General features: G+C 44.9%; 4 protein-coding genes across 4 annotated transcripts; 2 read left to right on the top strand and 2 right to left on the bottom strand.

Annotated features, from left to right (window-relative positions):
- Positions 1–25,126: 25,126 nt before the first annotated feature.
- Positions 25,127–95,657, bottom strand: TMEM184C (transmembrane protein 184C). The gene is made up of 10 exons (XM_077279299.1): positions 95,246–95,657; positions 68,720–68,850; positions 68,595–68,631; positions 67,868–68,073; positions 65,539–65,613; positions 64,016–64,109; positions 38,344–38,456; positions 32,533–32,632; positions 30,662–30,833; positions 25,127–26,778 (listed from the first exon to the last, which is right to left on the bottom strand). The coding sequence occupies exons 1-10, from the start codon at positions 95,360–95,362 to the stop codon at positions 26,477–26,479; spliced, it is 1,347 nt and encodes a 448-aa protein (XP_077135414.1). The 5' UTR covers positions 95,363–95,657; the 3' UTR covers positions 25,127–26,476.
- LOC143800594 (uncharacterized) lies at positions 34,999–36,048 on the top strand. Its single transcript, XM_077281201.1, has 3 exons — positions 34,999–35,007; positions 35,053–35,131; positions 35,378–36,048. Exons 1-3 carry the CDS (start codon positions 34,999–35,001, stop codon positions 35,755–35,757), a joined length of 468 nt encoding a protein of 155 aa, XP_077137316.1. The 3' UTR covers positions 35,758–36,048.
- On the bottom strand, positions 44,108–48,181 carry LOC143781232 (uncharacterized). The gene is made up of 5 exons (XM_077267752.1): positions 48,001–48,181; positions 47,842–47,925; positions 47,448–47,640; positions 47,132–47,288; positions 44,108–46,678 (listed from the first exon to the last, which is right to left on the bottom strand). Exons 1-5 carry the CDS (start codon positions 48,103–48,105, stop codon positions 45,280–45,282), a joined length of 1,938 nt encoding a protein of 645 aa, XP_077123867.1. The 5' UTR covers positions 48,106–48,181; the 3' UTR covers positions 44,108–45,279.
- A 23,882-nt stretch (positions 95,658–119,539) lies between the features above and the next one.
- Positions 119,540–138,729, top strand: LOC143799684 (uncharacterized). The gene is made up of 4 exons (XM_077281158.1): positions 119,540–119,602; positions 137,227–137,437; positions 137,519–137,675; positions 137,796–138,729. The coding sequence occupies exons 1-4, from the start codon at positions 119,540–119,542 to the stop codon at positions 138,727–138,729; spliced, it is 1,365 nt and encodes a 454-aa protein (XP_077137273.1).
- Positions 138,730–144,179: the final 5,450 nt, after the last annotated feature.

Genomic DNA, 144,179 nt, shown 5'->3' with positions numbered 1-144,179 from the left:
TTGCTGGAGTGTACAAATCCTGCAATGAGGCCACTGATCTGGGACGCATCGACAGGCAGGAATATTTTCCGGGCAACAATGTCACTTCAAAAGTTTAAAATGATACCAAGAGTCCTCAGATTTGACAACAAAATCTGACAAACTTGCTCCCATCAGGGATGTTTGGGAGAAATGGGTGCAGCTCCTTCCACTGATGTTCAACCCAGGGCCAGAGGTGACAGTAGACGAACGTTTTCTCCCTTTCCGCGGAAAATGCCCCTTCCGGCAATACATGCCAAGTAAGCCAGGCAAATACGGCATAAAAATCTGGGCAGCCTCTGATGCAAAAACTAGCTATGCATGGAATCTACAGATTTACACAGGCAAGTCTGCAAGCGGCATCCCTGAAAAAAAACAAGGAAAACGTGTAGTCCTCGATATGACTACTGGACTGCAGGGTCACAACATTACTTGTGACAATTTTTTTTTTTACCAGCTATGACTTTGGACAAGAACTTCTCAGGAGGAAAATCACCATGGTGGGCGCAGTGAAAAAAAACAAACCTGAGCTGCCCGCTGAATTGTTGCAGCTGAAGGACAGGGCTCCACTTTCCTCAAAGTTTGTTTTTACAGACACCACCACTGCTGTTTCATACTGCCCCAAAAAACGACGGAATGTGGTACTGATGTCCACACTTCACAAAGATGCAGCTGTGTCATAAGGAAGTGACAAAAAGCCCAGAATCATCCTGGACTATAACAAAAACGGAAAAAAAGGAGGAGTGGACAACCTGGACAAGCTGACTGCCACCTACACTTGCCAGCGAATGACTAGGAGATGGCCAATGGTTGTATTTTACAACATCCTTGATGTGTCAGCATGCAATTAATTTGTGTTGTGGACCCACATTCACCAAGGATGGAATTCAAAGAAAAAAAAACAAGCGGAGGACGTTTCTTGAGGAATTAGGAAGATCCCTTGTCAAGGCGCACATTGACCAAAGGGAACGAGTGCCCCGAGACCCAGCCGCCGCAGCCTTGGTCCGACAACTCCAGAGCTCAACAAGTGCTTCGTCCACACCCACAGCAACACAAAGAGCATCATCACCAGCATCCTCCTCAACCAGCCCTGCCTCAACATCAACCACAACAGCCACAACCCCATTGAGACCACCTGATTCTAAAAGAAAGAGGTGTCAGGTCTGCCCTAGCAATAAGGACAGAAAGACAAACACATCGTGCTTCGCCTGCAAAAAATACCTCTGCAAAGAACACACAAAAAGTGTCACTTTTTGCCACACATGCATCTAAATACTAATGCATCTAAAAACTAGTACTTGATTTCTGTTGATTTCTGTTGATTTGATTGATTGATTGTTGTTTGTTTGACCTAGAAAAGCTACTTTTTATTATTATTGCTATTAATGTTAATATAATTTTCATCTTTTATTTGTATAAAAGTTCTATAAAAAAAAAAATCAGTTTTTTGCCTTTTTCATAAAGTAGTTAGATATGGGTCAAAATTGACCCGTAACACCATAGCTGTTACTAGAGTTAATAATAAAAAATATATATATGTATATTTTTTTTTACATTTAAGAAATGTGTTCTAAAACCCTTCAGTAATAGTCAGGTAATATAACAAACTTTTTTAAGTTTATATTATTCTCTTGAGGTTCATTTGACAATATTTTTCTATTGACAATGAAGGGTATGCTCTCAAATGAAAGGCCCAGGGGGCCACAACAAAAATATTAAAATCAATCCTTCCATGGATGAGAAACCCTAACAAGGTAACTAAGAGGTAAGAAACAAATTGGATCATAAATAACTGTTTTTAGGGTATCCTAGGGGTGATTTAAGACATGGGTCAAAACCGACCCGTTAACATAAGAAAGAGTAACAGAAAGCTAACACTAGAGGAAGGATAAACTTATGCAAACCCTAAAAAAAAGTGAAATTCCAGTTTGTGAGGTAGTAAAACATGAAATATTCCACAAGCCACTGTACACATTACTACAGACACTTCACAGAATTCATATGTCAGGAGTAATGTTGGGGACATGTGACAGCTCGATCACCACTGTGAATGTGATGTGAGGTGTTGGTGCTGTGTTCATCAGATGAGATAAGGCTACTTTCACACTAGCGTCGTGCACTGCACGTCGCTATGCGTCGTTTTGTAGAAAAAACGCATCCTGCAAAAGTGCTTGCAGGATGCGTTTTTTTCTCCATAGACTAGCATTAGCGACGCATTGCCACACGTCGCAACCGTCGTGCGACGGTTGCGTCGGACCGTCGCCACCAAAAAACGTTGCTTGTAATGTTTTTTGGTGCGTTGTTCCATCTTTTCCGACCGCGCATGCGCGGCCGGAACTCCGCCCCGCCTCCCCGCACCTTACAATGGGGCAGCGGATGCGTTGAAAAACAGCATCCGCGGCCCCCGTTGTGCGGCGCATTCACTGCTAGCGTCATTACGTCACAATTCGTCGTGCGTCGTCCGACGCTAGTGTGAAAGTAGCCTAAGAGGACCAGGATTGCAGCTTTGTTACTGCCCCAGTGCTGGAATGAATGACAGGTCAGTACTGAGGCAGATACTAACAGCCAATGAGTGTGCCAAGGGTGGACAGATGGCGGAGCTACCTTTGGCTGTGAGCTTAGGAAAAAGAAAAAAAAAAGCCTGGTCTGGTGTAGTCGCATGTAAACAAACTGGGTAGAAGGAGTGAAGTTACATTAAGGAGGTACAAAAGTTAGAAATAAAAAACTAAATATATAGGGGTGTTGTATATTAAAATACAGCACAAATTAGCCTAAAAAAATAATTTGGCTTTCGGGGTCGTACAACTTCTTTAATTTTTGTGCGCTTCTCTGATACTATAGATAAAGCAGTCTCTGGGAGACATGGGAGAGCATTCAGTTCCGACCTAAAGGGCAGCCATGGTGCTGGTATGAATTGTCAGTTTTCAGAAACGCACGTCCATGCAGGAAGCCAGGAGGCAGAGGAGCAGTGCACTCCTGATGATTCACATGCATACTCTTATTAGCCGAGCTTGCTCAATAAGGAAAAAACACAAATCCAACGTGTGATCATTCTCATTTGTAAATCATTTAGTTGGGATGCCCTCATACATGTGGAATTGTTGGTGGATTTAACACAATGTATTTTAAGGGTCCTCATTGTTTTCGGTTGTAAAACCTTTTAATAAAAATGACCACTCCAAAAAAGGCATTTCATAAAGCTCATTCTTTTTATTTGAAGAGTTCTGCAACTTCATGAGCAACATAACCGTACTCATAGGAAAGAAATTATTTTCTGTTGAGTATGTTAAAAGAATGACCATTAGTGCAATTATTAATTTTGGACACATACCTTACTAAGGGCACACACAAACAAACCAGGTCATTTAACCAAGCTCATACAATGTAGTTATATGAAAAAGTTTGGTCACCCCTATTAATCTTAAGCTTAATGTTTTATAAAAATTGTTTTTTTGGAAACAGCTATTTCAGTTTCATATATCTAATAACTGTTGGATACAGTAATGTTTCTGCCTTGAAATGAGGTTTATTGTAGTAACAGAAAATGTGCAATCTGCATTCAAACAAAATTTGACAGGTGCATAAGTATGGGCACCTCACCAGAAAAGTGACATTAATATTTAGTAGATCCTCCTTTTGCAAAAATAACAGCCTCTAGTCGCTTCATGTAGCTTTTATTGAGTTCCTGGATCCTGGATGAAGGTATTTTTGACCATTCCTCTTTACAAAACAATTCCAGTTCAGTTAAGTTTGATGGTCGCCGAGCATGGACAGCCCTCTTCAAATGATCCCACAGATGTTCAATGATATTCAGGTCTGGGGACTGGGATGGCCATTCCAGAACAGTGTAATTGTTCCTCTGCATGAATGCCTGAGTAGATTTGGAGCGGTGTTTTGGATCATTGTCTTGCTGAAAGATCCATCCCCTGTGTAACTTCAACTTTGTCACTGAATCATGAACATTATTGTCAAGAATCTGCTGATGCTGAGAGGAATCCATGCGTCCCTCAACTTTAACAAGATTCCCGGTGCTGGCATTGGCCACACAGCCCCAAAGCATGATGGAACCTCCACCAAATTTTACTGTGGGTAGCAAGTGTTTTTCTTGGACTGCTGTTTTTTTTGCCGCCATGCATAACGCCTTTCTGTATGACCAAACAACTCAATCTTGGTTTCATCAGTCCACAGGACCTTCTTCCAAAAAGAAATTGGCTTCTCCAAATGTGCTTTTGCATACCTCAGCCGACTCTGTGGCGTGCTTGCAGAAACGGCTTCTTTCGCATCACTCTCCCATACAGCTTCTCCTTGTGCAAAGTGCGTTGTATAGTTGACCGATGCACAGTGACACCATCTGCAGCAAGTTGATGCTGCAGCTCTCTGGAGGTGGTCTGAGGATTGTCCTTGACTGATCTCACCATTCTTTTTCTCTGCCTTTCTGATGTTTTTCTTGGCCTGCCACTTCTGGCCTTAACAAGAACTGTACCTGTGTAATTCCATTTCCTTACTATGTTCCTCACAGTGGAAATTGACAGGTTAAATCTCTGAGACAGCTTTTGGTATCCTTCCCCTGAACAACTATGTTGAATAATCTTTGTTTTCAGATCATTTGACAGTTGTTTTGAGGAGCCCATGATGCCACTCGTCAGAGGAGATTCAAACAGGAGAACAACTTGCAAGTGGCCACTTTAAGTAGCTTTTCTCATGATTGCATACACCTGGCTATGAAGTTCAAAGCTCAATGAGGTTACAAAACCAAAAAAAGTGCTTTAGTAAGTCAGTAAAAAGTAGGTAGGAGTATTTAAAACAAGAAAATGATAAGGGTGCCCATACTTATGCACGTGTCAAATTTTGTTTGAATGCAGATTGCACATTTTCTGTTAGTACAATAAACCTCATTTCAAGGCAGAAACATTACTGTGTCCAACAGTTATTAGATATATGAAACTGAAATAGCTGTTGCAAAAAAAAAACTATTTTTTATAAAACATTAAGCTTAAGATTAATAGGGGTGCCCAAACTTTTTCATATAACTGTAGGTAATGTGCATTCTGACTCAATTACTGTATATAATTATTATCCAAGGAATGATAGGTAACCGATATACTAAACAGTAATACAATCAGATAGCATAATGCTTCAGCGTATCATGAACATAAAAAAAAAAAAAAAAACAAGTACCTAAATCATCAGTGGCATTACAGAACTGTATATGATAAGCAGGGTACCAAATGTGATCCTATAAATACTTCTTTAAAAAAAAATTCTGTGAAACATTTTGTTTTCCCAAAGAAAAAGCTCCTCCTTGGTTAATGGCCTGGCCTTGCAGCTACGTCCCATTCATTTGCATTGGGGTGAGCTGCCGCAATAGAGGATTGTTCATCACTATCTGTGCAATTTCTGGAGATTTTTTTGACAATTTTAATTTAAGAACCACATCCTACATCTAGTAATAAACAGAACTGAAGGCCGGGGCAGGACCTTTGGTCGAACAACTTACAGGGTGGACCATTTATATGGATACACCTAAATAAAATGGTAATGGTTGGTGATATCAACTTCCTATTTGTGGCACATTAGTATATGGGAGGGGGAAACTTCAAGATGGGTGGTGACCATGGCGGCCATTTTGGATCCAACTTTATTTTTTCAGTGGGAAGAGGGTCATGTGACACATCAAACTTAATGATAATTTCACAAGAAAAACAATGGTGCGCTTGGTTTTAACATAACTTTATTCTTTCATGAGTTATTTGCAAGTTTCTCTTTGTTTACAGCCATTGACATATCGCAGAGGTTAACACGTGAGAGTGGATAGAAATTGTGTTGATGTTTGGTGAACGTAGTACCCGGGTTATTGCAGCAGATTTCAATGCAAGACACCCTACGCAAGAAAACTGTCACCATTCCCATGTTACTTAGGTGTATCCATATAAATGGCCCACCCAAAAAAGTTTGCCTCATCGCTGAACATAATGTTCTGTGTAAACTGAGGGTTCTGTTCCAATTTTTGTTTTGCTCATTCTGCAAATTCAGTGCGCCAATCTGGGTCACCAACCATTCCCATTTCATTAAGGTATATCCATATAAATTGCCCACCCTGTATTCTTTGCAATCTCCATTATTAGTACAACAGTAAAGTGTAAACTAAAGGCAACTCCTTGTAGGAATCTTAGGGTTTTATTCTGTTAAATAATTTCCTGTAAGAATTAGTTGTAGCTTAACAAAATATAAGACAGATATTATTAATCCCCATAATATAGTAAAATACAATGTTAAAGGGGTTGTACACCGACATGTATGGCATATTCACAGGACACTGTTTTTGAGATAGATGCAGATCCCACCACTAAGCCATAAAAGTCTCTGACGTTATAAACCCTTTAAAATAAACATAATTTAGTTGAGTGGTAAAGTTTTACACAATAAAATGAAGATCAGACATTTACTTTGCTTTCTGGCACAAATACATTTTTTGGTCCTAGTGTCTTTTTTTTGCAGGGACTATGTGGCCACGACTCGATAAAGGGATAGACTTATGGCAGATTTCTTATAAAAACATCTTCAACAGTCTCATCTGAATGGCGCTTGCAGAAATCTATGATATGATGCAGAAACAACTTGATGTCGGGAACGGATTTTTACTCTCAAATTCTGAAACAAATCTACATGTGAAAAGACCCCTATGGTAGACCCAGACATGACAAACTTTCAGAGCTAATTGAGGCATTGAAAAACAGGAAAACCTCCATTTTACAGAGAGATTTCATTTGCTCACGCAAATCCTAATGGAAGAAAAAGAAAACAAACAAAAAAAAAAAAAAACAGCTTGTGTGAACAGCAAGACAGATTTTCCATAAAAGTGAGCAGTAAGTTTTCAAAGTGGTTTCTTTCGTTCAGAGGTATGGATCTGCTTAAAGGGAACTTGTCACCTGAAATAAGGTTAAGGCCATGTTCACACAGTGCGTTTTTTACTGCGGAACCGCAGCGGTTTTGCCGCTGCGGTTCCGCAGCTGTTTTCCATGCAGGGTACATTACAATGTACCCTATGGAAAACAGGAACCACTGTGCACACGGTCCTGAATTTCCCTTAAAAAGCCGCGCTAAATCGGTGCGGGAAAAAAGAAGGAGCATGTCACTTCTTTTTCCTAAACCGCAGCGGTTCTGCACCCATAGACCTCCATTGTGAGGTCAAAACCGCAGTAAAACCCGCAGATCAAAAATATATCTGCGGGTTTTACTGCGGTTTGATGTGCAGAACCGCAGCTGCAGGAAGTGCGGGGGAAGCGGGCGGAAGTTGTTCCTCGGAAGTGCGTGGGCGGAGTGTCGTTCCTGAAGAGACTGTCATCATGGAGGCATACCGTCGCATGGGGATCGATGTCGGGCGTCTGATTGATCTGGTATGTCTGTGTGTCCGTCCCCATGCGACGATAGTGCCTCCATTGTGCTAAGTCGCCGTATGGGACTACTACTCCCATCCGGTATTAGGATGGGAGAGTTGTCCCTGTGTCCGGCGACTTAGCACAATAGAAAAGTTTACACCAAACACCTACACACAATACACATACATGACACACAGTACAGTACATACAACACATAACACAGAGTATATACTCACCAACACCACACTTGTAGGCGAAGCCCTCGATCCTCCATGAAAAAATCCAAAAATAATAAACCAAATTCATACTCCCTGTCCGCAGAATCCATAAAACGAGTGTCCCACGCCGATCGGCTGCTCTCCGGCGATACACTGCCAGGAGCGAAGCTCCTAGCAGTGTATCGCGTACTGTTCCGGAGTTCAATGGCTCCGGCGTCTCGGTTAACGGCAGTATAGCTGCGTTGAACTTTCCCACGCAGCACTGCCGTTAAGCGAGAGTGCCGGGGTCAATGACCGCCGGTAAACTCGCTCGTGCATGCGCGGTGACACACCGACAAGAACTATGGCTCCTGTCAGTGTGTTGCTTCAGCCGTGGAGAGCAGACATATCTCTGGATGTGTCTGTTCTCCATGGAAAATATTCGTGGGATACGTGGCACTTAAATACGTGGCAATTAAATACGTGACACGTGGCACTTATACGTGATACGTGTCACTTAAATACGTGATACGTGTCCCTGAAATACGTGGCACGTGGCACTGAAATACGTGGCACTGAAATACGTGGCACTGAAATACGTGATACGTGGCACTGAAATACGTGGCACTGAAATACGTGGCACGTGGCACTGAAATACGTGGCACGTGGCACTGAAATACGTGATACGTGGCACTGAAATACGTGGCACTGAAATACGTGATACGTGGCACTGAAATACGTGGCACGTGGCACTGAAATACGTGGCACTGAAATACGTGATACGTGGCACTGAAATACATATTACAAGCATTTGTGTAACATTACTTGGTCGTGCTATAGATTATGAGATGACACTATTGTATTTATTGTAGGTTCGTGATTATCCGGCCTTGTGGGACCCATCCGATGAATCCTACAAGGATAAGTACTTCAGGGAGCTAGCATGGAAAAAAATAGTGCGCGACATGATCCCGGATTTAGACAAATATCCTGGGACTACACAGCAGAAAATCGGTAATTTCAATTACATTTATTTAGTACACCTTGAGTATATTAAAAACAGGTTTTAAGATCTCTAAAAAATTGTTGTTGTATTTTGGCACCTTTTTTTGGTAGATAAAGATGTGAGGCAACATTGGCGCTCCATCAGAGACCGTTTTAATAAATTCCTGAATGATTGCTCAAAGAGTGGCTCTTCGCCAAGAAAAAATAAATTCCCCTTTAGTGAAGAGCTGCATTTTCTTGTGACCAGCAGGACATTGAGAAAGTAAGTTAAAATCCAATCCACAAGATTATTTATATATAATATGTTGTGCGAAAAATTATTGTTTTTTTTTTTTAACCAACAGGACGGAAGGAAACATGTCGGTAGCTGATTTGGAGGACAGCGACACAGATGGAGCAGGCAGTTCCTCTGGAGTGGGAGGGACCCTCTCTCCCTCCACTCCCACAGCTTCTGCTGAATCAGCATCCACTTCAGCAGCTGCTGCGTCAACATCTACTTCAGCAGCTGCTGAAGCATCTGATTCCGCAGAAGCTGTGAGAGTGGAGAAGAGAGCTGTCTATCCGGTGGCAGCAGAGAAGAAAAAAAAAAAAATCCAAGAACAACCAAGATGACCAAACGGTCCAAATTGCGTGTGACACATTAGATTTATTAAAAAAAACAAGTACCGATGACCATTGTGACTCCTTTGCCCAAACAGTAGCCAGAAAAACACGCTCCCTGCCACCGGATAGACAATCTCTTTTCATGTCTATGGTGCAGATGTCCCTCACTGCTCTGGAGGACCCTGCTCCGATTTGTCCCTACAATGAGGTTCTGATGGGGGTGTTGGGACTTTTCAGGCCCCGACACCGAACACCTGAAACAGCTACAAGACCCCAGTATTTGGCCCACAGCCAAGGAGATAGAGGCAGTTCGCAGCATCTGGGGGGAGCACCGAATCAAAATGAGGGAACAAATTACCTCTATTCTCAAGAATATACATTTCTTAATTGAACGTGGGCAAAAGTTTTCAGTTGCACAAAGTTGTGCTTTTGTTTGTAGCTCCAATTGCCTGTTGTATTTGAAAGGGGCTGTTAAATTATATTTTTTTCAAATTGAAAAATGTTTTGTAAAAATTAACAATAATTTGTGTTTTTTAAAATAAATTTTATTTCACACAAAAATTTCTCTTCTTTTTAGACAATGGGAACAAGGCCACTGTACTGTGTTTATGGGCTATCGATTAGTGGTTTTTGGTTTGATGTGTTAACAATTGTATACCTCATTCTGCTGTTAATTTCTGAAAACACCAACCATATTTTTGACACAAAAAAAACCAAACCAAATTAAACCAAAATAGATTTTTTATTTATATTACAACTAGTGTTGAGCATTCCGATGCTGCAAGTATCGGGTATCGGCCGATACTTGCTGTATCGGAATTCCGATACCGGGATTCCGATACTCTTGTGGTATCGGGTATCGGGTATCGCAACAACATTAATGTTAAAATGTGTAAAAGAGAGAATTAAAATAAAAAATATCGCTATACTCACCTGTCCGACGCAGCCGGGACTTCAGCGAGGGAACCGGCAGCGTTGTTTGTTTAAAATTCGCGCTATTACTTGGTTACGTGAATTCCCGGCTTGTGATTGGTCAGGTCGGCCACGTTGCCGGGACGCGGACCAATCACAGCAAGCCGTGACGAAATTACGTCACGGCTTGCTGTGATTGGTCCGCGTCCCGGCAATATGGCCGCCCTGACCAATCACAAGCCGTGACGTCACGGGAGGCTGGACACGCGCCCATTTTAAAATGAGCGCGTGTCCAGCCTCCCGTGACGTCACGGCTTGTGATTGGTCAGGGCGGCCATATTGCCGGGACGCGGACCAATCACAGCAAGCCGTGACGTAATTTCGTCACGGCTTGCTGTGATTGGTCCGCGTCCCGGCAACATGGCCGACCTGACCAATCACAAGCCGGGAATTCACGTAACCAAGTAATAGCGCGAATTTTAAACAAACAACGCTGCCGGTTCCCTCGCTGAAGTCCCGGCTGCGTCGGACAGGTGAGTATAGCGATATTTTTTATTTTAATTCTTTCTTTTACACATTTATATGGTTCCCAGGGCCTGAAGGAGAGTTTCCTCTCCTTCAGACCCTGGGAACCATCAGGAATACCGTCCGATACATGAGTCCCATTGACTTGTATTGGTATCGGGTATCGGTATCGGATTGGATCCGATACTTTGCCGGTATCGGCCGATACTTTCCGATACCGATACTTTCAAGTATCGGACGGTATCGCTCAACACTAATTACAACCAATTTTTTTAAAACTTTTTTGGGTAACATGAAAAAAATAATTTTTTTTAATAAATTTTGTGTTGATTGATGTCGTTTATCATTTTTCGGGATGTTTTCAAAACTGTTAGCAGCGATGTCGGCAACTTTTTTGGGGAGGGTCAGTGTAGATGCATCCTTCTCTGCTGGTCAGGCTGCTCAACACCAGCACAGGAGTATTGCCAGTGCACGGCACCTTCTGGACTCATGAAGTAGTCAGTGAAGGATTCTCTCACATGCACACCAGAGTTGGACGGCCTGCCCAGACCCCCGTTGACCACTGGATTAAATACTGCCTGCTGGTACTCCACATCTACGTCAGTGTTGTACTCACGAGCATAGTTGTGGAGTACACAGCAAGCCTTTATCACAGCATCAACGGTGTCTGTGTCCAACTGAATGGCAGTGTGAAAGATCCTCCACTGACTAGTCATGATCCCAAAGGTGCATTCCACATATCTGCGTGCACGACTCAGCCGATAATTAAAAATCCTCCGTCGGGCATCCAGTCCCCTTCGTGGGTATGGGCGCAGCAGGGTTGTCGTTAAGGGAAACGCCTCATCCGATACCATCACAAAGGGCACTGGATGTGTGGAACCCGGCAAAGGTCTTGGGGCTGGGAGCGTGCCGCCATCTCGAAGAATTTGCATCCCAATCTGTGACGTTCGCAACACCCGAGAATCCCCAGTACTACCATAGGCACCAACATCAATGGCAACAAATTTGTAATGGGCATCAGCCACCGCCATCAGGACCACTGAAAAATACTTCTTATAATTAAAGAAGCGTGATCCTGATCGTGGGGGCTGCTGGACCCTAACATGTTTACCATCAACTGCACCTATGCAGTTTGGGAAATTGGCCACAGACTGAAAGCCTGCTGCAACCTGCAGCCAAGTCTCCTCGGTTGGGGAAGGCATCACTATAGGCTGCAACTTCTGCCAGATCACGGTACATGTGCACCTCACAATGTTAGAGATGGTAGATTTACCTACTCTAAATTGGAGGTGCAGGGATGTATAGCTCTCTCCTGTGGCCAAAAATCTGCAAAGAAACAAAAAAGAAAATTAGAAATGTCACACAAAAAGGTAATTACAACATGTCACAAGTTAAAGCCGCTATAATATGCATCCAGCACCATTCAATAATGATGGCATTAACACCCAGCACAACACAAAGGGTGTAAAAAAATTAAATAAAAAGCCTGATGGGACTTGTGCACACACGCATGCGAGATATGACCGAGTGTTGCATGGTAATCCCCGGACCTGCTGCATGCACTCCGTTGTGGAGCGTGCGGCTCCATGTATTGGTATGTGGGTGCACACTCCGCTCCAGAGTGCAGGCGGCAGGGCCGGGGATTACCATGCAACACTCGGCCGTATCTCACGTGTGTGTGTGTATGTGTGCCCCCTGTCCAACAGGAGGACTGGGTGGGTTTAATCACACATACTGGACACAGAGACGTGTAAAATAGAGACCTAACTACATTCCCCCCTGAAAAATTGTTACTTACCGCAAGGTGATGAGCAGCCTTTCCTCAGCAGAGATGGACTTCCTCATCACCGTGTCTTGCCGTGTTAAATGGGGTGCCAGAATGGTAAGCAGTCTGTCAAATGCCATAATTGGTAGCCGACAAAACGATATAAATTTTTCAGGATATCTGAAAAATTAAAAAGAAACACAAAAAAGGGTTACTTCACAAGTATTGCTAGCAAAAAAATGTAAATTAGTCATTCAATATATTTCTACTTACCTCCTCAAATCATTGTACAGCACATAAAAGTGCCCCTTCTCCGTTCGGTCTGCTACAAGCGGGTGCACCCACATTCGTTTCTGCGCACGTCTTCTCTGCCGCCGCAGCCTCTAAAATAAAAAAATAAAAAAATATTTTGTAAACACAACAATTAGAAAAATATATCAAACATGCCTGGAAAACAATGTGGATTATGTAAGGGTACGTGTTCACATTCAGGAAGGCCCACCCCCTTCTGGGACGCAATGATGCCAGATGTGTTCATTGTACAAATCCGGCATCATCGCACCCCACGCATAGGGCCCTGTTTTATTCATTGCGGAGACGCAGCTTCTCAACAAGGAACACGGACATGCTGTGATCATAAATGACACGCAGCATGTCCGGTGTCGCAAGGCTGACGGATGAGACACAGTGGACACGTGTTTTCATGAAATCACCTACACTATGCTGTTACATGTGGACGCTGCATGTTTGGCGCTGCGGCCACACGCAGCGCCAAACATACAGTGTTTCCAGAACGTGGACATGTACCCATAACCCAATATATAAAACAAACAGACATCTGCTTACCTGACGTGCATGTTGATTCAGAATTAGAAGCATCAAACCAAGGATCGCAATCCGGTGTGGCGTGCGGAGCTGGATCCGCGGGCTGTCATCTGGCCTACGCTCAGCACGTCCACTCATTTTGATGTGTAAGTTCCAAAATGGAGGATGGAAGAAGAAAAGGGTTGGACAAGGAAATGACATCATTTTTTTTTTTTTCCCCCCAACTGCAGTAAGCTTTATTTGTGTCAAACACAGACAATCTGCAGACAAAACTGCATCAAAAAACGCACTAAAAACCGCATCAAAAAACGCACCAAAAACGCACCAAAACCGCACCTGCGTTTTCTGCAAAGACCTGCGGTTTCAGTCCTGAAAAAAAAAGGATGGAAATCAGGAACGTGTGAACATACCCTAACAGCGTTATTATACTGCCTAGCGCCTGCACGTAGCCGAATGTAGTGGGGAGAAAATGATTTGTATTCTCCCCGCCAGCATTTGGTATTCAGTCGTCGCTCTGAGTATACAGAGCGGCCGCTGTATACTCAGAGCGATGGCTGAACCGCCCCTGCCCCTATGACTGAATACTAAGGGTATGTGCACACGCTGCGGAACCGCAGCGTTTCCGCAGCTGCGGGTCTGCAGCGGTTTCCCATGAGTTTACAGTACAATGTAAACCTATGGGAAACGAAATCCGCAGTGCACATGCTGCGGAAAAAAACACGCGGAAACGCAGCGGTTTATATACCGCAGCATGTCAATTCTTTGTGCGGATTCCGCTGCGGGTTTACACCTGCTCCAATAGAAATCTGCAGGTGAAAATCCGCAGAGGAAACCGCAATAGAAACCGCGATAAATCTGCAGTAAAAACCAAAGCTGTTTTGCACTGCGGATTTATCAAATCTGCTGCGGAAAATTCTGCAATGGAATCCGCAGCGTGTGCACAAGCCCTAAAAGCTGGCGGGGAGAATAAAGATCATTTTCTCCCAGCTGCATTCAGTTGCGTGCCGGCACCAGACAGCATAATGCTGTTAACCTGCAGATTAACCCCATATCTTTATGTTAACAGCGTTATTTCTGGTGACCGGTTCCCTAAAAAATAAAAAAATAAAAAAAATTGTGAACATTGCCAAGATCCTCACAAAAGTAGCATATCCTGGACCAGTTTTGCTTGAAGAACTAGCCCTTCTTGAGCATCTGATGTAAAACCCCCAAAACCTCAGTCTGGACATAGTCTGAAGCCCCTAATACACAGACTAATGTTGGCCACACCTTCCGACATCGAGAGGTTCTGCCAACATTCTAATGTGTATTGGGGTGCTGGCTGACTGATCATCAGGGAAGTTTTCGATCAGGCATGTAAGATTTCAGATTGGCAATCTCTTTAATTGGCAGCTTTCTCAGAGAACTCAGCTAGGCGAGAGCTCCTGTGTCTGCACAAGTCAGTCGAGATGGCTGACGGCCATAGCATCGTTCAGCAGACAGCCATCTAATGTGTATGGCTGGCTTTAGGCATGTGCAACAGATTTTGAAATCTGGAGCATGCTCATTGTTTTGCAGATATCTTCCATTGATTTTTATTTGGAGTTTTAAATCAGACAAAATCTGAAATGTACATATTGTCTGTAGGTTTGGATCAGGATTTTATGTGCATTGTAATTATGGTGCTGCCAGGAATAGAAAATGACATTACTGGAACAGGAAAATTCAAAAACAGACCACGGCATATCCACGATGCAAATGAATGGTATAGTTTATTCAGTGAAGTCCTGGATTGTATTAAATACTGGAAACACCAACATTTTGTAAAGATTACAAAACAGATAGAAACAAACCAGCGGACCCAGATATGTCCAAGTAAAAAAGAATGGTGATGGAAGTGCTGCACTAAATAATAATGGCGAGTATATATATTTTCTTGGTTTACATACTTTGTATTTATGTATTCTTACATTTTAAACTGTTTTGTCGAAAGAAACGCTTAAAAAAAGTGGAAGATGAGGGTGACATTTGTTTTTGTGGCTACGCTATAGTAGGCCACTGTTGCCATCCTACATTAAAAGTCCTCTTTTTCAGTCACCCATGACTGCACCACGAGAGACAGGATCCACCCTTCAAGGACAGGAAACCTTCAAGATAAAAAGACTGCTCCTCTCTCCGCATCAGTTGATTTCCTGTCCTTGGTGGGAAACCCTCAATAAAGGCGGTGAGTACCCTTAAGGTTCAGGTCTCAGCCCTGGGAGCCCTGTATAACTGTGACCTAGTGGGCAATAGATAGGTCTCCAGGTTTATTAGGGCCTGTAGTACAGCAAAGTCGGTCACTGCGTGTAGAACCCCTCCAAGGGATTTGAATTTAGTACTAAATGCGCTAACGGAGAGCCCTTTTGAGCCGTTGCGTTCGGTCTTGGAAAAAATGATCTAGCTAAAAACGTCCCTTCTGGTAGCACTTCAGCCTGCAGAATTAGTGACATACACGCTTTATCAGCAGACCCCCCTTACACTCAGATCATGGAGGACAGGGTGATTTTAAGATTAGACCCAGCATATCTCCCCAAGATGGTTACCAGGTTTCATAGAACACAGGAGATAGTATTGCCGTACTTTTGTTCCAATCCCAGCAATCAGGAGAGGCTACACCCCCCTTGATGTCAGGAGGTGCTTAATGCGGTACCTAGAGGTAACAGAACCCTTGAGGAAGCAAAGGGCCCTATTTGTATCTTTCCCGGGGGGGCTGGAAAGGGTTTTAGAGAGTCTAAGCGGACCCTAGCGAGATGGGTTAGAGAGGCCATCAAGTTAGCCTATGTTAGTGCAGGCAGGGCCAGTCCTGAAGGTCTAAAGGCCCATTCCACAAGAGCTGTGGCTGCATCCTGGACGGAGAGAGCAGACGCCTCCATCGACCAGATCTGTAAGGCAGCCATATGGTTCTCTCTGTCCACCTTCTTTAAGCACTACAGACTGGATCTATCAGCCTCCTCTGACCTCAAGTTCGGGAGAAGGGTTCTACAGGCTGTGGTCCCTCCCTAAGAATATAAGGCTCTGTAATTCTCTCGTGGTGCTGTCTTGGGTGACTGAAAAACACTGAAATTACTTACCGGTAATGTGTTTTTTCGTAACCTATTACAGCATATTTATATTTACTCCCTATGCAATCATGCTTTTTAGCTCAGTGAGTCTTCGTTTTGTTCTTTCACTCCCGTTGGGTTTGATGGTTAAGAATGAATAAGGATATAAATATATGATTTATGTGTGTACACTAACCTTTCTTTCATGCTCTGAAAACCAACTGATGCGAAGAGGAGCCGCCCTTTTTATCTTGAAGGTTTCCTGTCCTTGAAGGGCGGATGCCCACGCTCGTGGTGCCGTCATGGGTTACGAAAAACACATTACCGGTAAGTAAGATCCGTGTTTTATGGCATAAGTCTTCACCCCTACGGACATTTTCTACGTCATCACGATGTCAGAGAAAAGGGCTAAGCTGTCTTCCACAACTATTCTTTTCATACACTCTTTCTTCTGCTCCCATCGTGTCCCATACATGCAAGAGGTTAATAGTTTATCAGGGTGAAGGTCTCTATTGAAATAGAGGGAAACAGTTTGACAGGCTTTCTTAGGTTAAGATTTGGTGAAAGGATGGTAAAGGGATAAAGGAACTATACCATGTTTGAAAAACAAAAATATCTAAATATCTTAATGTAAGACAATGAGACATCTTAGCAGAGACAAACCTCACCTTGGTTAGGAAGGGTCAAACAGCAGAAAAACAGACTTCTTGCAATAAAAAACTAAAGTTTAAAGACAAAATAGATAATTACAACTGGATAAGAGGAATTTGTCACCCATTAGTTTCTTCTGACCCCTTACCACCATTGCATTGTTCTCCTTCCTGACAGAGCCCCATTTCTCAGATCTGAGGTGAATCACTGTGCTAATTACTTTGGAATGCTTCTTCCAATCCTATTGATTCTGAAACTTTCGTTGTGACACAATCTACTTTATACGAGTGATAAATTTAGGTAAATAACATTTGCTTTTATTAGAAATTTTGAAAAAAATTAGAAAAATTACCAATGATCAAACTTTGAATTTGTATGCCTTTATAATGGTCATACCACACAAAATAGTTCATAACATTTCCCATTCTCTAATTTACATCAGTATCATTTTTATTAGGATCTTAGAAGGGTTAAAGGTTTAGCAGCAATTTTCAGTTTTTCGACAATTTACAAAATATATATTTTTTTTTACAGTTTGATTCCGTTTTTAAAGTGACTTTGAGGGGCCTATACTTCACAAAATCCCACAAAGAGATACCATTTAAAAAAAACAAAAAAAAACTGTACTCCTCAAAAGTATTCAAAACCACATTCAAGAAGTTTGTTAACCTGTGAGGTGCTTCACAACCTTTAATGGAAAGTGGAATTTAAAAAAATTACATTCTTTCAACTAAAATTTTGCTTTAGTCTCCCAAGTTTTCATTTTCACGAGCTGTAATGAGAAAAATGTATCGGAAAATGTGTTAAGCAATTTCTTCAGCGCTTGCAGATACCTCATATGTGGTCACAATCTACTGTTTGGGCACACGGTCTGCCACAGAAGGAAAGCAGCACCATTTGACTTTTGGAGCATAATTTTTGCTGAAATTGGTTGTGAACAGCATGTAGCATTTGCAGAGCTCCTAAGGTGCCGAAACCGCAGAAATCGCCCATGAGCAACTTCATTTTTTAAACTTCACGCCTCAAGGAATTACTCTCTATCGGTGTAGTTATCTTTTTGGAGCCACAGCCAATTCAGGAAAGTTTGTAACATTGGAGCGTGAAAATTAAAAATTACACATTTTCCGTGAAAATATTGTTTTAGCCCCACATTGTTCCTTGCAACAATGGTCAGAGGAGAAAATGGACCCTACAATTTTTAAAGCACTTTCTCCTGAGTATGCAGATATCCCATGTGTGACCAGAAACTACTGTTTGAGCACACAGTAGGACTCGGAAGAGAAGGAGCAATATTTGACATTTTGAGCGCAAATTTGGCTGCATTTGATTGTGGACACCATGTCACATTTACAGAGCAAAATGTTGAAAAACAGCAGAAACCACCCCAATAAGGAATTTATCTACCAGGTGTAGTGACCTTCTCTAAAATGTATAAAATTAGGACACAAGGGAAAAATTATGTTTTTCCACTAAAATGTTTTAGCTTTTTAATTTTCACAAACAAAATGGACCCCACAATTTTTAAACCAATTTCTTCAGAGTGCAGCAATAGCCAATGTGTGTTCAGGAACTAAAGGCATGCATGTGCATGCACCGGGACTCGAAAGGGAGGAATGATGGCTTCGCTTTTGGAGCATAAATTTGGCTGTAATAGTTTGTGTGTGCCAGTTGCACAGCCCTAGAAGTGCAGGTGCAAGAACATCAGAAAACCCCCAAAGAGCACCCATTTTGGAAACCACAGCCCTTGTGGAATTCACGTAGGGTTGTAATAAGTATTTATCCCACAGCTGTTTCACCAGTTTCTTTACCAAAGTCCCTAATGTCCCAAAACAGAAAAATAGCCAAAAGTGTGACACCATTTTGCAAATTACATTCAAGGAGTCCATTTACAGGTATAGTGACTATGTTGACCGAACTGGCGTTTTCCAGTAATGAATGCGCAGTGGATGTTGCAAAGTGAAAATTGCAAATATGCCATTTCAGTGACCAATACATAGTGTCCAGACTGTTTCTGGAGACAAATTGTTAAGTGGTTTGTCCAGCACTTTAGCAAATGAACAGCAAATCAAGAATTATGCTTTTCACAGTGCAGTAAAAGTGACAAGACGACTTTATCCTTCTACTATTTTTTTTTTTTCAGGAGGAGTTTTTTTGTATTATAAACAATTTTTATAGCTTTTTTTATTTTTTGGGAGGCAGAATGAACAAAAAACAGCAATTCATGACATTTTTACGCTGTTCACAGATAAAGCTTTATTCTTCTGGTCAGTACTACTATGGTTTTACCTCACTTATATAGGTTTTTAAAGGTTTTGCTACTTTTGAACATTAAAAACTATGTTTGTGCATAGCCATATTGTGAAAACTATAACTGTTTTTTACCAACAGAGACACGAGGGCTTGTTTTTTTAGGAGATATTTTCAGTATATGTTTTATATACAATTTTTGGATCAATTTTCATTCAATTTTTTCTGTGTCCGCATGATGAAAAAAAAAATACATTTTTGGCATTTTTTATTTGTTTATTTTACGTATTTCACCAAATGGGAGTAAATAATGGAACAGTTCTATAGATGAAGTCTGGCAGCGGGTACTTTGGTTACTCTTTTAGCACAAAAACTGCATTTTTATTTGCAAAACATTTTTCAGTAAATTTCATTTTTTCATATTTTTAAAAAATTTCATTGATTCTTTTACTTTATCCTAGTATAGTAAATCAACTTTCAGTTGTTTGGGGCTTGTGTAATATCCTGCTATACGTATGCATTGCGAGGTATTAGACCTGTCAATCTTACACTGACAGGAGGTGGGCTGAACCTTGCATATGCCCAAGCCAAAACCACTGGGTGACCTTGAGGCTATTACTCGACCTGGGTTCATAAGGCTATGTGCCCACGTTGCAGATTCGTGTGCAGATTTTTCCGCACAGTTTTTGAAAAATCCGCAGGTAAAACGCGGATTTCCTGCGTGTTTTGTGCGGATTTCACCTGCGTTTTTACACCTGCATATTCCTATTGAGGAGCAGGTGTAAAACCCTGGCAAATCCGCACAAAGAATTGACATGCTGCGGAAAATACAACGCAGCGTTTCCACGCGGTATTTTCAGCACCATTTGCACTGCGGATTTGGTTTTCCATAGGTTAACATGGTACTGTACACCTCGTGGAAAACTGCTGCGAATCCGCAGCGTCGAATCAGCAGTGGATCCCCAGCCAAATCCGCAACTTGTGCACATAGCCTTATGGTTAAAAGCTCAAGTCCTCTTCCTCAAATTAGCATTGACCATTGCCATCAGAAGGGTTAAACAGCAATGATTTGTGTAGGACAGATCAAAGCCAATACAGCAGGGTCAGCTATGATTTACAGTACACACTTCCTAATGATTGTGCCGGCTCTGCTTCTGGGCCGGCAAAATCATTGCACCGTACATCTACACACATCTGACTGCTCCATAAATGTATGGCGGATGTCAGGAAGAGGTTAACAATGAAGTAGTTTTTTTTTTTTTTTCTTTATAAATTACCTTTTTCTCACCTACTGATAAGCAAATGCAAAAAAAATACGATTTTTTAAATATTTTTCAGTATTTTACGACTTGGGGGAGTGAATATAAAAAACTGGTCAAGTTGAGCAACTTGTAAAAACAATTGAAGAAAATTTGGTCTGACACTTTTAGACTGTACCCAACCCCCCTCCCTATTCTAGTCTCTGCCCAGATTACAGATGCAGCCACCTTCCCATCACCTTTGATATTACGGTTCTGAACCAGGCCTTAAGTTATGTCAAATCTGATTTTCATACAGAAACAAATGGACGATTTTTCATCTGTATTGTCATTTGTATGCCACCCTTATGTCTGATTTTCACATCTGTAGGACATCCGAGATATGACATTCATTTTTAGAAGTCAACAGTTAGAAACTTTTACTTGGTCTTGTACATTTTTATGTTAACAATTGCAATGGATCTGAAAACAAAACATAAAAAATGAAAATACCATCCGATCAGCACTTCTCCTTTTAACACACCCATTGAGTTTAATGAACGGGTTTGCTCTGAAAAGCGGATCTGAATAGTGCATGCTACAACTTTTTACGCTCGGACTGCTCATGCATACAGACCTATGGATATACTTATTGTTTTGCAAGTGGACATATGGCTGTTTCAGACAAACGAGTTCTAAGATTAAGCCGGTGGCTCTAGGGAAGCCCAGCACTGAAACTGGATGTGGCCTTTCAGAGGCAGCCGGATATGCTTTACAGCGGTGGTGGCCATGATCTATTAGCTCCTTCTCTTACTCCAGGTACACTGTAAACTGTGTGCCATATATTACACTGGCCAACAGTGAAAATGTTTCTGAAATGAAAATAGCTGGTTTGTAATAATTTTAGCATCCTAAAAACGAATATGTTACTTAAAAATCATTATTAGCTCTTGTTGCTGAGATACAGGTCATTTAAGATTATTATGCAGGAAAATAGGGAAATTTTGAATTTTCAACAAATGTGTATTGGTAAACCTGATTACAGACCTGTTGAACCAATGTCAGCCATTTTATAAATTGTGTCTGCATAGTTTGTACTAATTGAAGTCTCTTTCTCTTGTTGCAGTAATTTTGTGGAGAGAATTTACACTTTGAAAATGCCTCGTAAATGTGCAAATATTGTTAACAATTTTTGTTACGTGTGTGGTTATGTGACATTTGCCAACCAAAGAAGACCAATTACTCCACTTGTGAAGACTGCTTACCATCATTACTTTGCTTATACGTGGCACTTAAATACGTGGCACTTATACGTGGCACTTAAATACGTGGCACTTATATACGTGGCATTTTGAGACCTATAATTTTTCCACATTTTGGTCCACAGAGTCATGTGAGGTCTTGTTTTTTGCGGGACGAGTTGACGTTTTTATTGGTAACATTTTCGGACACGTGACCATTTTTTATCACTTTTTATTCCGTTTTTTGTGAGGCAGAATAACCAAAAACCAGCTATTCATGAATTTCTTTATACCGTTCTGCGTTTGGTAAAATTGATAAAGCAGTTTTATTCGTCGGGTCAGTACGATTACAGCGATACCTCATTTATATCATTTTTTAATGTTTTGGCGCTTTTATACGATAAAAACTATTTTATAGAAAAAATAATTATTTTGGCATCGCTTTATTCTGAGGACTATAACTTTTTTATTTTTTTGCTGATGATGCTGTATGGCGGCTTGTTTTTTGCGGGACAAGATGACGTTTTCAGCGGTACCATGGTTATTTATATCCATCTTTTTGATCGCGTGTTATTCCACTTTTTGTTCGGCGGTATGGTAATAAAGCGTTGTTTTTTGCCTCGTTTTTTTTTTTTTTTTTCTTACGGTGTTTACTGAAGGGGTTAACTAGTGGGACAGTTTTATAGGTTGGGTCGTTACGGACGCGGCGATACTAAATATGTGTACTGTACTGTGCAATTTATACTCTTGTAATGAATTCTTCTCGCTACCTACAGCACATACTTCCATGGCGTGTATCTAAAAAACGAGAGCTAATTAAACAATTCTGTGGGTATATTTGAGTTTCTCGACCCAAAATTAGTAATATTTGCCTATTTTCATCAAAGAAACATAAAAAAAGTTGTTTTTTGTTGGCCTGTGTTATGTGCAGTTCACAGCTTATCTGGTTTCAGCGTAAGAGATCGTGCCACCAGGAGTCACCATGTTCCTATGCAGTTTATGACTTACAACATCTAAATATTTCCTCAATATCTTCTTCATTGTCTATCCTGGGGAAATACAAAGCAAGTACATTAGTCATATTAATGCCTTAAAGGGGTTTTCGCATGAACAAAGTTTATTTTAATCAATAGATCTTGGAAGAATAAGTTCCACAATTGGATGTGTTTAAAAACAAAAAAACAACAACTGTGCGCGGAGGTCAGACCACGTCCCTGTACGATCAGACACAGCCATTACACAGTACACAGCAGGGGCACATTTATAAAATCTCAGTGCAGGAACTTTTTTTATTTTTTTTTTTAAACCCATCCAATTGTAGAAATTATTATTCCAAGAGGTATTGATTAAAAATCAATTTTAAAATTAACTTTGTTCGTGAGAAACACCCTTTTTTTAACACATTTTCCATAGACATAGCCATTTGAGGGTTTTTTTGCCAGACAAGTTGTAGTTTTGAACTCTAAGGTTTATTTTACTATATAAAGTACTGCAATTCCACCATTGTTTTTTAGGGTTTAGCTTTAAATCGGTGTGGAAAAATGACCTGCCAAAATGATTCTCCAAGTTAGTACGATTAGAGCAATACTAAACTTGCCTATTTTTTTTTTTTATTTAAGTGGTAATAATTTAGGATTATTTTGAACTTTGTTAAAGAAAAAACATTCTGGGTATGTGCACACGTCAGGATTTTTTGCGTTTTTTTTGCGTTTTTTCCGCTATAAAACCGCGAAAAAAACGCTAACATATGCATCCTATTATTTACCGTGTATTCCGCATTTTTTGTGCAAATGTTGCGATTTTTTCCGCGAAAAAATCGCATCGCGGAAAAAAAAGCAACATGTTCATTAAAAATGCGGAATTGCGGGGATTCCGCACACCTAGGAGTCCATTGATCTGCTTACTTCCCGCACGGGGCTGTGCCCACCATGCGAGAAGTAAGCAGATTATGTGCAGTTGGTACCCAGGGTGGAGGAGAGGAGACTCTCCTCCACGCACTGGGCACCATATAATTGGCCAAAAATAAAAGAATTAAAATAAAAAATAGTGATATACTCACCTTCGATATCCCCCGCAGTGTTCCCGCCTCACCGGTGCATGCTGCCGCTTCGGTTCTCATAGCTGGTGTGCGGTGAAGGACCTGTGATGACGTCACTGTCTTGTGATTGATCGTGAGCGGTCATGTGACCGCTCACGTGACCGCTCACATGACCGCGACGTCATGGAAGGTCCTGCGCGCACACACCAGCTATAGGAAGAGGAACGGACGCCGCTGAGGAGATCGTCTGGGTGAGTATAAGCATTTTTTTAATTATTTTTAAACATTCTATCTTTTACTATTGATGCTGCATAGGCTGCATCTATAGTAAAAAGTTGGTCACACTTGTCAAACAGTATGTTTGACAAGTGTGACCAACCTGTCAGTCAGTTTTCCAAGCGATGCTACAGATCGCTTGGAAAACTTTAGCATTCTGCAAGCTAATTACGCTTGCAGAATGCTAAAAAAAACCGCGAAAAAAACGGAAAAAAAATGCAAAAAAAAAAATGCGGATTTCTTGCAGAAAATTTCCGGTTTTCTTCAGGAAATTTCTGCAAGAAATCCGGACGTGTGCACATACCCTCTTTGTGTTGACCATTTTTGTGTTCTGCATGCAGAGCTGTAGTTTTATTGGTACACATACAATGTTTTACACTTTTTATTACAATTTCCGAGAAGGTGCAGTTAGGAGATTTGAACCTGCAATCTTTTGTGCCATTTAGTGTAATAATTGACTACAAATTAGATTTACATACCAGACTTCTATGATGTCTAATGAGGCTGACAACCGTCCTCAGAAAGACCTTTCACTATGGACATTGTAATTATTTTTTGTCAGCAAAAACGAGGGCAACGGTTCTAAACCCAAAATGGGTGGCTGCATGTGTGCCATGAAAAGATCAAGCAAATTCTGCAGCAAGACCTGCATCTTAATATACAAATAGATCTGCAAATATTGGGGCTTGTTCTGCAGATTTCAACCGATGCAAATCCGCCATTTCTGGACTCACCTTCCTGGTTACACAATATGCGCTTTCATTATGTAATACATTCGGCCCTGAAGACTCTACCTACGTTATGCAGAGCATTATTTCTTAGCCTGTGTGCAATATACTAATACCCAGTATGCCGTGGCCCATATACTATTCAGGACTTTGATTTTGAAGATGGTAAAGCTTCGCTAGTTAACCCTTGGTGGATCAAAATGGTGAAATTGCTTTCAAAGTACTTTGAAACATTCAACCTTAATTTCACAACTTTTATCTGATTTGAGAATTAAAAAAAACAAAAAACCCACAAAAACAGTTTCACAATCAGGGTAATGAATGACATTACTTTGCACAGCCATTTAAAAGGGGTTTTCACATATACAAAATTAATCAGCTAGGTGATAAAAGTATGTCTGCTGGGGGGGGGGGGGGGGTTGGCTCCTGAGACCGCATATATTGAACACAGGGCTACCAGAATCTCATGTGAATAAAGTATTAGAGAGCATATACAACCTCTGCTCTGTTAATTGCGTAAAGTAGTACTGACTCATTCGGGCAGACAATCTCGGACTCCAATCCACGGACTGGCCACGGCTCTCCCAACCACTGTGTCACAGCTTCACAGTTTTATGAGCCAGTGACACTTCGGTGGGAGATCCACGACCAGTGTGTGCACTAGCGGTCTGTGCTTGGACCGATTTGCACATAACACTTTGAAACATCCCTTCTTAGAAGAGGTAGAGGCCTCAGCAGCCGGACCCTTTCACACCATCAACCATACATCTATCATATAACCTGAATTTATGTGATAAAGGCTGTTTATAGGAAAACCCCCTTAGTACACTGCTGTAATATCATCCAACTGACTTCAACACTTGATCACGTGGTCTGTAATATGTACTTACACAGGAATCACCATGCTGGATATTTCTGTTATAGATCTATCCCAGTAAGGGCAATATATAAGGCAGACTGAGCTAGTCTAACTCTTAACCTTTGCTAGTCACTGCTTAAATTGTAAGCACTAACTTTCCACAAAATATTTTTTTATTTATAGGTTACGCAAAACTACAAGTTTAGGTAGAGATAAGGGATACGAAGTGTACATCCAAAAAACGAAAAGGGATTGTCCACCATCTCCGGGGAGGCAGCCACTGGACAAGGGTTGTCAAATGGTCATATTAGATAAATAAAAAACCCATGGATAGCTTAGAGACTGGAAAGGCACTGTTTTAGTACTGGCAAGTTGACCTGTATGAGTGCAGTCCGCACCTGACCACATTAGGCCTCATCTGAGAAGAGAAGCAGCCTAAAGCCGGCCTCTCACACTGCAGCTGCTGCCGACAATGGTACATACACACAGGCTGCACAACTATACAACTCCAATAAGCAAAGTTGCGAACACAATAGGTCTTAAAAACAATTACAGGACCCAATAACTGTAGGCAAATATTACATACAGGGATATAATGTATGGTATTTGGTAGTAGTGACAAAAGCATGTGATGTGGATAGGTTGAGGTTCACCTTTACAACTGGTCTAAGGTCACATCTGAGCTGTTGATGTATACTCACATGAATGTCCATTATTCAGCCAGTTTTCAAACACACATCTTTACATTAAAGGAAAACAAAAAGCTTTTTTTTTTTTTTAGCAACAGTGCCCAAACTAGATGTTGTGTTGATTAGACCTTGATTAGTTACAGCAGCAAATGTCCACTTGGGCACCATTTTCCCAGTGAGGGGCTTTTTAGTCATGAGAACATTTGGCAGTTTCCTATGGCTTAGGAGTGTTTGGTGCTCTCATGTGATACCTCCACCTCATCAGGCTCCGGTGCTGGCACAGGGACTTCTTCCTCAGGGGACTCTGTGCTGTAGAGTTCTTCAGGAATTGTGGCAGATGTGGGTGTAGTTTGAGGGGTTATTGTCTGACCAAACCCTTGGTAGTGTCCAGAAGGAGACGGTGGCACAGATGATGCGGCAGATATAGGATCTTGCGTTGAAGATGACAACAGGCTGGTGTGTTCATTCTGCTCCAGGTCTTCAGGAAAAAACATCTTTCTGGGTCTACCCAAAACTGTTCTTCCTGTAACGAGAGGATATACACACCATTTTTTCCAAATTGGCAGTGAACTGAGCAGTACACTGACTAATATGTACTATTAATTTATGATGGTCATGGTTAGTTATATTCAATAAACACTAATAACTAGTTGCAGAAATATCTATTTATATAATTGCCTTGTAATGTTTTAGTTTCCTGTTCTGTCCAGATGTCACTGTATCCCAGAAATCCAAGTGGAGAAAGTTCACTGACCGCCATATTGGGACACCCAAGTGATGGGTGTCTCAATATGGAAGCTGCTGCTGGTACCAACCTATTGCACGGTACCACCAGCGGAACACCGTCGCACCACACACACACACATTCTATACACCACTCACGCAGCCTATTGTGCGGTGCCACCAGTGGAATACCGTCGTGAACACGCCGCCGCCGGGATCAGCCAAATGATTCACTGACTGACGCCATCTTTGTACAGAAGGAGTGCATGCGCAGTTTTAATGTGACTGCTGCTATCTGTCTGCACAAAGATGGCGGCGGTCTGATTTACTGCACCTGCGCAAATTATGTGCAGGTGCAGTGAATCATTCGGCTGCTCCCGGCGGCAGATGTGCGACGTGTCTACAGGCAGAGGAAGCTGGTCACATTAAAGGGGTTTTCCCATGAACGAAAGTTCATTTTAAAAATTGACTGAGTCTGACCATGTACGGAGCATACCACATCTCCTGGGCAGGGGAGGAAGCAAAAGACAATACAGCAGGGGATCACAATGGATTCATTTTGTAAGGTAAAATATTTCACTGACTGTTTTTTAAAAATATTTTACGTCACAAAATGTATCCTCTGCGATCTCCTGCTGTAAATGTCAGTACTGTCTTTTGCTTCCTCCCCTGCTCAGGAGCTGTGGTATGTTCTGTACACGGTCAGACACAGGGGTGAGTGTGTCTGACTGTGTACGGAGCATACCACATGTCCGGGGCAAGGGAGGAAGCAAAAGACAATACAGCAGGGGATCATAGTGGATTCATTTTGTGAGGTAAAATATTTCACTGACTTTTTAACCCCTTCATGACCCAGCCTATTTTGACCTTAATGACCTGGACATTTTTTGCAATTCTGACCAGTGTCCCTTTATGAGGTAATAACTCAGGAACGCTTCAACGGATCCTAGCGATTCTGAGACTGTTTTTACGTAACATATTAGGCTTCATGTTAGTGGTAAATTTAGGTAGATAATTTCTGCGTTTTGTAAAAAAAAACAGAGAAATTTGGTGAAAATTTTGAAAATTTTGCAATTTTCACATTTTGAATTTTTATTCTGTTAAACCAGAAAATTATGTGACACAAAATAGTTATTAAATAACATTTCCCACATGTCTACTTTACATCAGCACAATTTTGGAAACAATTTTTTTTTTTTATGCTAGGAAGTTATAAGGGTTAAAATTTGACCAGTGAGTTCTCATTTTTACAACAAAATTTACAAAACCATTTTTTTTTAGGGACCACCTCACATTTGAAGTCAGTTTGAGGGTTCTATATGGCTGAAAATACCCAAAAGTGACACCATTCTAAAAACTGCGCCCCCAAGGTGCTCAAAACCACATTCAAGAAGTTTATTAACCCTTCAGGTGTTTCACAGCAGCAGAAGCAACATGGAAGGAAAAAATGAACATTTAACTTTTTAGTCACAAAAATTATCTTTTAGCAACAATTTTTTTATTTTCCCAAGGGTAAAAGGAGAAATTGGACCCCAAAAGTTGTTGTCCAGTTTCTCCTGAGTACGCTGGTACCCCATATGTGGGGGTAAACCACTGTTTGGGCACACGTCGGGGCTCGGAAGGGAGAGAGCACCATTTGACTTTTTCAATGCAAGATTGGCTGGGATCAATGGTGGCGCCATGTCGCGTTTGGAGACCCCCTGATGTGCCTAAACAGTGGAAACCCCTCAATTCTAACTCCAACACACCCCTAACCCTAATCCCAACCCTAACCCCAACACACCCCTAACCCTAGTCTTAACTCTAATTCCAACCCTAACCCTAAGGCTATGTGCCCACGTTGCGGATTTTTCCGCACCGTTTTTGAAAAATCTGCAGGTAAAACGCACTGCGCTTTACCTGCGGATTTCCAGTGTTTTTTGTGGGGATTTCACCTGCGGATTCCTATTATGGAGCAGGTGTAAAACGCTGCGGAATCCACACAAAGAATTGACATGCTGCGGAAAATACAACACAGCTTTTCCGCGCTGTATTTTCCGCACCATGGGCACAGCGGATTTGGTTTTCCATAGGTTTACGTGGTACTGTAAACGTGATGGAAAACTACTACGAATCCGCAGCGACAAATCCGCTGCGGATCCGCAGCCAAATCCGCACCGTGTGCAAATAGCCTAATTCTAACCCTAATTCCAACCCTAGCCCTAAGCGCAACCCTAGCCCTAAGCGCAACCCTAGCCCTAAGCGCAACCCTAGCCCTAAGTGCAACCCTAGCCCTAAGTGCAACCCTAGCCCTAAGTGCAACCCTAGCCCTAAGTGCAACCCTAGCCCTAAGTGCAACCCTAAACCCTAAGTGCAACCCTAACCGCAACCCTACCCCTAACCCTAACGGAAAAACAAAAATAAATATATTTTCTGTATTTTATTATTGTCCCTACCTATGGGGGTGATAAAGGGGGGGGGTTATTTATTTTGATCGCTGTGATAGGAGCCATCACAGCGATCAAAATGTACAGGGAACATTCGGCGAGCGCATTGCGCATGCGCCCGCCATTTTCCAAGATGGCGGCGCCCATGCGAGAAGACCGAGGACACCGGGAGTAGGTAATTATGGGGGGTTGCAATCGGACAGCGGGGGGGGGGGGTTTGGGGGTTGCGGAGGGGAGGACGGGGGAGGGTCGGAGGGGAGAGGAAGGAGCTTAGGACAGGACGGAAGGGCACGGAACACTGACGGCGGCTGCAGATCGCCGCCGTCAGTCGTGGGGGGGCCAGATCGGGGTCTCCAGCCATGGCCGATGCTATTGCAGCATCAGCCATGGCTAGATTGTAATATTTCACCAATTTTCATAGGTGAAATATTACAGATTGCTCTGATTGGCTGTTGAAAGTGAAACAGCCAATCAGAGCGATCGTAGCCACGGGGGGTAGTACCACTCCCCCTGTCCCTTGTCCCTGCATGCCAGGTGAAATTGGAGTTAACCCCTTTCACCCGGCCTGCAGGGACGCGATCCGACCATGAAGCATATGCTGCGTCACAGGTCGGATTGGCACAGGTTTTCATGACGCATACGCTGCGTCAAAGGTCGGGAAGGGGTTAAAAAAATATTTTACCTCACAAAATGTATCCTCTGCGATCTCCTGCTGTGATGTCAATATTGTCTTTTGCTCCCTCCCCTGCCCAGGAGCTGTGAACCCATGTGCGGGGGGGGGGGGTTGAAGAGGTTCTCAATGCTGCAAAGCCTGCCCCCATCGTGACATTACCGCCCTCCCGATGGGCCTCCATCTAGTCTAATATAAAGAAGAATAAAAACCCGCAAATATTGAATTGGCCGATGGTCTAATGTGTATAGAGAGCAGGCAGACTAATGGGCGGGAGAAACGTCGATCGTACAGGTCTGATTTCGTTGGCATTAATCAGTGGCTTTTTCATAGAGCACAGAGATGTTCAATTTTACCATATATTTTGTATACAAGCAGTCTTTCGGAAGACAGCCCAATAAAACTACTTTTGAATCTAATTTTGGGTCATCATCTCAGAGGTTTTAGAGTATAGAAGAAGAAAAAAAAAAAAAAAAATGGAAGACAGTAATCAAATCATGAGATTTGATAAGATTTGATCATAAGAGAACACCTACAGACCCATCCAAATTGCTGCATAAGGGTTATCCTTGATATTTTGTACTTACCAACATTGCGCACTTGCTCAGAAATATCTGCTCGGATATCCGACACATCCCACATAGCAAGAAAAGAGTCAAAACACGAGCCTTCTTCAGCTTCTTGTACATAAGGTTTGTAGGAAAAGCTGAAGTGGTGAGCGATGGCTGCCAGGAACATTTCAACACAAATCACAAAATCCTGATTCAAGAAAAAAAATATTTTGGAAATATGATATTAGATTTTACCAAACACAACAAGACTCCACAGATGTGTCCTTATGATCAACACAATAATGGTCAGTTCTGAGAGATCGTGGTTTGTTTAACACACCATTTTTATTGAAAGAAGATTATTCCTTTTAGAGACATTACGGTAAAGTATATAAAAAAAAAATGATTAAAAGGAACCTGTTATGCCCCAAAACACTTAACTTGCAGGTTAATAGAGATTCAAAAGTGACTGACAGCTACACATTGAAGGCCTGACTAGCAGGAGGAAATTAACTTTATTCCTCCCAGCAGCCCCAGGTTTTCAGTCATGGAGGCATGGCTGGCGAAGCTTCAGTCACTGCTTAATACATATTGAGGGGTGGCTGTTACTACATCCCCAGCACTGACTGACAGCAGGCTCAGCAGTGCATCAGTGAAGAGCCGGCTGTCAGTCAGTGCCGGGGCAAGATTAAAGCTGCCACTCACTATGTACTGTGTGGTGACTGAAACCACGCCTGTATGACTGAAAGCCGGAGGCTACTGAGAGGAATAAAGTTAATTTTCTCCTGGCAGCTGGCACTTTGGGAATGCCATTAACCTGCAGATAAAAACCATATCTGTAAGTTAAAAGTGTTTTGGGACATGACATGTTCCCTTTAAATAAATGTACATTTTTACAATGTAATTAACATAATTTTAAAAGTCTCACTAAAATACAGTGTTATATGGTGTTTCCTTTAGTTTTTACTGTTTGAAGGGTGCGGTACTCTCATCCATCAGTGAAGAGATGGCTGCAGCCAATCACTGGTCTCCGAAGTGACATTTGCAGGTGTAATGTATAATTTCTATTTCCTTATTTGATAACATTCTCACTTTAGAAAGGCATACGTATATGGCTGACTCCTGATCGTTGCTATTTAATCACTTATATGTCACTGACGATCTCTGACTGCAGTATTTAAGTGGTGCAATCTTTTGATGAAATGGTTTTGGCACCAATCTGCACACTTGCAGGGTTCTGATGGGTTACCATGGCACAAGGAGGCCTAATGATCTCCGTTGTTGCCACTTAGCACTTCTATTAAAATCTGCCATCAGGGTTTTGCCATTTGATCTGAGGGCAGCATGAATAAGGGGCTGAGACTGATTTCAGCAATGTGTCACTTATTAGGCTGTGTACTCTTGCTTCAATACAATGAGTTTTTTATCAGCAGGAGATTAACACTACAGGATTACAGCTCCCATACATCCTGGTCCAACCCATCCCCAGCACTGATTAGAAGCTTACTGTCAATATACACAGAAAGCTACCAATCAGAGGTGTGGGCAGGGTCAGCTTTTGAGCTCTGCTACATGCAGCATCAAAAAATTGTATCATAGCTACAGCACCAAGTAAACTATGTAATACATTGCTGGAATCCGCGTCACTTTACCTACATTATGCGGCTAGCAGATCAGGTAGAAAAAAACCCAGCAGATTCAAGTCCCCTAGGTGGACCAACATAAAAGGTATAAGTTAAAAATCTACAAATCTATGGCTGTTGCAACAAAGTGTGAGCGTAGCTTAATAGTAGAGATAAGAACAAACAGGAAAGGAAAAATTAGAAACACGCTGGATATATTTCTACTAAATAACTTTCATGTTAAATGCACAAATACAGCCAGATATTATGAAAATATTGCTCTACCTGAAGGCCAGTGGCGACATCTTTGACGTTTTTCCATTCCCAAGTATGTTTATCAGAGATGATTCCAACCTTCACCATGAGTGCAATTAATACAGCTTGCCTGGAGAAAGATCAAGACTTGATTTACTTTAGATCGGCACAAAGTCCGCTGCCACCTAAACCACTAAACCCAGAATGAATAAATCTATACAGAATCACAAATCCCCCCCCACTCATACTGTGGGGGCTTTAAACTGGAAGAGCTGCAGATGCCTTGCACACACTCGTTAACTTGAATTTGATGTTAAATTTGTGTATAATGTTGCCAATGTCTAATATATTTTTTGGTGGGTTTTCTAAAAAATGTTGTCTGTTTTGTAATATCAAGAGCAAGTCCAATCTTTATATATATCAGGATAGGATTATGTAGGCAGCACCATACTTTCACTTAGCTCTTTTGATGCAGAGGAAGTTTTAGCACCTATTGTGCTGGCAGAATGCCAACAAAGGGGAACTGCTTACTTAATTAAAAAGTGGATGGCAAATTATAGTACATGAAAATTGGACCAGTGTCTAGCAGACTTGACTGGTATATGTACCAAAAGAAAGATTAACTAGTAGGGAGAAAAGCAGCAAGACATTACTTCTTCAGGTTTTTAGGACAAATAAGCTTTAAATACGGAGATTATGTTTTGAAGTGAACAGATGGTTAATTTTGAAGATTAAGGTAATGTGCACACGGCATCTTTTTCGCAAAAGCTCCCCATGTCCTGAGCGTGTCCTGTCTTAGGTCACTTCTTCTAACTGCTTCAAAACACTGAAGAAGTGACATGCTCATTGTTTTATACTGTGCAGTAGGGTGACCACAAAAAAATCGATGTTGGAATTTTGTCCGTCTGGACCCCACAAAACGATTCCCCTTTCCGGATATTGAGATAACCAAAATTTGAGCTCGATCAAACGACGTTAACCCGTGCCGCTCGTCGCTCAAAGTTTGAAAAAATCCGAATTTTTGCCCAAAAAGCTGACATATGAAGCCATAACTCCAGAATGGTAAATAATAAAAACACGCTTAATATTTCAAAAGAAAGCTAATGTTGTTCTTCAAAATTTATATTTTATACATAATTGTTATTTTAAGTCAAACTGAGTTAAAACATCTTTTAGCCCCAAGAACGTGACCTGGTACCACTAGGAGCATACTTCGTATATTTTGTTATTAAGTGATACATTTTTTTTTTTTTTGGTATATTTTTGAGTTTAAAGTAGAAATATAATAAAAAAAACAAGTAATACTGATAAGTCTAATTACTTTTTTTTATTTTAAAATATAAAAATGAGGTATTTAATACATACAAAACAGACAGAAAAGATACAGACGTAGTACCTACATGAGTTGATAATTTTACATAGTTATCTAATCTATTCTAGAGGTTTTGTTAAAGTAGTTTTTGAAACGTCAGAATATAATGCTCGGCATTTGCTTACAACTTGCAGGACATATTGCTTTTGTTCTTCATTTTTTGTCAGAAGGTCGTTAAAGTCGGTTATTAATTTAACACCACGCTCAGCCATATCATTAACTACTTTTAATGTTTTGACAATTTTCAATCCTTCTTGGAAGTCATTATTTTGAGGCCAGGTGTTTGGATTTTGTCTTAGGAAATCCGTTTTTATATTAAATCGGTCAAAGAATGTAAATGTTTCTTTGATAAGTAAATTTAACAATCCTCCATCAACGACCTCTTTTACTTTTTCTTTCTTAACTTTTGGATTTACAACCCTAGCGTGCTCTGATGGTTCATCTGTGATACTGAGCAATTTATTAGCCATTAACAACTTTTCATCGTCTGTAATGTTGGGATCAAAAAACGATAATCCCACCAACTCTGCATTCAAATACCACAAATGGTTCGAAAATTTGGTCAGGGCTATTTCTGCAATGTCGTTGTCACATTCTTTATAGTCTAACAGACTATGCAAAATACCTAAATCTTGCTTTGGCGCAAGATGAGCTTTTGGAGCATTGAACCAAGCTTTACAATAAATTTTAACTAGGAAAACAGAAATGGCATGCACAGAACTTTCTTCTTCTTTAGACATCTTAAATTGACGACGAAAAATGAACATTTTTAAGCAGTAAATAGCCTTTGCCATCCACCTAGCGTGATGAATGGCTCCTGGAGTTCTAAAACCCACAACATTGCCGTCTAGTGATCCAACAAATACGAGAACCAACTGCAACAGCTCCTTGTAGTCATCTCTGGGGTGGCTCTCAGTTAATTTGGTCTCGAATTCAGCAGTAACATTTGCAATTACTTCTGTAGTTAGCTGCTTTTGTATTAGCTTGTCACTGATACCTGTGTCGTATTTTCCTTTGTCTATCTTGGGCCACGCAGTGAGGAATCTTTTGAAAATGTCTGCATGAGGTCCAGTGGTTGATCCCATTTTAGTGTCGAATACGCCTCTTAACACAATTTCCAAGATATGGTGACGGCAAGCTAGGTGTAGCAATTCTCTTCCTAACATTTGCTCCAATAGGACGAAATTGAAGAAATCAAGGCGCAAAAGGAACTTGCAAAAGTAAACCGACAAATCCAAGAAGAAACTTTTGATATTGGTGAGTTTATTTTATTATTATTATTCTAAAAAGTAGATAAACAAATAAGTAAATAGTTTCAATATAATTGAAAGAAAATTGTACATGAAAGCATCATTTGGCATCTTTATGATTGAGTTTATATTCTTAAAATAATACCTATTGATAATTAGAAGTAGGTAATTTAGTACCTATGTATTATTACTATTCTGCTAAAATGACAAGTTTTTATAGTCTTTTTTTTCTCTTTCTTTTGTTACTTCTTAGAGACGGATGATGAAGACAAGCTCGAAGAAGGAAAAGAAGAAGAAGATACTGAAGAGGACAACATCTACCAGGAACTTGAGAGCTTGGAGGAAAAAGACAACATCCCTGAAGAAGCTGCAGAAGATCCAGGACCATCTGAGAGCAAGAGGATGAAACTTTCATTTGCAAGGGGCGTTAAAGAGATTTTAAACATGAAATTATCCATTGTGTTAGATCGATGTAAGTTATCCGACAGAAATGCCACGAGAATTTTAATAGCTACTCTAGAAGCACTAAACCTTGACCCTCTTGAGTACAAAGTCTCGAAAACTTTATTACATTCTAGAAGGCAAACGTTCAGAGAACAATATACTAAAAACATGTTAGATAAACATTCCTGAAAAAGAGCCCGTGGTTGTCCATTGGGACGGTAAACTTTTACCGGGTGTTTTAAAAAATGAGCAATGTGAGCGAATAGCTATTGCTATTTCATATGGCGAAAAGGAACAGCTGCTGGGAGTTCCTGTAACAGCAAGCAGCTCTGGAGAGGAGCAAGCCGTAGCCGTATATGAATGCCTACAGGAATGGGGTCTTCCCAACACCGTCAAGGCGATGTGCTTCGACACTGCAGCATCGAACACGGGAAGACTCAAAGGAGCATGCGTCCTATTGGAGCAAATGTTAGGAAGAGAATTGCTTCACCTAGCTTGCCGTCACCATATCTTGGAAATTGTGTTAAGAGGCGTATTCGACACTAAAATGGGATCAACCACTGGACCTCATGCAGACATTTTCAAAAGATTCCTCACTGCGTGGCCCAAGATAGACAAAGGAAAATACGACACAGGTATCAGTGACAAGCTAATACAAAAGCAGCTAACTACAGAAGTAATTGCAAATGTTACTGCTGAATTCGAGACCAAATTAACTGAGAGCCACCCCAGAGATGACTACAAGGAGCTGTTGCAGTTGGTTCTCGTATTTGTTGGATCACTAGACGGCAATGTTGTGGGTTTTAGAACTCCAGGAGCCATTCATCACGCTAGGTGGATGGCAAAGGCTATTTACTGCTTAAAAATGTTCATTTTTCGTCGTCAATTTAAGATGTCTAAAGAAGAAGAAAGTTCTGTGCGTGCCATTTCTGTTTTCCTAGTTAAAATTTATTGTAAAGCTTGGTTCAATGCTCCAAAAGCTCATCTTGCGCCAAAGCAAGATTTAGGTATTTTGCATAGTCTGTTAGACTATAAAGAATGTGACAACGACATTGCAGAAATAGCCCTGACCAAATTTTCGAACCATTTGTGGTATTTGAATGCAGAGTTGGTGGGATTATCGTTTTTTGATCCCAACATTACAGACGATGAAAAGTTGTTAATGGCTAATAAATTGCTCAGTAGCACAGATGAACCATCAGAGCACGCTAGGGTTGTAAATCCAAAAGTTAAGAAAGAAAAAGTAAAAAAGGTCGTTGATGGAGGATTGTTAAATTTACTTACCAAAGAAACATTTACATTCTTTGACCGATTTAATATAAAAACGGATTTCCTAAGACAAAATCCAAACACCTGGCCTCAAAATAATGACTTCCAAGAAGGATTGAAAATTGTCAAAACATTAAAAGTAGTTAATGATATGGCTGAGCGTGGTGTTAAATTAATAACCGACTTTAACGACCTTCTGACAAAAAATGAAGAACAATCTTTTCTGTCTGTTTTGTATGTATTAAATACCTCATTTTTATATTTTAAAATAAAAAAAGTCATTAGACTTATCAGTATTACTTGTTTTTTTATTATATTTCTACTTTAAACTCAAAAATATACCAAAAAAAAAAAAATGTATCACTTAATAACAAAATATACGAAGTATGCTCCTAGTGGTACCAGGTCACGTTCTTGGGGCTAAAAGATGTTTTAACTCAGTTTGACTTAAAATAACAATTATGTATAAAATATAAATTTTGAAGAACAACATTAGCTTTCTTTTGAGATATTAAGCGTGTTTTTATTATTTACCATTCTGGAGTTATGGCTTCATATGTCAGCTTTTTGGGCAAAAATTCGGATTTTTTCAAACTTTGAGCGACGAGCGGCACGGGTTAACGTCGTTTGATCGAGCTCAAATTTTGGCTCTCTCAATATCCGGAAAGGGGAATCGTTTTGTGGGGTCCAGACGGACAAGATTCCCACATTTTTTCAAACCCATATAAGATCCGGTCACCCTACTGTGCAGCCACTGCAAGAACAATGGCAAAACCGCTTTAGGAAAACGACAGCCCGGATCTTCCTGAAAGCAGCTTCGCCTGGGAGACTTGGTGGTGTCAAAAAGACACTGTGTGCACAGAAGCCTAAGGCTGTGTTGCACACGTTCAGGATTTTTCGTGTTTTTTTGCTTTAAAAACACGATAAAACCGCGAAAAAAAAAAAACGCATACATTAAGCATCCTATTAGAATGCAATCCGCAATTTTTGTGCACATGTTGCGTTTTTTTTCCGTGGCGGAATCGCATTCCGGAAAAAAACCGCAGCATGTTTATTCTCTGTGCGGAATCGCGGGGATTCCACACACATAGGAAAATACTGTCATGAAAATACATCAAAATGTGCATAATGTAGGCAGCAATTTCCTGCTGTGTGTGAACGCACCCTTGTGTGCTGCAAAGAGACAACTTTCCATTTACTACTAATTTCTTTTATTTTTGGCAAGACCTGGACACCAGAGTGAGGGAGGGAGTCTCAAGTTTTTGAAAACACTCTACATGAAACTGCAGTGACTATACAGGAAAGAAAAAAGGGGGTTACCATCATTCCAAAGGAGGGCAATAGGCATTTTGTCTACACATTCAACATTATAGGGATGCATTAACAGTGAGGTACAGCACACTGTATCCCATTTTAAACTGGTGTATTGCCTACCCTGTTTTATTAGATTTAGTAACACACTGAAGCTTCTGCACAGAGGGGCTCAATAACCAGAGTCACACATACCAGAAAGAAACAAAGACCACCATCTTCACACACAGAAATTTGCCAACTGGTTGAATAGGATTCAATTCTTCCTTCAGCACTTTGTAGAACAGGACAAGACAGTACATAGCAAACTAGAAAATAAAAAAAATAGCATACAGGTAAATAGCTTAAAAGAAAATTAAGGAGAATTCAGTACAGGCCATGAACAATTTTGGACTATAAACGACACTGAAGATAAGCGCGAGTGAACCCTAATTACTCCTTTGGAAGTTCTCCTGTAAAGACCAATCTACTCAAAACCTAAAATTTACTCGCTCAGGGTTGTCAACCTAATTTGTTTTTCTAGACAACTTTTTCAAACACTAGACAACATTTTTTACAGTCAATTTGGAAACCAACATTGAGGACGAGAAAGATGAGAATATATTTATCTAGGTCAGTATACAAAATTGTAAAATTACTGAATTTTGAAATATATTTTAATGAAAACTTACGGAAGATCAAAGGGTGCAAAACTGAATGAGCTTGGAAATGCATAGTTTTCTGTGATTTCATTCAGTACCTTGGAGTATAAATCTTTATAAAAGCTGTCAAGGCTTACGGAAAAGGCCTACAGGTCCTAGTTCCCCTTCCCACACACTTAGGCCATGTTCATACTTTGCGGTTTTTACCGCGGATCCGCGGCGATTTTGATGCTGCGGGTCCGCAGCAGTTTCCATTGCGTTTACATTTACATGTAAACCCTATGGAAACCGCAAACCGCTGTGCACATGCTGCGGGAAAAACCGCGCAGAAACGCAGCGGTTTACAACCCGCAGCATGTCACTTCTTTGTGCAGAATCACTGCGATTCTGCACCCATAGGAATGCATTGAACCGCTTACTTCCCGCATGGGGCTGTGCCCACGATGCGGAAAGTAAGCGGATAATGTGCGGGTGGTACCCGGGGTGGAGGAGAGGAGACTCTCCTCCAGGCCCTGGGAGCCATATTTGGGGTAAAAAAAAGAATTAAAATAAAAAATCATGTTATACTCACCTCTCAGCGCTGCACGCGGCCGGCCGGCCAGAGTTGCTGTGCGAACAGGACCTGCGGTGACGTCGCGGTCACATGACCGTGACGTTGCGGTCACATGACCGTGACGTCACGAAGGGTCCTTCTCGCACATCATCTTTGGAACCGGAGCGCCGGGTGCAGCGCCGAGGAGATCGAGACGTCAGAGGGTGAGTATATAAACTTTTTTTTTTTATTTTAACATTACTATTGATGCTGCATATTGCTGCATATGCAGCATCAATAGTATAGGCGGAAACCCGCAGCGGAAACCGCGGAACAAACCGCGATAAATCTGCAGGGATAACCGCAGCGGTTTTGCCCTGCAGATTTATCAAATCCGCTGCGGGAGAACCCGCAGAGGACCCCGCAAAGTGTGAACATGGCCTTAGAATGGTTACTAGCATTAGGCATATTTCCCAGATTTTTCATCAGATGACAGATTTTTGGGAGACCCAATCAATTGTAACCACAGGACGCAGATACACTGTGTGCACAATTAGACAATTTTTGATAATTTTCTTATTGAACATCTATAGTGCTATCCGTCCAAAAGGTTAATAAACCTGGATATTTAAAGAAAGTAAAAGTGCGGTTTTGTGTCTTAGGAGAATATCCATGTGCAGAATTATTATGCAGCTATATGAAAAACATACATGTTTGTTATCTCAATTGTTTATTTTCATCTGTTAATGTGATAATAATCCAACTCAAATGTACAAAGATATATTTCTGTTATTTACATAAAAAATATCACTGACCAATATATCCACCCTTCTTTTCAATAACAGTCATAAGCCGTCCATCCACGGAGTCTGTCTGTTTCTTAATCTGTTGATGATCAACTTTTCGGGCAGCAGAACCACAGCCTCCCAGACTGTTCAGAGAGGTGTACTGTTTCCCTTCACCGTAAATCTTCCATTTAAGATGGGCCCATAAGCTCTCAGTAGAGTATAGGTCATGAGGAAGAGACCATGTCATCATTCTTCCATCTTTAAGGTCTTTACTGGCTTGCCTAGAACTGTAATGCATGCGACGCAGCATTGTGCTGCATAAAAAACATGGTTTTCTTGAAAGATGCAGACTTTTTCCTGAACCACTGCTTTAAGAAAGTGTCTCCTAGAAATTGGCAGTAGGATTATGGGGGTGGTTATGAGTTTATCTTCAATTTGCAAAGGTTCATCTAGCTCATCTTTAACCCTCTGTCAGGGGCAACTGATCTGACAGGCGCAGGTTACTTAGTTTCATGTCTCTATTTTCAGTGGTTTGTCTGGGAAACACCCTCCTCCCAGTACCTTCCTAACTTTAAGGCCATGTGCACACGTTCAGTATTTTTCGCGTTTTTTCGCTATAAAAACGCTAACATATGCCTCCTATTATTTACCGTGTATTCCGCATTTCTTGTGCAAATGTTGCATTTTTTTCCGCGAAAAAAATCGCATCGCGGAAAAAAAAGCAACATGTTCATTAAATTTGCAGAATTGCGGGGATTCCGCACACCTAGGTATGCATTGATCTGCTTACTTTCCGCATGTGGCTGTGCACACCATGCGGGAAGTAAGCAGATTATGTGCGGTTGGTACCCAGGGTGGAGGAGAGGAGACTCTCCTCCACGGACTGGGCAACATATAATTGTTAAAAAAAAAGAATTAAAATAAAAAATAGTGATATACTCACCCTCGATGGCCCCGGAGTCTTCCCGCCTCTCAGCGGTGCATGCTGCCGCTTCCGTTCCTATAGATGGTGTGTGTGAAGGACCTGCGATGACGTCGCGGTCTTGTGATTGGTCGCGTGACCGCGACGTCACCGAAGGTCCTGCACACACACACCATCTATAGGAACGGACGCCACTGAGGAGATCGGCTGTCAAGTATAACCATTTTTTTTATTTTTAAACATTCTATCTTGTACTATTGATGCTGCATAGGCGGCATCTATAGTAAAAAGTTGGTCACACTTGTCAAACACTATGTTTGACAAGTGTGACCAACCTGTCAGTCAGTTTTCCAAGCTATGCTACAGATCGCTTGGAAAACTTCAGCATTCTGCAAGCTAATTTCGCTTGCAAAATGCTAAAAAAAAAAAAACGCAAAAAAAAAAAAAATGCTGATTTCTTGCAGAAAATTTCCGGTTTTCTTCGGGAAATTTCTGCAAGAAATCCTGACGTGTGCACATACCCTCAAGGCTGTGTGAAACCTGAGAAGCCTCTTGTGCTGCAGAGCTGCAGGAGATCAGATATCAGTGTTTTGGCTTCTCCGGCTCATTGCCCCTGAATGCATCACACCTTTGACGGTCAGAATTTGCTGTTTTTATTCATCCCAATTGTTTTTAGCTCGTTTTATGAATAGCTAGTGCTAAATTTGTGGATTTGTCATAGAAGGTTTTGTTAGAAATAAGAGTGTGCTTCTCGGGCACATTGCGCCCTAACACATTCTCTCTCTTGCTTCAGCTTTTCTTCTGAAATGGCGAGGAGAATATTAGACTTGTCCAATGCCCTTCATGTTGAGCAAGTGCAAAATATACTGCTTGCTGATGAGACAGACCCCTTACAGCTAGAAGATTTAGGGGAAGAAAGTGACATTGATTCAGAAGATGATGTGGAAGAATGCCCAGATGTGTCTGATACAGATCAAGATGGAGAGAATGAGGAGTATGCTCAAGACATAGAAACATATTACTTTTCTGGTTATTGAACATTTTTTTTCCACCTGATTATGTGTATTCTCATTTATTACATTCCTATTAAGGTAACTGATCACTTTTAGAGCATTGAAATTTTTAAAAAAGGAAAATATAGCCAATTTTCTAGTCTGTGCCGGACAGGCGCAATGCCCCTAAACTCGTTATGAAACATATTGCCCCTGACGGAGGGTTAATAATACCAGCCCATAGCAGTACCACACCACCACTTTGTTGACATCTGAGTCGAAGTGGGGGCCTGTGATCCATACTCGGGCCCAGCCACCTGGTCTTTTAAAAGTCACTCATTTTATCAGTCCAAAGAATCTCTGAAAAATCTGTCTTCAGATATTTCTTTTCCCAGTCATGATATCTACACTTCTGTGTCTTGATCAGTGCTAGTCAAGTTTCAGCCTCCCTTTTGTAGGCTATGTCTCTGATCACCGAGCACCTTGTAGTTCTGGGTCTCCAAGGAGGCTGGAGTTTGGAATATGACAGCACTGGAGGATAATGGCTTCCTGGTTGCTTCAAGTTTGATTCTGCGCAAATCTTTGGCAGTTAATGTGTGATTTTTTTTCCTGAACACTTTCTTTGCGACCCTGTTGACTAAGGCTACTTTCACATTAGCGTTTGAATCTGCAGCGTTTAATCCGCAAACGCAAGGACACGAAAAACGCATGAAAACGCGTGTAAACGCAGCGTTTTTAAAACGCTTACGGTTACCGCATGCGTCATTAAAACGCAGCGTTTACATGCTTTTGCTTGCGTTTTCTATGCGTTTGAGTTTTTTGTGCGCATGTCGCAAAATTTTACCAGAGAAAAATTCTAGATGCAAGAACCAGCCAATGGGACTACAGAGGGCGTGTATTATGTGAAATCTATATATAGACCCTAGGACAGCTGAAATCTTCAGATTTTGCTCCTGTGTCCTGTGAGAAGATGGATCTTCACATGGATAGCTATTACTTTAAACTAGATCTGAGCATCAAGATTTTTCTGGCATGTGCGTTTGCTTGGGAGCAACACCGAAACCGGGAAAGACAGAGAAGGACAAGGCGTAGGCGGTTTTGGCAACACCCCATTGTAGAACTGCGGGAGAGCCGTGGTACATATCACACCCTGTATGGCGAGCTCAATGAGAACCCAGAAAAATTCCCAGAATATACCAGGATGTCACAAGACTCTTTCCGGGATTTGCTTGATCGTGTCCAAGGAGCCATCCGGAGACAGGACACACAGCTCCGTAGAGCCATTCCACCAGCGGAACGTCTCCTGGTTACCTTAAGGTACGTAATAATTCTAAACAAAAGCTAACCAAAATTTTTTGCAGGTCTGATGTTTTTTTGCCTATTTTGTAAATTATTTATTCTTACTACAGATTTCTTGCAACTGGAGAGAGCTTGTCATCCCTTCATTTCCAGTACCGCCTTGGGATTTCCACGCTGTCCGGAATTGTTTTTGAAACCTGCCGGGCTTTATGGACCATTCTCCGTGAGGAATTTATACCCATACCCACGGAGGACATGTGGAAAGAAATTGCTGACAAATTTTGGACTGTTTGTGATTTTCCCAACTGTTTGGGTGCAGTGGATGGGAAGCACATCTGGATTACCAAACCAGCCAGAACGGGATCACAGTTCTTCAACTACAAAAAATATTTTTCAGTAGTTCTTATGGCAATAGCCGATGCGGACTGTCGCTTCATTGCTGTGGACATTGGTGCTTTTGGCCGTGGCAACGATTCACAGACTTTTAAAACCTCTGATATGGGCCGACGTGTTTATGGCAAAAATTTTAATTTCCCACAGCCACGACCACTCCCCTACACTCAAGGCCCACCGCTGCCATTTGTAATGGTTGGGGATGAGGCCTTTCAGATGAGTGAAAATCTCCTGAAGCCCTATTCAAGTCGGGACTTGAACCGCACAAAACGGATCTACAACTACAGACTAACCAGGGCACGCAGAACAGTAGAGTGTGCCTTTGGGATTATGGTGTCCAAATGGCGCATTCTAGCAACTGCAATAAATCTTAAAATGGAGACAGTGGATGAGGTAGTTAAAGCCTGTGTGGTTCTCCACAATTTCATTCTGGCTAAGGAGCGACCCACCATAGAACTTGATGAACCTGTTGCCAACCCTTTGCCTGATTACCGTCATCACCCGCTGCGGTCAACAGTTGAAGTAGGCCACATGCGGGACCAATTTGCAGCGTTTTTTGATTCTGACATTGGACGTGTGCCATGGCAGGACAATATGGTGTAAAATGTACTGCTGGTTTCGGGTCTGCAAATTTATGTTTGGAATGTTAATGTTTTTTTCAAATAAAATAATTGTGATTTACTTTCTTCACCATGTCTCCTATCTATTTCCTTAACAAACCACTTTGGGTTTTTGGGCTTAGGTTGTTGACGTGAGTCCTGTCTTGGTTCACCATTAGCTTTTTGCCGCAGACTGTATAGACGATGTCCGTTATTGTCGCAGTATTTGTCCAGTACTTAACATCAGTATTTGTAAGCCTAAACCAGGAGCGGTAGTTAAATTCTTTTAGTGGTGCATATCTGTTTAATGTACTTTTCCTCACATAGTTCCACTCCAGGTTTAGGCTTACAAATAGTGCTGTAAAATACAGAGCGAATACTGACAGTGTGATGGCAGCCTACACCAGAGATCTATAGTCATCAAGTCAGGTGTCTGAACTAATGAATTCATGATGCTATTTGCTCTTGAATTCATTTTTCCTGACACTTGTCCGGGTGAGTATAGATATGCCATGTACATTGTTCCTTCACTTTGTGTGAAATATATGTATATGTACCAATAAGATAAAATGGAGGTAATACAATGCATTTCTAAAATCAGCAGGTCAGGGGTCATAAATAATGTTTCGGATAAGAAAGGACCTGTTGAGTATAGTTGTGCTGTGTATTACCACCATTTTGTCTTCTGTGTGCGACCAAAAGTCACGGAGTAAACAGAAAGAACTGTTTTTGGAGAAAATACAAGTGTTATTTTTGGGGGCAACCTCATATCTCTCAACCAAACACACCAAGCTTCAGTGTTCTGCTAAGTAGGTACTGGAGGTTGGAGGTGGCCCCCAAAAATGTGTTTGACGCATAATTTGTTATTGGCGCATGCTGTGTGGTGACGGTGGCGAAATACACAATTAACCAAACCTTATTGGGGCAAAAAACACAGGTTTATTAAACACACACAAACCAAAAAATTAACTGCGCCTGCTTGGGGTTGAGTGCCGATATTGTGGGGTGTTGAGTAGTGAGGTCTGGCTTATTACTGTAGCCGACATAGGGGTGGCAGGAGAAGGCGCTATGAAACTACTGGGGTCAGGATATTCAGGGATAGGGCTAGACACATGAGAGGGTTGAGACACACTGGAAGGGTGAGACAAACCAGACATTACAGACACATTGGGAGGTGAGGGGGGAGGGATAGCTATGGTTTTTTGTTTTTTTTTGCCTTTCCCCTTCCTTGTTTTGCGCGGGCACGTTGTCGTGGTGGCAGGGAACGCCAGGGCAGGGTCCGGCAACGGCAGTCTGGTAGTGGTGGTGCCAGAGAACGCCAGGGCAGGGTCCGGCAACGGCAGTCTGGTAGTGGTGGTGCCAGAGAACGCCAGGGCAGGGTCCGGCAACGGCAGTCTGGTAGTGGTGGTGCCAGAGAACGCCAGGGCAGGGTCCGGCAACGGCAGTCTGGTAGTGGTGGTGCCAGAGAACGCCAGGGCAGGGTCCGGCAACGGCAGTCTGGTAGTGGTGGTGCCAGAGAACGCCAGGGCAGGGTCCGGCAACGGCAGTCTGGTAGTGGTGGTGCCAGAGAACGCCAGGGCAGGGTCCGGCGGCGGCAGTCTGGTAGTGGTGGTGCCAGGAAACACCAGGGCAGGGTCCGGCGGCGGCAGCATGCTGGTGGCAGTGGAGGAGGCCCAAGCAGGAGCAGCAGTTGTCATGGTGGTGGCGGTGGGCTGACCCACTGCACTGGGCATGGTGGTGGTGCTATAATACGGTCCGGAAGTGTTTGGAATGGAGGTGGCCGTGCAGTGGTATGCAGCAGATGTCGGCATTGATGTAAAGCGTGACAGTGTGGGCACTGTTGGAAATGTCCCCACTGTCTGCTGAAAATACCGACTCTGCTGCATAGCCTGCACGTAAGCAGCATTGCAGGCCTGCATAACAGTAATCTGGAGCTCAGGACTAAGGTGTTCCGACATGCCCTGTTCTATCTGATTAAAAAAATGATGTGCTGGCCTCTGGAGGTCGGCTTTCACTTGGGCAAGGGCTGTGGTTACCTCCTGGATACGTGTGCTCATATGACTAATGGCAGTATCCAGTCGGTCACCCATCGCCTTGAGTCCCTCATGGAAGACCGAGCTCAAGTGCAAAAACTCGGGCATGAGTGACCTGTCCGCGGCCCTCTGCCGCTGCCGGGAGGAGCCCATAAAAAATTGGCTAGAGGCAGAGGACTGGGGAAGGGGAACACCTAATGGACCAGCTTCCTGGTCTCCAGGTTGTGTGGCAGGCCCACTTGCTGCAGCGCTGGAGGATGGCTGGGACGGGTCCGTGGCTGACTGATGAAGGACCGCTCCAGAACCTGGGCCAACAGTGGAGCTCCAAGTGCTGCGGAAAAAAAAAAAAAAAATATTACAAAACATTTACAAAAAGATAACTGAACAGTTAGATACACATTCAGATAGGGAAAGGTCACACTACTATTTGTAGTGAATTTTACATCAGAATTTGCAAGCCAGGAGTTCAACAGTAGGAATAAAAGTTTCATAAAACAACATGCTATACTTCTGCATGCATCGACCAGTCCTTGGGGATTAAAAAAACTGATGTAAACTATGAAGAGATGATGGAGACAATACAAGCCATATCTCTATACAAGGTATTGGTATGCCAAAACCTGGAGAGGAACTATGTGAGGGAAAGTATTCAAAGAACACGTACCCCACTGCTGCATCTATCAATCAATCAAGGTTTCGGATTACAAATACTGATGGGAAATAATGACCAGCAACAAATTGCATTATACACCATTTTTTTTTCTTTTTTAACCAATATACTTACGTTCTTCGTGCAAGGACTGGTCTCAAAAACGCAAGGATGCGGTGGTACTTGTATTTGCGTATCCTTGCTGCAGAACCACTTGGAAGCCGGCTCTCTTGGCGCAGGTCCTTGTTGAAGCGGTCCTTCATCGATCTCCAACGTGTTTTCACTTTTGACACTGTTGGCAAAACAAAACATAATAGTTAGGACAATGGTCTTTTGACCATGGTCACACAACTGTATGTGCTGTGAAAAAGTAATGACTTTCTCACATCATACACAGTTGTGTGAGCATGGCCAAGGTATTGACTACATCACACTGCATTGCAATACTTACCAAATGCAGAACGGACCCGAGCCGGGGCATTGGCCCAGCCATCCCACAACGCTGCGGCCACCTCATTCCAAAGCCTCCGGATCGTCACATTGTTGGCGTGCAGTGGATCCCGGGTGTCCCACAATGCGACTCGCTCGTGAACCAGGGAGATGAGGTGTTCATTCTCAATTAGGTCCTCATCCTCCTCTGGAACCTAACAACAAAAAGTACATTAATATAGGAGGCGTTCACATACGGAAGACAGAAAACAGAATCAGAGGAATGGCATGAATATTGAAGTAAAAAAAAACACTGGTGCTGAAGCAAAAGGGAAAGAAAGAGAGAAGTAGAAAGAAATGAAGATTCAAGAATTATAAAGTGAGGATACAATACACATTCAGCCAGCTATACTTACACGATGCCGCCGTCTTGCCCGGCCGTGACTACGCTGCTCCTGCCCAGTCTCCTGCCCAGTCTCTTCCGCTGTAGAAGAAGTGGTCTGAAAAAGGGAAAATATACATTGTCATATGTGTAGATGTGACAGTGAATACAATCTGAGGAGGTGAATACTCACTTCGCTGACATGTTCCCCTTGTGCAGGCCCAGGCGTTTCCTCATCAGAAGAAGAAGACATTCTGATGTGTGCAGAAAGAAAGGAATGACAGAAATTAGGGCACATAGACACAGATTATAGAAAAGAAATGCATTGGATAGGATATACTCACATAGTTCTGAGGCTTGTTTGCTGATCCAAGGGGCTGTGGGGTGTCTCGTCTGCAAGGCAGTCTGCTGACTAGTGACCTGCAAATGTCCACTACCTCCCTTTATCACCTTGTATGTGGGGGGTGGCTTATCAGTGTCTAGACATGTTTTTCTCAATTGAGACGCATGCGTCGGTAAACGCAAGCAAACGCATGTACTGAAAAACGCATGCGTTTACATAGACTACAATGCGTTTTTTGGGCGCAAACCTTGCGCAATCAGCCGCATACGTTTCCAGGCGGCAAATTGACGCCTCTAAAAATTACTACATGTTGCATTTCCGCGCCAAGACGCAGACGGCTAGACGACGCATGCGTCGTCAAACGCGGCAAAACGCGAACATAGAAAAACGCATGCGTCGTTAATGTTAAAGATAGGAATACACAACGCATGCAGATATTTGCGGAAGAAACGCTGCGGACACAACCGCAAATGTGAAAGCGGCCTAACTTACAACTAAACTTGATCGTTCTGTGATCACACCCAGCTATCTTAGCAATTTAAAGAGAGATGCATCCCACTATCAGACTTTTAACTGGTCAGTTAAATCTCTTTATTGGTCTATTTTGCCAGATAAAAATAAGCTGCCTACTAATTCTACACACCGTGATAAAGGGTGTTCATATCCTTAAGGTACCTTCACATTAAGCGACGCTGCAGCGATAGCGACAACGATGCCGATCGCTGCAGCGTCGCTGTTTGATCCCTGGAGAGCTGTCACACAGACCGCTCTCCAGTGACCAACGATGCCGAGGTCCCCGGGTAACCAGGGTAAACATCGGGTTGCTAAGCGCAGGGCCGCGCTTAGTAACCCGATGTTTACCCTGGTTACCAGCGTAAAATGTAAAAAAAACAAACAGTACATACTTACATTCGCGTCCCCCGGCGTCCGCTTCCTGCACTGACTGAGTGCTGGCCCTAACAGCAGAGCGGTGACGTCACCACTGTGCTGTACTTTCACTTTACGGCGCTCAGTCAGTGTGGGAAGCGGACGCGAAGGTGAGTATGTACTGTTTGTTTTTTTTACATTTTACACTGGTAACCAGGGCAAACATCGGGTTACTAAGCGCGGCCCTGCGCTTAGTAACCCGATGTTTACCCTGGTTACCAGTGTAAAACATCGCTGGTATCGTTGCTTTTGGTGTCAAACACGACGATACACGCCGGTCTGACGACCAAATAAAGTTCTGAACTTTGTTCAACGACCAGCAATATCACAGCAGGATCCTGATCGCTGCTGCGTGTCAAACTAAACGATATCGCTAGCCAGGACGCTGCAACGTCACGGATCGCTAGCCATATCATTTAGTGTGACGGTACCTTTAGGCCGTACCCTCCTCAGTTACACAAATACACATCACCTGATCTGCTTCATCCAATAAACATTCATGTTTATACAGCTTGGAGTTGGATAAAAATGAAGATCTGGTCGAAATACTCAGTTGCCCAATATTTGTGCACATAGGGTATACTTTAGTACAATAGTGGAGTTGGAGCCATTTAATAGACCTTTGCCTTACAAGACAGTGGAGCAGCTCACAGGCCACTGTAGTGCAGGGAAGTCATGGTGCTGCCTGCATGACACCTCACCACTACCTGAAGCGGTCTTATACCTCGCTGACACCGGACAATAGTGAACCGAGATGTGTGTGGCAGCAGAAACTGAACAATTAGAGTCAGTAGATCGCTCAGCATCTCATTGTGGCTTGTCAAGGTAAGGAAGCTTATTCGCTGTGCAATGCTCCTCTGGGAAATATAATATGCAAATTGCTTGAGGCAATTTGCATATTATATTTCCCAGAGGAGCATTGCACGGCAAATAAGCCTCCTTACCTTGACAAGCCACAGCTGGTATGTCACTCTCCATAAGGAGAAACGATACCCCTTAGACCCCAGTCCAGAGCCTCTCACCTAGCCAAATCAGTTCTCATGCTTCGCACTGACGAGGACCAACAGCCCGAAACAGTGTCTGCGAATTGAGATACTGATTTGGCTTTTATCCTAAGTCATATTGCACGACTCATTAAAGGGTTGATTGTGACTTGTAGGATCGCTACTTCCAACAGGTGGCGCTATAGAGTTTAAGTCCTCTTTTTCTCAGAAGAGGCAATTTGCATATTACATCTCATTGTGGACATCATTAGGTAAAATGTGATCTACTGCATGAAGTGTAAAGGCTGACCATGATCAACTAACACACTACTGATTTGAGGAGGCTTGGGTAGAAGTTTTACCCTATTGGTCTTTCTTGATTTGGGGAGCACAGAGGTGCAAGTACTGTGTGCTTTGGGAAGTGCATTAGAGTTGGGAGAAGAACGCGAATTCTTGTGCAGAAGCGAGTCACGGCTGGAAGAAATCTGCATGGTAGTCTGGGCCCAGATAAAGGAAGACAATGGAAAGTAGACGAGCACAATAAGAAGATGTCATGTCACAGGATGTAACTGAACTATATGCATTTTCACTATATAGATATCTGATCACCAATTCAAGTCTACATCACTTAGATGTAAATATAATATATATATACATACACTCACTGGCCACTTTATTAGGTACACCTGTCCAACTTCTTGTTAACACTTAATTTCTAATCAGCCAATCACATGGCGGCAACTCAGTGCATTTAGGCATGTAGACATGGTCAAGACAATCTCCTGCAGTTCAAACCGAGCATCAGTATGGGGAAGAAAGGTGATTTGAGTGCCTTTGAACGTGGCATGGTTGTTGGTGCCAGAAGGGCTGGTCTGAGTATTTCAGAAACTGCTGATCTACTGGGATTTTCACGCACAACCATCTCTAGGGTTTACAGAGAATGGTCCGAAAAAGAAAAAAAATCCAGTGAGCGGCAGTTCTGTGGGCGGAAATGCCTTGTTGATGCCAGAGGTCAGAGGAGAATGGGCAGACTGGTTCGAGCTGATAGAAAGGCAACAGTGACTCAAATCGCCACCCGTTACAACCAAGGTAGGCCTAAGAGCATCTCTGAACGCACAGTGCGTCGAACTTTGAGGCAGATGGGCTACAGCAGCAGAAGACCACACCGGGTACCACTCCTTTCAGCTAAGAACAGGAAACTGAGGCTACAATTTGTACAAGCTCATCGAAATTGGACAGTAGAAGATTGGAAAAACGTTGCTTGGTCTGATGAGTCTCGATTTCTGCTGCGACATTCGGATGGTAGGGTCAGAATTTGGCGTAAACAACATGAAAGCATGGATCCATCCTGCCTTGTATGGAGCATCTTTGGGATGTGCAGCCGACAAATCTGCGGCAACTGTGTGATGCCATCATGTCAATATGGACCAAAATCTCTGAGGAATGCTTCCAGCACCTTGTTGAATCTATGCCATGAAGAATTGAGGCAGTTCTGAAGGCAAAAGGGGGTCCAACCCGTTACTAGCATGGTGTACCTAATAAAGTGGCCGGTGAGTGTATGTGTGTGTATATATATATATATATATATATATATATATATATATATATATATATATATATATATATATATATATATATATATATATATATATATATATATATATATATATATATATATATATATATATACACACATACATACATATACATACACACACACTAGTTGGTGGCCCAATTCTAACGCATCGGGTATTCTAGAATATGCATGTCCACGTAGTACAGTGCCCAGCCACGTAGTACAGTGCCCAGCCACGTAGTACAGTGCCCAGCCACGTAGTACAGTGCCCAGCCACGTAGTATATTGCCCAGCCACGTAGTATACAGCACAGAGCCACGTAGTATATTGCCCAGCCACGTAGTATATTGGCCAGTCACGTATGTCACAGGTTAAAAAATTAACATATACTCACATTCCGAGAGCCCCTTGTAGTTCTGTCGCCTGTGTGCGGCAGCTTCCGGTCTCAGGGTGTGATGACGTCGCGGTCACATGACCGTAACGTCGCGGTCACATGACCGTAACGTCATGGCCACATGACCGTAACGTCATGGCCACATGACCGTAACGTCATGGCCACATGACCGTAACGTCATGGCCACATGACCGTAACGTCATGGCCACATGACCGTAACGTCATGGCCACATGACCGTAACGTCATGGCCACATGACCGTAACGTCATGGCCACATGACCGTAACGTCATGGCCACATGACCGTAACGTCATGGCCACATGACCGTAACGTCATGGCCACATGACCGTAACGTCATGGCCACATGACCGTAACGTCATGGCCACATGACCGTAACGTCATGGCCACATGACCGTAACGTCATGGCCACATGACCGTAACGTCATGGCCACATGACCGTAACGTCATGGCCACATGACCGTAACGTCATGGCAGGTCCTTCTTGCATACCATCCTTGCCACCGGAACCTGCTGCTTGCATGGAGCGGTCACCGGAGCGTTGAGAGGAGCGGGAAAGGCGGCGGAAGGTGAGTATATAATGATTTTTTTAAAATTATTTTTAACATTAGATGTTTTTACTATTGACGCTGCATAGGCATCAAAAAACTTTGTCACACAGGGTTAATAGCGGCGGTAACGGAGTGAGTTACCCGCGGCATAACGCGGTCTGTTACCGCTGGCATTAACCCTGTGTGAGCCGTGACTGCGGGGAGTATGGAACGGGCGCCGGGCACTGACTGCAGGGGAGTAGGGAGGGACTAATCGGACTGTGGCCGTCGCTGATTGGTCGCGGCAGCCATGACAGGCAGCTGGCGAGACCAATCAGCGACTTGGATTCCATGACAGACAGAGGCCGCGACCAATGAATATCCATGACAGACAGACAAACAGACAGAAGGACAGACAGAAAGACGGAGGTGACCCTTAGACAATTATATAGTAGATACACACATACAGTCATGGCCAAAAGTATTGACACCCCTGCAATTCTGTCAGATAATACTCAGTTTCTTCCTGAAAATGATTGCAAACACAAATTCTTCGGTATTATCTTCATTTAATTTGTCTTAAATGAAAAAACACAAAAGAGAATGAAGCAAAAAGCAAAACATTGATCATTTCACACAAAACTCAAAAAATGGGCCAGACAAAAGTATTGGCACCCTCAGCCTAATACTTGGTCGCACAACCTTTAGCCAAAATAACTGCGACCAACCGCTTCCGGTAACCATCAATGAGTTTCTTACAATGCTCTGCTGGAATTTTAGACCATTCTTCTTTGGCAAACTGCTCCAGGTCCCTGATATTTGAAGGGTGCCTTCTCCAAACTGCCATTTTTAGATCTCTCCACAGGTGTTCTATGGGATTCAGGTCTGGACTCATTGCAGGCCACCTTAGAAGTCTCCAGTGCTTTCTCTCACACCATTTTCTAGTGTTTTTTGAAGTGTGTTTTGGGTCATTGTCCTGCTGGAAGACCCATGACCTCTGAGGGAGACCCTGCTTTCTCACACTGGGCCCTACATTATGCTGAAAAATTTGTTGGTAGTCTTCAGACTTCATAATGCCATGCACACAGTCAAGCAGTCCAGTGCCAGAGGCAGCAAAGCAACCCTAAAACATCAGGGAATCTCCGCCATGTTTGACTGTAGGGACCGTGTTCTTTTCTTTGAATGCCTCTTTTTTTCTCCTGTAAACTCTATGTTGATGCCTTTGCCCAAAAAGCTCTACTTTTGTCTCATCTGACAGAGAACATTCTTCCAAAACGTTGTAGGCTTTTTCAGGTAAGTTTTGGCAAACTCCAGCCTGGCTTTTTTATGTCTCGGGGAAAGAAGTGGGGTCTTCCTGAGTCTCCTACCATACAATGCCTTTTCATTCAGATGCCGACGGATAGTACGGGTTGACACTGTTGTACCCTCGGACTGCAGGGCAGCTTGAACTTGTTTGGATGTTAGTCGAGGTTCTTTATCCAACATCCGCACAATCTTGCGTTGAAATCTCTTGTCAATTTTTCTTTTCCGTCCACATCTAGGGAGGTTAGCCACAGTGCCATGGGCTTTAAACTTCTTGATGACACAGCGCACGGTAGACACAGGAACATTCAGGTCTTTGGAGATGGACTTGTAGCCTTGAGATTGCTCATGCTTCCTCACAATTTGGTTTCTCAAGTCCTCAGTCAGTTCTTTGGTCTTCTTTCTTTTCTCCATGATCAATGTGGTACACAAAAGGACACAGGACAGAGGTTGAGTCAACTTTAATCCATGTCAATTGGCTGCAAGTGTGATTTAGTTATTGCCAACACCTGTTAGGTGCCACAGGTAAGTTACAGGTGCTGTTAATTACGCAAATTAGAGAAGCATCACATGATTTTTCAAACGGTGCCAATACTTTTGTCCACCCCCTTTTTTATGTTTGGTTTGGAATTATATCCAATTTGGCTTTAGGACAATTCTTTTTGTGTTTTTTCTTTTAAGACAAATTATATGAAGGTAATAATACCAAAGAATTTGTGTTTGCAATAATTTTCAGGAAGAAACTGAGTATTATCTGACAGAATTGCAGGGGTGTCAATACTTTTGGCCATGACTGTACACATTCATATACATATATACTGTACATATACATTCATATACAGTACAGACCAAAAGTTTGGACACACCTTCACATTTAAAGATTTTTCTGTATTTTCATGACTATGAAAATTGTACATTCACACTGAAGGCATCAAGACTTTGAATTAACACATGTGGAATTATATACTTAACAAAAAAGTGTGAAACAACTGAAATTATGTCTTATATTCTAGGTTCTTCAAAGTAGCCACCTTTTGCTTTGATAACTGCTTTGCACACTCTTGGCATTCTCTTGATGAGTTTCAAGAGGTAGTCACCGGGAATGGTCTTCCAACAATCTTGAAGGAGTTCCCAGAGATACTTAGCACTTGTTGGCCCTTTTGCCTTCACTCTGTGGTCCAGCTCACCCCAAACCATCTCGATTGGGTTCAGGTCTGGTGACTGTGGAGGCCAGGTCATCTGGCGTAGCATCCCATCACTCCTTCTTGGTCAAATCGCTTTTACACAGCCTGGTGGTGTGTTTGGGGTCATTGTCCTGTTGAAAGATAAATGATGGTCCAACTAAACGCAAACCGGATGGAATAGCATGCCACTGCAAGATGCTGTGGTAGCCATGCTGGTTCAGTGTGCCTTCAATTCTGAATAAATCCCTAACAGTGTCACCAGCAAAGCACCCCCACACCATCACACTTCCTCCTCCATGCTTCACGGTGGGAACCAGGCATGTAGAGTCCATCCGTTCACCTTTTCTGCGTCGCACAAAGACACAGTGGTTGGAACTAGTGATGAGCGAATATACTCGTTACTTGAGATTTCCCGAGCACGCTTGGGTGTCCTCCGAGTATTTTTTAGTGCTCGGAGATTTAGGTTTTTTTCAACCACAGCTGAATGATTTACAGCTACTAGCCAGCTTGATTACATGTGGGGGTTCCCTAGCAACCAGGCAACCCCCACATGTACTTATGCTGGCTAAAAGCTGTAAACCCTTCAGCTGAGGCGATGAAAACAATCTCCGAGCACTAAAAAATACTCGGAGGACACCAGACCATGCTCGGGAAATCTCGAGTAACGAGTATATTCGCTCATCACTAGTTGGAACCAAAGATCTCAAATTTGGACTCATCAGACCAAAGCACAGATTTCCACTGGTCTAATGTCCATTCCTTGTGTTCTTTAGCCCAAACAAGTCTCTTCTGCTTGTTGCCTGTCCTTAGCATTGGTTTCCTAGCAGCTATTTTACCATGAAGGCCTGCTGCACAAAGTCTCTGTCATGTCGGACGCTGTTCAGACCAGGTCGTTCGACAGACACCGGTAATTCCGCTTTTGACCACTATTTGCTCATTGGCGTCGGCTAGGTTTTGTCCAGCTGTTCCAGGGTTAATTTACCTGATCCTCGGATTGGAAGCTGGGCCATGCCCATGGCCTTTAAATAGTTCTCCGGATCATTGGGCGTCGCCGATTATAGCTTCTGTCTTGCGTTGTTATCTCGGTCCGGAGTGGAGAGCTGGTTGTTGGAGAATCGTTGCTGGTGGTGTATTTTCCTTTGTGTTATTTACTCCTTCCTATATTTGTGTTTATTTTGCCCTGCACATTTATAGTGTATTCCTGAGTGACTGCGGCGTGGTGTATATTTTCCTTTATCCTTGTCTGTGCTAACTGTGGGTATTGGTGTATTACATTCACTGGGTGGAGGGCAGAGGTTTTCAGCTTAGGGTTCTAACAGGAGGCAGGGTGAGGTTCGAGGCCTGGACATGCACACCATCAGTGTAAACTTCAGGTAGAGGGTCAGTCAGCATTTCCCTAGTCTGAGGGAAATTGCAGGGACCCGGGTTATTAGCTCTCACCCACCTAGTCTCCCCGTGACATTGTAATCAGCCCAACAACAAAAAAAAAAAAAAAAAAAAAGGTTTTTTTTCGTGTTTTGTCATGGATCCCATGACTTCCATAACCCGCCAGTTGGAGGCGCTGTCCCTACAGGTCACGGAGTTGAGGGGGGCAGTACAGCAACAGGGACTAGCAGTATCTAATGTGCAAGCTAGAGCGACAGAAAGAGTTGCTGAGCCTAAATTTCCTTTGCCTGAAAAATTTGCTGGGGAACGCAGTAAATGTTTCTTTTCGTGAAGCTTGCAAACTATATTTCCGTATGCGCCCGATCTCCTCGGGTAATGAGGCTCAGCGTGTGGGCCTGGTGTTGTCATTGTTAAGCGGGGATCCCCAAGCATGGGCGTTTTCTTTGCCATCTGATTCTGCTGCATTTGACTCTGTGGAGAGTTTTTTTTTCTTCTCTTGGGAAAATCTATGATGAACCTGACAGAATGGCTCTGGCAGAATCTAAGATACGCTCCATTCGCCAGGGGGAGCGAGTAGCAGAGGATTACTGTTCTGAATTCTGCCGCTGGGCGATCAATACCCAATGGAATGATCCAGCATTGGGGAGTCAGTTTATTCATGGGGTTTCTGGAAGGGTTAAAAAAGCCCTTCTGATGTACGAGACTCCTGCTTCTCTAGATTCCGCTATGAGTCTAGTTGTCCGCATTGATCGTCGTCTGCGTCAGGGGGAGCATGAGACACCCCCTGTGGGTGAAGGTTTAGGTTCACGCGAGGTTGCTGCAGGTGAGCCCACGGAGCCTATGCAAATCGCAGGGGTGTCACATGTAAAGCGTCGAGCCCCAGAGATCAGGAAGCAGGGAGCCTGTTTTTCCTGTGGTAAAATTGGTCATTTTATTAACATCTGTCCTCTGCTGTCTAAGACAAACGCAACGGCGGAAAACTTCTAAGCTCAGATGGTGTGGAGGAGACCAATCTGAGCTTATGTATATCCTCCATGGTGGTTTCTCAATGCATGCTCCCTGCTAAGGTTTTTATCGCTGGCAGTGAGCAGCCAATTACTGTTTTTGTGGATAGTGGTTCAGCCACAAATCTCATTGATGAGGAGTTTGCCCGCACAGCAGGTTTTAGGATTGAAAAACTCTCATCCTATCCGTGTGGTCACCATCAATGCTGCTCCTCTCTCTCAGGGGGAGATTACTGAATTTGTGGCTGAGGTGAAACTCCACATTGGGGTTCTACATTCCGAGCGGGTTACATGTAAGGTGCTCAGGAATCTTCCTGCTCAGGTGGTTTTGGGTTTTCCTTGGTTGTCCATGCACAACCCGGTAATTGACTGGAAATCTCAGGACATAATTCAGTGGAGCGAGTTCTGCCAGGAGAATTGCCTGGCTACATGTGTGGCTGCGGTGACTTCAAGCGTTCTGGAGTCACTTCTGGATTTTGTGGATGTGTTCTCTGAGAAGAGTTGTTCAGAGTTGCCACCACATCGTCCCTATGACTGTTCTATCAGGTTTAAACCAGGGGCCAAGTTGCCTAAAGCAAGGATGTTTAACATCTCCGGTCCGGAGAGACAAGCGTTAAAAGATTATATTGCTGAAAGCTTGAGCAAAGGGCACATCAGGCCGTCATCCTCGCCGGTGGCAGCAGGGTTCTTCTTCGTGAAGAAGAAAGATGGCGGATTACGCCCGTGTTTGGATTTCAGGGAGTTGAACCAGATTACAGTTCGTGATCCATACCCGATGCCACTGATACCAGATTTGTTCAACCAGGTGGCGGGTGCTAAGAGGTTTACCAAGCTTGACCTCAGGGGGGCGTACAACCTCATAAGAGTCCGTCAAGGTGATGAGTGGAAGATGGCTTTTAATACCCCTGAGGGTCATTTTGAAAATTTGGTGATGCCATTTGGTTTGACTAACGCACCTGCAGTGTTCCAACATTTCATCAATGATGTGTTCTCGCATGTTTTGGGGAAAATCGTTATCGTGTACCTAGATGACATCCTCATATATTCTTGCGACCGTGATGCTCATTTAGATCATGTCAGGCAGCAGGCAGGTGTTACAGCTTCTCAGAGAGAATAAGCTGTATGCTAAACTTGAGAAATGTGTATTTTCTGTTCAAGAGTTGCCTTTCTTGGGTTATATTGTGTCTGCTTCTGGTTTTAAAATGGACGCCGCTAAGGTGCAAGCGGTGCTGCATTGGGAACGTCCTGATAAGGAACCGCTGAAGTGCTTTCAGGTTGGGTTTTCTAACTACTATAGGAAATTTATCAAGGATTTTTCCATCATTGCTAAACCGCTAACTGACATGACTAAAAAGGGTACCAATTTCTCCGTTTGGCCTGAGGCTGCTGTGCGCGCATTTGAATTTCTTAAAGGGCACCTGTCACCTTGTTTTTTGAAGATGAGCTAAAAATACCGTTAAATAGGGGCAGAGCTGGGCGTTACATTAGTGTCTTTGTGTGCCTTTATAACCTACCTAAGCTGCCGAAATACCTTTGTAAAGTCGCCGTTTTCTGCTGTCACTCACGCTGGTCTGGTCATATGGGCGTGGTGACAGCGCTGTTTCTCCCCCAGAAACCTGCTCATCATTACGTTGGTGGCGTAGTGGTGTGCGCATGTCCAAAGTGAAGATCCACTGCCCAGGAGATTCAAAACAGGGCAGTCTTCGCTATTCGCCGTTTACCGGTGGGCGCGGCCATCTTTCCTGTGGCCGCGTGTGCGCAGATGGAGCGCTCTGCTGCCCGGGGCTTCAGGAAAATGGCTGCCGCGATCTCCATCTGCGCACGCGCGGAATCCCGCGGCCATTTTCCTGAAGCCCCGGGCAGCAGAGCGCTCCATCTGCGCACGCGCGGCCACAGGAAAGATGGCCGCGCCCACCGGTAAACGGCGAATAGCGAAGACCGCGCTGTTTTGAATCTCCTGGGCAGTGGATCTTCGCTTTGGACATGCGCACACCACTACGCCACCAACGTAATGATGAGCAGGTTTCTGGGGGAGAAACAGCGCTGTCACCACGCCCATATGACCAGACCAGCGTGAGTGACAGCAGAAAACGGCGACTTTACAAAGGTATTTCGGCAGCTTAGGTAGGTTATAAAGGCACACAAAGACACTAATGTAACGCCCAGCTCTGCCCCTATTTAACGGTATTTTTAGCTCATCTTCAAAAAATGGGGTGACAGGTTCCCTTTATCTTTGAGTGGTTTGCATCCGTGCACCTATTTCTCCAAGAAACTGTCGTCCGCCGAACGTAACTACGATATCGGCAACAGGGAGTTGTTGGCAATCAAGTTGGGCTTTGAGGAATGGCGACACTTCTTGGAGGGGTCGGTACATCAGGTTACTGTTATTACCGATCATAAGAATCTGCTGTATTTGGAGTCAGACAAGCGTCTGTCCCCCAGGCAGGCTCGCTGGGCATTGTTTTTCACGCGGTTCAGTTTTGCTGTCACTTACAGACCGGGGTCTAAAAACACTAAGGCGGATGCTCTGTCCAGGTGTTTTCCGGGGGGTGAACCTCGGGAGGATCCAGTACCCATCCTCCAAAAGGGTGTTGTGGTTTCGGCTCGCACTACCGAGGTTGAGGCTGAGATTGCCGAGGCTCAGGAGGAGGTACCATCTGAGCTTCCCATCAACAAATCTTTTGTACCGCTTCATCTCCGCCTAAAGGTTTTGGCGGAGCATCATGATGCTGTCCTGGCTGGCCACCCAGGGGTTAGAGGTACCTTGGAGTTGGTGTCACGTCGGTTTTGGTGGCCCAAGATCCGACAGAATGTGGTCTCATACGTGTCAGCTTGTACCACGTGCGCTAGGGCTAAGACGCCCCGCTCCTGTCCTGTTGGCACACTACTTCCTCTTGAAGTACCTAGTAAGCCATGGACGGAAATCTCCATGGATTTCATCACTGATTTGCCCTCATCAGCTGGGAACACGGTCATCTTGGTGATTGTTGATCGGTTTTCAAAAATGTCACACTTTGTGCCTTTGCCTTCGTTGCCTAACGCTAAGACTCTGGCTCAGGTATTTGTGCAGGAGGTGGTCAGACTTCATGGGGTTCTGTCTGACATCGTGTCTGATAGGGGGTCTCAGTTTGTGGCAAAATTTTGGAGAGCATTTTGCTCACGGCTGGGGATCAAGTTGTCTCATTCTTCGGCGTTCCATCCTCAGTCAAATGGTCAGACTGAGCAAATGAACCAAAATTTGGAACAATACTTACGCTGCTTTGTCTCTGATAACCAGGAGTGGTCTACCTTTCTTCCTTTGGCTGAGTTTGCCATCAATCACCGCCAGGAGTCGTCTGGGGAGTCTCCGTTTTTTTGTGTTTATGGGCTACATCCTCAATTTTGTACCTTGAGTCAGAGGGGCTCTTCCGGTGTTCCGGAGGAGGATCAGTTAGGAGCACAATTATCATCAGTCTGGAGGAGAGTTAAACAGCGCCTGTTGAGTGTGGGTGCTAGGTACAAACGTGTGGCTGACAGTAGGCGTGTGCCAGGTCCGGACCTGAGTGTGGATGACTGGGTGTGGTTATCCACAAAAAACATAAGACTCAAAATACCATCCCTTAAATTGGGTCCACGGTTTATTGGTCCATTTAGGGTCACCGCCGTCATTAACCCAGTAGCGTACCGATTGGAGCTCCCTACAGTGTATAAGATACACAATGTGTTCCACAGGTCTCTTCTAAAGAAGGTGGTGGGTTCTGTGGACGCGGCGCCTATGCCACCTCCAGTCTTGGTGGATGGTAATTTGGAGTTTTAAGTCTCCAAGGTGGTTGACTCTCGTGTAGTGCGTTGTACTTTACAGTACTTGGTACACTGGCGTGGTTATGGGCCTGAGGAGAGGTCCTGGGTACCAGCCTCGGATATTCATGCAGATCGGCTGGTCAGGTTTTTTCATCGTCGCCATCCAGACAAGCCGGGTCCTATAAGCCGTGAGGGCCCTGGGGTCCCTCGTAGAAGGCGGGGTACTGTCATGTCGGACGCTGTTCAGACCAGGTCGTTCGACAGACAGCGGTAATTCCGCTTTTGACCACTATTTGCTCATTGGCGTCGGCTAGGTTTTGTCCAGCTGTTCCAGGGTTAATTTACCTGATCCTCGGATTGGAAGCTGGGCCATGCCCATGGCCTTTAAATAGTTCTCAGGATCATTGGGCGTCGCCGATTATAGCTTCTGTCTTCCGTTGTCATCTCGGTCTGGTGAGGAGAGCTGGTGGTTGGAGATTCGTTGCTGGTGGTGTATTTTCCTTTGTCTTATTTACTCTTTCCTATATTTGTGTTTATTTTGCCCTGCACATTTATAGTGTATTCCTGAGTGACTGCGGCGTGATGTATAATCTCCTTTATCCTTGTCTGTGCTAACTGTGGGTATTGGTGTATTACATTCACTGGGTGGAGGGCGAAGGTTTTCAGCTTAGGGTTGTAACAGGAGGCAGGGTGAGGTTCGAGGCCTGGACATGCACACCATCAGTGTAAACTTCAGGTAGAGGGTCAGTCAGCATTTCCCTAGTCTGAGGGAAATTGCAGGGGCCCGGTTATTAGCTCTCACCCACCTAGTCTCCCCGTGACAGTCTCCTCTTAACAGTGGTTGTAGAGATGTGTCTGCTGCTAGAACTCTGTGTGGCATTGACCTGGTCTCTAATCTGAGCTGCTGTTAACCTGCGATTTCTGAGGCTGGTGACTTGGATAAACTTATCCTCAGAAGCAGAGGTGACTCAGTCTTCCTTTCCTGGGGCGGTCCTCATGTGAGCCAGTTTCTTTGTAGTGATTGATGGTTTTTGCCACTGCACTTGGGGACACTTTCAAAGTTTGCCCAATTTTTTTTTTTTTTCAGACTGACTGACCTTCATTTCTTAAAGTAATGATGGCCACTCGTTTTTCTTAGCTACTTTTTTCTTGCCATAATACAAATTCTAACAGTCTATTCAGTAGGACTATCAGCTGTGTATCCACCAGACTTCTGCTCAACACTGATGGTCCCAACCCCATTTATAAGGCAAGAAATCCCACTTATTAAACCTGACAGGGAACACCTGTGAAGGGTACAGAGAAGGGAAGGGAAGAGAATTATTTTGCTTCCTCTCACTATTTCACCCCACTTGAACTTTTTGCCGTTTTTCAAAAGGTTGCCAACTACTCTTACATCGATGACCTATCCTGAGAGTAGGCCACCAATGTGTGATCGGCCAGGGTCCGACACCTGGTGCCCCCACCAATCAGGTTTCAGGGTCTGCGGCTGCTGGCCGAAAGCACTTACTTGTGGAGCTGACAGTCTACTTGTAGTGGCTGATGCAGGCTATTACACATCTGCCTCCTATTCAAATCAGTAGGAGGCAGATGTGTAGTACCCGGCGTCAGCCACTACAAGTAGACGGTCAGCTCAACAAGTAAGGGCTTCCGGCTGGTGGCTGCAGACACTGATAACAGCTGATTGGCGGGCGTGCAGCGTGTCAGACCCCTGCCGATCAGGAAAGGATGACCTAAGGAGAGGCCATCACTGTAAAAGTAATGGACAACCTCTTTCAGTACATTATATGGTAAACTGAATGTTGTCATCCAAAACTACATGTCCTGCAATAAACAAGCCCTCATGCGGCCATGCTGATGGAAAAATTAAAAAAAAAAAACAAAGTTAAGGCTTTTGGAAAAGGGGAGGAAAAAACGAAAGCTTAAAAACAAAAAAATGGTCAGGTCCTGAAAATAAGATTCAAACAAGGCCCCAGCCAGGACTCTCGATAGCATTTACACTGCTGTTTTGAAGACAAAAAGAGAACCAAGATCTAGAAAACTATAAATCTCCAAGCTCAGCCCGTTCCACCTGTATATTATGCTGCCATGTGACTGGAAAGTATAGGAAACTTGACAAACCCTTAATAATTACTTTTGAGTTATCGTCTTAGCAAATGACAAGATGTAATTTTGTCCCTATGACACAGTTCACGACCATGACTGCACTTGTGCAAAAATTGCCACACTTACCGAAAACAAAAATAATATCCTTAAAATATCATTAGTAATTGAAAAGGACCATATCTCTTAAGAACAAAAACTGCCCACTTCTGACCTGGTGATAGGTCCTCTAAGTAAAAACAAAATCTATAAATACTAGTGATAAGCGAGTGTGCTCAGCTATAGCATTATCTGAGTCGGGGCTCGAGTAATATGTTCGCGTCCTCGCGGCTGCATGATTTAACAGCCGCAACACATGCGGGGATTGCCTAACAAACAGGAAATCACTGCATGTGTTGTACTCGGATGACACCTGAGCATGCTCGGATAGCGCTGTGTCTGAGCACACTTGCTCATCACTAATAAATACAAAGCCTTGGCTTATGTTGCAACTTAATAATTACTATAAAAAAAAAAAAAAAAAGGAGAAACAACTGCAAATTCTGAAACATACTGAAAATCATAACGTATTAACTACACAATCAGAGACTGCCTTCAATGGCCAAGTCATATACCGCATTACACAAGGCACAATGTTAATATAAAATGCACACATCTTGATGTTCGGTGTGCCACTTACCAACTGGGAGGCATTGTTAATTATCACCAAGTATGTCCAGGCATTTTTTAGATTAAAATCACCTTCACCATAGATACCAGTCAACTGACAAACCCTAAACACAACAGAAAAGTAATAATAATTTTCCCATCATTTTAGCTATTCATTACATTCATAATTTTTCAGATTTAGAACATTTCATATGATACTAAAGTACACCCACCATTAAATCTTGTGATCTACCATGACCTCTTGCTGGGTGCTAACCCCCACGGACTGGAGTAAGCTTTCCAGAGTAAGGTATGCCTCATGAATTAGATGAGCTGTGGAGTCACGCCCAGTTGAGTGAAAATGTCAAGTGTCGCTGAATATTGGTGCAATCCCACATTAAGCAATAATTTTGCGACTTTTCAAATGTCTGCTTGCTGGGACCCCCTGCCAATCACAGGTATGCAGCGGGGATTTAATGGAGAGCATGGTTGCAAATATACAATGTCCTTGCATTCACTGTCTATGGGACTGAGGGAGAAAGCTGAGCATTGTGCTCGCTAGTGGAGCCATATGTTATCTACCACATGCTGCAGATGGGAAGTGTGACAGTATAGAACTTTGTGCTTTTCCCACTGTAATATGCTATACACGCACCAGTTTTCAATCCAAGTGCAGCACAGCGACCTCGGCACATGGCCCGCCATCTATGTTATGGAGGAGAGCAGCATGTAGTAGGTAGGATGATAGAAGGGGACTACCTTTCCAAGAAGCAAAAAGGCAGCACAATGTTTAACAGAGACATTAGTAAACTGACTAAAGACATTTCCAAAACATGTCTCAAGATAATCCTTAGTGGATCTGTCCCCTTTCAGAGACTTTTCTCCGTAGGCTCAGTTTGTTGTAAAATAAACTGCTCTTTACTCCCCCTCCCCAGGTTGTGGGTTTTGTTCCGCTACTGCCCGAGTTGTTTGGTTGCAGCGGTGACATCATGTCTACAGTGCTGCAGCCAATCACTGCTCAGCAGATCTGCAGATAGAGATAGAGCTTATGGATTGGCTGCAGAGCTATCTAAGTGATGTCACTACTGCAATCAAATAACATGGGATGAGTCGGTGCTGGACCTGGGCAGTGTAAAGAATACTTTATTTTACAACAAACTGAGCCTAAGGAAACAAATAATCCTGAAAGGGGAGTACGCTTTTAAAGGACTTTTCTTTTAAATCTTTTTTAAAAATCTGCCCCCACAATACATATCAAATCCCCAGAACTCCCCTGCTATCCTTCTGCTTACCTGGCCGCAGCAGTGGTAGCCCGTATATATGGCACGACCCTGCTGAGGCCACTGATTGGGCTGGGGGGGTATGTGGGCTCTGTGCTTCCCTCTTCACTTTTATGTTTTCCATGTTCTGATTTTTCACGAAAAGACCCTACAGTGTTCAGATCTGAATGTATCACTTCTAATAAACATAGCATACATGGAATAATCTTACAGCACTACACTAAACAAGTGACAGCAGACACTGCCAAGTTATGAGGATGTATTATATACTTACAAGGCAATTATCGTGGTAACTGGTCGGACCACTGTATACTGGAGCACACCCAACTTGCATCTAAACAACAGCACACTGCAAGAGAACTCACAGATTATATAGGTGTCAGCACTCGTTTCTGCCATCACCGCACTCCAAATCTAGGCCCATATCAACCAGATATAGTGACTGTTAGGGTACGTTCACACAGGACTTTTTTGCTGCGTATTTTTGCTGCGTTTTTTCACCCATTGACTTGAATGGGTGATGGAAAAAACGCTGCAAAAACGCTGCAAAAACGCTGCAGAAACGCATGTAGCATTATTTGCTGCGTTTTTTGTGCAGAAAAATCATGGCCAGCAGGAAGGGATCTCACAGCCAAGAGCTTAGGGGTGTGGTTAGTGAGGTGTCCATAGAGATAGTGAGCCATTGTGAGGTGTCCTAATAGTGATCTATTGTGAGGGAGTTTCTGGTAGTGAGGTGTTAGCCATGTCTTGGTATAGGAGGATGAGCATTAATGTTTCCCAACTAATCATGGAGGTAATATTTTTTTTAATTTGTGATATATCTATATCCGATTGTTTGCAATGGTACACTTTGCGATGCTCATGTGCTGTTATGTACATGTTCATGTGTTCTGCATGTGTATGTTTGTATCTTCCTTGTCATGAATGTTGGCTTCATTTCATCTTGCATTTGGTAATTACTTTTTCATTTATTTTTCCAAGGTGGAAGCAATGGCTGTAATTTGGGATGTAGCTTGCCCAAACTACAGTGATCGTCAAAAAAAGGCCGATGCATGGCATGTAATTCGCCGTAAATTGTTCCCCCGCTGGGATGAAGGCGATGCCAAGTTCCACTGGGGTCACTCAACTTTATTATCATGCACAAATAGACAAAAAAACGCACCAAAACCGCACAAAAAACGCATCTGTAAGCAGCTGAAAATTGGCATAAAAAACGCAGCAAAAATGTGCAGCAAAAATACGCAGCAAAAAAGTCCTGTGTGAACTTACCCTTACAGTGCCATTTACAGTTACATTTTATGATAAATTCTATTCTGGCATTTCCTAACTATATATAACTGCTTTTTGGAGACAATGGGGGAGACTCCCACGTGCCTGACATCACCTAATTACTCAGTCATTTAAAAGGGGGGGACACAACACAGAACTAGGTAAATCTGCAATGTGGAGTCTTGTATAGCTGGGTGACAAGTTTCTGAAGCAGCCATAAAGGTAACCTATCAGAAAACGCTCACAAAAATGGAAAATCTGCAATTCCATGTAATAACGACTTGCTGATCATATGTTCTTTATTTGGAATGTCTTTTAACCTCTTCAGGTTTCTAAAATCGCCAAGCAGCTAAAAGATGCTTTTGCTTAGAACTCTGCTAGAGTTTTCTTCAATATTCAATGGCGTGGGGGAGTAATCACAAAAACCATGGGAACAGCCTAAAACAAAAAAAATGCCAGTGGACAAACGCTCAGGAAACAAAAAAAAGCGTCAATTTTCTGACGTTTTCTACATGAAAAACTCAGTTTTCTCTGTCTCCAGACAGTGCAGTAGGGGAGGGTGCTGCTGCAGCTAGCTGCCTTACAGCCAGACATACATTTGTGAGACAGCAGACTGCACCTCTCCCGTGACACTCATAGATGAATTCTCTATATATTTCTCACAGTATTAGATTTGCATATTAAAGGCCACGATATATCATTTGCAAATCTTTGAAGTCACTTCTCTTTGTTGTCTTATGGAATTTGTTGCATTTTTTAAGGGTCAAATTTTTCAAAATTGAGCAAATGATTCATTAATATTTTGGGAAGTCATAAATGTCTGTTTGTTTTTGTCCTTGAATTTTCTTCGCAACTCTTTAGAGCAAAGATGTGCACATGTTGCAAAACAGAACAGACATTGCACCAAAATTTCTGATCACTAGAGAGGAAAAGTAATACATTTGAAAAAAGTTTTGCAACTTTTTGAAATGTTGCAATTGATGAATCAGTAAAAACCACGCCAAAAAACTGTGAACTAAGAAAAAAACAAACAAACAAAAAAAAAAGAAACAGGCACACAAAATAGACTTTTTTTTTTTTAAAGGGTTGCAAATTAAGACTAAGGCGCAAATGGAAAACAGGCAAAACACTAAAAACCATTGAACAGGGGTAAACTTAAAAATGAATCAGGTCATTAATATTTTTCTTCCACAACATGGCGGAAGAAGGCAACTCAATGACGTATAGTCTTTCCAATAGCATTATAGTTGGGAAGGATCCTGCTGCTCCAAAAGTAAAAAACTTGCTACTCCATCTATCCAAAAATACATCTAGTACAAAGTATAATTACTTACTCTCCCATAGGCCAGGGCGGAAAGCAACACAAAGGAGGTAGATGTCTCTGCTGATCTTTTGCTTCAAGAACTAGTGCCAGATTTGGACAGCGATTTGTCAAGTAGTTCAAGAGGAAGATCATGAAATTGTAGATAACATAGGCTTCATAGCACTCTCTGCAGGTATCCACGTAGATGGCAATGTCCGGATACTTCAAGGCAATCCACTGGTATACAGGCACAGAGGAGACACAAGGAGATACATGGAAACATATCATCATCCAGCAGCAAATATTACAGAATAAGGAAGGCAAATAGAATTACATACAAAGGATCCTTCTGCAAAGCCTGAATAAAAATGGATTTATATTAAAAGCGGTGTTCCAATATTAAAAAAAGTGTAAGGCATATGTAATTTATATGCCACATCACCCATATGGAGAAGACGGTCCCGTTATCCCTATTAGCCAATCTACAACGGACGATCTAACCACTGGAATCCATGGAGTAGATGTCGTCTCCATGTAAGTCTATAAACAGCCTAGCACCGTTAGCTTGGTGCCGATGGACACTATACCCTTGGCTGCAATGAGCAGAGCACTAGATGCAGACAATGGTATGAAGTGCAGCCATAAATACCTGTAATTAATAAATCATTAGGTATAACATAAGCAGACATTACTGGCCGCCAGTGATGCCTGGAATCTGCACAGACTATAATATAATCAACGCATGAAAAAATACTTACACTGTCCACACTGTAAATGGGCACCATCCACAGAATACTGCAGGGAAACATAAAAGGGCTGTTCAGAAAAAATACCATAGTAATGCTGAGCAAAGCAGATGACTGCCATTAGATGACGGTCGTACCGTATTATGGGTTTCTGCAGTTCAGGCTGCGTGTAGTGAACCAAATGCTGCAAAATTCCCCACAAAGAGATGGGTATAGTCATAAGTACAAATATGCCGGCAATAAACCATGCTTTGGTCTGAACTCCGACCTGCAACAGAGCAAATAAAGGCTTTCATTAGTCATCATCACATCCACAATCCTCCTCATGGATGTTATTGTGATGCTTTAATGCATACCCTAAGGCTGTGTGCACACGGAAATGGGCCAAAAACGCTGTGGAATCCTTATGCAAGCTAATTCAATGAATAATGTGCTGTGCACATGATAAGTAAATTTCCTTTGACTATTGGCAGTGTGTTTTTTTCTGAAGCATGTCAATTCTATGTGCGTGTCTGCAGCGTTTTTCACCCATTGATTTCAATTGAGTCAGCCAAATCCGCAGCAAAAACGCAGGTGTAAAAATGTTTGCAGATTTGCCGAGTTTTTGTTTGCGGTTTCACGTACTTCCTATGGTGTTTCCCACGCTGTCATCTGTGTGACAGCATGGGAAACACTGGCATGGAGGTTCTGATCAGCGGTACCGCTACCGCCGGTAAGACCGTCTGTCACAGCGCTATCATGCTGTCAGTGTGACCCCGCAGCTGTGACTGTGGCCAACAGTGGTGACCTGCAGTAAAAAGCTTACCGCAGGTCAGCAGGCATGGGCTGATGAGACCCCGCAGCTGTGACTCGCAGTAACTCTACCGGTGGTAAGAACGTTGGATAGAGCGCTGTAGGGTCACGCTGTCAGTGTGACCGCGCAGCTGTGACTGTGGCCAACAGTGGTGACCTGCAGTAAAAAGCTTACCGCAGGTCAGCAGGCATGGGCTGATGAGACCCCGCAGCTGTGACTCGCAGTAACTCTACCGGTGGTAAGAACGTTGGATAGAGCGCTGTAGGGTCACGCTGTCAGTGTGACCGCGCAGCTGTGACTGTGGCCAACAGTGGTGACCTGCGGTAAAAAGCTTAAGGCCCCGTCTCACATAGCGAGATCGCTAGCGAGATCGCTGCTGAGTCACTAGTTTTGTGACGCAACAGCGACCTCAGTAGCGATCTCGCTATGTGTGACACGTACCAGCGATCAGGCCCCTGCTGCGAGATCGCTGGTCGTGTCGGAATGGCCTGGACTTTTTTTGGTCGTTGAGGTCCCGCTGACATCGCTGAATCGGTGTGTGTGACACCGATCCAGCGATGTCTTCACTGGTAACCAGGGTAAACATCGGGTTACTAAGCGCAGGGCCGCGCTTAGTAACCCGATGTTTACCCTGGTTACCAGCGTAAATGTAAAAAAAAAACAAACACTACATACTCACCATCTGATGTACGTCAGGTCCCTTGCCGTCTGCTTCCTGCTCTGACTGAGTGCCGCCGTACAGTGAGAGCAGAGCACAGCAGTGACGTCACCGCTGCGCTCTGCTCGCCTCTCACTGTGCGGCGGCACTGAGAGCGGGAAGCAGACGGCAAGGGACCTGACGGACACCGAAAGGCGAGTATGTACTGTTTTTTTTTTTTGGTAACCAGGGTAAACATCGGGTTACTAAGCGCGGTCCTGCGCTTAGTAACCCGATGTTTACCCTGGTTACCCGGGTGCTGCAGGGGGACTTCGGCATCGTTGAAGACAGTTTCAACGATGCCGAAGTCGTTCCCCTGATCGTTGGTCGCTGGAGAGAGCTGTCTGTGTGACAGCTCCCCAGCGACCACACAGCGACTTACCAACGATCACGGCCAGGTCGTATCGCTGGTCGTGATCGTTGGTAAATCGCTATGTGAGACGGGGCCTTTACCGCAGGTCAGCAGGCTGTAATTGATAACAGTAACAGCAGGTGCTGCTGATGGGAGACGTAGTCTCATCTGCCAGCGCCTGTGCTCACAGTTAAAAAAAAAAAAGTAGAATAATTACATACATATTCAAATTTTAAAAAAAATACTCCCCTAGCGCCAAATCTCGGATGCCCTCGTCTCCTAGAAAAAATATAAAATAATAAACCATCATATACTCACCTGTCCACCATAGTCCACATAATCCCGAGTGTCCCACGGCGATCTCACGTGTAGAACAGTCACATCAGGACCCCTCAGGTGAGGTGTGGTGAGCACATTGAACTTTCAGGTGCTTCACAGAAGTTTATAATGTTGAGACATATTAATAAAAAAAAAAAAAAAAAAAATCTAATTTTCCCCACAAATGTTTTTAGCACAAAATACTGCATTCTCATAAGGGTAACAGGAAAAATTATACTAATACTAAGAATACTACTTTTGAGGCACAGTGCAGAAGGGAAGAGGCGCCATATTGGAGTTCAGATTTTTTGGAATGGTTTGGGGGTGCCATGTCACATTGGCAGAGCCCGAGGTGCCAGAACAACAGAAACCCCCTATAAGTGAACTCATTATACAAACTACACTCCCCGATGAATTCATCTAGGGGTACAGTGATCATATTGACAACATGTGCCTCACTGAATTTTATACCACTGAGCAGTGAAGAAAGAATAAATTACATTTTTACCACTAATGTTGTTTTAGCCCCAAGTTTTTAATTTTTCAAAGAGCTAATAGGATTTTTTTTTTTTTTTTTTTTTTTTTACAACAAGGTCCATTTTTTCCTGAGTGTGCCAATACCCTACATGTAATCAGGATATTTTTCAGGCACAGTGCAAAGCTCAGATGACAAGGAGCACCAGATTTTACTGTTATGGTTTGCAGGTGCCATGACCCACTGGGAGAGCCCATGAGGTGCCAAAACAGCAGAACCCCGATAAGTGACCCCATTTTACAAACTACACCTCTCAATGAATTCATCTAGGGGTGCAGTGATCATATTGACACCACAGGTGTGTCACAGAAATTTATACCATTGGGCAGTGAAGACAAAATGACTACATTTTTACAAACAAAAATTTTGTTTTAGCCCCAGATTTTACATTTTCACACAAGAAGTGGGTAAAAATGGCACCGTAATTTGTTCCACAATTTCTACTGAACGTGGCAATACCCCATATGTGGCTGTACAGTACTACTTAGCCATACGGAGAGAATTGGGAGGAATGGAGCGCTATTTGCCACCAGGATCGCAGATTTTCCTAGAACAGTTTGCGGACTCCATATACAGAGCCCCTAATTGCTAGAAGAGCAGAACCTCCCCTCAAGTGACCCCATTTGGGAAATTTATCTACAGATGTAGTGATGATTTTGACTCCATGGATATTTTCCAGAAACAAACAGAAATGAATGTTGCTGAGTGAAAATTGCAAACTGACATTTTAATAACCAGTACTTTGTAGGGACCAGTACGTTATTGCCCAGCCCGAGTTTCTGGAGACATGCACCTATAAGCTAGGCGGGCTCTCATCGCTTCAGAAATACCAAACGTGGGCACATTATGTGATTTATGTACACTGTGGGGCTCAGAAGGGAGGGGGCATTTGGATTTGGGAGAACAGAATATGCTGAATTTCTTTTGGCGGGTGAGGAGCCATTTCGCTTTCCCAGAGCCTTTCTGCTACCAGTAACATGGATGTCTCCTATATTTCCGTTAACAGATGATGGACCCAAGTGGGGGCTTGCTTTTTTTGTGGATTGAGATGAAGCTTTCATTGGGAACATTTTACATAACGTTTGGGATCACATTTATCCAGCGCTGAGCACTTTGGGGTTTCCATCTAAATCACTGAGTGATGTGACTCAGATGAAACCCCCAAGGGATCCATTCACTATAATGAGGCAGCAAAGTTACTCTGGACCTTGGGGGCGTGGCGATGTAACGGAGCTGAATAGACGCGCCAGGCTGGAGCTCCCATAATCCTGCAGAATCCTGCGTTATATACTTACCTCAGAGGGATTCGGTGAGCACCGCTGGAATCCTCTGGGTGCCTGGGGGTCCCCGGCTTCTGAGAGGGCGCGAGGTGCGGCTTCGGTCGGGCGAGATCCCCGAGACACGCGGACGGAGGACAGAGAAGACAGGAGGCGGCGGCCATCTTCCCTGCAGCGCGCGGTGGAGTCGGAAGGCACGAAGTGTGCCCTGGGGCTCAGGAGGGAGCTGGCTGACACTTGCCACAACTAACGGAGGTACTGGGGGGAATTGTGCGGTGTGAGTCCTGGAAGATGGACCCCGTACTCCCCCTCGTTGCTGCCGCACTATATTATATAGAGCCGACTGGCTCCGGTGCCGCCCACAACATTAAAACCTCTCCCCTGCACGGCTACCCAGACAGGAGTTATAACTCCGCCGTGATCTCCGGACAGCCGACCCTATAACTTGCGCTCTGGGAGACAACTAATATTAAAAACTGAGCCTTATCTGTGGTGGGGGCTGCTCCTGAGACTCTCCCCTCCTTTGCATCCATAGTGGTGAGCCCTGCACTATACAGCTGCTTCGGCGAGGTTGCACAGGGAGGACCCTGCCGGCTGTGCATTGTGACTTGGTGGCTTGTTAACTAAGTCATATTCTGCTGCAGTGATATTTTAATCCTTAACACTCATTATGAGCCGCTCTAAAAACTCGGGCACAGCTGATAAACTTAAAAAGTTTGCATGACTGGATAAACCTGATAGTATACGTTCAAAAAAAACTTCTCCTTCGCCTGTGAGCAAACTTGAAAACCAATCAAAAAACTATGCCTCTGATGGTGAGGAGGATGGAGATCAGGAGGACTTGACACTGAAACAGGCATCCGAGCAATTGATGCAAGCTATATCACTGACCAGGACATCACTATCAGGAAAGATAGAGGAGGTGCACTCTGAAGTGGGGCGCCTCAGACAGGACATGCAGACCATGGGAGGACGTATTACAGAGGTTGAATCACGTGTGTCTCGCTTGGAAGATAATTATGGGCCCATGGAGACTAAATTGACAAAGGTAGCTGGCTCTATAAATGCATGGAAACAGAAGGCGGACGATCTTGAAAACAGACTACGACGGAATAATATTCGCATCATTGGTCTGCCGGAGCGGTCGGAGGGTCAACACCCCGAAACATTCCTGGAGGATTGGCTTAAGGATACTTTGGGAGATGGATTCTCCGCCACCTTTTCTGTGGAAAGAGCCCATAGAGTGCCGACAAAGCCTCCCATTCCCGGCGCTCCACCGAGACCCTTTCTGGCACGTCTTCTTAATTGCAAGGACAGAGACACTGTCCTTCGCTTAGTTAGACAAAAAAGTCCTATCAAGTATAACAATGCCACTATCTCTGTGTTTCCAGATTTCTCCATGGAATTGCAAAAACAACGATCTCAATTTATGGAAATTAAAAAACGGCTCAGAGAGAAAAACATCTTATATTCAATGCTCTACCCTGCCAGGCTCAGAGTGGTATACCAAGGCTCTTCTTCCTTTTTTGCAACTCCAGCTGAGGCTGAGGAGTGGATGCGGTCGTGTGTGGGGGCGTGCGGGGGAGGAGAGAAATCCTAAGAGGACCGCTGTCTTCATCTATCTAGAATTTGGAACTTTCTCGCCGGATTTTCCTTGACGGTGAGGGGAGCTCCTTTGCCAGCGTCCTGGGAAACAACTTTACCGAACTCTGCGTTCAGAGATGGTATCCCCTTTTTTGAACTGGGTTATGTGGAGCACGATTTTTTGCTCCCTTATGAAGCACTTCTTGCTTATCAATGTTTTGATTTTGTTTATTGTTAGCTACTTAGAAATTACTGCCATGTTTTTCTCCACTACAGGTGTAGCAGAAGTTCGACGTGACACTATACATTCTAGACTGATGAGATATGGCGTCTGATATAACATGCATGACGTGGAATGTAAGGGGCCTTGGGTCGCCTCGTAAGAGAGTAAAAGTATTTTCTCAGATACGACGTTATCACCCTCATATAGTAGCTTTGGTCGAAACACATCTGACTAGGGACTCAGCCCGTTATGTGCTAAAACCTTGGGTACAATGGACTGTGCATGCATTCCACACCAGTTACTCTAGAGGAGTATCTCTGTTAATTCATAAGGATATCAGATGGGAGGTCAGAGAGGTTCGGAGAGATCCGGAAGGTTGTTTTGTGTTTGTGTACGCGACTGTGAATTCAGAAGACTATGTTATAATATGTATATATAACCCCCCCCCCTGCTAAGATGTCGGTTGTCAAGAAGGCGGTTGACTTTGCCTTAAATTATCCAGATGCGCATGTTCTGTGTATGGGAGATTTCAATATGCTAATGGATGAATGTATGGATAGACTTCGGCTTGATGGGAAGATCACGGATGTAAATCCTTCACCATCTCGATTGTCAATATTCATGGAAGGTACTGGTTGGTTAGATCTCTGGAGAACACGCCACACCGACGTAAGGGAGTTTACTTGTCACTCATCTGTCAGACGCACTTTATCTCGCTTAGACTATATATTTGGCTCTAGTAGCCTGGCGGTACGGGTGGGAGAGGTGTGTCATGGGAATAGAGGTGTCTCAGACCATAGTCCAGTGATTCTTAAACTTAAGCTGAGTCGGGTGAGGAACATTATAAATTGGAAAGTGAATCCATTCTGGCTGAAGTTAATAGGCCCAGAAGACCGGACTGTTGACCAACTGGACTGTTTCATTACATCCCAGCCAATGCCGCAAAATATTACTATTCTTTGGGATGCCCTCAAAGCATATCTGAGGGGTTGTTTGTCCTCTACCATCTCATATATTAAGCGCTTGACCTCAAAGGAAGATGATGACATGGATAGGCATTTGAGAGACTCGGAGGCGGCCTATATAGCTAATCAGACAAGTGAGAACAGGACGGAGTGGTTACACTTACACAGACTTCATAGTCAATATACGGACACTAAATCCAAGCGTAAATTATTTTTTACTAAGCAGACTTACTTTGAACTGGGAAACCAGTCCAGTAAACTCCTAGCATATATGGTGCGTCAGCACAATACATCCAACACCATACTTAAAATCCGGAAGTCAGACGACTCTGTAGTGACCTCGACAGATGACATACTCCTATGCTTTTGTGATTATTATAAAAAACTATATAGTTCCAAAGGAGATTCTGATACTTTGGAATGCCTAAATTACCTATCAGACTTAGTATTCCCTACGTTGAATGCTGCACAGCAAGCCTTTTTAGACGCAGACATTACTCTTGACGAAGTAAACGGCGCCATAACAGATATGGCTTCTGGCAAGGCGCCAGGCCCGGATGGCTTCCCTATAGAAGTATATAGAAAATATAGGGATGCTCTAGCTCCAATTCTTTTTAAAGTGTTTCAGGGGATTTGGGAGGGTGGTTCCTTGCCGGATTCTTATTATGAAGCAAATATCATAGTCTTAAAAAAGGAAGGGAAGGACCCCCTAGACTGTGGATCTTATCGCCCTATCTCACTAGTTAATGTGGACTATAAGATTTTCACTAAAATTCTAGCTACTAGGTTAAATACGGTAATATTAGATATAATACATCCGGACCAGACGGGTTTTATGCCGGGCAAGAGTACCTCTATTAATATCAGGAGGGTTCAATCAATAGCTCAATATAGTACGTTGGTACCTGAGAATAAATGGGCCATGGCCTCGCTGGACGCGGCTAAGGCATTTGATTCTCTTGAATGGCCCTTCCTATCTGCATGTTTACAACGATTTCAATTTGGTCCTAAATTCCAAAAATGGATTGCAGCATTATATTTGAAACCAAGAGCTCGGATAATTATTAATAATTCTATTTCTGAATCATTCCCCTTGGGGAGAGGGACTCGCCAGGGATGTCCTCTATCTCCGGCCTTGTTTGCCCTAGCGATAGAGGCGTTGGCGATTCGTATGAGGTCCTCCCCACTTATTAGGGGTATTACGATAGCAGACCGCACGGATACTATTGGCCTATATGCGGATGATATGGTGGTGTTTCTTGATGAGGTGGAGGAGACCTTGCCACATGTGATTAACACTATAGAGGGATTCGGTGGGCGTTCGGGATTATATATTAATTGGGACAAATCTGCCTTGATGCCTCTTTTTCAAGGCTCGGTAACACACCTCAATACTTTATCCCCATTACCGGTTGTTACTAGCTTTAAATACCTAGGAATAATTATACCAAGATGTAGTAGACTTGATCTACAGTTTAATGTCTTCCCGTTGCTGGGGCTTGTTAAACATAAATTTGCAATATGGAGTAAACTGCCTTTATCTGTCTCGGGCCGCATAAATTTGATAAAAATGATACTTCTCCCGAAGCTTAATTATTCCCTCCAACATAGTGCAGTGCCGGTCCCCAAATCCTTTTTTGCCAACTTGAACTCATTAACTACATCTTTTATTTGGGGAAGAGCTAGACCCAAACTTAAATTATCCACCTTGCATAGATCTAAACAGATGGGAGGGGCGGCGTTGCCAGATTTCTTCTTATACTACTTAGCTGGACAACTTAGAGCTCTGGGAAAATGGATGCCGGGGGGAGATTTACCGAACTCAGAACACCATCTGGCTCAGGCTGCCAAGATCAACTGCTCGTTGGGTTTCTTGGAGGTGAACAAACCCTCTGTCTCTAGATTACTGCCATTGCTTCGGCTGGCAAGATTGATTTGGCGACAAGTGAAAAGGGTAATTCATTTTGATGGTATTGTAGCTGAACTGCCATTATGGGATAATGAATATTTCCCGAGCTTGCTGAATCACCCCTCCGCTCAATTCTGGACACTGCATGGTGTTTCGTCGCTTAATGATCTTTATGAACAGGGAACCTTAATGTCCTTTGAACAAATGCAGCATAAGTATGATATACCGAGACCTCAGTTCTTCCGATATCTTCAACTCAGATCAGCGATTCAGTCACAGTTTCGTAGCGTGGAAATGGCACGAGTAATGTCCTCTTTCCCACTGATAGGGATCTTCAAGTCACAGGGACCCCGGGGTCTTATCTCCGTATTGTATACTTATATGTTGTCCGTGGGTGCTGATGCTACCTTACTGCCGATAAGGGAAAAGTGGAGGGTCCTGATACCCGATCTGCAGGGTGAGGACTGGGAGATGGCCCTTGAGTCCCCAACCAGGGTGTCACCCTCGCCTAACAATAAAATGATACAGTTATATATTTTGCATCAATCATATCTAACCCCTCTGCGACTATTTAAAATTGGGTGGTCCCGGTCTTCAGAATGTATTAGATGTCATATGGAGGAGGCGGATTTCATACACATGATATGGGAATGTCCAGTTATTATGACTTATTGGAAAGAGGTGACCTCGTTGTTGACTTCCCTTGTACAAATTCCTGTTCCCCTGACCCCATCAGTGTGTTTGTTTGGGATACTGGAGGAGGAGATGTGGGGCCACCATGTTCAAATTTTTTTGAGAGAGACGCTTTTTCTGGCAAGAAAATTGATTGCCTTGCGTTGGATGGGCACTTTACATCCGTCTCTTAGGGCCTGGATAGAGTTGGTAAATCTAATCGTGCCATATGAACGCACTTTATACCAAAACAGAGGCTGTTTGGATAAATTTAATAAAATCTGGGACTTGTGGAATTCGTCATACCTCACTGTGTCATCACGTAGTTGAGAGCCTAGAGTCTGTATGGTAAAGACTTGAGAAACAGAGTGTTTCACGCTGAATGTTAAAACTGCTATGCTAAGGTGATGGAGACCGTTTTGTTTTGTTTAGGCAGTAAGATAGTTTGAGTTTTAGGATTTTCAGTATATGTGACATACTATTATATTTCAAATTTGCATGATTCGATCGGTGTATAAAGTATTATATTGATGAATCTATCTTTATGATGTACCTGCACTGACTTGGAGATATGTAAATTGTGTATGTTCATGTGAATTTAGTGTTTTATTAAACGAATTTAAAAAAAAAAAAGTTACTCTGGACCTTGTCTGGCCTCTGTTCAGCAGTGTCCTTTTCAGAAGTGCAGAAAACTGTGGCCGACGGCACTTTTGTTTAAGCCATTCCGTGTATGGTAAAATTGATAAGGCAGTTTTATTTTTTGGGTCAGTGCGATTACAGCGATACCTCATTTATATAGTTTTTTATCTTTTGCTGCATTTATAAAAGCCATTTTATAGAAAAAATTATTATTTTTGCATTGCTTTATTGTGAGAGCTATAACTTTATTTTTCTGCTGATGGAGGTGTTTTCAGCGGTACCATGTTTATTTATATCCGTCTTTTTCATCACGTTTTACTCCACTTTAACTTTTTTTCACACAAAATTTATTTCAGCTCCAATTTGTTTTATTTTACCAAGGGTAACAGGAGAAAAAGGACCCCAAAAGTTGTTGTACAATTTGTGCTGAGTACGCTGATACCCCATATGTGGGGATAAACCACTGTTTGGGCGCATGGCAGAGCTCGGAAGGGAAGGAGCGCCATTTGACTTTTCAATGCAAAATTGACTGGAATTGAGATGGGACGCCATGTTGCGTTTGGAGAGCCCCTGATGTGCCTAAACATTGAAACCCCCCACAAGTGACACCATTTTGGAAAGTAGACCCCCTAAGGAACTTATCTAGATGTGTGGTGAGCACTTTGACCCACCAAGTGCTTCACAGAAGTTTATAACGCAGAGCCGTAAAAATAAAAAATCATTTTTTCACAAAAATTATCTTTTCGCCCCCAATTTTTTATTTTCCCAAGGGTAAGAGAAGAAATTGGACCCCAAAAGTTGTGCAATTTGTCCTGAGTATGCTGATACCCGATAAGTGGGGGTAAACGACTGTTTGGGCGCATGGCAGAGCTCGGAAGGGAAGGAGCGCCGTTTGACTTTTCAATGCAAAATTGACTGGAATTGAGATGGGACACCATGTCGCGTTTGGAGAGCCCCTGATGTGCCTAAACATTAAACCCCCCCACAAGTGACACCATTTTGGAAAGTAGACCCCCCAAGGAACTTATCTAGATGTGTTGTGAGAACTTTGAACCCCCAAGTGTTTCACTACAGTTTACAACGCAGAGCCGTGAAAATAAAAAAAAAAATTTTCACCACAAAAATTATTTTTAGCCCCCAAAATTTATATTTTCCCAAGGGTAACAAGAGAACTTGGACACCAAAAGTTGTTGTCCAATTTGTCCCGAGTAAGCTGATGCCCCATATGTTGGGGTAAACCCCTGTTTGGGCGCACGGGAAAGCTCGGAAGGGAAGGAGCACTGTTTTACTTTTTCAATGCAGAATTGGCTGGAATTGAGATCGGACGCCATGCCGCGTTTGGAGAGCCCCTGATGTGCCAAAACTGTGGAAACTCCCCAATTCTAACTGAAACCCTAATCCAAACACACCCCTAACCCTAATCCCAATGGTAACCCTAACCACACACCTAACCCTGACACACCCCTAACTCTAATCCCAACCGTAAATGTAATCCAAACCCTAACTTTAGCCCCAACCCTATCCCTAACTTTAGCCCTAACCCTAGCCCTAACCCTAGCCCTAACCCTAGCCCTAACCCTAGCCCTAACCCTAGCCCTAACCCTAGCCCTAGCGGAAAAATGGAAATAAATACATTTTTTTAATTTTATTATTTTTCCCTAACTAAGGGGGTGATGAAGGGGGGTTTGATTTACTTTTATAGCATTTTTTATAGCGGATAAAGAAATGTATTTATGGGAATAATTTTTTTCCCTTTATTTAGGAATTTTTTATTTTATTTTTTTTTTTACACATGTGGAATTTTTTTTTACACATTTTTACTTTTTCCCAGGGGGTGACATCACAGATCGCTGATCTGACAGTTTGCTGTGCAAACTGTCAGATCAGCGATCTGACTTACAGTGCTGCAGGCTTACCAAGCGCTTGCTCGGAGCAGGCACTCGGTAAGCCACCTCCCTCCCTGCAGGACCCGGATGCAGCGGCCATTTTGGATCCGGGGACTGCAGGGAGAGGAGGTAAGAGACCCTTGGAGCAACGCAATCACATCGCGTTGCTCCGGGGGTCTCAGGGAAGCACGCAAGGAGCCCCCTCCCTGCGCGATGCTTCCCTGTACCGCCGGCACACCGCGATCATGTTTGATCGCGGTGTGTCGGGGGTTAATGTGCCGGGGGCGGTCTGTGACCGCTCCTGGCACATAGTGCCGGATGTCAGCTGTGATAGTCAGCTGACACCCGGCCGCGCTTCCCCCGTGAGCGCCACCGATCGGGCTGGACGTACTATCCCGTCGGTGGTCATACGGGCCCACCCCACCTTGACGAGATAGTACGTCCAATGTCAGAAAGGGGTTAAATATTTTTCCAATTATTTAAAAATAATTTTTTTTCTAACTTTTTTACTTTGTCCCAATACGCAACAATCATTTTTTGAAGGCTGATAGATTCTACAGCATGGAAATGAAGCAGCATGCCCATGCTGTAGAAACTGCCAGCTCTGCACTGACAGACAAACATGCTCATCATGCACTAGGCAAGATCAGCAAGCTTGCTAGGTCTGGTGACCCGGATGTCTTCACGACGAGGGTTAAAGTGCCAGGAGCAGTCTGTGATCGCTCCTGGCACTTAGTGGCAGCTGTCAGAATCAGCCGACACCCGATGGTGATCGCTCACACACCCCTGTGTGCGTGGGCGATCGCTCAAATGTAATATTCTGTCCCTGGTCAAATAGGCCCAGGGCACAGGGACGGAATATTATGTCCGATGTCAGAAAGGGGTTAATACATTTCAGTCATCATATTATACAGCACCATGTACTTACAATTGCTCATTTTGCCTTTCTACCCAGCTAATTCTTCTCGTTTCCATTAGGTCTATGACATCATGTGACTCACCTCTTCCTCTCTCTGACCACAACCTTCTCACATTCTCTTCCCTCTCCACTCCATGTCTACAATCCTCACCCCACAAACTTTCACACCCTCGCAGAAATCTTAAACATCTTGACCTACATTCATTCTCTGAATCCCTCCTCCCTCTCACAGATATAAGTTCCTTACACAATGGGTCATTCCACATCAAGTGGACCAGTTTTAAAAATCGTCCCCACTCGACGACCTCCGATTTTGCTGAAAATTTATAGGGATGTACATGTATGTTTGAAAAGAGGTTCTGTAAATTTTTAGGGCCAGATCTCAAATACATTGGGCACTGTTGACCTTTCACTGGAGGTTCCACCAAGCCTGCGGCTTCAGCTAAGTGGATTTTGCAAACTTTGGCACATAGCCATTAGAGTTCTATACTGGCTATGATGCTGAAATTTGGCATACTAGCTCAACTTTTGCTGCTAAACACGATAAAATTATTACCGGCTATGACAAAACAATATTTCGGCCGCAATTTTGTGTCAAAGTAGCTTGAAAAACGCGTCACATAAAATTTATGCCAAACTTTGCCCATATATAACTCAAGACCAAAAACCAATAGTAACTGGTGCTTTGCCCTGTACACCAAATATCTACATGACTTTGCATTGCTGCAATATCACGGTCAAAGCATATGTATTTGTGGAAATATTCACACCCACATATGATGAAAAACTTAAAAAAAACGAATTGTACCTATTTTTATGTCAAATTTCTCAAAAAGGGTACCCCTAAAATATATTAATTCTGATATCATTAGAAAGAGCACATTTTTCTCTACAAGGATCATTGTTTTTTTTTTGGGAGTCTCTCAGTTTAAGAAATGAAAAATGCCACTGAACATGGTGTTATTTATTAATACGCAATGAATGGTAACTGCACTATTCAAACCCTTGCGTTGGTCCATGGTGGTTATACCACAACCAATTCCCTAAGAATTGGTATTATTATCCTATTAAGAATTGTAATAGTGCTGTCTTTCGAGAATTGGCAGCCCCATCGCCTAGGAGCCATGGCCGATAGCCGTGCAAGGCGAGCCTCGGGCGGTCTCTTTATCGCTGGTTCCAAAGCCTGAGGGTGGGTGTATTTGCCTAGGCTCCCAAGCCTAATATTGGGTATCTTTTGTTGGTTCCCAAGCCATAATGTTCAGTCTAAGTGTTCTGGAATTGTTGCTGAATTTGCAACATAATCGGTTCAGAGAAGCTGTATTTTCGGCCCATTGCTGTTGCAGCTGGTGCTGGAATTATTGCAATGAAAGATGATGGGTCATTTGACACCATCAATTGGCACAAACTGGTGATTTTCTCTTGTTCCAGCAATTGTATGTCCATCTTTGAACCTTTCCTCTTGAACTACCCGTATTTCGTCAATTTTTTCTTTTGGAACAAAAAACAAAACTTGATTCCATGCAGTTGCTCATTGCAAAAGTTGAATAAATCCACCGGGGTCAGTATTTGGTTTTCAGTTGGGCATTGAAGACTGGCACGACCTGCCAACCTCTTTGCTGTCCCTCCAATCCCATCACAGGGCGACTTTCCATGACTGGTACCAACAAAAATTCCATTCAGAGCTGATATTGAAATCAGCATTGTGGTGGCACAAGTTGAGAAAATTTTTGAAATTTTTGTACTGGGCTGCAGATCCATCGTTGAAGTAGTGGATATGACGAATCCCATAGATGAGAGTCTTGAGATACTCCACAATTAAAGTTATTATTCATTTCAAACAATGGATTCACACTGATCGAGACACGCTTGATACCAAACAACTGACTATAGAAGATTTCATTGAAGAATTGGTTTTGAAAATTTCTAAACTTTGTAGCCATCACTACATCGCCAAGCATCAAAGTTGCTATCTGAAATCGTTGAAGGAAAATCTGAGACCTGGAGAGCTTGTGATCCTTATGGACTTTGCTGAAAATTACTCATTTATTGTTCAAGATGCCATTCAAGGTTTCCACTGGGAAAATAGTCAAGCTACAGTACACCCATTTGTAATTTACTTCAAGGAGTTAAATGGTGAAGCTGCGCAGAACATCAGCTTGTGCATAATCAGTGATTGCTCACGACATGACACAGTTGCAGTCCACACTTTCTTAACAGTAATTGTGGAGTATCTCAAGACTCATCTACGGGATTCGTCATATCCACTACTTCAGCGATGGATCTGCAGCCCAGTACAAAAATTTCAAAATTTTTCTCAAACTTGTGCCACCACAATGCTGATTTCAATATCAGCGCTGAATGGAATTTTTTTGGTACCAGTCATGGAAAGTCGCCCTGTGATGGGATTGGAGGGACAGCAAAGAGGTTGGCAGGTCGTGCCAGTCTTCATCTCCCAACTGAAAACCAAATACTCAACTTTTATTCAACTTTTGCAACGAGCAACTGCATGGAATCAAGTTTTTTTTTTTGTTCCAAAAGAAAAAATTGACGAACTACGGGTAGTTCAAGAGGAAAGGTTCAAAAATGGACATACAATTGCTGGAACAAGAGAAAATCACCAGTTTGTGCCAATTGATGACAAAAAGATTCGCATTTCAAGGGTGTCAAATGACCCATCATCTTTCATTGCCCATGTAGATAGATCTGTCAGATCAGAAATGCCTTTTGTGCCAATTGCAAACCTCCAGCCAGGGCAATACATTGCCTGCATTTATGATAGGAACTGGTGGATTGGAAATATTTCTGAAATTTCAGTCGACGAGCATGATGCATTAATACATTTTATGCATCCTCATGGACCAGCTAGCTTCTTTCACTGGCCTGTGAGAAATGATACATGCTGGATTCCCGAGCAGTCAATCATTGCAATAATTCCAGCACCAGCTGCAACAGCAATGGGCCGACAATACAGCTTCTCTGAACCGATTATGTTGCAAACTCAGCAACAATTCCAGACCACTTAGACTGAACATTATGGCTTGGGAACCAACAAAAGATACCCAATATTAGGCTTGGGATCCTAGGCAAAGACACCCACCCTCAGGCTTTGGAACCTGCGATAAAGAGACCGCCCGAGGCTCGCCTTGCACGGCTATCGGCCATGGCTCCTAGGCGATGGGGCTGCCAATTCTCGAAAGACAGCACTATTACAATTCTTAATAGGATTATAATACCAATTCTTAGGGAATTGGTTGTGGTATAACCACCATGGACCAATGCAAGGGTTTGAATAGTGCAGTTACCATTCATTGCGTATTAAAGGGAACCTGTCACCACGTTTTTGGAAGATGGGATAAAAATAGCGTTAAATAGGGGCAGAGGTGGGCGTTACATTAGTGTGTTTGTTATGCGTTTATTACCCATCTAAGTTGCCGAAATACCTTTGCAAAGTCTCCGTTTTCGCCTGTCAATCAGGCTGGTCTGGTCAAAAGGGCGTGTTGTCTTCCCCCAGATTTTGCGTAGTTTTCCGTTGGTGGCGTAGTGGTGTACGCATGCCCAATGTCCCGAATCCTGCGCCAGGGGATTTAAAAGAGCGCGCTGTTCGTTATTTCATTGGTGATCGGTGGGCGCGGCCATCTTCCTTTGGCCGCGCGTGCGCAGAAGCGGCGCTCTGCTGGCCGCGGCTTCAGGAAAATGGCCGCGGGATGCCGTGCGTGCGCAGATGGATATCGCGGCGGCCATTTTCCTGAAGCCGCGGCCAGCAGAGCGCCGCTTATGCGCACGCGCGGCCAAAGGAAGATGGCCGCGCCCACCGATCACCAATGAAATAACGAACAGCGCGCTCTTTTAAATCCCCTGGCAGAGGATTCAGGACCTTGTGCATGCGCACACCACTACGCCACCAACGGAAAACTACGCAAAATCTGGGGGAAGACAACACGCCCTTTTCACCAGACCAGCCTGATTGACAGGCGAAAACGGAGACTTTGCAAAGGTATTTCGGCAACTTAGGTGGGTAATAAACGCATAACAAACACACTAATGTAACGCCCACCTCTGCCCCTATTTAACGCTATTTTTATCCCATCTTCCAAAAACGTGGTGACAGGTTCCCTTTAATAAATAACACCATGTTCAGTGGCGTTTTTCATTTCTTAAAGTGAGAGACTCCAAAAAAAAAAAAAAACAATGATCCTTGTAGAGAAAAATGTGCTCTTTCTAATGATATCAGAATTAATATATTTTAGGGGTACCCTTTTTGAGAAATTTGACGTAAAAAATAGGTAAAATTCGTTTTTTTTAAGTTTTTCATCATATCTGGGTGTGAATATTTCCACAAATACAGATGCTTTGACCGTGATATTGCAGCAATGCAAAGTCATGTAGATGTTTGGTGTACAGGGCAAAGCACCAGTTACTATTGGTTTTTGGTCTTGAGTTATATATGGGCAAAGTTTGGCATAAATTTTATGTGACGCGTTTTTCAAGCTACTTTGACACAAAATTGCGGAAGAAATATTGTTTTGTCATAGCCGGTAATAATTTTATCGCATTTAGCAGCAAAAGTTGAGCTAGTATGCCAAATTTCAGCATCACAGCCAGTATAGAACTCTAATGGCTATGTGCCAAAGTTTGCAAAATCCTCTTAGCTGAAGCCGCAGGCTTGGTGGAACCTCCAATGAAAGGTCAACAGTGCCCAATGTATTTGAGATCTGGCCCTAAAAATTTACAGAACCTCTTTTCAAACATACATGTACATCCTTATGAATTTTCAGCAAAATCGGAGAAGGTCGAGTGGGGACCACTGGTCCACTTGACATGGAATGACCCCAATGCGGATGACGCTGCCGCTCTATATAACACCACAATAGCTGTAGCTTTGGAATCTGCTGCCCCACTTACACATACCAAAGCTCGCAAAATCAACAGACAGCCCTGGCACAGCAGCCTGACTAAAGAACTGAGGCGAGCTTCCAGGGCTGCTGAGCGCAGATGGAAAAGATCCCACTCCAACGAACACTTCATCGCATTCAAACAGTCCCTCACTACTTTCAAGACCACACTCACCACAGCTAAACAAACCTACTTCTCATCTCTCATATCCTCCCTGTCTCACAACCCTAAACAGTTATTCAACACCTTCAATTCTCTCCTCCGTCCCCACTTATCTCAGCTGAAGACTTTGCCTCATTTTTCAAGCAGAAGATTGATAACATCAGAGACAGTTTTGGTCAACAACCCCCAGAGCCCTTCCTCCCGACTTCCCAGCCCTCCACCTCCAAAACCAACTTCTCCACCATTACAGAAGATCAACTCTCCACTCTACTCTCAAGATCGCATCTCACCACCTGTGCACTTGACCCGTTCCCATCCCACTTCATCCCAAACCTCGCCACAGTCTTCATCCCAACCCTAACCCATCTCTTCAACCTATCACTAACAACTGGTGTTTTCCCCTCAAGCTTTAAACATGCCTCCATCACACCTATCCTCAAAAAGCCTTCTCTTAACCCATCCTCTGTATCTAGCTATCGCCCTATATCACTTCTCCCCTATGCCTCCAAACTACTGGAACAACACATCTACCTTGAACTGTCCTCCCATCTCTCTTCTTGCTCCCTCTTTGACCGCTTACAATCTAGTCCGGTCATACCATTCCACTGAAACTGCCCTAAGGTCACCAATGACCTCTTAACCGCCAAGAGCAAGCGACACTACTCTATCCTCCTCCTCCTGGACCTGTCCTCTGCCTTTGACACAGTGGACCATTCCCTATTATTACAGACCCTCTCATTCCTTGGCATCATAGACTTGGCCCTATCCTGGATCTCATCATACCTAACAGACCGGACATTCAGAGTCTCCTACTCACACACCACCTCCTCACCTCGCCCCCTGTTTGTTGGAGTCCCACAAGGTTCAGTCCTAGGGTCCCTGCTCTTCTCCATTTACACCTTTGGCCTGGGACAGCTCATCGAATCTCATGGCTTTCAGCATCACCTCTATGCTGATGACACACAGATCTACATCTCTGGACCAGATATCACCTCCCTACTAACCAGAATCCCTCAATGTCTGTCCACTATTTCATCCTTCTTCTCCGCTAGATTTCTGAAACTTAACATGGACAAAACAGAATTCATCATCTTTCCCCCATCTCACACGACCCCCCCCCAACGAACCTATCCATTACAGTAAATGGCTGTCCACTCTCCCCAGTCCCACAAGCTCGCTGCCTCGGGGTAATCCTTGACGCTGATCTCTCCTTCAAACCACATATCCAAGCCCTTTCCACTTCCTGCCGACTTCAACTCAAAAATATTTCACGAATCCGTACATTCCTCAACCAAGAATCTGCAAAAACCCTAGTCCATGCCCTCATCATCTCTCACCTTAACTCCTGAACCTCCTGCTCTGTGGCCTCCCCTCGAACACGCTCGCACCCCTCCAATCTATTCTAAACTCTGCTGCCCAACTAATCCACCTGTCCCCCCGCTATTCCCCGGCCTCTCCCCTCTGTCAATCCCTTCACTGGCTCCCCATTGCCCAGAGACTCCAGTACAAAACCCTAACCATGACGTACAAAGCCATCCACAACCTGTCTCCTCCATACATCTGTGACCTCGTCTCCCGGTACTTACATACACGCAACCTCCGATCCTCACAAGATCTCCTTCTCTACTCCCCTTCCCACAATCGTTTACAAGATTTCTCTTACGTATCACCCCTACTCTGGAACCCTCTACCACAACACATCAGACTCTCGCCTGCCATCAAAACCTTCAAAAAGAGCCTGAAGACCCACCTCTTCCGACTAGCCTACAACCTGCAGTAACCACCGATCGACCAAACCGCTGCATGACCAGCTCTATCCTCGCCTACTGTATTCTCACCCATCCCTTGTAGATTGTGAGCCTTCGCGGGCAGGGTCCTCTCTCCTCTTGTACCAGTTATGAATTGTATGGTTTAAGATTATTGTACTTGTTTTTATTATGTATACCCCTCCTCACATGTAAAGCGCCATGGAATAAATGGCGCTATAACAATAAATAATAACAACAATAATAATAATTAATAACCGACTATCAGAATCCTTGTAAGCTCTATGTAGAAACAGGAGGTCACTTTTCCCTGTAGGAGTCATAAATCACTGCAAAAGTCCCTGGCAGGGAGGAGGGAGCAGATGGATCATGAGTTGAAGAGGGGGATGACAAAAGCAGCGACAAAAGAGACTTCCTGCTTCTGCATAGAGAAGAGAAAAGAGAAGAATTAGCTGAGCAATTGTGCATATATTAGAATTGCAATATAATAAGGATGGGAGTGCTTCATTTAGACTGCTTTCACACATCAGTTTTTTGCCAGTCACAATTCGTCGAATGCTCAAAAAAAAAAAAAAAACTGATCAGTTGTAGATTGTGAAAAACTGATGCGACGGATCCGTTTTTTCGCCGGTTCCAACTAGCTGATGCAAATTGGATCCTAAAAAATTTGGAGCATGCTCAGTTAAAAAAAATGGAATTCGTCACCAGATTTCATCATTTGATGGATCCGGCACCATAGGCTTCCATTCTAGCAAATGACGGACGGCGACGATCCGTCGCTGTCCGTTTTTTCGACAGACACAAAAAATATTACTATGTCCATTTTCTCCAGCCGCCGGAAAATTTTTTTGATGGATCCAGCGAACGACGGATGAAATGTGAGGCCATCCGTCGCAAATACAAGTCTATGAGAAAAAAAAAACAGATCCGGCAGCAACTTTTGCCGGATCAGTTTTTTTTTCAAAATACGCCAGACTGAGACTGACGGCAAAAGACTGATGTGTGAAAGGGGCCTAATAGAAGTCTTTGTATGTGTACATGAAATCTTAATGAATGAGTGGCCTCCCCGCTAACTCTCTTGCACCACTCCAGTCTGTCCTCAACTCTGCTGCCCGGCTAATCCACCTCTCTCCTCGCTACTCCGTTTCTCCCCTCTGCAAATCCCTCCACTGGCTCCCAATTTCCCAACGAATCCAGTTCAAACTACTAACACTGATCTACAAAGCCATCCACAACCTGTCCTCTCCCTATATCTCTGAACTAATTATTATTATTATTTGTTATAGCGCCATTTATTCCATGGCGCTTTACATGTGAGGAGGGGTATACATAATAAAAACAAGTACAATAATCTTAAACAATACAAGTCATAACTGGTACAGGAGGAGAGAGGACCCTGCCCGCGAAGGCTCACAATCTACAAGGGATGGGTGAGAATAAAGTAGGTGAGGATAGAGCTGGTCATGCAGCGGTTTGGTTGATCGGTGGTTACTGTAGGTTGTAGGCTTGTCGGAAGAGGTGGATCTTCAGGCTCTTTTTGAAGGTTTCGATGGTAGGCGAGAGTCTGATGTGTTGTGGTAGAGGGTTCCAGAGTAGGGGTGATGCGCGAGAGAAGTCTTGTATACGATTGTGGGAAGAGGAGATAACAGGGGAGTAGAGAAGGAGATCTTGTGAGGATCGGAGGTTGCGTGCAGGTAAGTACCGGGAGACGAGGTCACAGATGTATGGAGGAGACAGGTTGTGTAATCTCCCGATATCTTCTCTCACGTAATCTCCGGTCCTCCCAAGACCTCCTACTCCCCTACACACTTATTCGTTCCTCACACAACCGCCTCCAAGAGTTCTCCCGAATATCCCCATCTTCTAGAATTCCACGACTCAACACATCCGATTATCCACCACCCTCAGATCCTTCAGATGGAACCTGAAAACCCATCTCTTCAGGAAAGCCTACAGCCTGCAATAACCATTCTGCCGCCTAACCACCACCCCCCCTCCCCGAGCTGCCGCCTCACCAACCACCCGAGCTGCTGCCTCAACACTACCAGAGCTGCTGCACCCCCGACCTTCTGTCTCTTCACCATTATCCCGTAGAATGTGAGTCTGCAAGGACAGGGCCCTCTCCCCTCTGTACCAGTCTATCACCGTAAATTTGTTTACTTTATCTATAACTGTGTGTAAGTTATCTTTAATGGTTTCAAACACTCCAATTAATACTAATTATTGAGATATTGATATGGTTTCAATCAGTTTATTATATAATATACAGTATATCTGTACTTTAAAGGAGTATAGCAGAAGGTCATTGAAACTTGTTCAACCACATGATGAATTGTCCAGTGAGAAAATATAACCAGTTTTTGTTACACTTATCTAACAAATGAATGTAAATGAACCAGTTAAATGACTGGCTATTTGTTGTCAGTTAATGATTAGTTTTTTACACTAAGGCAGTGTTTCTCAACTCCAGTCCTCAAGACCCCACAACAGGTCATGTTTTCAGGATTTCCTAAGTATTGCACAGGTGATAATTTCATCACCTGCTCAAGCATTAATTCCATCGCCTATGCAATACTAAGAAAATCCTGAAAACATGACCTGTTGTGGGGTCTTGAGGACTGGAGTTGAGAAACACTGCACTAAGGGCTCCTTCTCACTTGCGTAAAATATGTCAGAGTCTCGCATGTTAAAACCAAGCTCTGGCGCTGGCACTTGGGAGCGGAGCGTGCAGCTCCATGTATTGCTATGCAGCTGCACGCTCCGCTCTGGAGTGCCGGCGCCAGAGCTTGGTTTTAACCTGCGAGACTCGCATGTATTTCTCGCAAGTGAAAAGGAGCCCTTATCTTCTAAAAAGGAGCCTTTTGATCAAGGATGAGAGTTAACTGATTATATTTTTCCCAGGAGATGTTTATCCTATATATGTTAATTATATGTTAGATAGATACACAGAAACACAGATGGAAGAGAGATGGGGAGATACAGAGAGAGACAAGCCTGATTGACTTCTACCATAATGATGTAATGTATGTAATGTTATTTTACTGTTTTTTAGTGACTGCATTTTCTTATTATTTTTTAAGTAAATTAATTTTTGTTTATTCAATTTTTGTGTGAGCATTTATTTATTCATCACAATCCTTGAATCCTTAACAAAACACTTTGTATGTAACCGCTTTCTCATGTACAGCACCATGGAATAAATGGTGCTATATAAATAATAATAATAACAATAATGAGTCATAATGTTTCTGTTCCAAAAAGCCTTTCTCCACATCCCATACCCTGTGCTGTGTGGTTGACTGAGCTAAAAAGGCCCAAATAATAGCTGTCATATGATGGAAGGAGGGAAAGTTTACTTATGTGCTTCTCATCAGTATATCCATGTACAGTACATGGGAACGTATTTATAATGCCTGTATGGACGAGCACTAATCAATGGCTGCCTGATCCAACTCCCTTGACCTTCGTATAGATGTGGCCTCCTGTGGTCACAGACGTGCTTTACTATCATTTTACTTTGGGAGATATTTCATCGGTTGACCAAAATATATTACTGAGCATTAGGAAGGAGATATGGTGAAGAATATCACATCTGCTGACAATACTGAAGCCAAAATTCCAGAACAAAGTTTTCCTGTACAAATCAGTCACCCTACAGACGTCTACCCATCCTGCACATGTAAGGTCTATCCACAAGACGTGTCAGACCCGTCTATAACATGCCTGGGCATCTGCCGATAACTGGGTTGCCCCAAAACTTATTCCTTCATGTCTAAGAATGAAAAGAGGGGTGCCCGGCATAGTCTGTCCGCTACTACCGGGGAGAAAAATAGGGGGGGGGTTAAAAGGCAGACATCGGAGCAGATACTGCTCTATAGAAAAAAAAAAAAAGCGTCCAATTTGGTTACCATATCACTCAGAAGTATAAAGATAGGCCTCATCCACAAAATAAGCGGCAATAACGGCTTTTGTTCTGAGGTAAATTTCTCAGGCTGACAGACCCACGGCAAAAAAATGAACAAAATCCTTAGAATGCAGCAAAACAAATATTGATGTAGAAACCTGAACCAAATACTTTAGTGTGAACATGGGCCTAGGCTGCCACCAAGACACATGCATGTTAAGCAGAGCCTGCTGGATCGAGGCAACAGGTCGGGGCACGCAACGGTCCCGGTCCTCGAAGCCCCCGGTTAGGGCACGCAACAATCCTGGTCCTCAAAGCCCCCGGTCGGGGCAAGCAGCGGTCCCAGTCCTCAAAGCCCCCGGTCGGGGCAAGCAGCGGTCCCAGTCCTCAAAGCCCCAGGTCGGGGCAAGCAGAGGTCCCAGTCCTCGAAGCCCCAGGTCGGGGCAAGCAGAGGTCCCAGTCCTCGAAGCCCCAGGTCGGGGCAAGCAGAGGTCCCAGTCCTCGAAGCCCCAGGTCGGGGCAAGCAGAGGTCCCAGTCCTCGAAGCCCCAGGTCGGGGCAAGCAGAGGTCCCAGTCCTCGAAGCCCCAGGTCGGGGCAAGCAGAGGTCCCAGTCCTCGAAGCCCCAGGTCGGGGCAAGCAGAGGTCCCAGTCCTCGAAGCCCCAGGTCGGGGCAAGCAGAGGTCCCAGTCCTCGAAGCCCCAGGTCGGGGCAAGCAGAGGTCCCAGTCCTCGAAGCCCCAGGTCGGGGCAAGCAGAGGTCCCAGTCCTCGAAGCCCCAGGTCGGGGCAAGCAGAGGTCCCAGTCCTCGAAGCCCCAGGTCGGGGCAAGCAGAGGTCCCAGTCCTCGAAGCCCCAGGTCGGGGCAAGCAGAGGTCCCAGTCCTCGAAGCCCCAGGTCGGGGCAAGCAGAGGTCCCAGTCCTCGAAGCCCCAGGTCGGGGCAAGCAGAGGTCCCAGTCCTCGAAGCCCCAGGTCGGGGCAAGCAGAGGTCCCAGTCCTCGAAGCCCCAGGTCGGGGCAAGCAGAGGTCCCAGTCCTCGAAGCCCCAGGTCGGGGCAAGCAGAGGTCCCAGTCCTCGAAGCCCCAGGTCGGGGCAAGCAGAGGTCCCAGTCCTCGAAGCCCCAGGTCGGGGCAAGCAGAGGTCCCAGTCCTCGAAGCCCCAGGTCGGGGCAAGCAGAGGTCCCAGTCCTCGAAGCCCCAGGTCGGGGCAAGCAGAGGTCCCAGTCCTCGAAGCCCCAGGTCGGGGCAAGCAGAGGTCCCAGTCCTCGAAGCCCCAGGTCGGGGCAAGCAGAGGTCCCAGTCCTCGAAGCCCCAGGTCGGGGCAAGCAGAGGTCCCAGTCCTCGAAGCCCCAGGTCGGGGCAAGCAGAGGTCCCAGTCCTCGAAGCCCCAGGTCGGGGCAAGCAGAGGTCCCAGTCCTCGAAGCCCCAGGTCGGGGCAAGCAGAGGTCCCAGTCCTCGAAGCCCCAGGTCGGGGCAAGCAGAGGTCCCAGTCCTCGAAGCCCCAGGTCGGGGCAAGCAGAGGTCCCAGTCCTCGAAGCCCCAGGTCGGGGCAAGCAGAGGTCCCAGTCCTCGAAGCCCCAGGTCGGGGCAAGCAGAGGTCCCAGTCCTCGAAGCCCCAGGTCGGGGCAAGCAGAGGTCCCAGTCCTCGAAGCCCCCGGTCGGGGCAAGCAGAGGTCCCAGTCCTCGAAGCCCCCGGTCGGGGCACGCAACAATCCCAGTCCTCGAAGCCCCCGGTTGTGGCATGCAACGGTTCGGGTCCTCGAAGCCCCTGGTCGGGGCACGTTGTACATAAACCGGCAGCTCCATGAAGCCTGGGCACGTTTCGGACACAGGCATTAATCAGACTACGGACCCTCTAGCATTCGGCGCCCGCACACTGCGGACCACTCGGATCTTATGCGGTGCCCCAGGGTCCTGTCGTTGCAGTGGTATTGCTCTCCTCTCGGGGAGAGTGATGCTACGTTTGGAGGCAAAGAAGGATAACTGCATCCAGGTACGACAAACATGCAACCCACATTCACACTCCAGGCCACCAGGGGGAGCTTATGCTCCTATTTATTAGATATATATATACATATTATCTATCTATCTATCTGGTAGTCTGTAGGGAAAGTCAGAAAAGTTCCAGACATGAGTCTGAGGAGGTCAGATGGTCAAAGGAGCTGTGCATACCCTCCCAGCTGCAGCTCCCAGAAAGAGACATTGAAAGGCAGAATTGTATTGTAGCGAGTGTGAAGGAAGTCGAAGCAGGAGAGGATACCAGAAGGTGACCAGCCCCGCTCAGGCTGTCTCCTTCTGAGGCGCAAAATCCCGGTAGCCGGAACACCGAGGGAGTAAGGACCTCTACGCCTTATTTCAGAGACCAGCAGGACAGCGAATTGCGGGTTACCTGTCCGCACCTACACCCAGGAGGCATGGTGACACCTACAGAGCCGGGTTATCTAAGAGACCCTATAAACAGGCTCAAGTCACCAGTCATACGGGTTTTGTCCTATCCTATACGGGGGACAGAGAGAGCGAAACATCACATATGTGAGACCCTTATGTGAAGCCATAAGCAGTAAGGGACTACACCACGGCAGCGCAAGGGAAGGCCACTGATTACCACCTGGACAAGGGGACTCTGGACTTGCCTCCAAACCGGCCGGACTCTGCCTGCTCTGTGATCCGGTGCCCTGGACTGTGGACGCTGAAGCCTTCAGTAAAGGTAAAGAGACTGCAACCTTGTGTCCTCGTTCTTCACTGCGCCATTCACCATCTACACACTGGGAAGCCCTGGGGACACACTTCACCTGTGGGAAGGTATACCATCTAGCAGCCATAACATCACCACAGCGGACCCCTTAGAGCAGCGTCGGTCACCCTGACCGAATACCACAGGTGAGAAAACTTGGCACTTTGGTTGAGGGATTGTCATATGCAGAAAGAGTTTTATTGATGTGCATCCATAACGGCAGGTGAAGTTGAACGTTTTCGGCCCACATCCGGACCTTCATCAGAACAAATATACTGGTGCAGGGAACCACGTATACCCTGCCTCTATAGGTTCCTATAGCACTAGAGCAGCCTGGATGCAGCAGGGAATCCTCCCGTCGGCGCGGGTGTAGTGCGAGTCGCTGCTTGGATACCGCTCTCCAACCGAAGGACCCGGCACCGAGTACCCCACGACTTACCTCCATTTTCTGCATCTCCCATATACACACTGGGATGGCCACTACCAGTCCGGCGACATAGAGGAAGACAACCAGCGGCCGGATCCATCTCCGCCAGTTCCCACACGTACAAGGCATTTCGGGGATGGAGCACAGGCGGTCAGTGACTAATACTGCTCAGCGGTCAGTAGTGAACGGCCATGAGCCACTGTCCACAGCGAGCGTCACAGCTCCCCCCCGCACTGCAGCATGTGCCGCTCAGCCCCAGCACACCGCCGCGCTGCACGGCCCATGGTAACCAGAGCGGTCAGCTGTCTGCACCGTCCCAGCCCACAATACACAGACACTTCCGCCTTCCCTCAATGCGGCCGCCCACGTAAAGTGAGAGTCACCCGGGTCTGTCACGTTATTGGCTCACTCATCCGTCAGTCATCTGTCCCCGCCCTTTTTTTAGTCAGACGAGAAGGGCGGATGTTATTGTTGTGCTGGTAATAGACTCGTGATCAGTCACATGACTAGCAAAGTGCCCAGCGGTATGACGTCATGAGCTGGAGCTTAAAGGGGCAGCACATCATTAGAGCTGATCTGGACTTGCTCCGCGGCCCCGCCCGTGTCAGTGCTCCTGGCTGTCGGCTGCTCCTCATTCTGTGCCTGGACTGTGACGCTGCGGCTTGTGTCGCATACAGTAGGGCCACCGCATTTTCCTCTGTTGCCCACATAGCGGAGTGTGGCAGGGAGCTTGTCAGCACCTCTACACACAGAATTAGTGGTATGGCTGCCCCCCCCCCCCCCAATTCAGATGTGGCAGACATGGGCGATGTAGTGTGAACGACATATGCAAATCAGGCTGGACAATGACACGCCCCAGTGCACTTTCAGCCTGATTTGCATATGGCTTCTACACCAGATTTCTCATAACTGGAAATGTATATATGGGAGCATTTGTATTAACCCTTAACCCCCCGAGGCTTTTATTGGTTTTGCGTTTTCGTTTTTTGCTTCCCTTCTTCCCAGAGCCATAACTTTTTTATTTTTCCATCAATTTGTTCATGTGAGGGCTTATTTTTTGCGGGACGAGTTGTACTTTTGAACGACATCATTGGTTTTACCATAACGTGTACTGGAAAATGGGAAAAAAATTCCAAGTGCGGTGAAATTGCAAAAAAAGTGCAATTCCACACTTGTTTTTGTTTGGCTTTTTTACTAGGCTAACTAAATGCTAAAACTGACCTGATATTATGATTCTCCAGGTCATTACGAGTTCATAGACACCAAACATGTCTAGGTTATGAAAAAAATTCTAAACTTTGTTTTAAAAATTGCACCATTTTCCGATACCCGTAGCGTCTCCCTTTTTTGTGATCTGGGGTCGGGTGAGGGCTTATTTTTTGCGTGCCGAGATGACGTTTTTATTGATATCATTTTGGTGCAGATACGTTCTTTTTGATCGCCCGTTATTGCATTTTAATGAATGTTGCAGCAACTAAAACAATGTAATTCTGGCGTTTTTACTTTTTTCTCACTGCGCCGTTTAGCGATTGGCTTAATCCTTTTTTTATTGATAGATCAGGCGATTCTGAACGCAGCGATACCAAATATGTGTAGGTTTGATTTTTTTTTTGCTAATTTTGAATGTGACGAAAAGGGGGTGATTTGAACTTTTTATATTATTTTTTTTTTTAACTTTTGCCATGATTCAGTAGTCTCCATAGGAGACTAGAAGCTGCCATAGCCTGATCGCCTCTGTGTAGGAGAATTGCTGACTTGATATGAGCGCCGACCACTGGGTGGCCCTCACAGCAATCCGGCAGTGACAACCATACAGGTCTCTAGGAGACCTCGGGTTGCTATGCTGTCACACCGGTAACCCGCGATCATGTGACGCAGGTCACCGGTGTGCGGATTTCTGGCGTGATTGCCGGAAGCGCCATTTATGCTGCTTTCAAGAGTTTGACAGCGGCATTTAACTAGTTAATAGCAGCAGGTGGATCGCTATTCCACCCACGGCTATTGGGGGCACATGTCAGCTGTTCAAAACAGCTGACATGTCCCAGGAAAGATGTGGGCTCACCGCCGGAGCCCGCATCAAAGGGAGGGAGTCCGACATCGGTGTACTATTACGCCCGATGTCAGTAAGGGTTAAGGGACAACCACCACATGTAAGAAGTGCTGACCGCGGAGGCGTAGCTAGGGGTTCAGCTCAAGGGGCGCAAAACATCTGCTTGGTCCCCTAACCAGGTAACACTGATTACAAACACAGTGGCATACCTCCCAACTTTCGAGGAAGGGAAAGAGGGACAAAGTCAGCGGCGCGTGCAGCGCGCCGCGGCAAATTTTAGGACACACCTCTGACCACACCCATTTCACAACTAGTCATGCCCCAACCACACCCATTTAGCACTTCTGATCACAATGTTTCGTAAACAATAATAAACAAAAAAAAAATGACCACACATGACGCTCCATACTGTATAATGGCCACACATGACGCTCCATACTGTATAATGGCCACACATGACGCTCCATACTGTATAATGGCCACACATGACGCTCCATACTGTATAATGGCCCCAAATGATGCTGCGTACAGTGTACTGGCCCCACGTGATGCTCCATACAGTATAATGGGCCAACATGATGCTGCATACTGTATAATGGCAACACATGATGCTCCATACTGTATAATGGCTCCACATGATGCTCCATACTGTATATTGGCCACACAGTGCTCCATACTGTATAATGGCCACACAGTGCTCCATACTGTATAATGGCCACACATAATGCTCCTTACTGTATAATGGCCACATGATGCTCCATACTGTATAATGGCTACACATGATGCTCCATACTGTATAATGGCCACATTATGCTCCATACTGTATAATGGCCACAAATGATGCTCCATACTGTATAATGGCTCCACATGATGCCCCATACTGTATAATGGCCACACATGATGCTCCATACTGTATAATGGCTCCACATGATGCTTCATACTGTATATTGGCCACACAGTGCTCCATACTGTATAATGGCCACACAGTGCTCTATACTGTATAATTGCCATATGATCCTCCATACTGTATAATGGCCACATTATGCTCCATACTGTATAATGGCCACACATGATGCTCCATACTGTATATTGGCCACACAGTGCCCCGTACTGTATAATGGCCACACATGATGCTTCATATTGTATAATGACTCCACATGATGCTCCATACTGTATATTGGCCACACAGTGTTCCATACTGTATAATGGCTACACATGATGCTCCATACTGTATAATGGTCACACATGATGCCCCATACTGTGTAATGGCCACATGATGCTCCATACTGTATAATGGCCACACATGATGCTCCATACTGTAGAATGGCCACATGATGCTCCATACTGTATAATGGCCACACATGATACTCAATACTGTATAATGGCTACACAGTGCTCCATACTGTATAATGGCCACAAAGTACTTCATACTGTATAATCGCCCCACATGATGCATAATACTGTATAATGGCCACATAGTGCTCCATACTGTATAATGGCCACACATGATGCTCAATACTGTATAATGGCCACACATGATGCTCAATACTGTATAATCGCCACACATGATGCTGAGTACAGTATAATGGCCACACATGATGCTCCATACTGTATAATGGCCACACAGTGCTCCATACTGTATAATGACCACACATGATTCTGCGTACAGTATAATGGCCACATGATGCTCCATACTGTATAAGTGACCTGCTGCAGCTTGCAGTGTGCACATAGATGGACCTGCTGCTGCTTGCAGTGTGTATATAGATGGACCTGCTGCAGCTTGCAGTGTGTATATAGACGGACCTGCTGCAGGTTTTTGGTGGAGATGTGTCCCTCTTCTGGGGGTCTGTGATGCTCTGGGGGTCTGTGATGCTCTGGGGTTCTGTGATGCTCTGGGGGGTCTGTGATGCTCTGGGGGCCTGTGAGGCTCTGGGGGGTCTGTGATGCTCTGGGGGCCTGTGAGGCTCTGGGGGGTCTGTGATGCTCTGGGGGTCTGTGATGCTCTGGGGGGGGGGGTCTGTGATGCTCTGGGGGTCTGGGAGGCTCTGGGGGGTCTGTGATGCTCTGGGGGTCTGTGATGCTCTGGGGGGTCTGTGATGCTCTGGGGGGTCTGTGATGCTCTGGGGGGTCTGTGATGCTCTGGGGGGTCTGTGATGCTCTGAGGGTCTGTGATGCTCTGGGGGTCTGTGATGCCCTGGGGGGGTCTGTGATGCCCTGGGGGTCTGTGATGCGCTAGGCCCGGCAGGGGTGGGGAACCTCGGCTCTCCAGCTGTTATAAAACTACAACTCCCAGCATGCCCTAGCAACTTGCAGCAGTTGAGGCATGCTGGGAATTGTAGTTCTCCCACAGCTGGAGGGCCAAGGTTCCTGACCCCTGCGCGGCTAGGGGGTCTGTGATGCTCTGGGGGTCTGTGATGCTCTGGGGGGTAGGTGGTCCTCTGGGGGTCTGTGATGCCCTGGGGGGGTCTGTGATGCTCTGGGGGTCTGTGATACTCTGGGGGGTATGTGGTCCTCTGGGGGTCTGTCCCTTGTAACTTACCCTCCTCATCCTCCCTCCGTTCTCTACCATCGAGGAAATAAATCAGGGAGGAAGCGGAGAGAGGGAGACTGGAGTGGAGATCTCTTCCCAAAGTGTCTCTGATGGCGGCTGATCAGACCTGGCTGCGAGAGTAGCTGTGCTCAGCCTCTGCACGGTCACTGCCTGGAGTTTATTGTTCGCTGCTTCCATCCTATCCCTGCCTAATACAAGGGGGCGTGTCGGCTGCTTCTGCTGTGTGCGAGAGAAGCAGAGTCCCGTGCGGGACTGCGGGGCACAGCCTCAGAATCGGGACAGTCCCGCAGTATGAGGGACGGTTGGGAGCTATGCGGTGGCGCCCCCTAACTGTGGGGAGAGGGGAATCTCAGCAGATGGTAATTACTGAAAAGTACTCGCTACACAAAGGCCAACACTGAAATTATTTATTGTACTCGTATAGCGCCATTAATTCCACAGCGCTTTACAGACATTATCACTGTCCCCATTGGGGCTCACAATCTAGATTACTACTGTCATGTGACCATATAGTGCTAGAACATATAAGATCTCAGTACAGATGGTGATGGGCCATTTAAAAGCGCAGGCAGCATATGTGCAGGGGTGCGTGTACACAGTGTTCATTACCTGAACCGCCAGGTCGCACATCCCGATGCATGCTGATGATTGTACGTCTGACATTGCAACGTATGACGTCAGTGTCATGCGACAGGTGCACTCATGTTGGCTACCTGGCCTCTGCTAGGTCAGCAACCATTCTGTAGAGGAGGATGCTGCACGGCGCTGGGAGCACAGGCAGGTAAGAGGAATCTTTTTTTTTTTTCTTCCCCCCTTCTGTGGATGCGGCATGGTGCAGGGGCCAGGACAAGGGACATATGGGGCACATGATGGATATATGAGGGCCAGGACAAGGGACATATGGGGGCCATGATGGATATATGAGGGCCAGGACAAGGGACATATGGGGGCCATGATGGATATATGAAGGCCATGACAAGGGATGTATGGTGGCCATGATGGATATATGAGGGCCAGGACAAGGGACGTATGGGGGCCATGATGGATATATGAGGGCCAGGACAAGGAACGTATGGTGGCCATGATGGATATATGAGGGCCAGGACAAGGGATGTATGGTGGCCATGATGGATATATGAGGGCCAGGACAAGGGACGTATGGTGACCATGATGGATATATGAGGGCTAGGACAAGGGACATATGGGGGCCATGATGGATATATGAGGGCCAGGACAAGGGACATATGGCGGCCATGATGGATATATGAGGGCCAGGACAAGGGACGTATGGCGGCCATGATGGATATATGAGGGCCAGGACAAGGGACATATGGTGGCCATGATGGATATATGGGGGCCAGGACAAGGGATATATAGGGGTCAGGATGCATATATAGGGGCCAGGCTGCACATATGGAGGCCAGGCTGTACAAGGTGCATAGGGGGCCAGGCTAGACAAGGTGCATAGGGGGTCAGGCTGGGCATATTATTAAATAATTGCAATGCGATTTTAACATGAGATTTTACATAGAGTAATTCTCTGTCATTTAAACATAGTTTTCCAAAGAAATATTCTTCCCCATATACAGGGGTTGGACAAAATAATGGAAACACCTGGAAACATCAACAAAAGTTAGTTTAATATGGTGTAGGTCCACCTTTTGTGGCGATTACAGCCTCAATTCTCCGAAGTATGGATTCATACAAGGTGTGAATTGTTTCCAAAGGAATTTTAGCCTATTCTGCAGTTAAAACACCCTCCAGTTCTTTGAGCGACGATGGCGGCGGAAATCGACGTCTAACTTGAATCTCTAAAATCGACCATAAATGGTCAATAATGTTGAGGTCTGGGGATTGTGGGGGCCAGATGAGATGCTCAACTTCATTAGAATCTTCCTCGTGCCATGTTTTAATGATTCTAGCTGTATGAATTGGTGCTTTATCATCCTGAAAGATGGCGTTCCCCTCCGGGAACAGTGCTTCAACCATTAGATGCACTTGGTCACCCAAAATGCCTAAATAATCTCGTCTGTTAATTCTTCCATGAAGGGATATCATTGGCCCAGCGGATCTCCACGAAATAGCACCACAGATCATCACAGAACCTCCGCCATGTTTTATGGTTGGGAGAAGGCAGTCTGGATGGAATGCTTCTTTCAGCTGTCTCCAAACGTACACTCGGCCGGAGGTCGGAAATAGGGTAAACGATGATTCGCCTGAGAATATCACGTTTCCACTGCTCGAGGACCAATTCTGGAGGTTTCTACACCACTCTAAATGCTTGGAAACATTTGTCATTGAGAGCAGCGGTTTTCTAATTGCATCTATTCCATGGAATCCAGATTTGTGCAGCTCCCGACGAACAGTTTTCGTGGAAACTGGGTTCTGTAGGTGTTCATTGAGCTCAGCAGTGATTTTCGGAGCCGTGGTCTTGCGACCCTCTCTCACAATTTGCTTTAGAGTCCGATGGTCTCTCTCAGTCAACTTTGACTTTCGGCTGGACCTGTGCTTTGCTGCGGACGTTTTTCCTTCTCTTTCAAACTTAGTCATTACTTTGGAGACAGTACCTCTTGACACGCCAAGCATTCGGGCACTTTCTGTTACACTAGCGCCTGCCATACGAGCACCAACAATTTGGCCTCTTTGAAAATCCGAGAGGTCTGCCATTGGTATCAGGTTCTCATCAATGTTCTTACAATTATGCAAAACAAAGTTAAATTACATACACATATCACATAACACAAATAATCAACTACAAAACATTACCATATGTCACGGTTTGCATGTTTATCACATGTTTGAAGATTATGATGCCAAAACGTTAGGTGTTTGCATTATTTTGTCCAACCCCTGTGTATATACAGTATACACTGCTCAAAAAAATAAAGGGAACACTTAAACAACAGAATATAACTCCAAGTAAATCAAACTTCTGTGAAATCAGACTGTCCACTTAGGAAGCAACTGTTTAACAATCAATTTCACATGCTGTTGTGCAAATGGAATAGACAACAGATGGAAATTATCGGCAATTATCAAGACACCCTCAATAAAGGAGTGGTTCTGCAGGTGAGGACCACAGACCACATCTCAGTACCAATGCTTTCTGGCTGATGTTTTGGTCACTTTTGAATGTTGGTTGTGCTTTCACACTCGTAGTAGCAAGAGACGGACTCTACAACCCACACAAGTGGCTCAGGTAGTGCAGCTCATCCAGGATGGCACATCAATGTGTGAGCTGTGGTAAGAAGGTTTGCTGTGTCTGTCCGCGTATTGTCCAAAGGCTGGAGGCACTACCAGGAGACAGGCCAGTACACCAGGAGATGAAAGGAGAAATGGGAATATCCAGCACGTCCATCCATAGGAATCAGTTCCTATGACTAAGGGCGCTGTGGTGCGCCAGAAACGCGTCAAGCAAAGAGGGTTCTTCCCTCTTTTTTTAAAATTGTTTTTTAAAATGTTCTAATAAATTTCGGTTATTTTACTTACACTGGATGGACGTGCTGGATATTCCCATTTCTCCTTTCTTCTACTTCAGCTGAAAATCACCGGCAGGTACGGCACCCACCAGTTACATTTACTTGCAATGGCTCTCAAATGTATGTCTCGGCGTGTCAAGCTTCAACCCTTCCCCCTCCTCCTTTTTCTGAATACACCAGGAGATGTGGAGGGGGCCGTAGAAGGGCAACAACCCAGCAGCAGGATCGCTACCTCAGCCTTTGTGCAAGGAGGAACAGGAGGAGCACTGCCAGAGCCCTGCAAAATTACCTCCAGCAGGCCACAAATGTGCATGTGTCTGCACAAACGGTTAGAAACCGACTCCATGAGGATGGTCTGAGTGCCCGACGTCCACAGATGGGGGTTGTGCTCATAGCCCAACACCATGCAGGATGCTTGGCATTTGCCACAGAACACCAGGATTGGCAAATTCGCCACTGGCTCCCTGTGCTCTTCACAGATGAAAGCAGGTTCACACTGAGCACATGTGACAGAGTCTGGAGACGCCATGGAGAGCGATCTGCTGCCTTCAACATCCTTCAACATGACCGGTTTGGCAATGGGTCAGTAATGGTGTGGGGTGGCATTTCTTTGGAGCACTTCACAGCCTTACATGTGCTCACCAGAGGTAGCCTGACTGCCATTAAGTACCGAGATGAGATCATCAGACCCCTTGTGAAACCATATGCTGGTGCGGTTGGCCCTGGGTTCCCCGTAATGCAGGACAGTGCCAGACCTCATGTGGCTGGAGTGTGTCAGCAGTTCCAGCAAGATGAGGGCGTTGAAGCTATGGACTGGCCCGCCCATTCCCCAGACCTGAATCCGATTGAACACATCTGGAACATCGTGTTTCGCACCATCCACCAACGTCACGTTGCACCACAGACTGTCCAGGAGTTGGCGGATGCTTTAGTTCAGGTCTGGGCATTGATCCCTCAGGAAACCATCCGCTGCTTCATCATGAGCATGCCCAGGCATTGTAGGGAGGTCATACAGGCATGTGGTGGCCACACACAGTACTGAGCATCATTTCCTTGTCTTGAGGCATTTCCACTGAAGTTGGATCAGCTTGTAACTTCATTTTCCACTTTAATTTTGAGTATCATTCCAACTCCAGACCTCCGTGGGATATTAGTTGTGATTTACGTTGATAATTTTTAGGTTTTACTGTTCTCAACACATTCCACTATGTAATGAATAAAGATTTACAACTGGAATATTTCATTCAGTGATATCTAGGATGTGGGATTTATATATATTTCGAGATAATAAAATAAAAAAGAAAAACAGCACAAAAAATTGACAAAAGTGGACTTTATTGCCCAATGGCGTGGCCATGTTTAGGATGTGGTATCCTTTCTCAAGGCTTGAGAAAGGATACCACATCCGAAACATCGCCACACCATTGGGCAATAAAGTCCACTCTTTTCTAATTTTTGTGCTGGTTTTCTTTTTTTTATTTCATTATAAGGAACCATTGCATTATTGGTTGGAAAAGCTCTGCACATTAATTGAGGTAACTATTTGGTGCTGTTCCATATTTTTCTCTATATATTTCGAAATAGATAGAAACAGATAGCTATGAATATGTGAATGAGTTGTATAATCAGCACTTTGCCTGTGTTTCTTACTGTACATGTATTTTATTACTAAATAAATTATTTTCTGAATAAAATGGTGTGGGATGCCCTCAAATTTTATTAACCAGCAGAGGGAAAGCGGACAGCTGGAGACTGATGTTTATAGCCTGGAAAGGGGGTTATACACATGGAGCTTCCCAGGCTGTTAATATCAGCTCACAGCTGTATATTTAACTTTTACTGGTTATTAAAATGGGGGTCACGTAGAGTACCAAAAATGACGTAGGGTACTTCTATAATTAATAACCAGCAAAGGCTAGGCAGACAGACTATTAATAGGCTAGGAAGGGGCCATGGATATTGACCCTGTCCCAGACTAAAAACATCAGCTTTCAGCTGCCCCAGAAATGGCGCTTAACCTCACTCTTTCCACTTGCTCCAGTGTGGCAAGTGGGATAATAGTATTGGGGTTAATGTCAGCTTTGTATTTATTTTATCTATTTTACTCGTATATAGCGCCATTAATTACACAGCGCTTTACAAACATTATCAGCACTGTCCCCATTGGGGCTCACAATCTAGAATCCCTATTGGAATGTGAGAGGAAACGAGAACCCGGAGGAAACCCACGCAAACACGGGGAGAACCTACAAACTTCTTGTAGATGATGTCCTTGGTGGGACTTGAACCCAGGACCCCAGAGCTGTAAGGCTGCAGTGCTAACCACTGAGCCATCCTGCTGTCCTGTATTGCCATCTGACATCAAGTCCAGGGGTTAGTAATGGAGAGGCGTCTCTAAGATGCCCCCATTACTAACCTCATAGTCAAATTGTCAAAAAAATAACACCCAGAAGAAAATACTTTATTTGAAAAAATGATACTGACTCCTTTATTGAATTAAAATTAACCAAGAACATTTATACTCTCCTTTATGCCTAATCCATTGAAGTCCATGTCCCCTGTAAAAAAAAAATAAAATAACATCATCCACAACTGTCTCCGACGTGAAGGTAATAATCAAATTGTCCCGCAATGCGTCTAGCTCTGCTACATCTAGATGGCACCCTGAATTGTTTAAGGCTGGTTTCACATTTGCGGTCGTGTCCGCAGCGTTTGAACCGCAATTTTCCGCATTCGTCGTGTATTCCTATCTTTAACATTAGAGACCCAGTTGCCTGCGATTGGTTGCGTTTTGCCGCGTTACGACGCATGCGTCATTTTGTTGTCTGCGGCTTGGTGCGGTAAACGCTACATGTAGTAATTTCAGAGGCGTCAATTTGCCGCCTCAAAACGTATGCAGTTAGCGGAAGGAATGCGGCAAAAAAACGCATTACGGTCTATGTGAATGCATGCGTTCATCAAGCAAATGCGTTTGCTTGCGTTTGTGAACGCATGCGTTTTACCACAGGAAAACATGTCTAGACACTGATTAGCCACTCCCCACATACAAACTGATAAAAGGAGGGAGTGGGCATTGGCAGGTCACTACTCAGCAGACTGGGAAAAAGAGCAGACACAGGAAAGCACCTTGGAGGAAACCACACTCTCAACAATGTGAGTATCAAAGCCAATGTCTTTATTTTCTATTTTCTGTCTCTATTAGTGTTGAGCATTCCGATGCTGCAAGTATCGGGTATCGGCCGATACTTGCTGTATCGGAATTCCGATACCGGGATTCCGATACTCTTGTGGTATCGGGTATCGGGTATCGGAACAACATTAATGTTAAAATGTGTAAAATAGAGAATTAAAATAAAAAATATCGCTATACTCACCTGTCCGACGCAGCCGGGACCTCAGCGCAGGAACCGGCAGCGTTGTTTGTTTAAAATTCCCGCTTTTACATGGTTACGCGAAGTCCCGGCTTGTGATTGGTCAGGGCGGCCATGTTGCCGGGCCGCGGACCAATCACAGCAAGCCGTGACGAAAATACGTCACGGCTTGCTGTGATTGGTCCGCGTCCCGGCAACATGGCCGCCATTAACCAATCACAAGCCGTGACGTCACGGGAGGCTGGAAACGCGCTCATTTTAAAAAGGGCGCGTGTCCAGCCTCCCGTGACGTCACGGCTTGTGATTGGTTGCGTCGCGGTCAACCAATCACAAGCCGGGAGGCTGGACACGCGCCCATTTCAAAATGAGCGCGTCCAGCCTCCCGGCTTGTGATTGGTTGATCGCGGCGCAACCAATCACAAGCCGTGACGTCACGGGAGGCTGGACACGCGCCCATTTCAAAATGAGCGCGTCCAGCCTCCCGGCTTGTGATTGGTTGATCGCGGCGCAACCAATCACAAGCCGTGACGTCACGGGAGGCTGGACACGCGCCCATTTTAAAATGAGCGCGTGTCCAGCCTCCCGTGACGTCCCGGCTTGTGATTGGTCAGGGCGGCCATATTGCCGGGACGCGGACCAATCACAGCAAGCCGTGACGTAATTTCGTCACGGCTTGCTGTGATTGGTCCGCGTCCCGGCAACATGGCCGACCTGACCAATCACAAGCCGGGAATTCACGTAACCAAGTAATAGCGCGATTTTTAAACAAACAACGCTGCCGGTTCCCTCGCTGAAGTCCCGGCTGCGTCGGACAGGTGAGTATAGCGATATTTTTTATTTTAATTCTTTCTTTTACACATTTATATGGTTCCCAGGGCCTGAAGGAGAGTTTCCTCTCCTTCAGACCCTGGGAACCATCAGGGATACCGTCCGATACTTGAGTCCCATTGACTTGTATTGGTATCGGGTATCGGTATCGGATTGGATCCGATACTTTGCCGGTATCGGCCGATACTTTCCGATACCGATACTTTCAAGTATCGGACGGTATCGCTCAACACTAGTCTCTATATGTCCTAATTTCTGTCTTTTTTTTCTTGCTGCTTGTATCAGAATGTCATCTTCTTCTGAGGAGCAACGGCTTGGGCCTGCACAAGGTGGAAATGACAGTGAAGTGAGTACTCACCTCTTCAGATTGGTAAGTATTCTCTGTCACATCTACACATGTGACAATTTTTTTTTTCCTTTTTTTAGAGTAGTTCTTCCACTGTGGCAGAGGCTGAGCAGGAGCAGCGTGGAGACGGTCGGGTGGCAAGGCAGCAGCGTGTATGTATACCTGGCTGATGGTTTATTGTATCCTGACTTTACTATTCACTGTTCATTTCTTTACTTACCTCTTTCTTCTTGATTCCTTTTTATTTCTTAACTTTGAATATTCATGCCAGTTTTCTGTCTCTGTTGTTTTCTTTCTTTTCCTTATGTTAATGTCTCCAACATTAATGTCTTTATTTATTTTTTAGGTTTCAGAACGGGATGAGGACCTCATAGACAATGACATCCTAATCTCCCTGGTCCATGAGCGAGTCCCATTGTGGGACACCCGGGTTCCGCAGCACTCGGACAACGTGACGATCCGGCGGCTATGGAATGAGGTGGCCAAAGTGATGTGGGATGGCTGGGACAATGCCCCGACTCGGGTCCGAAATGCATTTTGTAAGTATTGCAATGCGGTGTGCTGCAGCAGTGACCTTGGCCATGATCACACAACTGTGTGTGATGAGAGAAACTCTCAGGAGTTTCTCTCCTCACACACAGTTGTATGATCATGGTCAAAAGTGCATTGTCTAATCATTCTTTATATTTTTCAACAGTGCTCAAAGTCAAAACACATTGGCGTTCGATGAAGGATCGCTTCAACGAGGACCTTCATCAAGAGAGCCGGGCTCCTAGTGGTTCTGAAGCAAGGATCCGCAAATACAAATATCACCGCATCCTTGCCTTTTTGAGACCGGTCCTTGCCCAGAGAACGTAAGTATTTTTTGTGGTGGAATGGGTTGTGTTGTATTGCCTAATCTGTATTTTTCTATTCCACAGGAGTTTGCGCTTTACTATTGTAAATGTTTGGTACTAATGGTTTTTTTTCCACAGCACATGGAGCAGCACTCTTGACCCTGGTTCTGGAGCGGTCCTTCATCAAACAGCCACGGACCCGTCCCAGCCATGCAGCAGCGCTGCAGCAAGTGGGCCTGCAACACAGACTGGAGACCAGGAAGCTGGTCCATCAGGTGTTCCCCTGTCCCAGTCCTCTGCCTCCTTTTTTTGGGCTCTTCCCGGCAGCATCAGAGGGCCTCGGACAGGTCACTCATGCCCGAGTTTTTGCACTTGAGCTCGGTCTTTCATGATGGACCCGTCCCAGCCATCCAGCAGCGCTGCAGCAAGTGGGCCTGCAACACAGACTGGAGACCAGGAAGCTGGTCCATCAGGTGTTCCCCTGTCCCAGTCCTCTGCCTCCTTTTTTTTGGGCTCTTCCCGGCAGCATCAGAGGGCCTCGGACAGGTCACTCATGCCCGAGTTTTTGCACTTGAGCTCGGTCTTTCATGATGGACTCAAGGCGATGGGTGACCAAAAGCCTTTGCCAAGGGAAAGTCGACCTCCAGAGGCCAGCGCACATAATTTTTTTGAATCAAATAGAGAAGGGCATGTCGGATCACCTTACTCCTGATCTCCAGCTTGGTGTCATGCAGGCCTGCAACGCTGCTTACGTGCAGGCTATGCAGCAGAGTCGGTATTTTCAGCAGACAGTGGTGGCATTTCCACCTGTGCCAACACTGTCACGCTTGACCTCAATGCCGAGCTCTGCTGCATACCACTGCATGGCCACAACCATTCCAAGCACTGCCGGACACCACTACAGCACCGCCACCATGCTGAGTGCTGTTGGACATCCCACCGCCACCACCATGACAACTGCTGCTCCTGCTTGGACCTCCTCCACTGCCACCACGATGCAGCAGCAGCAGCAGGACCCAGGCATGGCCTTCCGCTCTACCACCACGATGCAGCAGCAGCAGGACCCAGGCATGGCCTTCCGCTCTACCACCACGATGCAGCAGCAGAACCTTGGCATGGCCTTCCGCTCTACCACCACGATGCAGCAGCAGGACCCTGGCATGGCCTTTCCCACCACCATGCAGCAGCAAGACCCTGGCATGGTCTTCCCCACCACCGTGCCGCAGCAGGACGCTGGCATGGCCTTCCCCACCACCATGCAGCAGCAGGACCCTGGTATGGCCTTCCCCACCACCACAACCATGCAGCAGCAGTGGCACACGGACCCTGACAGGTCGGCCACCATGACCAGGCCGCAAGAAATGAGCCCACTGAGGCTCCCCAGACTGCAGAGCCGATCCCAAAAAGGGAAAAAGAAACAGCGGACTATCGCTGTCCCTCCCCCCTCACCTCCCAATGTGTCTGTAATGACAGGTTTGTCTCACCCTTCCAGTGTGTCTCTGCCCTCTCATGTGTCAAGCCCCATCCCCGAACTCCCAGACCCCAGTACTTTAATTGCCCCTTCTCCTGCCACCCCTGCGTTGTCCACAGTTAGCCAGGCCTCACAGCTACACACCCCCCAGTTCCGTCGCTCTACCCCAAGCAGGTGCAGTTAATTTGTGTGGTTTTTTTTAAAATAAATGTTAATGTTTTTTGCCCCCAATATTGTTTGGTTATTTGTGTATTTCGCCGCCGGCAACACACACCGTGCGCCGAATAAACACACTGCGCCGTACACTTACCGTATTTTCCGGCGTATAAGACGACTGGGCGTATAAGACGACCCCCCAACTTTACCAGTTAAAATATAAAATCTTCTTAAAAGTCGGGGGTCTTCTTATACACCCTATGTCGTCTTATAGGGCCGGTGAATATGTGCCTTTTGGGGGGGGGGGAGTGATCCTGATGACGAGGGGGCGTCTCACAGGAAAGTGAGTATCCCCCATTACCTTATCGTAGCGGTGCAGCGTGGGGGTCTCAGTGCTGGGAGCGGCGGCGGCGGCGGCTGCTGTGCTCTGGTGCGGCGGCTGCTGTGCTCTGGTGCGGCGGCTCCTCTTCTGTGTGGGGCCTCTGTGCTGTGAGGTGGCGGTGGCGGCGGCATATCTTTATCCAGTTGGGGCTCCTCCGGCATCTCCTTAGCCCTGGAGGCCCCGCCGCAACTCCATCGGTGCAATGCAGCGGCCATTTTCCCGGAGGCAGCTCAATAGGTGCGATGCGGTGGCCTCCGGGAAAATGGCCGCTGCTCAGATTCAGATCTCGTCCCGAAATCTCGGGACACGAGATCTGAATCTGAGCAGCGGCCATTTTCCCGGAGGCCACCACATTGCACCGATGGAGTTGCGGCGGGGCCTCCAGGGCTAAGGAGATGCCGGAGGAGCCCCAACTGGATAAAGATACGCCGCTGCCGCCGCCACCTCACAGCACAGAGGCCCCACACAGAAGAGGAGCCGCCGCACCAGAACACAGCAGCCGCCGCCGCTCCCAGCACTGACACCCCCACGCTGCACCGCTAGGATAAGGTAATGGGGATTACTCACTTTCCTGTGAGACGCCCCCTCGTCATCAGGATCACTCCCCCTCCCCACCCACCATATACACCGGCGTACAAGACGATTCCCGGCGTATAAGACGACCCCCGACTTTTAAGAAGATTTTCGGGGGTTAAAAAGTCGTCTTATACGCCGGAAAATACGGTAGTTTTTTTTGCCACCTCATAGCTCCGGTAGTTATTAAGTACAACACTGCAGCTTTGTGTGTTAGGTATGGAGCTATGAGTTGTCAAAAAATAATATTACTTGTATTTTCTCCATAATCCATTCAGTCTGTTTAATCTGTGTCGCAGACTGAAGAGACAATGGCGGTAATACAAAGCAGAACTGTACTCAATAGGTCATGTGTCAAAAAACTCATTATTGATGACACCTGACCTGGTAAGTAGAGAATCAGTCTACGTAATCTGTTTCACACAAACTGAAGAGACGATGGAGGTCATACAAGGCATATCTATACTCACCTGGACAGGTGTCAGAAATAATGAATTCATGAGGCTGGGTTTTGCGCATCATGAATTCATTATTTCTGACACCTGACCTGGTGAGTATAGATCTGCTTTGTATTATAGCTCCATCTTCTCCTCAGTCTGCGTTCAATAGATAAAATGCAGAAGAGATTCAGGACGTAATGACATCAACTACCATACCACTAACATCATAAGTGGTTTTTAGAGGAATTACATAGGAGACTCAGTACAGATACCAAAACATGTAGTTTATTAACAACAAATATTAGTAACATTTAAAACATAAGTGGTACAGACCCAAACCTAACAGCACATTTTACACAATATTATCTTGCCATGCCACACGTCCAATATCAGAATCAAAATAGGCTGCAAATTGGTTCCGCATGTAGCCAACTTCAACAGTTGACCGTAGCGGGTGATGCTGGTAATCTGGCAATGGGTTTGCAACTGGTTCATCCAGTTCAATGTTGGGTCACTCCTTAGCCATTATGTAATTGTGGAGAACCACACAGGCTTTGACCACCTCATCGACTGTCTCCATTTTTAGATTAATGGCTGTCGCAAGAATGCGCCATTTTGAGACAAGAATCCCAAGGGTACACTCCACTGTTCTTCGGGCCCTGGTCAGTCTGTAGTTATAAATCCTTTTAGTGTGGTTCAAGTCCCGACTGGAATATGGCTTCAGTAGGTTTTCACACATCTGAAAAGCCTCATCCCCAACCATAACAAATGGCGTCGGTGGGTCTTGAGTGTTGGGGAGAGGTCGTGGCAGGGGAAAATTAAAATTTTTGCCATACACACGTTGGCCCATATCCGAGTTCTTGAAAGTCTGTGAGTCATTGCCATGGCCAAAAGCTCCAATGTCCACGGTGATGAAGCGACAGTCCGCATCTGCTATTGCCATGAGCAGTACAGAAAAATATTTTTTGTAGTTGAAGTACTCCGATCCTGTTCTGGCAGGTTTGATAATGCATATGTGCTTTCCATCCACCACTCCCAAAAGTTGGGGAAATCACAAACACTCCAGAATTTTTGGGCAATTTCCATCCACATGTCCGCGGTGGGTAGGGATATAAATTCATCCCGGAGAACGTTCCACAAAGCCCGGCAGGAGTCCGCAACTATTCCAGACAAGGTGGAAATTCCAAGCAGAAATCTGAAATAAAATAAAATTATTTTTTTTTACAAACAATTCTATTTATGGTGGTGTTTACCTAAAGACATAAAGGAAAATACAAATTATACATGGCAGACCAACAATAATTATGACTGCCATTTGTTTAGAATTATTGCGTATCTTAATGTGACCAGGAGACGTTCCTCTGCAGGAATCGCTCTATGGAGCTGGGTGTCCTGTCTCCGGATGGCTCCTTGGACACGACCAAGCAAATCCCGAATAGACTCTTGCGACATCCGGGTATATTCTGGGAATTTGACCCGGTTGGCGTTAAGCTCACCATATAGCATGTGGTAGGCTCCACGGCTCTCCCGGAGTTCAATAATGGGGTGTTTCCAAAAACGCAGACGCCATGTCCTTCTCTGTCATTCTCTATTTCTTTGTTGCTCCCAAGCAAACGCACAGGCAAGAAACAGCTTGATACTTAAATCCAGGTTGAAATAAAAGCTCTCCATGCGAAGATCCATCATGAAACAGAATACAGTAGGAAAATCTGTAGATTTCAGCAGTCCAAGGGTCTATATATAGCTGTCCCATAATATACGCCCTCTGTAGTCCCATTGGCGGTCTCTGTTTATCTAGATTTTTCTCCTGTTAAATTTTCCACCATGCGCACAGAAAACGCAAACGCATGCAAAACGCATGAAAAAGCAGTGTTTTTTTAACCGCATGCTTTAGTTTACGTGTAGTGTTGAGCGATACCGTCCGATACTTGAAAGTATCGGTATCGGAAAGTATCGGCCGATACCGGCAAAGTATCGGATCCAATCCGATACCGATACCCGATACCAATACAAGTCAATGGGACTCAGGTATCGGACGGTATTCCTGATGGTTCCCAGGGTCTGAAGGAGAGGAAACTCTCCTTCAGGCCCTGGGAACCATATTAATGTGTAAAAGAAAGAATTAAAATAAAAAATATTGCTATACTCACCTGTCCGACGCAGCCGGGACCTCAGCGAGGGAACCGGCAGCGTTGTTTGTTTAAAATTCGCGCTTTTACTTGGTTACGTGAGGTCCCGGCTTGTGATTGGTCAGGGCGGCCATGTTGCCGGGACGCGGACCAATCACAGCAAGCCGTGACGAAATTACGTCACGGCTTGCTGTGATTGGTCCGCGTCCCGGCAACATGGCCGCCATTAACCAATCACAAGCCGTGACGTCACGGGAGGCTGGACATGCGCGTATTTTGAAAAGCGCGCGTGTCCAGCCTCCAGTGACGTCCCGGCTTATGATTGGTCACGGCGCCATGTTGCCGGGACACGGACCAATCACAGCAAGCCGTGACGAAATTACGTCACGGCTTGCTGTGATTGGTCCGCGTCCCGGCAACATGGCCGCCATTAACCAATCACAAGCCGTGACGTCACGGGAGGCTGGACACGCGCGTATTTTAAAAAGCGCGCGTGTCCAGCCTCCAGTGACGTCCCGGCTTGTGATTGGTTAATGGCGGCCATGTTGCCGGGACGTCACTGGAGGCTGGACACGCGCGCTTTTCAAAATACGCGCATGTCCAGCCTCCCGTGACGTCCCGGCTTGTGATTGGTTAATGGCGGCCATGTTGCCGGGACGTCACTGGAGGCTGGACACGCGCGCTTTTCAAAATACGCGCATGTCCAGCCTCCCGTGACGTCCCGGCTTGTGATTGGTTAATGGCGGCCATGTTGCCGGGACGTCACTGGAGGCTGGACACGCGCGCTTTTCAAAATACGCGCATGTCCAGCCTCCCGTGACGTCACGGCTTGTGATTGGTTAATGGCGGCCATGTTGCCGGGACGCGGACCAATCACAGCAAGCCGTGACGTAATTTCGTCACGGCTTGCTGTGATTGGTCCGCGTCCCGGCAACATGGCCGCCCTGACCAATCACAAGCCGGGACTTCACGTAACCAAGTAAAAGCGCGAAATTTAAACAAACAACGCTGCCGGTTCCCTCGCTGAGGTCCCGGCTGCGTCGGACAGGTGAGTATAGCGATATTTTTTATTTTAATTCTCTTTTTTACACATTATTACATTAATGTTGTTGCGATACCCGATACCCGATACCACAAAAGTATCGGATCTCGGTATCGGAAATTCCGATACAGCAAGTATCGGCCGATACCCGATACTTGCAGTATCGGAATGCTCAACACTATTTACGTGTCTAAAAAATGCTGTGTTTGCACGCGTTTGCATGCGGTTTATTGTGCGTTTCAGGTTGCGGATTAAACGCTGCGGATTCTACCGCAAATGTGAAACTAGCCTAAGAGACAGCAATGGAATATCCCAATAAGGGATTCCAATAATCCCACAAGAATTTATACAACAAATGCCAGCAAGAAATGGGACCTAAAACTTAACATTTAATATATGATTATTAAACAGACCCACATAAAGAAAATACATATAACAACCATGTTAAAAACCAACAATATATCTTATATGAGTATAATATCAGTCACCAAGATGAATCAAATGTTGCAATAGGAATAAACGCAATTATTGGATTTTAATCACAATCTGTTACTGGTCAATCAGATGAAGGAAAATTATAACGGATTGCACTGCAAAGTAAATTCAGGTATCTCCGTGCCAGACACAATCCATCAAAACAAACAGATGCTATAACAGTGACAATAATACACTGCTCAAAAACTAAAGGGAACACTCAAACAGAATATAACTCCAAGTAAATCAAACTTCTGTGAAATCAAACTGTCCACTTAGGATGCAACACTGTTTGACAATCAATTTCACATGCTGTTGTGCAAATGGAATAGACAACAGATGGAAATTATCGGCAATTATCAAGACACCCTCAATAAAGGAGTGGTTCTGCAGGTGAGGACCACAGACCACATCTCAGTACCAATGCTTTCTGGCTGATGTTTTGGTCACTTTTGAATGTTGGTTGTGCTTTCACACTCGTGGTAGCGTGAGACGGACTCTACAACCCACACAAGTGGCTCAGGTAGTGCAGCTCATCCAGGATGGCACATCAATGCGAGCTGTGGCAAGAAGGTTTGCTGTGTCTGTCAGCATAGTGTCAAGAGGCTGGAGGTGCTACCAGGAGACAGGCTAGTACACCAGGAGACATGGAGGGGGCCATAGAAGGGCAACAACCCAGCAGCAGGATTGCTACCTCAACCTTTGTGCAAGGAGGAACAGGATGAGCCCTGCAAAATGACCTCCAGCAGGCTACAAATGTGCATGTGTCTGCACAAATGGTTAGAAACCGACTCCATGAGGATGGTCTGAGTGCCCGATGTCCACAGATGGGGGTTGTGCTCATAGCCCAACACCGTGCCGGACGCTAGGCATTTGCCACAGAACACCAGGATTGGCAAATTCGCCACTGGCTCCCTGTGCTCTTCACAGATGAAAGCAGGTTCACACTGAGCACATGTGACAGAGTCTGGAGACGTCATGGAGAGCGATCTGCTGCCTTCAACATCCTTCAGCATGACCGGTTTGGCAATGGGTCAGTAATGGTGTGGGGTGGCATTTCTTTGGAGGGCTGCACAGCCCTCCATGTGCACACCAGAGGTAGCCTGACTGCCATTAAGTACCGAGATGAGATCATCAGACCCCTTGTGAGACCATATGCTGGTGCAGTTGGCCCTGGCTTCCTCCTAATGCAGGACAATGCCAGACCTTATGTGGCTGGAGTATGTCAGCAGTTCCTGCAAGATGAAGGCATTAAAGCTATGGACTGACCCGCCCGTTCCCCAGACCCGAATCTAATTGAACACATCTTGGACATCGTGTCTCGCACCATCCACCAACGTCACTTTGCACCACAGACGGTCCAGGAGTTGGCGGATGCTTTAGTTCAGGAGGCAACAACCCAGCAGCAGGACCGCTACCTCAGCCTTTGTGCAAGGAGGAACTGGAGGAGCATTGCCAGAGCCCTGCAAAATGACCTCCAGCAAGCCACAAATGTGCATGTGTTTGCAAAACGGTTAGAAACTGACTCCATGAGGATGGTCTGAGTGCCTGACTTCCACAGATGGGGGTTGTGCTCACAGCCAGGGCCAGACTGGCCATCTGGCAATTCTGGCAAATGCCAGAAGGGCCTGTTTGGTTATGGGCTGTGTTGTCTGCTACGTTGTTAACAGAATTGGTGTTCTCAAGACACCCATACTGTTAAGAGTTGTGACGGAGCACAAAGTTGCTGACTCTGTCACTTGCCCCAGCAGACCACGGGTATCATTAGAAACAGGGCCGGCTCCAGGTTTTTGAGGGCCCCGGGCGAAAGAGTCTCAGTGGGCCCCCCTCTTTAACACATACCACGATTCATGATGCACAGATACAGCAGAGAAATATTACACAGCCCACGTAGCATATAACACAGCCCACGTAGTATATTGCACAGCCCACGTAGCATATAGCACAACCACGTAGCATATAGCACAGACCACGTAGTATATAACAGCCCACGTAGCATATAGCACAGCCCACGTAGCATATAGCACAGCCCACGTAGCATATAGCACAGCCACATAGACCACGTAGTATATAACAGCCCACATAGTATATAGCACAGCCCACGTAGTATATAGCACAGCCCACGCACTATATAGCACAGCCCATGCAGTATATAGCACAGCCCATGCAGTGTATGACACAGCCCACGTAGTATATAGCACAGCCCACGTAGTATATAACACAGCCCACGCAGTATATAACACAGCCCACGCAGTATATAACACAGCCCACGCAGTATATAACACAGCCCATGCAGTATATAACACAGCCCACGCAGTATATAGCACAGCCCACGCAGTATATAACACAGCCACCCACGTAGTATATAACAGAGCCACCCACGTAGTATATAGCACAGGCCCGGGCCGTGACGTAGTATATAACAGCCCACATACGTAGTATATAACTCAGCCAGCCATTTTGTATATACAGACAGTCTAGGACTACAAGTCCAGCATCGCTAACATACCATATTGTCGCACACTGCACAAGTCCCAGACAGAGAAAAGTTGCACAGAGCAGAGACCAGGCATGATGATCCACTGTGACTCCCAGGCTCACAGCAGGCTGCATCCCCCCTGCCCCCGCAATGCGTTGGGACCACCAGGAACTTGGAACTTGGGAAGACTAACACTTCGCCGTTACTTGATTCCATTGTGGACACAGGGATAGACAGGGACCGGGTCGCAAAGTCCGTGCACCTCACTGCAGTGCTGCTCCTGCTGCCTCCTGCTCGTCTTTCTGCTTGGCGCTGCCCCTGCGCTGCCGCTGGACACCTGGACGATGGAGGACGTGGATGACAGATCTCTTCTCTGAGCTCTTAGGATGACGAGCTCTCACCCGACCGGAAGTGACAGGACAGACGGCCCGGAAGTGACTCTGCGAGCATATCCATGGTGACGGTCCTGGAGGTGAGTATTCCTGCAGCTGCGCAGTGGGGCGGTGATGATGGATGTGCTCCGCCTCCAAGTCCTGGCTGGGAGACTGTCACACTGTGTCACACAACAGCACAGCATCAGCGGGGACCCCCCCCCAGGAGCGCATAACGGAAGTGTGCCTGTGTGGAGTGTGTGAGTGTACCAACCGTTACTACCGTAAATGGGCCCCCCCCGTCTCGCCAGGGCCCCGGCACTTGCCCGGGTACGCCGGGTGCTGACGCCGGCCCTGATTAGAAATATTGGTCTTGTTGTAAATCTTGCTTTCCTCCATCCAGGGTAATATTAGTAATATATCCTATTTGGTTCTTGGGGATGGGGACAACATGGGCCTGTGTGATTTCAAATACTAGGACTGAATTTCAGCCCCAGTACGTACCTGCTCACAGCCCAACACAGTGCAGGATGCTTGGCATTTGCCACAGAACACCAGGATTGGCAAATTCACCACTGGCCCCCTGTGCTCTTCACAGATGAAAGCAGGTTCACAATGTGCACATGTGACAAACGTGACAGAGTCTGGAGATGCCGTGGAGAGCGATCTGCTGCCTGCAACATCCTTCAGCATGACCGCTTTAGCAGTGGGTCAGTAATGGTGTGGGGTGGATTTCTTTGGAGAACCGCACAGCCCTCCATGTGCACACCAGAGGTAGCCTGACTGCCATTAAGTACCAAGATGAGATCCTCAGACCCCTTGTGAGACCATATGCTGGTGCAGATGGCCCTGGGTTCCTCCTAATGCATGACAATGCCAGACCTCATGTGGCTGGAGTGTGTCAGCAGTTCCTGCAAGATGAAGGCATTGAAGCTATGGACTGACCCGCCTGTTCCCCAGACCCGAATCTAATTGAACACATCTTGGACATCGTGTCTCGCACCATCCACCATTGTCACTTTGCACCACAGACGGTCCAGGAGATGGCGGATGCTTTAGTCCAGGTCTGGGAGGAGATCCCTCAGGAGACCATCAGGGCATGCCCAGGCGATGTAGGGAAGTCATACAGGCACATGTCTCACGAGATTCGGCAGTATCTTCAATGGAGCACGGTGACCCGCTTCACTGCGCAGGCGCCAGATTCCCAGCCCCAGCAGTGTGAATACATCATAACACACTGCGGGGCGGGATCTGGGGCCTCGGCTACACGAAGGCACCAGTGATGTCATGACAGAGAGGAGGCTTCGCCCGGAGGACAGAGGGGGATGATTGACGTCTCGGAGGCGGTTGACACCGGGGAGAAGACATACCTCCGGATCTCAATAGAGGTATAGCGCCAAATTTATAAAAGTGATTATTTCAGCATTCCTAGGGATGCTAAACATAAAAGCCACCTTCACAGAATGCAGCCTTAGTGCTGTTGAAAGTGGCTCTTTTGCTTAAAAATGCCCTGGAGGGGTGACAGGTTCCCTTTAAGGTCTGAAACTTTGGTCAAAGTTATCTGAGCACCAAATCTTTAAGGGTGCCCAAACTTTTGCATCAGCCAATTTTTCCTTTTTTTAATTTTTAAAATGTAAAACATGACAGTGTATATATATATTTTGCCTAAAATGTAAAGTAAATGTAGCATCTTTAACTTTAGGCCTCTTATATATCAACTAGATTGTGGCCCGATTCTAACGCATCGGGTATTCTAGAATATGCATGTCCCCATAGTATATGGACAATGATGATTCCAGAATTCGCGGCAGACTGTGCCTGTCGCTGATTGGTCGAGGCAACCTTTATGACATCATTGTCGCCATGGCAACCATTATGACATCTACGTCGATACTGTGCCCGGCGGCCTCGACCAATCAGAGACGCGGGATTTCCAGGACAGACAGACAGACAGACAGACAGAAAAACCCTTAGACAATTATATATATAGATTAATCTTCAACTTGCTTAACTGTTCACAATGACAGTAATTTTGACAATGGGTGCTCAAACATTTACATGCCACTGTATTTGGATGAGAGGTGCTCCTCATTCCTCCTGTCTCTATACAACTGTTCAATTTGTACATAAGGTAATCTGTTAACAGCATTATACAGAATATAAAAGCTAAGCTTCCTGATTTGCTTGGATGCAGAGGCGTAGCTAGGGTTTCAGCTTAGGGGGGGCGAAACATCTGAGTGGGCCCCTAACCAGCTAACCCTGATTACAGCTACCGTTGTGAATATAGGGGAACCTCAGAATGTGACCCTACTGTTATTGAAAATAAATTTATATACAAAAACGAACATTGACATTACCGCCATATTGGACCATATGCACAATAATAATGTCCCCTAAGTTCCCCCATGTACTGCTCCATTATACACAGTCTAAGGCTCCCACAGCACCCCTATACACAGTATGATGATTCTATAACTCCCCTGTACACCGTATGATGTTCCCACTGCTCCCCTCTACACAGTATGATACCACTGCTCCCCTATAGATAGTATGAGCCCAATGCTCCCCTATACACAGTATAATGCTGACAGAACTCCACTATAGAAAGTATAATGCCCCCCAGAGCTCCCCTATATACAGTGTAATGGGCCAACAGCTCCCATATGCACAATATGCATTCACAGTTCCCTATACACAGTATGATGGGCCCGCAGCTCCCTTATACACAGTATGATGGGCCCACAGCTCCCTTATACACAGTATGATGAGCCCGCAGCTCCCTATACACAGTATGATGGGCCCGCAGCTCCCATATACACAGTATGATGGGCTCGCAGCTCCCGTCAAACAGTATGATGTCCCTCACCGTTCCCCTGTACACAGTATGATGGGCCCACAGCTTCCTTATACACAGTATGATTGGCCTGCAGCTCCCTTATACACAGTATGATTGGCCTGCAGCCCCCATATACACAGTATGATGGACCCGCAGCTCCCTTATACACAGTGTGATGTGCCCGCAGCTCCCTTATACACAGTATGATGGACCCGCAGCTCCCTTATACACAGTGTGATGGGCCCACAGCTCCCATATACACAGTATGATGGACCCACAGCTCCCTTATACACAGTATGATGGGCCCACAGCTCCCTTATACACAGTATGATGGGCCCACAGGCCACAGCTCCCTATACACAGTATGATGGGCCCGCAGCTCCCATATACACAGTATGATGGGCCCGCAGCTCCCGTCAAACAGTATGATGTCCCTCACCGTTCCGCTGTACACAGTATGATGGGCCCACAGCTCCCTTATACACAGTATGATTGGCCTGCAGCTCCCTTATACACAGTATGATTGGCCTGCAGCTCCCATATACACAGTATGATGGGCCCACAGCTCCTGTCAAACAGTATGATGTCCCTCAGCGTTCCCCTGTACACAGTATGATGGGCCCACAGCTCCCTTATACACAGTATGATGGGCCCACAGCTCCCTTATACACAGTATGATGAGCCCGCAGCTCCCTATACACAGTATGATGAGCCCGCAGCTCCCATATACACAGTATGATGAGCCTGCAGCTCCCTATACACAGTATGATGGGCCCGCAGCTCCCATATACACAGTATGATGGGCCCGCAGCTCCCGTCAAACAGTATGATGTCCCTCACCGTTCCCCTGTACACAGTATGATGGGCCCACAGCTCCCTTATACACAGTATGATTGGCCTGCAGCTCCCTTATACACAGTATGATGGGCCTGCAGCTCCCATATACACAGTATGATGGACCCGCAGCTCCCTTATACACAGTGTGATGTGCCCGCAGCTCCCTTATACACAGTATGATGGACCCGCAGCTCCCTTATACACAGTGTGATGGGCCCACAGCTCCCATATACACAGTATGATGGACCCACAGCTCCCTTATACACAGTATGATGGGCCCACAGCTCCCATATACACAGTATGATGGGCCCGCAGCTCCCGTCAAACAGTATGATGTCCCTCAGCGTTCCCCTGTACACAGTATGATGGGCCCACAGCTCCCTTATACACAGTATGATTGGCCTGCAGCTCCCTTATACACAGTATGATTGGCCTGCAGCTCCCATATACACAGTATGATGGGCCCACAGCTCCCGTCAAACAGTATGATGTCCCTCAGCGTTCCCCTGTACACAGTATGATGGGCCCACAGCTCCCTTATACACAGTATGATGGGCCCACAGCTCCCTTATACACAGTATGATGGGCCCACAGCTCCCTTATACACAGTATGATGAGCCCGCAGCTCCCTTATACACAGTATGATTGGCCTGCAGCTCCCATATACACAGTATGATGGACCTGCAGCTCCCTTATACACAGTGTGATGTGCCCACAGCTCCCTTATACACAGTATGATGGGCCCGCAGCTCCCTTATACACAGTATGATGGGCCCGCAGCTCCCTTATACACAGTATGATGGACTCACAGCTCCCTTATACACAGTATGATGGGCCCACAGCTCCCTTATACACAGTATGATGGACTCACAGTTCCCTTATACACAGTATGATGGGCCCGCAGCTCCCTTATACATAGTATGATGGGCCCGCAGCTCCCTTATACACAGTATGATGGGCCCGCAGCTCCCTTATACACAGTATGATGGACTCACAGCTTCCTTATACACAGTATGATGGGCCCGCAGCTCCCTTATACACAGTATGATGGACCCGCAGCTTCCTTATACACAGTATGATGGGCCCGCAGCTCCCTTATACACAGTATGATGGGCCCACAGCTCCCGTATACACAGTATGATGAGCCCGCAGCTTCCATATACACAGTATGATGGGCCCGCAGCTCCCTGTCATGATTTGGATGCCCCGGTCATTTACTCATCCTCCAGCGTATTCACTATTTTGTGGCACTGCTGTAGAGCTGCTGCTCAAACCTGTGAGCGCAGCTTCTGACTGGCCAGAAGCTAGACGCTATGTCACAAGCGCTCAATGTAAGACTATGAGGCGATGTGCACTTGTTGCACGTGTTTTTTGAGCAGATTTCACCTGCGTTTTACCACCTGCGGAATCCTATACAGGAGCAGATGTAAAATGCTGCGGAATCCGCAAAAGAATTGACATGCTGCGGAAAATACAACACAGCGTTTCCGGGTGGTATTTTCCACACCATGGGCACTGCGGATTTGGTTTTCCATAGGATTACATGGTACTGTAAACCAGATGGAAAACTGCTGTGAATCCGCAGTGGCCAATCCGCACCGTGTGCACATAGCCTGAGAGTGAGAAAGAGGCCAGAATGAGCCTCTCATAGACTCACATTGATTAGTGACCTCTGCGCTGCTCCGTGAAACACTGGAGCCTCGGACAGGTCACAAACTGCAGGAGACGGAGCCGAGCGGAGACTAAAACAGATAAAAACGCCAGAAGGTGAGTAGCAGACAGGGGGCAGGGGACGGGGATATTCAGCACCGCTCCAGCAACGAAATAAAAATTAATGCTGGAGTGGTGCTGTAAATGTGATGCAGCTCTTGGTTACTGTATGGGGCTCCTTATACTAATACTCATAAAAGACCCAGGTGGTACGTATCAAAAGCCCCCTACCCCCCCCATCTCCAGCCTCCCCAGACAGCAAATATTACATGATGGAGCACATATATCATTATAAAACATTATAATATTCAGCCCCCAGTGACCTGTCCCCCTCCCCCACTTCAGCCCCAATACCCCCATCATCTCTCATCCACCCCCTCAGTGCCCTGTCCCACCTCACCCACCTTCTGCCCTCACAACACCCCCATGGTCTCACATTCACCCCCCAGTACCCTGTCCCCCCTCACTCACTTTCAGCCCCCACAATACCCCAACGGTCTCACAGTGACATACCTGAATTTAATAAACCTAATAAGGTCCATCCCCACTTAGGCTACGTTCACATTAGCGTTGTGCGACGCAGCGTCGGGCGCCGCTGCATCGCCGCATGCGTCATGCACCCCTATATTTAACATGGGGGCGCATGGACATGCGTCGCACTTGCGTTTTGCGCCGCATGCGTCCCGGGCGCAGAGTACGCAGCAAGTTGCATTTTTGCTGCGTCCAAAATCAATTAAAAAAAGGACGCATGCGGCGCAAAACGCAGCGTTGTGCATGCGTTTTGCTGCGTTTTTGTTTGCGTTGTGCGTTGCGGTGCCGACGCTGCGGCGCACAACGCAAATGTGAACGTAGCCTTACTGATGAAGTTTGCAGGCAGGACCAGGAAGTGTGAGTGAAATGCAAGGTGGGCACTAGGACCCAGCGTGCCTGAGCCAATCCCAGCGTGCACAGAGTGAAGAAAACTGCAGCGGGGAAAAGCTTCATGATCAGGTCAGAGGGGCAGCACCATTCACTGCAGGGGGAGACTCTGTGCTAGCAGCCTGCAGAGTCTCCGTCAGACGGGAGCAGACATTATACTGCTCTGCTCCTATGCGGTGCTCTGCCTCCTCACAGAAGTGGCCCTGGCTCACGGTGGGCCCCTTCATGTGACAGGGCCCGGTGCGATGGCCCCCTCTGCCCCCCCAGTAGCTACGCTACTGCTTGGATGTATTAAGTGGTTGCCTATCATACATTGTTAATACAGTTGTGGCAAAAAGTATTGACACCCCTGCAATTCTGTCAGATAATACTCAGTTTCTTCCAGAAAATGATTGCAAACACAAATTCTTTGGTATTATTATCTTCATTTAATTTGTCTTAAATGAAAAAACACAAAAGAGAATGAAGCAAAAAGCAAAACATTGATCATTTCACACAAAACTCCAAAAATGGGCCAGACAAAAGTATTGGCACCCTCAGCCTAATACTTGGTTGCACAACCTTTAGCCAAAATAACTGCGACCAACTGCGACCAACCGCTTCCGGTAACCATCAATGAGTTTCTTACAATGCTCTGCTGGAATTTTAGACTATTCTTCTTTGGCAAACTGCTCCAGGTGCCTGATATTTGAAGGGTGCCTTCTCAAACTGCCATTTTTAGATCGCCTCCACAGGTGTTCTATGGGATTCAGGTCTGGAGTCATTGCTGGCCACCTTAGAAGTCTCCAGTGCTTTCTCTCAAACCATTTTCTAGTGTTTTTTGAAGTGTGTTTTGGGTCATTGTCCTGCTGGAAGACCCATGACCTCTGAGGGAGACCCAGCTTTTTCACACTGGGCCCTACATTATGCTGCAAAATTTGTAGGTAGTCTTCAGACTTCGTAATGCCATGCACACGGTCAAGCAGTACAGTGCCAGAGGTAGCAAAGCAACCCCAAAACATCAGGGAACCTCCGCCATGTTTGACTGTAGGGACCGTGTTCTTTTCTTTGAATGCCTCTTTTTTTCTCCTGTAAACTCTATGTTGATGCCTTTGCCCAAAAAGCTCTACTATTGTCTCATCTGACCAGAGAACATTCTTCCAAAACGTTTTAGGCTTTTTCAGATAAGTTTTGGCAAACTCCAGCTTGGCTTTTTTATGTCTCGGGGTAAGAAGTGGGGTCTTCCTGGGGGTCTCCTACCATACAGTCCCTTTTCATTCAGACGCCGATGGATAGTACGGGTTGAAACTGTTGTGCCCTCGGACTGCAGGGCAGCTTGAATTTGTTTGGATGTCAGTTGAGGTTCTTTATCCAACATTCGCACAATCTTGCGTTGAAATCTCTTGTCAATTTTTCTTTTCCGTCCACATCTAGGGAGGTTAGCCACAGTGCCATGGGCTTTAAACTTCTTGATGACACTGCGCACGGTAGACACAGGAACATTCAGGTCTTTGGAGATGGACTTGTAGCCTTGAGATTGCTCATGCTTCCTCACAATTTGGTTTCTCAAGTCCTCAGACAGTTCTTTGGTCTTCTTTCTTTTCTCCATGCTCAATGTGGTACACACAAGGACACAGGACAGAGGTTGAGTCAACTTTAATCCATGTCAACTGGCTGCAAGTGTGATTTAGTTATTGCCAACACCTGTTAGGTGCCACAGGTAAGTTACAGGTGCTGTTAATTACACAAATTAGAGAAGCATCACATGATTTTTCGAACAGTGCCAATACTTTTGACCACCCCCTTTTTTAAGTTTGGTGTGGAATTATATCCAATTTGGCTTTAGGACAATTCGTTTTGTGTTTTTTTCATTTAAGACAAATTCAATGAAGATAATAATACCAAAGAATTTGAGTTTGCAAACATTTTCAGGAAGAAACTGAGTATTATCTGACAGAATTGCAGGGGTGTCAATACTTTTGACCACAACTGTAGGCTTTCTTATTGTAAAAGTTTTAAAAGCACCAACCTTGCTTCATGGTAATTTGTAATTCTCTATAATAACCACTAGATGGAACTATGCGATCACTTTTTCTTTTTCACGGTCCATACCCAGGTCTGTGGGTAAGTGTCACTTTACTGATTCTGACTTTCTTCCTTAGTTATTTTTGCGATGAGTGATAATGATTAGAATAATGAATCTTGTATCAACACTTCTGAGTACACATTGAAATCTGTCTAGTTACATTTTGATTGGATCTCTAGTAAAGGCTCCCTTATAGTGCCTTGTCCTGTAATAAATAAGTATCCATATTACAAATTATTCATCAGAAAAAAAGTGTATGATATACTTTATTTTTCTATCAATATCTTCCTATGAACTATTTTCATGCATAGTAAAACAAACTCAAAGACCCGTTTCCCTGGAACAATGGTGCTCCCTGTGCGTGCTCAGTAACATCTGCACAGACTACTCTTGCTACAATTTCACCTGAGCTGTTGACACTTTGATGATCTCCATTGTTCGTGATTCTTCACAGTGTCATTATCGATATATTTGAGCAAGGACAAAAAGCAATTGAACAGCTGTATTTACAACAGGACACGTGTGACATGCAGTTATAAATGATGGCTGTTATTATGATCAGAGTATGGTAAAATCTCATATTGTAAAATGTCATTAGGTCATTCTCATAAAAATGTATAGTATGAATTTAGTATCATTTATAAAAAAAACATACATTTTCACCTTAGTCATACATTTAAAGCACCATTCCAGCGGAAGTGGTGCCACTAATCTTAAATTTCCTGACCCAAGTAATATACTCACCAGCCACAGTCTTCTGTTCTGCTTCATCTTGACATCACAATTTATGACTGACTGGAAGTCATACGTAGCTCTCAATCTAAGTCTATGAGAGCCCCGTTCTGTCTCTCATAGACTTACATTGAGTACTGACCTCTTGCTCTACCAGCAAACACTGGAGCGATCCGACAGGCCTCAACCTGCAGAAGTCCAACCGCAGCAGTGAGGATAACAGTTGAAGGTGGCAATTGGTAATTATATTACTAGGGACAGGGATCATAGCCTAGGGATACCACTCCAGAAGTTCAGAAAGAAAAGCACTGGAGTGGTCCTTTAAGGGGGTTGACACTAGTTGGATAACCCTTTCATAGGTTCAGCAGTGCCCATGTAAAAGTAAAACACCTTATACTCACCTCCTGGACTGGTGCCATTTCTATTATGTTGGCACTGTGTCTGTGTGACATTGTTATGTCATGTGAGTGTTGCAACCAGAGCCGAACTGGCCATCGGACAAATCTGGCAAATACCAGATGGACTGCATTGTCTTCTACACTATTAACAGCTAACACTCTTAGCTGCTGCAGACCTCTGATAGGTTTACAGTAACAGAGTAAGTGCAGGACAGGTAGTTAACTGTGAGGTGTCAAGGGGTTACCACAACAGAGAGGAGCCAGGAGCCTGCGTCTGATTGCTCCTACTCCTGCACTGAAAAGAAGCATTTCACCTTTTTAAATGGTGTTAATTTCTTTTGGCAGAACAGGGGTTAATCGTCCATGTTGGAGCTCTGAAAGTCTGAGCTCTCAGCTGAGCCTGGTTAGCCACTCCTATCCCCTTAATAGTCTGGGTCCTGATTGAAACTCATGTCAGAGCTAGCTTATGCTGCATGGCTTGGAGGAGAGGTGTTTACATGAGGAGTTTGCAGGTGGTATCTGTGACTGTTGCATGGGTTTGTAAGTGTGATAATTCCCTTCCCTCCTGTTACTTTGGTTTTTCCACATCCTCCACTTCCCAGTGCATTCCTCTGTTATATTTGAGTGAATATTTGAATACCTGGTATTTTTATTTACCCTTGTTTGTGTTGCCTTGTTCATCGGGTTGGTGTACTGCAGTGCATGGCAGCGCACCTCTTCCCAGGGTGGTGGAAGAGAACAGATGCCAGGCTGATTCAGTATATAAGGCAAGGGTAGAGGCCCCGGCATCTTCACCTTCAGAAGTATCCCGGGGAATAGGGCAAGCTAGGGTGTCCCATAGTGTTAGGGACAGGGAAGGAGCACCTGGTCCCGGGTCCCCCGACAGCTGTGTCATGACAGGAGGAAAAGTAAGACAGTTGGCTTGGAAGCAGGGATAGATGCAAGATTTTTTTTTTTTAACAGCAGTGTAAGGTGCACTGTTGGTGCAGACATTAATGACACAATGGGGGCACTACTTGTACATGGTGGCCAGGTAAGGACACAATAATACTGCATGACATCAAGAAGGTCGTTATTAATGTATGAGGAGCGGAGCGCATGGGGGAACATTATTAATTATTTTGGGCCACATAGGGGGACATTATGAGCTTATAGGGGCAGGAGACATTATAACTACCGTATATATTCGAGTATAAACTGAGATTTTCAGCCCATTTTTTGGGGTTGAAAGTCACCCTCTCGGCTTATACTCGAGTCATACCCAGGGGTCGGCAGGGGAGGGGGAGCGGGGACTGTCTAACTATACTCACCTACTCCTGGCGCGGTCCGCAGCTTCCTCCTGTACTGAGCGGTCACATGGTACCGCTCATTACAGTAATGAATATGCGGCTCCACCTCCCATAGTGACGCTCAGGTCAGAGGGCGCGATGACGTGGTTAGTGCGTGCCCTCTGCCTGAACGTCAGTGCAGAAGACGCTGAAGATGGAGCGGCGCCGGAACGAAGTCAGGTGAATATTGAAAGTGCTGGGGGCCTGAGCGATGGAGAGGTGAGTATGTGATTTTTTTTTCTTTTATCGCAGCAACAGCAAATGGGGCAAGTGTCTGTATGGAGCATCTTATGGGGCCATAATCAACGTTTGTGCAGCACTATATGGCGCAAATATCTTTATGGAGCATCTTATGGGGCCATAATCAACGTTTGTGCAGCACTATATGGGGCAAATGTCTGTATGGAGTATCTTATGGGGCCATAACGTTTGTGCAGCACTATATGGCGCAAATATCTTTATGGAGCATCTTATGGGGCCATAATTAAGGTTTGTGGAGCATTATATGGAGCAAGTGTCTGTATGGAGCATCTTATGGGGCCATAATCAAGGTTTGTGCAGCACTATATGGGGCAAATATCTTTATGGAGCATCTTATGGGGCCATAATCAACATTTGTGCTGCATTATATTGGGCAAATGTGTCTATGGAGCATCTTATGGGGCCATTATTAACCTTTATGCAGGATTATATGGGGCATATTTTAATATGGAGCATCTTATGGGGCCATCATAAACTTTATGGAGCATTATATGGGGCTCCTGATTCAATATGGATATTCAAAAACACTTAACCTACTGATGTCTCAATTAATTTTACTTTTATTGGTATCTATTGTTACTTTTGACATTTACCGGTAGCTGCTGCATTTTCCACCCTAGGCTTATACTCGAGTCATTAAGTTTTCCCAGTTTTTTGTGGCAAAATTAGGGGGGTCGGCTTATACTCGGGTTGGCTTATACTCGAGTATATACGGTATATGGTGGCCAGATAGGGGGACATCGTTAACCCCTTCACCCCAAAGCCTGTTTTCACCTTCCTGATTTCCGTTTATTTGTGAAAAAAACAGAAATATGGCGCAAATTTTGAAAATGTTGCAATTTTCAAACTTTTAATTTTTAAGCCCTTAAATCAGAGAGTCATATTGCACAAAATAGTTAATAAATAGCATTTCTCACATGTCTACTTTACATCAGCACAATTTTGGAAACATATTTTTTTTTAGTTAGAAAGTTATAAGGGTTAAAAGTTGACCAGCGATTTCTTTTTTACAACAAAATTTGCAAAACCATTTTTTTAGGGACCACTTCACATTCGAAGTGACTTTGAGGGGCCTATATGACAGAAAATACCAAAAAATTACACCATTCTAAAAACGGCACCCCTCAAGGTACTCAAAACCATATTTAAGAAGTTTATTAACCCTTCAGATGCTTCACAGTAGTTTTTGAAATGTGTAAGAAAAAAATAAACATTTACTTTTCTTTAACAAAATTTTTTCCTTTAGACCTAATTGTTTTTGCTTTTGCAAGGGTAACAGGAGAAAATGGACCATACATTTTGTCGTGCAATTTCTCCTGAGCATGACTATACCTCATATGTGGGGGAAATCTACTGTTTGGGCGTACGGCAGGGCTTGGAAGGGAAGGAGTGCCATTTCAATTTTTGAATGTAAAATTTGCTGTTAAAATTAGCAGATGCCGTGTCATGTTTGGAGAGCCCTTGATGTACCTAAACAGATGAAACCCCAAATGAGTGACACTATTTTGGAGACTAGACCCCTTTCGGAACTTATCTAGATGTGTATTGAGCACCTTAAACCCACAGTTGCTTCACAGAAGTTTATAATGTTAAGCCGTGAAAATTAAAAAATAACTTTTCCCAGATAAATCTTTCTTACTCCAAATTTTGCATTTCCATAAGGGTAACAACAGAAATTACTCCATAAAATTTGTTGCGCAATTTCTCCTCAGTGCACAGATACCCAATATGTGGAGGAAAACAACTGTTTGGATGTACGGCAGGGCTTGGAAGGAAAGGAACACCATTTGACTTTTTTAATGTAAAATATGCTGGAATAATTAACGGGTGCCATGTCACGTTTGGAGAGCCCCTGATGTGCCAAAACAGTGATACCCCACACAAGTGACACCATTTTGGAAACTAGACCTCTTTGGGACCTTATCTAGATGTGTATTGAGCACCTTGAACTCCCAGGTACTTCACAGAAGTTTATAACGTTAAGCTGTTAAAATAAAAAAAAAACATATTTTTTCCACAAAAAATTTTAGCTGCAAATTTTATATTTTTACAAGGTCAAAAGGAGAAAATGGATCCCAAAGTTTGTTGTGCAATTTCTCCTGAGTTCACCGATACCCCATGTGTGGTCAAAAACTACTTTTGAGGCACAGTGCAAAGCTCAAAAGGAAGTAGCACCATATTACAGTGCAGATTTTGCTGCACTTGTTTGAGGGTGCCATGTTACATAGGGAGAGCCCCTGAGGTGCAAGAACAGCAGAAACCTCCATAGTCACCCCATTTTACAATTAAACCTCTGAATGAATTCATCTAGACTTTTATACCATTGTGCAGTGAAGAAAAAATAATTAAAATTTTTACCACCAAGATTGTGTGTTAGCCCCAAGTTTTACATTTTCACACTGGGAAATGGGTAAAATTGGCACCAGAGTTTGTCCCACAATTTCTGCTGAATGTAGAAATACCCCATATGTGGCTGTACAGTGCTACTTTGCCATACAGAGTGACTCAGGAGGGACGGAGTGCTATTTGCCTCCTGGAGCGCAGATTTTCCTAGACTAGTTTGTGGATTCCATATAAAGAACCCCTAAGTGCTAGAAAAGCAGAATCCCCCCTCAAGTGACCCCATTTTGGAAATTATAACCCTTTGGGAATTTATCTACAGATGTAGTGATGATTTTGACTCCATGGGTGTTTTCCAGAAACAGGCAGCAGTGGATGTTGCTGAGTGAAAATTGCAAACTGCCATTGCAGTGACGAGTACGGTGTAGTGACCAGTACGTTGCAGTCACCAGTACATGATGACCAGCTCATGTTTCTGGAGAAACGCACTGTTAGGGTTGGCGGAACGCACTGAGTAAATATATATGTTAAACAGGTGCGTTCGCAACCCGGGGTCCACCGTGCAAGAGAGAAACCTGCTGCTAGCAAATGGCGGCGCTATATAGCGGTATAAGCGAACTCTGCTACTTCACAGAATCGCAAAGATATGAAAATTCTGTGCCCTGTTAACCTCACAGAGGATCACAGCTACCTGACTGAGCAAAAGCAAAGAGTGGTCATGCAGTCAGCCTAGCACACGAACAACTCCTCTCCGGTGGAGCCGGAATTCTAGTGGCTATACGCCAGCCCTGAATCGATACACACAAAACTCCTCACTGGAGGTGCCAGTATTCTAGGGGCTTATTTCAGCCAAACCTGACCACATGCATACATGACAACAAGATAGCAAAGCTCATAACAAAGGTTAATACTAGCGGATGACCGTGCGGCCATGCGAACCTTTTATAGCTGCAGCAGACAAAGACCTTCCTAGTGGTCCAATAGGAGCTGCTACAGGACGTGAGCATGCGACCCCCAACCTCCAATGAGAGGTCCTCCCGTGGGCATGCTCAGTGTGTGCAAAGCAGGACTTAGTCCCAGAAAAGCCTGCTCGCCGCTTACCAGTGCTGGCTACAAAGGCAGAGCCTGGAAAGGCAGCAGTAACCCTTTGCACAGTATCAGGCTGAGCGAGACGCTGGGACCGACGTCTCCGCTGAGCAGGCGCCACTGCGGCTGATGTAGAATGGGAGACCACAGCAGACATGGTTCGAGATTCCCCCTGTGCAGCGGCAGGAACTCGACACCTAACACGCACCTGTACATTAGGCGGGCTCTCATCACTGCAGAAATGCCAAACATGTGGACGCTAAATATGGTTTAGACACACTGGGGCTCAGAAGGAAGGAGGGCTTTTGGATTTGGGAGCGCAGAATTTGCTGAATTTCTTTTGGCGGGTGAGGAGCCATTTAGCTTTTCCAGAGCCTTTGTGCTACCAGTAACATGTAAGCCCCCTATACAGTATTTCCATTAACAGATGACAGATCTGAGTGGGGACTAGCTTTTTTTGTGGATTGAGTTGAAATTTTTATTGTGAACATTTTGCATGATGTTTGGGATCACATTTATCCGGCGCTCTACAATGAGCACTTAGTTTGGGGTTTCCATCTAAATCTCCGAGTGACGTGATAGATGAAACCCCCAAGCAATCCATTCACTATAATGAGGCAGCAGATTTACTCTGGACTCTGTATGGCCTCTGTTCAGCGGTGTCCTTTTCAGAAGTGCACAAAACTGTTGCCGACGGCACTTTTATGCAATCCTAAAAAGACGGGCACCGCCAGATCATAGGTCCTGTGGCTTCCACATTGCCTCCATCTGCCTTGTTATAGGGACTTTTCTGCAGTGGGTTCTGTCTGAATCACATATTTCAGAGATTTACACGGAAACCCTGGTGTAAGCGCTCAGCGCAGAGTGCAGGATAAATGTGTGCTGAGCCTTACTGCGATCTTTGGGAGGCAGAATGAAAAAATCAACAAAAAAATCCCCAAAGAAAAATCCTCCATTCCTGTCACTAATATCGGGTTACTATACCCTTCTGTTGTTTCTTTGAGGAAATGATGGGTGTGCATGCTCTGTACCTAGATGGTTGGTTCACCTGGAGCGCAGTACTTTGAGTTTGTATCTGCTGGTTTGAGCATTGAAATATTCAGGGTTACTTTTCCTGTTATACATATGAGTATTATTAACTTACGTGCATTTACTGCTTGTCATACTCGTTGGCCTTATTTCAGGCCTTTCTGTGACCTATTTATAGTTGTTATACTGCATGCACCTCTTATTTGTGTACCTCAGTACCCACTATTCTCTTAATATGTGACTTATACAGGTTCCATGTGTTTGTGTATATGGTATATGTACCGTTAAATATGCTGTCCATATAGGAGTCTGAGGATTATCTGTACACCTATGTTACATCCATTTCCCCTCTTACTTGTATACAGGCATATGCCTTATTTTAGGCATTGTTTCTAATTGTTTTTAGATGTTTTTAACGGTTATGTCCTGTGTTACACCTTAATAAAGTTGTGTTTGTTGCACAAATCCATGCTGTCTGGTTGATCCCCATTTTATATGGCATTTTCTTTTTGTTTGTAAAGTACCACTTCTGTAATGATTATAGGGGATAACTCAGGAGACTCTTTGCGTGCAACAAGACAACTACAGGACACAGTTTTATAAGTGGTAAAGTCTATATTATCACACGGTAATTCAAACAGGTGCAGAGCAAAGCTCAAGTCCACAACACTTGGTGTAAATATAAAATGCAGCTTAACAGTCTATAGGAACTTTAGAGGAAAAGCGCAATCAAGCAGAAAGTCTATGAAGCACAGTTGTAATTGAGGAAACTTGACATGAATAAGTCCTTGTTTAGTCCAAACACAGATAGATATGCTTATAAGACAGTTCAAGCAATGTCTTAGCTCAACCAAGAAGGCCTGGGTTATGATCTCAGGTTTAAGCAGAGCAGAAACAGCTTACATGTCCAGCAAATGCAGATGGAAACAAACACAAGCAGCCAGATGGAGGAGGATTACTGGAAACCGATGTATGCAGCAGAAACTCAGAGCTGAGCAGCAGGATCTCCACACAGGTTCACAGGAGCAGGTGCAGGTGCAGATGCAAAGCCAGGGAGTCGCCAGGGTCAGGAGGTGGATGCAAGGCAGAATACTCTAGCACAGACTGAAGGCTGGGGTGGAGTTATATAGCAGGAAGACACAGTGCACATGAGACCAAAGACGCCATCTTGGAAAAAGGCAGTCATGCGCAAAAGGTAATCAAAATGTTCAGAGTCCTGACATTACTCCCTCCTTAGGCCTCTTTCACACTTCAGTCTTTCGGCGTCAGTCAAAAACCGCCATTTTCGTGAAATGACGGATCCGTCATTTTTTTTTTGCGGATCCGCTATTTTCCCATCGACTTGCATTAGAGACGGATTGTGGCGGATGGTCGTCCGTTCCATCCGCCATGCGACGGATCCGTCGATATTTGGCGGACGTTGTCTAGACATTGACGGACTTTGTAACGTTTTTTGGCGCCGCCAAAAAGGCGGAACGCGGCGGATCCGTCGCGTCCGCCTTTTTTTAGAATGGGCGCCTATGGGCGACGGATCCGTCGCGATCCGCTTTTTGGCGGATCCGTCGCCTCAATCCGCTTTTTTTGATTGAGCATGCTCCAAAAAGTGGCAACTTTGCCCAGACAACCCAAAAACTATATAAAGAGGACAGGTCATTCCCAAATGTACCAGCCAGCAAGAGAGACCCTTCCATGCCCGAGAGACCCAGCCAGACCCAGCCAGCAAGACCTTGCCAGCCAGGCCCTGCCATCCAGCCAGAGAGGCCCTGCAAGCCAGAGACACTCTGCCAGCAAGACTTTGCCAGCCAGGCCCTGCCATCCAGCCAGAGAGGCCCTGCAAGCCAGAGACACTCTGCCAGCAAGACTTTGCCAGCCAGGCCCTGCCAGCCAGCCAGAGAGGCCCTGCAAGCCAGAGACACTCTGCCAGCAAGACTTTGCCAGCCAGGCCCTGCCAGCCAGCCAGAGAGGCCCTGCAAGCCAGAGACACTCTGCCAGCAAGACTTTGCCAGCCAGGCCCTGCCAGCCAGCCAGAGAGGCCTTGCAAGCCAGACCCTGCCTGAGACAGCCATGTGAGTACTGCCATCCAGCGTGCATGCGTGCTTGCGTGCGTGCTTGTGTGCATGCGTGCTTGTGTGCGTGCGTGCTTGTGTGCGTGCGTGCTTGTGTGCGTGCGTGCTTGTGTGCGTGCGCCTGCCTGCCTGCCCTGTTTATATGTTTTTCATACTATGCTGTTATTTTTAATAGCTGAGGTGTAAAATGTGTTTTGTGTGTGTGTATAAATGATGTGTGATGTGTTCTGCATTTTTGTTGTTCTCCAAAATGTGATAGTATTTCAAATAAAGAGCAGTGTAGCTCCTACTGTACCATGAAAAAAAAAAAATAAAAAAAAAATAGTAATAAAAATTACACAAAACTGTCAGTAGTCTAATTTAAAGATAAATGTAATATTGGGTAAACATGCAGTAAAGGTTATATATATAAATGTGTAATGCAAATCTTGGGTATAGAATATGTTATCCGGTTATAGAAAATACAAACTGTAGGGTAATCATAATTAACAATTTTTGGAATTGGTATTTTATTTTCGAATGAGGAACATTTTTGATAAGGTGAAACTTTGTTTAGGTGGGTTTCACCAACATGCGCATTGCGCATATCAATTTCAGTTTTGGTGTTGCTTTAAATGGTTCTTAGGGGTTTTTTTTGGTGGGGAAACAGGGCTAGAGGGTTTGGCAGCTTGTGCATCAAGCATATCTACCATATAAAGTATGACGGTTATAAAAAAATTTTTCATTTTGTGTTGGAGGAAATCTAAAAGGTTTTTAAAAAGATGTAAGTGTTAAATCCTACAGCTGCATCTATCCTTGTGTATAGTAGCTTAGAACTGTCTGTATACTTACAGATACTTGGGACCAAGAGGTACGCAAGGACTGAACAACCCAAGATTTACGCAAGACCATAATGTCTTCTTCTGAGAGCCCCCCAGCACATCAGCAGCAAACTGAGGTGTATTTTTTTTTTTTTTCGTTCTCAAATATTTTTTTGTGATACAACTATGGTCATTGTTTTTTAACCCTTTATGTGTTCTGTATTCACAGGAATATGAAGCAGAGGGGCTTACAGAAGGAGATGGACAGGATGGAGAAAGACAAGGAGCGGGAGCGCATAGTGTAAGTTTTGAACAGACCAATCCTCACATACAATGCAATACACCCAACACAAACATTCAGCACAGCACACACAATACATATGCCTCGATCAAAGAACATTATTAATTTTATTTATTTATTTATTTTTTTTATTAGTCTTCACAATCCGGGGCTCGACATAGAGTTCCTCAAAGCACCTCCCATAGTCGTCGGAATGATAATCGCGGCGGTCGCCGAAGAGTAAGTTCCTTTTTGTTTTGGTGTTTAGTAAAATGTAAAATTCATGTGTTGTAATCTTTCCCTTTTTATTCTTATATTTTTCGTAGGCTTCACAGCGTGCTCCCGAACAAGATGATGAAGAGGAGGGCATCGATGTGAACACCCTCATCGAAGCAGTACAAAGTAGGGAGCCGCTGTGGAACATGTCGGACCGCCGCCATGCTGACCAGTTAATCACCCGACGGCTATGGGAGGAAGTGTGCAGTGCTGTTATGGATAACTGGGAGGAACTCGATGCTGGGGCCCAGGATCTAGCGCGTAAGTATTCACACTTCATAACCTTATTTTAGCATGATTTAATGTGGTGTATAGTAACCAATTTTTGCTATCTCTTTCCAGGTAACAGGATTATCGTGCGGTGGCGGTCAATCAGGGATCGCTTCAAGAGGGAGTTTAATAAGGAGATGCAGGCCCCGAGTGGATCTAGAGGACGCAGGAGCAGATACAAACATGCCAGAGCCCTGTCGTTCCTCCGGACGACGCTGCTGAGCAGAAGGTAAATATTCAACACCACATATTTTCAGTCAAACTGTAAAAATGTGTAACCTTCAATTTTTTTGCAGCAAGGGCAATTGTAATATCAATATACTAATTTTTTTTTCTTCTTCTTTAACAGCACTTTCTGCAGCACTCGGGAGCCTGCATCAGAGTTGCAGCCCTCTGGAGCGATCCCTCGAGAGTCCGCCACCGGGGACCACGTCGACCCCTCTGTTTCTGCACCTTCCCTTTTGTTTGATCCCTCAGCCTCATCCACCAGCGCTGGAGCAGCAGGGCGGACTTCGTCACTTGAAGCTGCAGGTGATGAGTTAGAGTTCCCTTTACCCCACCCCTCTGCCACTGCCGCAACATCTAGACCAACTTTGTGGTCAGGACGGCAGCGCCAGAGAGGTCAGGAAAGGAGCTATGCGCCTGACTTTTTGCAGCTGAATGCATCCTTTCACAGTGCCATCAAGCTTTTGAGTGAGCAAACGTCTGCTGGGTACAATATGCTTAACAAAAGCATACTTGAACTCAGCAGTCGTCTTGATAGGATGCAATCAGATGCAAACCAGTCACCAAGGCACTGTTTTTTTCAGGCGGTCCTCAGGCACATGGAAAATCTAACTCCTGACCTGCAGATGCATGTGATGCAAGGCTGCCACACTGCTCTAGCGCAGGCGATATCCCATGCCCCTCCACCTACCCTTCATGTGTCAACACCTTTCCCCTCTCAATCCACCGTCTATCCTCCCGTCCGTCCTCCTCCTGTACGTCCTCCTCCCGTCCATTCTACTCCTTCGTCATTTGTTCCTTCCCCCCTTAGTCTTTCCCAGTTTTTAACGTCCCCCTTCCATTCTTCCCCTTTAACTTCTCCGTTATCAATCCCAGCAACACCTTCATACCTCACACACACCACATCTGCACCTCAACTCTCTACACAACCTCATGTTTTCACCACCCATTCCACTTCTGTTCCTCCCCGTGATGTCCTGTCCCCCACTCTCGACGTGGTCCGCCCGCCTGTCAGCCCCTCCGCTACTATCTCCACCCAAAACTATGAGAATCTGTAAAAGTCAATAAATAAACAGTTTTTTGGTTTAAAAACAATTTTATTGTCTTTCTTTTTTTTTCTTTTAATTTTTTAAGTCACCAAGGTTATGGCAATAGTAACAATAACAGTGTTTAAAGGGTACCGTTGCAAAACATACAATGCTGCATTAAAGTACAAAGATTTTGTATGCAAACAAAAATTGGTATTTTTACAAGTATAAAAAGAAAATTTTTTTTACACCATTTCATACTGCCAGTCAACTGATCCTGCAGGACACATGAAGTAGTCAGCAAAACTGTCCCGCATTCTGCAGACTGCTACTGGACTGCGAAAAGTGGGGTTTTGGTAATCCCGTAAGGTGCTTTCTGAAACATTATCCTCCAGGGAAACTTGTTCTTTTGATAGAACAAAATTATGCAGGACAACGCACGCTTTGACCACATCATCGACAGTTTCAGTCTGCAGTTTAATGGCAGTTAGTAGCACTCTCCATTTGGCAGTTAGGATGCCAAAGGCACATTCCACTACTCTGCGTGCTCTGGTTAAACGGTAATTGAAAATTTTCTTCCTCTGGGTCAGTCCACTACTTCCAAAGGGTTTAAGCAAATGTGGTGAAAGCTGGAAGGCATCATCTCCAACGCAAACAAATGGTAACGGTGGACCGGTGGTTCCAGGGAGAGGTCTAGGGGGCGGAAAATCAAATGTCTCTCCATATAAACGGCGCCCCATTGGTGAATTTTTAAAGATTTGCGAATCATTTGCACGTCCATACGCATCGATATCCACAGCGATGAACTTGCATTGTGTGTCAGCTATGGCCATCAACACAATAGAGAAATACTTCTTATAGTTATAAAACTGTGATCCAGAGCCTGAAGGTTTGACGATCCTTATGTGCTTTCCATCAACTGCTCCAACACAATTTGGAAACTGGCAAATTTGATGAAAAATTTGGGCGATCTCCAGCCACCTCTCCTGTGATGGCTCTGGGATGTATTCCACTTGTAGGCACTCCCACAATGCCCGGCAGGTGTCTCTGATGATCCCGGAGATGGTGGATATCCCAAGTCGAAATTGAAAATGGAGGGATGAGAACAACTCTCCAGTTGCAAGGAATCTGTTAACAAAACGAAAAGCCAATACTTAATAAAAAATTTAAAAAAAAAACAACACAGTTATAAGTCTGATGAATGAGAATCATTTAATAAAAAAATTACTTACCGAATAGTCACCATGAGACGCTCTGCTGGTGATATTGAGAATCGCATCTGGGTGTCTCGTCTCCGTATGCAGTCTTCCACATAGCCCAATAAAAATTCGAAATTTTCAGCTCTCATCCTCACATAATTGAAGAACTTTTGAGGGTTTTCCCTTAGTTCCATGTAAAGCGTGGAATAAACACCACGGGTCATACGTTGTGCTGTGATGGGATGGATCCACAGCCTTCTCTTCCGCCGCTGCCGTAGGATTCGCAGTCTTCGTTCCTCCCTCTCTCGAACGCTGACTGCCAACTGATTTGCCTCAAAAGTAAAATCCGCATAGATCTTTGCAATGTTCGCCAGGACTCCTTCCATTTCTACCACTTTCTCTACAACCTTTCAAAGATGTGGTCTAAATACACGCTATATATAGTTTTCCAGTAGTTTCCAGTAGCCAATCACATTGAAATCCTCCCCTTTTTAAAAACGGATCCGTCAAAAAACGGTTACAACGGATGTAAAAACGGTCGCAACGGTTCTAACGGATCCGTTTTTTAACGGATCAGGGCAGCTGATCCGTTAAAAAAACGGATCCGTTAAAACCGTTTTTGCACCAAATTTGACGGATCCGTCGATCTGCCACGATGTCGGACCCAACTGACGCCACACAACTGAAGTGTGAAAGAGGCCTTAGAAGCGGCCTCAGGACGATCCTGGACCTGGTTTCTCAGGGAATCTTTGATGAAAACGAGAGATCTTCTGTTGGGCATTGATGTTTTCCACAGGTTCCCAAGAGTCTTCCTCAGGGGGATATCCCTGCCATCTTATAAGATATTGGAGCTGATTCCTGCGAATCCTGGAATCAATAATTTCCTCCACCACAAATTGTTCTTGCCCATCAATTACCACAGGCTGCGGAGGTGGCACAACATGTCCCTGGAAGGTATTAGGAGATACAGGCTTTAGTAAAGATACATGAAAAACTGGGTGTACCTTCATAGTCCTAGGCAGCTTCAGACGGCAGGCCACAGAGCTCACAATACCGTTGATCTTGAAAGGGCCAATGAATTTCTGTCCAAGTATTTGTGAAGGAACGTTTAACTTCAGATTCTTAGTTGATAACCACACGGAATCTCCTACCTTGAACATGGGTGCAGGTTTACGGAATCTATCAGCCGATCTCTTATAACGTTCTTGAGCCGTGGTCAGGGATTCCTTCAGAACCTCCAGATTTTGCCTCATCTGTCAGCCTTTCCTCAACTGCTGGAACCGGAGAATTAATCGGAGACCTAGGTAAGATACACGGATGATAACCCAGATTGGCAAAGAAAGGAGTGAACTTAGTGGAGACTGTTGTGAAATTGGATTCTGGGCTCCCCCGGTGGCCACTGGTGGAATTGAACTTGTGTTCATCATCCTCTCTGTTCACCTGTTCCCATCAGGATGTGGGAGTCTCTATATAACCTTGCTCCTCTGTCAGTTTCATGCCGGTCAACAATGTAATCAGAAGCCTTTCTTTGCATGTTCCTGCTACTAGACAACTCCCAGCTAAGTTGGACTTTCGTCCTTGTTTGTTTTTGCATTTTGTTCCAGTTCACAGCTGCTGTTTCGTTACTGTGTCTGGAAAGCTCTTGTGATCTGAAATTGCCACTCTGGTGTTATGAGTTAATACTAGAGTCTTAAAGTAATTTCTGGATGGTGTTTTGATAGGGTTTTCATCTGACCATGAAAGTGCCCTTTCTGTCTTCCTGCTATCTAGTAAGCGGACCTCGATTTTGCTAAACCTATTTTCATACTACGTTTGTCATTTCATCTAAAATCACCGCCAATATATGTGGGGGCCTCTGTCTGCCTTTTGGGGAAATTTCTCTAGAGGTGAGCCAGGACTGTATTTTCCTCTGCTAGGATTAGTTAGTCCTCCGGCTGGCGCTGGGCGTCTAGGGATAAAACGTAGGCACGCTACCCGGCCACTGTTAATTGTGCGGCAGGTTTAGTTCATGGTCAGTTTAGATTCCATCTTCCAAGAGCTAGTTCTTATATATGCTGGGCTATGTTCTCTAGCCATTGAGAATCATGACAGTTTGACCGGCCAAAAAGGGTTAAATTATTGGCTGAGAAAGGAGAGAAAAAAGAAGTCTGCTGAAAATTTTTTTTTTTTTTTTTTCTCTAGTTCTGAGTGTGCTCATAATTTAATCACTTGCTAGTCTGCCTATACTGCAGCCTTCCTCTCTTTCTCTCCTTCTAATCCTTGAATGGCTCTGTGTTCACCTGTTTGAAATGGATCTTCAGAGTGTAGCTACAGGTTTGAATAATCTCGCCACGAAGGTACAAAATTTGCAAGATTTTTTTGTTCATGCACCTATGTCTGAACCTAGAATTCCCTTGCCTGAATTTTTTTCAGGGAATAGATCTTGCTTTCAAAATTTTAAAAATAATTGCAAATTGTTTTTGTCCCTGAAGTCTCGCTCTGCCGGAGATCCTGCACAGCAGGTCAGGATTGTAATTTCCTTGCTCCGGGGCGACCCTCAAGATTGGGCTTTTGCATTGACACCAGGGGATCCTGCGTTGCTCAATGTGGATGCGTTTTTTCTGGCCTTGGGGTTGCTTTATGAGGAACCTCATTTAGAGCTTCAGGCGGAAAAAGCTTTGATGTCCCTATCTCAGGGGCAAGATGAAGCTGAAATATACTGCCAAAAATTCCGTAAATGGTCTGTGCTTACTCAGTGGAATGAGTGCGCCCTGGCGGCGATTTTCAGAGAAGGTCTCTCTGATGCCATTAAGGATGTTATGGTGGGGTTCCCTGTGCCTGCGGGTCTGAATGAGTCCATGACAATGGCTATTCAGATCGATAGGCGTCTGTGGGAGCGCAAACCTGTGCACCATTTGGCGGTGTCTACTGAGAAGACGCCAGAAAATATGCAATGTGATAGAATTCTGTCCAGAAGCGAGCGGCAGAATTTTAGACGAAAAAATGGGTTGTGCTTCTATTGTGGTGATTCAACTCATGTTATATCAGCATGCTCTAAGCGTACTAAGAAGCTTGACAAGTCTGTTTCAATTAGCACTTTACAGTCTAAGTTTATTCTATCTGTGACCCTGATTTGTTCTTTATCATCTATTACCGCGGACGCCTATGTCGACTCTGGCGCCGCTTTGAGTCTTATGGATTGGTCCTTTGCCAAACGCTGTGGGTATGATTTGGAGCCTTTGGAAGCTCCTATACCTCTGAAGGGGATTGACTCCACCCCATTGGCTAGTAATAAACCACAATACTGGACACAAGTAACTATGCGTATTAATCCGGATCACCAGGAGATTATTCGCTTTCTGGTGCTGTATAATCTACATGATGTTTTGGTGCTAGGATTGCCATGGCTGCAATCTCATAACCCAGTCCTCGACTGGAAAGCTATGTCTGTGTTAAGCTGGGGATGTAAAGGGACTCATGGGGACGTACCTTTGGTTTCCATTTCATCATCTATTCCCTCTGAGATTCCTGAATTCTTGTCTGACTATCGTGACGTTTTTGAAGAACCCAAGCTTGGTTCACTACCTCCGCACCGGGAGTGCGATTGTGCCATAGATTTGATTCCGGGTAGTAAATACCCTAAGGGTCGTTTATTTAATCTGTCTATGCCTGAACACGCTGCTATGCGAGAATATATAAAGGAGTCCTTGGAAAAGGGACATATTCGTCCTTCGTCATCTCCCTTAGGAGCCGGTTTTTTCTTTGTGTCTAAGAAAGATGGCTCTTTGAGGCCGTGTATTGATTATCGGCTTTTGAATAAAATCACGGTTAAATATCAATATCCGTTACCACTGCTGACTGATTTGTTTGCTCGTATAAAGGGGGCCAAGTGGTTCTCTAAGATTGATCTCCGTGGGGCGTATAATTTGGTGCGAATCAAGCAGGGGGATGAGTGGAAAACCGCATTTAATACGCCCGAGGGCCACTTTGAGTATTTGGTGATGCCTTTTGGTCTTTCAAATGCCCCTTCAGTCTTCCAGTCCTTTATGCATGACATTTTCCGCGATTATTTGGATAAATTTATGATTGTGTATCTGGATGATATTCTGATTTTTTCGGATGACTGGGACTCTCATGTCCAGCAGGTCAGGAGGATTTTTCAGGTTTTGCGGTCTAATTCCTTGTGTGTGAAGGGTTCTAAGTGCGTTTTTGGGGTTCAAAAGATTTCTTTCTTGGGATACATTTTTTCCCCCTCTTCCATCGAGATGGATCCTGTCAAGGTTCAGGCTATTTGTGATTGGA

This window comes from Ranitomeya variabilis, chromosome 1 (genome assembly GCF_051348905.1).
Source record: "Ranitomeya variabilis isolate aRanVar5 chromosome 1, aRanVar5.hap1, whole genome shotgun sequence".
Classification (NCBI taxonomy): Eukaryota; Metazoa; Chordata; class Amphibia; order Anura; family Dendrobatidae; genus Ranitomeya; species Ranitomeya variabilis.
The sequence above is the reverse complement of the archived record's forward strand: the minus strand, read 5'-3'. Positions and strand labels throughout refer to the sequence as shown.

What these genes read in the sequence shown, in the direction of transcription:
- LOC143800594 (XM_077281201.1), top strand. An exon ending in AGAAGAAACTTTTGATATTG is followed by an intron (nt 35,132 to 35,377) that starts GTGAGTTTATTT and finishes GTTACTTCTTAG; the next exon opens with AGACGGATGATGAAGACAAG.
- LOC143781232 (XM_077267752.1), bottom strand. Translation starts at nt 48,105, where the DNA reads ATGTGCCCTAATTTCTGTCATTCCTTTCTTTCTGCACACATCAGAATG. An exon ending in AAGGGGAACATGTCAGCGAA is followed by an intron (nt 47,926 to 48,000) that starts GTGAGTATTCAC and finishes TCCCTTTTTCAG; the next exon opens with ACCACTTCTTCTACAGCGGA. An exon ending in CCAGTCCTTGCACGAAGAAC is followed by an intron (nt 46,679 to 47,131) that starts GTAAGTATATTG and finishes TTTTTTCCGCAG; the next exon opens with CACTTGGAGCTCCACTGTTG.
- TMEM184C (XM_077279299.1), bottom strand. Translation starts at nt 95,362, where the DNA reads ATGCCTTGTACGTGTGGGAACTGGCGGAGATGGATCCGGCCGCTGGTT. An exon ending in CCGCCCTGGCCTATGGGAGA is followed by an intron (nt 65,614 to 67,867) that starts GTAAGTAATTAT and finishes GTTCTCTTGCAG; the next exon opens with TGTGCTGTTGTTTAGATGCA. An exon ending in TGAGCAAGTGCGCAATGTTG is followed by an intron (nt 26,779 to 30,661) that starts GTAAGTACAAAA and finishes CTCTCGTTACAG; the next exon opens with GAAGAACAGTTTTGGGTAGA.
- LOC143799684 (XM_077281158.1), top strand. Translation starts at nt 119,540, where the DNA reads ATGATTGACGTCTCGGAGGCGGTTGACACCGGGGAGAAGACATACCTC. An exon ending in ACCTCCGGATCTCAATAGAG is followed by an intron (nt 119,603 to 137,226) that starts GTATAGCGCCAA and finishes TATTTTTCGTAG; the next exon opens with GCTTCACAGCGTGCTCCCGA. An exon ending in TGGGGCCCAGGATCTAGCGC is followed by an intron (nt 137,438 to 137,518) that starts GTAAGTATTCAC and finishes ATCTCTTTCCAG; the next exon opens with GTAACAGGATTATCGTGCGG.